Source organism: Coenobita brevimanus, chromosome 82 (genome assembly GCF_032717465.1).
Source record: "Coenobita brevimanus isolate Jiangsu-jjx chromosome 82, ASM3271746v2, whole genome shotgun sequence".
NCBI classification, from domain to species: Eukaryota; Metazoa; Arthropoda; class Malacostraca; order Decapoda; family Coenobitidae; genus Coenobita; species Coenobita brevimanus.
The window spans coordinates 5,606,888-5,736,574 of NC_137035.1; the positions used below are offsets into that span (position 1 = coordinate 5,606,888).

Below are 129,687 nucleotides of genomic sequence, written 5' to 3' on the forward strand. Positions count from 1 at the left end.
AACTTACTGTTTTAATGGTAATATTATTTTAGCTGCGTTGATTTATTTCTGAACTATTACTGTTAATTATGTATGCATGAAGGAGACATTTTATTAGGTAGTTACGCAGTGTGATTAAAACAGAAAACCTATCTACGTTAACAACACAGTTCGCAAACACGCTGATTTACTTCAGCCAAAACCTGTGCTGTATGTATAAAGTGTTCTAAACACAAACTGTGTATGAAACTGCCTATATATACGATTATCTCACTCAGGCAGCTAATAAACAATTTATAATTTAATAAGTCAATATCAGTGTAATAAAATATGAAAAACAAACCACCGATCATACTAGATAACCTATGGCGTTTGGTTTGTCGTGTCCATTGTGTAGGATCCTTTATGAATACCTCCCTAAAGCTCTCACAACACGCACGGGCCATAGCTATAAATTTTTCTATGCCTAAGTTTCGTATAAGATTCATTGACTACAATTTATCTCCATTCATAACGCTACCAAACACTTCACTATCGAACTAAGAGAGAATACTACAGTGGAAAATTCAAAAGACAAATGTATTTCTGATACTTCACTGTTGTAGGAACGTGTTTATTGCAAGAAATGCCTTGGATGCTTTGTGAATACAGCTGGCATAGTTCCCAGATCACAGTGTATTATGGGATGACGAGTTTACGAAGATTTACAACACAAGTAGATATGTATTAAAGACAGTATCGAAAGAATTAAATATTTTACGTATTACTAAGAAAATATCATGCCTTAATTTATTAAAAACGAGAAACCTGAGTTATTTTCATTTGTTTTTAAGACGGACGTGGGATGATGGTATTGGTCTGTAACTTGGCACCACCGTAAGAGTATTAAATTTGCCTTACATAAATTTGTTCAGGTATAAACGCGATACATAACTGATATCAGAGTTGTAACATACTTGTACCCACCCGCCTATACCAAAGAAACAAGCATGGATGTTACATTCGTGGAAATATCGTCATTTTTATGTGGGCCACCGAGGAGAAAGGATGAGGGGGACGTTGAGTGCTCGCTCTCGCTCTACGTTAGGGGTTCCCACACATGGGGACGTGTGAGGGATTTGGATATTTCAGGGGGATTTATACAGACATGATTAAAAATGGCCAAAGTATCATTCTGATGGTGTTCCTTGTACTTATTTTATGATCAAATGCTTTTTGGATTTTAAACGGGCGTGTGCCTGCGCTCCTTTCTTCCTATTTCTCCCATCTTTCCTGTCACTTTATTACTTTTCTTTCCTTTACAAGTATCTTTACATTGACTGACAAGCCTAATGGTTTCCTGTAATACAAGAAACCATTTACAACGCTGGGTGGTAACCATATAACCAAACCATACGTGCTCCCTACATGTCAACAAGTGGGTTGGTGGAGGGTTAGTGCCCCTCCCTATAAAACAAATAACTCAGTATCAATTGGCCACCCCTTACGGGAGTATGGCGTCTGGCAATAGATAGATAGATAGATAGATAGATAGATAGTACTAGGAGTAAGGTTAGTGTTTTGGATCTCAGATATTGTATAATAATGATACATAGAAATACCTCATTAAAATATTGCCAAACCTTTATAAGTATCTCTATAATACCGCTAGACTTCCTGCCGTTACACTGTACACAGTACTGCTAAATGGAAGTATATAACTCTTGACTCTATAATTTAATTATTTAAAATATACCTCTCCCCCCCAAGAGTTTATGACATGGACGTCTCTCCTGTTGGCGGGAAAGCCTATGATCTCCATGGCAACGCAGACTCACGGTGGTATGATCTCCATGGCAACGCAGACTCACGGTGGTATGATCTCCATAGCAACGCAGACTCACGGTGGTATGATCTCCATGGCAACGCAGACTCACGGTGATATGATCTCCATGGCAACGCAGACTCACGGTGGTATGATCTCCATAGCAACGCAGACTCACGGTGGTATGATCTCCATGGAAACGTAGACTCACGGTGGTATTATCTCCATGACAACGCAGACTCACGGTGGTATGATCTCCATGGCAACGCAGACTCACGGTGGTATGATATCCATGGCAACGCAGACTCACGGTGGTATGATATCCATGGCAACGCAGACTCACGGAGATCCTCCAACTAGCTTTTATTTCCTAACACCTCTACAGTACCTTGACCACTTAATCTGCACTCCACACTTCAATATCTTCATGTATGTTACTGATGTAACCTATATTTATATTAAATCAGGATAATAAATAAACAAGACAATGTCATTGTGTCACTGGCAGAATAAATCGCTAAAGGAGAGGTGCGACGAAGCCTACTATAGGCTATGCCACCTTAGCTAATAAATCAGCATAATTCATCTGGTTAATTACTTTGTGTGTGTGTGTGTGTGTGTGTGTGTGTGTGTGTGTGTGTGTGTGTAAGAAATGAAATAAGGGAGTAAATGTGGGAAAGAGTAAAAATTAAGGTATTTGAGAGGAATTAAGTGATGGAGTGTTTGTGATGCTGCAGGATTAGGAAATGGATTACGTGTGTGCCTTTAATACACTGCCAACTAACCTGCAGGAATCTTGTGTTGTTGTGATGACCTAGTCTGCTGGTGTGGGCGTGGTCTTGGTAGTGTGCATGAACTGAGCATGTACAGTATACCTATTAACTGACCACAGATTTACACACGCACACACACACACACACACACACACACACACACACACACACACACACACACACACACACACACACACACTACTTACAAACCACACATACTAAACATGCACGATACATATAAACGAATATCAACACACACATGCACAATATACGCATACAGGACATACTCAAAACAGAGCCTATAAAAGCACATGGACACGCATACACAATACACAGACACAGTTCACACACAACACATGATTACAGTATACACACTGCAAATATACTACACACACACACACACACACACACACACACACACACACACACACACGTTAACATTATACTGCATACTGTTTACATCTACCAATGTATTTTATTACCTGACTTCCTACCAGCAAACGATTTTCTTCAATCTAAGGAGCCCTCATTCCTCAACAAGGGATGTTCATGTGGGCTGCATTCTACTCCTTCAGTTATAAAAGCGTATCGTTAACGAAATAAGGTCATGGAAAAAGCAACAACAAAATACCTGGCCAGCATGTGGAGTTGACCTATGTGGAAAGACAGACAGACGAGGAAGTGAAGGAGCACTGTGGTTTTGATGTGGATGTGGTGAAAGCATAAGTTGAAATACTCTATGGTTTGGCAAAGTGGAAATGGAGAAACTGACTAGGAGAGTGTATGTAAATGAGGTGATGGGGAGAAAGAGGGAAGAAGAGGCCAATGATGAGAAGGAGGGATGGGGTAGTGAGGAGGATGTGAGCTGCACGGACGATAATGATGGCAGAGGACATGGTGATGTGATTCTTGCACATCCTTTACTGGATTCAGGCGTGTAGCGATACAGATAAATGAATATAGACAAACATATATAGACAGGCAGACAGACATATAGATATAGGCAAATACTGATGGACAGATACTGCCACGGAGATAAAAACATGATTCTCCAAGCTATATATAAAGATAGTGTTCCATTCACACTTACAACCTAGCAATCATTTTATTCTTCATATATTTCAACGATATTGTTTAACTTGGCGTGTTACTGAGGCTGATCTCTTCAGATTACGTAATAGCATGTCCTTAATAACTTATTCCAATATTACACATTAACCTTCTCTCGTATGTTATTTATCTCGTCTGACATCAACTGTTGCACTAACATTAGAAGAAGATAATGATGCATAATGAGCCGAGTAAATCGCTATGGAGGAAGTGTTTCTAAATCAATATATTTCACATAAAGATAGTACATGTTATTTATGTGATTTCAGTGTTCGTGTCAAGAACTTAAAAGATGCTAGTGAGGTGTTATGTTCAGAACAAATCGCTAAGGAAGACGTGTTGCGAATCACTAGGCCCACTCGAAATACTAGGGTGAGTCTGCGTTGCCATGGATACCACTGGTCTTCCCCCTCACACGAGCGACGTCTCTATCACCCACACTCCACGGTGACCAGCATAAAAATGGCGATATTTCTATAACCTCACCTCCTAGCTCTGTGTTATTGGTCCGGGCGGGTGTATATATGGTTATTACAACACTGGATCATTTATGTATCGCCTGTGTACCCGAACAACATTATTAAGCCAAAAATAATAGTCAAGAAGTGTTGCCAATATAAGGAGGAAACATACCATCCCACTTACACTCAATGCAAATAAAATCAGCTTTACATTCTACTTTGTAATAAAGTGATGGTTTGTGCCCTGTGAATGTTAGAAGTAACTATATTTTCTACGCCATATCTCATTTATTTTCTTATTATCCTTGTGTTAAAACCCACACCTGGTCAACAGGTAATGCAGTCATGATGTGGGAACTGTTGTGTGTCAGTCTGTGCTGGAAAAGGTTCGAGATTTTGGTTCAACTGCTTCCTTTACGCCAGGTAATGTGTGTTTAAGCTGCAGTTATCATTGATGCGGCTGTCTGGCTGAACCCAAGGGAACACATGCCATGTAACAATAGTAACTGGACCATCAGCTGAGTAAATTAAACCCGAGTACTTAGAAAAATGCTGGAGCACTGGCAGGTTCGAAGCATGGTTAGTCTGAAGTGGTTGGTGTGGTGGTTGAAAGGAGGGTGTAGTGCAGAAAGGGAAACTAGGAGAGGATAGGCCAAGACTGATGCTGTGTGAGAACAGAACATTTGTTAGGGTAGAATAAGACTGGCCAGATGTCAGGCAAAGTTTTACTGTATAAAATATACCAGGTAAAGTGATTTGAAATGCTCAGGTAAACTTATACCTGCTGTTTCTGTTCTTGGTATCCAGACCTGACAGTCTTAACACAACACCACCAATCATTGGAACTTAATGTTTTAATGGTAATATTATTTTAGCTGCGTTGATTTATTTCTGAACTATTACTGTTAATTATGTATGCATGAAGGAGACATTTTATTGGGTAGTTACGCAGTGTGATTAAAACAGAAAACCTATCTACGTTAACAACACAGTTCGCAAACACGCTGATTTACTTCAGCCAAAACCTGTGCTGTATGTATAAACTGTTCTAAACATAAACTGTGTATAAAACTGCCTATATATACGTTTATCTTCACTCAGGCAACTGATAAACATTTTACAATTTAATAAGTCAGTATTAATGTGATAAAATATGAAAAACAAACCACCGATCATACTAGATAACCTATGGCGTTTGGTTTATCGTGTCCATTGTGTAGGATCCTTTATGAATACCACACTGAATCTTTCACAACACCCACGGGCCATAGTTATATATTATCCTATGCCTAAGTTTCGTATAAGACTCTGTGACTACATTTTATCTCCATTCATAACGGTACCAAACACTTCACAATCAAACTAAGGGAGCATTACAGTGAAAAATACAAAAGACAAATGTATTTCTGATACTTCACTGTCGTAGGAATGTGTTTGTCTTAAGAAAAGCCTAGGATGCTTTGTGAAAACGGCTGGCATAGTTCCCAGATCACAGTGTATTACGGGTTCACAAGTTTACGAAGTTTACAACACAAGTAGCTGTGTATTAAAAACAGTAACGTAAGAATTAAATATTTTACGTATTACTAAGAAAATATCATGCCTAAATTTATTACAAACAAGAAACCTGAGTTATTTTCATTTGGTTTTTAGACCGACGTGGGATGATGGTATTGGTCTGTAACTTGGCACTACTGTAAGAGTATTAAATTTGCCTTATATAAACTTGTTCAGGTATAAACACAATACATACTTGATATCAGGGTTGTAATATACTTGTACCCACCCGCCTGTACCAGAGAAACAGGCATGGATGTTACGTTTGTGGAAATATCGTAATTTTTATGTGGGCCACCGAGGAGAGAGGATGAGGGGGACGTTGTGTGCTCGCTCTCGCTCTACGCCAGGGGTTCCCACACAGGGGACCGTGTGAGGGATTTGGATATTTCAGGGGGATTTATACAGACATGGTTAAAAAATGGCCAAAGTACCATTCTGATGGTGTTCCTTATACTTTTTATTTTATGACTAAATGCTTTTTGGATTTTAAACGGGCGTATTAGGAGTAACGATAGTGTTTTAGATATCAGACAGTACATAACAATGATACATAAAAATATAGCATTAAAATATTGCCAAATCTTTATATGTATCTTTAAAACACCGCTAGATTTCCTGCCGTTACACTGTATACAGTACTGCTAGATGGAAGTATATAACTTTAGACTCTATAATTTAATTATTTAAAATATACCTCCACCACTCCCCCCGAAGAGTTTATGACATGGATGTCTCCTGTTGGCGGGAAAGCCTATGATCTCCATGGCAACGCAGACTCACGGTGGTACGATCTCCATGGCAACGCAGACTCACGGTGGTATGATCTCCATGGCAACGCAGACTCACGGTGGTATGATCTCCGTGGAAACGCAGACTCACGGTGGTATGATCTCCATGGCAACTCAGACTCACGGTGGTATGATCTCCATGGCAACTCAGACTCACGGTGGTATGATCTCCATGGCAACTCAGACTCACGGTGGTATGATCTCCATGGCAACTCAGACTCACGGTGGTATGATCTCCATGGCAACTCAGGCTCACGGTGGTATGATCTCCATGGCAACTCAGACTCACGGTGGTATGATCTCCATGGCAACTCAGACTCACGGTGGTATGATCTCCATGGCAACGCAGACTCACGGTGGTATGATCTCCATGGCAACGCAGACTCACAGTGGTATTCCAGCTGGCTTTTATTTCGTAACACCTCTACCTTGGAAACTTATTCTGCACTCCACACCTCAGCATCTTTGTGCATGTTACTGACGTAAACTACATTTATATTACAACCATATATATGATTCCCTATTGCAAAATCCCGGAGTTTGCCAAATTTCTCTTCGTTGTCCAGTATTTTGGAATCAAAGCACACAGAAGACGAGTTTATTTGCTGGCAGAGATTATTCCTGAAAGAAAAGACTATCTCTCCCCTAACCTGGCCAACACTACGTAAAATCGCCTGGAAAAACAAGAGTAAAGTATCACGTCTTCGGACTGAAGGAGTTAAATTTAATTTTGTGGACGAGAAGGAGACTGGCACTGAGGAGGGGGAAGGAGGGGTAGGAGGATGAGGAGGAAGGGAACACGAAGAGGAGAAGGGGGGTATCAGGAGGGGGGACGAGGAGGAAAGGGAGGTGAGGACGATAAGGTGGAGGGAGGAGGAAGATAAGGAGGGGGAAGAGGAGAATGAGGAGAATAGAAGAAGGAGGAGGGAGGAGAGGAAAATGCGGACGAGGAGAAGGTGCAGGAGTGATGATGATGAGAAAGAGGAGGGGGGAAGGGGGGGACGAGAAGGAGGGAGGGGAAGAGAGGGCGGAAGGGGGGAGGGCAAGAATGAGGAGGTGGAGGGGAGACAAGGAGGAGGGGAAGAGGATGAGGAGGAGGGAACAAGAATCAGGAGGGGGAAACGAGGAGACGGAGGAGGGGATCAGAAGGGGGGGATGGGGAGGAGGGGGGATGAGAAGGAAGGGGGATGAGGAGGAGAGGGGGATGAGGAAAAGAAGAAAGGAGTAAAAAGGAAAGCAAACGGCAACAGAACTTATGATCCTTTCGTGGCTGTTTGTTACAGGGTAGACTATGACTACGAGATCTAATAATTCTACATACTGAAGGAAAAGGATAGTAAAGCAAGAAGGAGAGAGGAGAAGGAGGGGGAGACGGAGAGAGCAGAGGATGTGGAACGAGGAGGATGGAGAATGAGGATCAGGAAGGGGGATGAGGAGGAGGAGGAGGGGAGATGAGGAGGAGGGGGATGAGGAGGAGGAGGGGGGATGAGGAAGATGATGGGGAAAAGGAGGATGAAGGGGGATGAGGAGGAGGATGGGGATGAGGGGGAGGAGGGGGGATGAGGAGGAGGAGAGGACGAGGAGGGGGGGATGAGGGGGGGATGAGGGGGCAGAGGATGGGAACGAGGAGGAAGAGGGGTGATGATGATGATGATGAGGAGGAGGAGGAGGAGAACTTGGCACCGAAGGAGGAGAACCAGGAGCTTGGCACTGAGGGAGGAAGTGCAGGAGGAGGATGGCACTGAAGGAGGAGGTGGTGGAGGAGGGGTTTGGCACTGAGAGGGGGAGGTGAAGGAGGAGGTTGGCACTGAGGGGGGAGACATGAAGGACGAGGAGGTTGGCACTAAGGGAGAGGAGGAGGTGGTGCTTGGTGCTGAGGGGGGGGGAAGGAGGAGGAGGAGGAGGAGGAGGATGGCACTGGGGGAGGGAGGTAGAGGAGGAGGAGGTTGGCACTGAGGAGGAGAGGTGGAGGAGGAGGTTGGCACTGAGGGGGAGAAGTGGAGGAAGAGGTGGATGGCACTGAGGGGGAGAGGTAGAGGAGGAGGAGGTTGGCAATGAGTGGGGAACGTGAAGGAGGAGGTTGGCACTGAGGGGGGAAGGTGAAGGAGGAGGTTGGCGCTGAGGAGGGAGGTGAAGGAGGTGGAGAAAGTTGGCAGAGAGGGGGGGAGGTGGAGGAGAAGGAGGAGATTGGCACTGAGGGGGGGAGGTGGAAGAGGAGGAGGTTGGCACTGTGGGGGGAGGTGGAGGAGGAGGAGGTTGGCACTGAGGGGGGGGGGGGGCAGGAGGCAACTCACCTGGAGGTGCCTTGTGTCGAGGTGGGGCTCAGTCTGCTGGTTTGGCCGTGGGTGTGGCAGTGGGGGTGCTGAAATGAGGCAATAGTAAATTAAATACCTATTAACTTGACCCGGGTTCAAATCCCGCTGGGGCAGGGAACAGTTTAAGGATTTGAATTTCATAAATATCAGACTTTACTGATCTACCAGTAGACCCGCCGACATGTCGTAAAAATACCCCCGCTAATACCAATACACCAGTCCTGTATGAGACAGCCCTAGCATGTATTCAATATGGACGGTGGGTGTTAGCGCCGAAGTGGTGACATGTAAAGGTGTACGGTACATAGGAGGACTACTGGGCCTTGAAACCAGGATGTGAAGCCTATGCCCAGAGTCGCTCACATAAAAAAAAAAAAAAAAAAAAAAAAATGTACATCTATATTGCATACTGTTTGTATCCCATAATGTATTTTGTTACCTGACTCTTCCTTCCAGCACCCAATTGTCTTCCATTTCAGGAGTGCTCCATTAGTGAAGGGGTTCATGTTGGCTGTATCCAACTCCTTCAGTGCCAAAAGTCTATCCTAAACTAAATAAAGTCATATGGAAATAGCAACAACAAAATATCCGAGAGCACTATTACGTGAGAGACGAATGAGAAGTGATGGAGCGAGGTGGTGTTGATGTGGAAGTGGGAGGCACAATAAAAGACATACTATGAGATGATTTGGCTAAGTGGACAGGAGGGAGAGACAGGCACTGACCAGGAGTGTGTGTAAGCGTGGTGAAACGGGAGGGAGAGGGAAGGGAAGACCGAGGATTAGACGGAGGGATGGCATACAGACGCATCCGAGGGAGGGGATGTGTGAGTTGGAGAGAGTTCAGTCAGATGGCAGAGGACAACGCGTTTGTGGCCAACCCTGACGGGATGCAAGCGTGTAGCAATACAGATAGATAATTAGACAGAGATATACAGGTAGACGTAGACATACTGAGACATGCAAAGAGATATAGGCAAACTGATAGTGTCAACGGGGAAAAACACAGGCTGCTCTAAGATTATGTTAATAAAAATGAGTAATTCAAGCACTACTGTAAATCATCATTCATTTTACCATTGCTACCTTCAAACGATTTTACTTGTAACTGGGGCTGGTCTTCTCTAGGGTTTCGTAACCCATTTTACAGAGTAACTTATTCAGTATTACATCTTAGCCTTCTTTCGTATGTTATTTATCTCGTTTCATAGCAATTTTTCTATTCATTACGAGAAAATAATGAGCCGTAATGAGCAGAGTACATCACGACGGATGAGGTAATACAAAATAATTATATTACACTTAAACATTACAGTACATGCTATTTGTCATTAAAGTATATATGTAGTTGGCGTCAGTAACTTAAAAGATGCTACTGAGGTGTAGTGTGCAGAATAAATAGCTAAGGAAAATGTGTTACGAATCTCCAGGGCCAGTAGGAATTCGAATGTGAGTCTGCGTTGCCATGGATACCACTGGTCTTACCCCTCACATGAGAGACTTCGCTATCATCCACACTCCGCGGTGACCAGCACAAAAATGACGATATTTCAATAATTCCTCCTTCCAGCCGTGTCTTTTTGGTACAGGCGGGTGTGTGTATGGTTATTACAATACTGGATCATTTATGTATCGCCAGTGTGCCTGAACAACATTATTAAAGCCAAAAATAATATTCTTTCAGTATTGCCAATATAAGGAGGAAACGTACAATCCCAGGTACACTCTTAAGACAAATTATAACAGCTTTACTTCCTAGTTTGTAATAAAGTGATGGTTTGCATGGTGTTAATTTTATTAGTAACTATATTCCCTATGGTATATCTCTTTTTTTTTTCTTATTATTATCCTCGTGGTAAAATCAAGACTTGGTCAATATGTAATCCAGTCATGATGTGGTAACTGTTGTGTGTCAGTCTGTGCTGGAAAAAATTCAAGGTTTTGGTTGAACTGCTTCCTTTACGTCAGGTAGTGTGTTTAAGCTGCAGTTATCATTGTTGCGGCTGTCTGGCTGAACCCAAGGGAACACATGCCATGTAACAACATTAACTGGTCCACTAGTTGGGTAAATTAAACCCGAGTATTTATGAAAATGCTGGAGCACTGGCATATTCGAAGCATGGTTGGTCTGAAGTGTTTTTTTTTTTTTTGGGGGGGGGGGATATTCGTCCCAGTTGACTAGTGGTTGGTGTGGTGGATGAAAGGAGGGTGTAGTGCAGAAAGGGAAAATAGGAGAGCATAGGCAAAGACTGATGCTGTGTGAGAACAAAACCTTTGTTAAGGTAGGACAAGACAGGCCAGATGTCAGACTAAGTTTTACTGACAAGAATATACCAGGTAAAGTGATTTGAAAGGCTCAGGTAAACTTATACCTCATGTTTCTCATCTTGGTATGAAAACCTGCCAGTCTTTACTACAGCACCACCAAGCAATGGAACTTACTATTTTAATGATAATATTATATTAACGACGATGATTTATTTCTGTAATATTAATGTTAACTTTGTATGCAGGAAGGAGGCAATTTATTTGGTAATTATGTAGTGTGATTAAAACAGAAAACATATCTACACTCACAGCACATCAGGTAAACCCGCTGATTTAGTTCAGCCAAAATCTGTTCGTATTTACAAACATTTCTAAACATAAAATGTGTATATAACTGTCTTTATAGACGTTTGTCTTCACTCGGGCAACTAACAAACACTTTACAAATTAATAAGTCAATATTACAATGACAAAATATGAAAACTAAACCACTGTCATACGTGATAACTTATGGAATTGGGTTTATCCAGAAGACTAGTTAGGATCCTTTATAAATCCCAGCCTGAAGCTCTCACAACACCCATGGGCCATAGTTATAAATTATCGTAAGCCTAATTTCCTTATGATATTGCTTACTACATATACGAACATCTTGATTCATAATGTTTTCAAACACTTCACAACAGAACTACGAGTGAATATCAGTGAAACATGCAAATACCACTTTTGTTTAAGATAGTTCATGGCTACTGGAAATGTTTTAACGTAAGAAATGTGGAGGATACTTTGTGTATACGTCTGGCATAGTTCCCAAACCACAGTGTATTTAAGGGTTGACGGGTTTACGAGATTTACGACATAAGTAGCTTAGTGGTAATGACAGTAACATGATAACTCAATGTCTTACGCATTACTTTGACAATATCACTTGACACCAGAAATCTGAGTTCCTTTCATTTGCTTTTAAGACCGATGTGCGATGACAGTAATCCTGTTTAACTTGGCACCACCGTGAAACCAATATTTTTGCCTTTAATACACTTATTTAGGCATAAAAAGCGATACATAAATGATGCCATTGTTGTAATGACCCTGTACCCACTCCCCTGTACCAAAGAAACACATATGGAAATTACATTTGAGGAAATATCGACATTTTTATGTGGGCCATCGAGGAGACAGGACGAGAGGCAAGATGCTTTCTCTCTCTCTCTCTCTCTCTCTCTCTCTCTCTCTCTCTCTCTCTCTCTCTCCCTCCCCCCCTCTCTCTCTCTCTCTCTCTCTCTCTCTCTCTCTCTCAGGGGATCCTAAATGGGAGGGGTGGGGGGAATCTGGATATTCCATGGGGTGATTGAACAGATAAGGCTAAAATGGCAGAGGTGTCCTTTCTGATGTGCTGTTCATTATACCGTTTATATGATATAATTACTGACCAAATGCTTTGGATTTTAATCTGGGCTTATTAAGAAAAATGATTTTTTTGGGGGGGAGCTAAGATAATACATAATCATGCTACATAAAAATACAACATGTACAATAATCTTGTACCTTTATAAAAATGTCTATAACACCGCTAGATTCCTTGTCGTTACCATTTACAAAGAACCGCTAAATGGAGCCAGGGAACTTTAGAATTGAATTATTGAAAATAGTTCCCAGGGAAATGTTGCCTCCCCCCCCCCCAGAAGAAGAGTTGATGACATGAACGGTCTTGTTGGTGGGAAAGCCAATGATCTCCATGGCAACGCAGACTCACGGTGGTATGATCTCCATGGCAACGCAGACTCACGATGGTATTATCTCCATGGCAATGCAGACTCACGGTGGTGTTATCTCCATGGCAACGCAGACTCCCTGTGGTATAATCTCCATGGCAATGCAGATTCAAGGTGGTATTATCTCCGTGACAACGTAGATTCACGGTGGTATTATCTCCATGGCAATGCAGACTCACGGTGGTATTATCTCCATGGCAACGCAGACCCACGTTCGTAATATCTCCATGGGAACGCACTCACGGTGGTACTCCAACTGGCTTTATATCGTAACACTTCTACCTTGGCAACTTATTCTGCACTCCACCCCTCAGCTACTTTATGCATGTTACTGGTGTAAACTATATTTATATTAAAACCATACAATTAATAAACAAGACAATGTTAAGGTATTATAGGCAGAATAAATCGCTAAAGGATGGGTACTACGACACCTACTATGCCACCTTAGCTAATTACTCATCATATTACACCTGGTTAATGTGTGTGTGTGTGTGTGTGTAAGATATGAAATCTGAAAGTAAATGTGGGAAAGAGTAATACTGGGCGTGTTTGAGAGGAATGAAGTGATGAAGTGTTTCTGATGCTACAGGCTTTGGAAATGCATTGTGTGTGTGTGCCCTTAATAGACTGCTAACTCACCTGGAGGTCCTTGTGTGTTGCTGAGAGGGCTCAGGCTGCTGGTGAGGGCGTGGGGATGGCAGTGAGCATGGTGAAATGATAGACAGAGGAAATAAGCATGTATACCTATTAGTTAAACGTGGAGTTAATTATCACACGCGTGTATACTGGCACGCATTGATACAATACCCTCACAGTACACACACACACACACACACACACACACACACACACACACACACACACACACACACACACACACACACACACTAACATGCATACTCTTAACATCTAGATTATTAACGTTAATGTTTCATAGGAACGTATATGCTTTTCCAATTTATCTGATTATGTGTAGGGTTTTTATGAGTTATAATTAGATGTATTGTATATGGTATGTACGGTATATAATTTTGTTACATACAGCACGAAAATAACTTTGATGGACTGTCTAAGATAACCGATCTTCCAACATCTCCGCCAATCCCACCACCTCCTAAACCAATAATTAAACACTAATACTTCACATTTATTGCTGTTCCTGTTGCTTTATCTCGGAGTGTTTGGGGGTTAAGAGCAAACCCACCAAGCACAAGCAAGCAGGCGCCTTGCTGTGGCGGACAGCATCTGGCCAGGGTGGGAACAGGGTCCTTCCACATGGCGAGGTGCAAGTAAAATGGAGGCGGCATTGCCCCCAGGAAGATGAGTTGTGTATAGGAGATATGTGTGAGTAGCAGTATAAGCTGGGACTTTGACTACTTAGTAAATGTGGTTGGATTCCCTGCCTGGGAGTGTCGCGCAAGGACAGCTACCACGTCACTGCCATGGTAGTACCTCCAGAAACGATGGTAACCATCCACCTACTACTATTTTGGTGGGCTAACGGGTGCTACACCTTGCCTAAGGGTAACCCGGGACTATGCAAGGTAGGGGCGTCCATCTTCCCTAAGCCGGACACATCATGCGGCCACATAGCCAGATATTTGCCAGTGAAATAGTAAAAGCACTGGAGTATATGTGCAACTGGTCTAATGTAAACCCTTTCACGCCATGTATTACTACCAGTAGACGATTTTTTTCCACACAGGTCAACCCTCTGGTGGTGCAGGGGTTAATAAAGGCTGTATATAACCCCTCCAGTGCCAAGTGTGGTTAATGAAGGCTGTGTATAACCCCTCCAGTGCCAAGTGTGGTTAATAAAGGCTGTATATAACCCCTCCAGTGCCAAGTGTGGTTAATGAAGGCTGTGTATAATCCCTCCAGTGCCAAGTGTGGTTAATGAAGGCTGTGTATAATCCCTCCAGTGCCAAGTCTTCCCTAAGATGAACAAAATCGTGTGGAAACAGCAAGAAGGAAACAGGATATCGGGCTGTCACGTTGTAGGGGTTGAAAATTAAGGCTTCTACAAGACCTACAGAGAATGCTGAGTAATTCCTGCACTAACTTGTTTTGTACAGTGCTCTAACATGGCCCACACTCACTGTCCTATTGTCGCCATGGCAACGCACATTGACGGTGGTATTCCAACTGGCTTTATTTCGTAACAACATTACCTTGGCAACTTATTCTGCAATATACATCTCAGTATCTTTATGCATGTTACTGTTACAACCTACAGTATATATATATATATTAAACCATACAATTAATAAACAAAACAAGGTTGGGGTGATATAGGCAGAATAAATCTCTAAAGGACGGGTGTTACGAAGCCTACTTGACTGATTGATTGATGACCTAGGTTGTCTGTCTTTCAAGGCTTATTGCACAAAGGTCGGTGACAGAAAAAGACAATACTGTGTCTCTGCATCCTTGCCACAGCACGTCATCTTGACTAGCATCATATTTTAATGCTGGCCTACTGTTATAACTCAGCTCTCAAGGCGGACAGATGGTAATTTTAGGCCAAGTTTGAGTAGAAAGAGTATATACAATTTTTTTAAAATTATTCCTGTCACCTCCAGACGATTTTACTCTGCTTGATGTGACAAGACCGAGTTCTATAGAGAACACAGGAGACTCCGCAACACCTGCTCCTTAGCGATTTATTATCCTTATTACACATGGGTTAGAGCGCTCCGCTCTGACCGAAGGGTCGGAGGATTGAATCCACCCAAGGGTCATTGGTTGGCATCAGGAAGGGCATCCGGTCATAAAATGGTACACGCTCCAATCCAAAAGTCCTCTACCCAGAGGCAACACCTTAGCCCTTCGGGGATACCTGGGGTGAAAAAAAAAAAAAAAAAAAAAATCGCACCTTAAAATTTATCTTTCACATCACTAACTTGGACAGTTTTAATCAATAACATAAACAGGGATACCAAGGTGTAATGAGCAGAATAAATCGCCAAGGTAGAGGTGTTACGAAATAAAAGTTGGAATAAGCGAGTCTGCTTTACCATGGAGATCACCTCTCCTTGCTGGTATGAGAGAGAGAGAGTCAGAGAGAGAGAGAGAGAGAGCGACGTCCCCTTCATCCTGTCTCCTCCGCTGCTGACATAAAAATGACAATAAAATATTTCCACAAATGTAACATCCATGCCTGTTTCTTTGGTACAGGTGGGTGGGCACAAGCATATTACAACCCTGGCATTGTTTATATATCGCGTGTATACCTGAACAAGGTTATTTATGGCAAAAATAATACTCTTACAGTGGCGTCAAGTTAAAGGACAATACCATCAATCCACGTCGGTCTTAAAAGCAAACTAAACTCAGGTTTCAAGTTTGTAGTAAAATAAGACATCATATTGTCTTAGTAATATGTAAACTATTTAATTCTTAAGTTATTGTCTTTACCACATGGCTACTGGTGTCGTAAATCTGGTAAACTGATCCACCCATAATACACTGTGATCTGGGAACTGTGCCATAGAACATCCTAGGCATTTCTTATTATATACACGTTCCTGTAGCAGTGAATTATAATACGTACAATTGTGTGTTGTATTTTTCACGGTAATATTCACTCTTAGTTCCGCTGTGAAGTGTTTGGTAGCATTGTGCATGGAAATAAAAATAATAAGAGTCAAAGAATCATATACGGAACTAAGGCTTGGAATAATTTATAACTATGGGCCGTGGGTGTTTTGAGAGCTTCAGGGTGATATATATATATATATATATATATATATATATATATATATATATATATATATATATATATATATATAAAGGATCCCAACTAATCTTCTGGATAAACCCAACTAAATAAGTTATCTATAAAAAAAAATAGTATGACAAGTGGTTTGTTTTTCATATTTTGTCACTCTAATATTGACTAATTAATTTATAAAGTGTTTGTTGTTACATGAGTGAAGCTAATCGTATACACGGGCGTTATATACACAGTTTATGTTTAGGACAGTTTATAAATGCATCAAAGGTTTTGGCTGAACTAAATCAGCTGGTTTACCTAATGTGCTGTTAGTGTAGATATGTTTTTTGTTTTAATTACCCTACATAACTACCCAATAAAATGTCTCCTTCCTGCATACACACTTAATGGTAATAGTACAGAGATAAACCAACGTCGGTAAAATAATATTATCATTAAAATAGTAAGTTCCATTGCTTGGTGGTGCTGTAGTAAAGACTGGCAGGTTTTCATACCAAGACGAGAAACATGAGGTATAAGGTTACCTGAGCCTTTCAAATCACTTTACCTGGTATATTCTTGACAGTGAAACTTAGCCTGACATCTGGCCTGTCTTGTCCTACCTTACAAATGTTTTGTTACCACAAAGCAAAAGTCTTTGCCTATCCTCTCCCATTTTCCCTTTCTGCACTACACCCTCCTTTCATACACCACACCAACCACTTCAGACCAACCATGCTTCGAACCTGCTAGTGCTCCACCATTTTCATAAATACTCGAGTTACATTTACCCAACTGATGATCCAGTTAATGTTGTTACATGGCATGTGTTCACTTGGGTTCAGCCAGACAGCCGCATCAATAATAACTGCAGCTTAAACATACATTACCTGACGTAAAGGAAGCAGTCCAACCAAAACCTTGATCCTTTTCCAGCACAGACTGACACACAACAGTTACCACATCATGACTGGATTACGTATTGACCAAGTCTGGATTTTACCACGAGGATAATAAGATAATAAAGGAGATATACCACAGGAAATATAAGAAGTTCAAGTTATATTACCACCGAAAAAATCACTTTATTACAAACCAGGAAGTAAAGCTGTTTTTATTTGCCTTGGAGTGTACCTGGGATGGTACGTTTCCTCCTTGTATTGACGGAACCCGTACTGACGATCAGAAAGAAGGTTGTGGTAGGAAAGATGTCTTAAAATTTTTCTATTGAGAATTGACTCGAAAACTTTTGAAATACTGGACGTTCAAGCTATTGGACGATAGTTGGAGGGCTGGGAGTGGTCACCCTTCTTTGGGACAGGCTGAATGAGGTCAAACTTCCAGCAAGAAGGAAAGGTACAAGTTGACAGACAAAGGCGAAAGAATTTGCCTAGGCAGGGTGTAAGCACAGAAGCACAATTCTTGAGAACAACAGGAGGGACCCCATCAGGCCCATATGCCTTGTTAGTACTGAGGCCAGTGATGGCAGAAAATACATCAGGTGAAGAAAATTTAATGTCAGCCATGAGGAAGTCAGAGGGGGGAAGTGATGGAGGAACAGCACCGGAATCGTCTCTCTCTCTCTCTCTCTCTCTCTCTCTCTCTATATATATATATATATATATATATATATATATATATATATACAGGACCAAAGTAGGACAGGAGTTATAATCAGTGAACTGGAAAGAAATGGATCTGGACAGCCTGTGGAATGCATGTAGTAACTGCTTGGCTAAAAATTCTAAATCGGTCTGTGATGCGGCAAGAGTAACAACAAAGAAGAAAGGTACAGCATGGAGGGATGATGAGGGTAAGAGATCTGTGGAGGAAAAGAGGAAGAAGTGGCTAGAGTGGTTACAGGAGAGGGGTTAAACTGAAATAAGAACTGAATATATTGAGAGCAAGAAGCACGTAATGAGACTAGTGAGAGGAAAAAGGAGGTAAATGATGATCTATCTATCTATCTATTGCCAGACGCCATAATCCCGTAAGGGGTGGCCATTTGATTTTGAGTTATTTGTTTTACGGGGAGGGGCACTAACCCATTACCAACCCATTTGTCGGCATGTAGGGAGCACGTACCGGGTATGGTTTGGTTATATGGTTACCACCCAGCGTTGTAAATGGTTTCTTGGCTTACAGAAAACCATTTGGCTTGTCACTCAATGTAAAGCCACCTGTAAAGGAAAGAAAAGCAATAAGAAGTGGCAGGAAAGATGGGAGAAAGAGGAAGAGAGGAGGGCAGACACAGAAAAAGAATGATAAAGGCTAAGGAATCAGTAGGCAGCACTACATCAGGTGAGTGGATGATGGTCGCCACCACCTACCACTGTATCTAGGAAGAAAAATGAATGGAAATTACTCTAAATATAGGAAGTTATTCTGGAAAGACGTGCGAAAATGTAGAAGTGACAGCAAAGAGAAATGTGAATTTGTGAATGATGTATCTGTACAGTAAGTGGTAGATTATTAACCCGCGAGGATGAAGTAAGAACCAGATGGAAAGTATACTTTGAAAGCCTGATGAATAGGAACAGAGAGTAGAGCCACTGTAAACGTAATTGGTTTTAGGGGTGTGCAGAGAAGTAATACAGTGCCAGGAGACATGACACTTGCACAGGTGAAGAACACTGTGAAGCTGCTGAAAATGGGAAAGCAGCTGGGGTTGATAAGGGGAGTGCAGAGATGATTTAGTTGAAAGAGTGGAATAAAGTGCCTGTTCGAGATATATAAGAAGGGATGGATGAGTGAAACTGTGCCAGCAGGGTGGAAAAAAGGCTGTGCCTGTACCCCTGTACAAAAATAAAGGTGAACGAAGTGAGTGCAAGAATTATCGTGGCACAAGTTTATTGAGTATTGAAAGGTAAGGTATATGGAAGAATTATTACAGAGAAATTAAAAGAAAGATGTCTGAAGTCCTACTAAGTGATGAACAGGGTGGCTTTAGGAGTGGCAAAGGATGTGTGGATCAAATATTTGCGGGAAGACAGATAGTGGAGAAAGCTTGTGAGCATGACTCTGAGGTGTTTATGGCATTCATGTATCAGGAAAAAGCATACGGCAAAGTAGACAGAGAAAAATTTTGGAAGGTTTTGCACATGTACGGTGTGGATGGTAAGCTGCTAGGTGCCGTCAAGAGTTTTTATGATGGTAATGAAGCATGTAAGGGTAAATGGGCATATAAGTGAATGGTTCACAATTGGTGAGGGTGTGCGACAAGCTTGTGTGATGTCCTCATGGTTGCTCAATATAGGTATGGACGGTGTGATGAGAGAAGTAAAAGCACAAGTAATGGAGAGAGGGATGGCGTTGGTAATGAATGGTGATGGATGGAATATCTCAAATATGTTGTATGCTGATGATGCAGTGCTACTTGCAAGTGCCGGACAAGAACTTGGTAGACTAGTGCAGAATTAACTGATGTATGTGAGCATCGCACCTTGAGAGTATGTGTAGAAAAAAAGTAAAGTGATGGTTATTCAGAGAGAAGGTAACTCCTAGTGTGATGTTATAGTGAATGGAGAGAGACTGAAATTGGTGAGGGGACTCAGGTACCTTGGTACAGTGATAGAAAAGAGAGGAAAATGTGCAAAAGAGGTGGAAAGTAGCGTGACACAAGGAAGGAAAGTATAACTGGTGCTAAGAAGGCCTTGATAGGAAACAGAGGCGGGGGGGTTGCAGCTGCATGAGGCTTTCATGAAGGAGTGGTAGTGACAACATTAACACTTGGATTTGAGACTCTGGTGTGGCATGAAAATGAAGAGTCAAGAGTGAGAGCAGTGGAGATGGGACTACTGAAGAATGTATGTGGAGTACAGAGAGTGGATTGAATACGAAATACTTTAATGTGATTCGTGAAAGATGCGGAGTGAGGAAGTCTGTGAACACCAGAATCGAAGAGAGTGCACTGAGACGGTATGGTCATGTGGAGAGAATGGATAACAATAGAGTGGTGAAAAAGGTATATCTGAGCGAATTTGAAGGAGGGAGGAGTCGAGGTAGGCCAAGGAGAAAGTGGAGGGACATGGTGGATATGGTGGATGAGTGTGTGAGGAAGAGGTATGGAAGTTGGTGAGGCAAGGGGACTGACAAAATATCGACCTGGCTGGATGAATGTTGTGAGAAGTGCATGATCAGGGATTTGGCACCCTTTTTTAACGTGACAGCGTCCGGACTGACCCTGTCGGATACGTCTATGTAATGCTAGAGAAAATGGTGAATGTTTTTTTGCGTATCAGATAGAGCCAGGATTCCGGGGGCTTGAATGATGGTGAATGGAAACGTGGCCCATTGAACTGGGCAAACTTTGGCTGTCTGGATGTTACTACTCCTCATCCTCCTCTGGGGTGGGAAAGGAGATTCTGATTCTGATGATGATGATATCAAGGCCGTTAACCAGGACTTGAAAACAGACGAGGCGAACACAGCCTTACTAGGGGGGTCCGGGGGCATGCTCCTCCGGAAAATTTTTTTTAGCCCTAGCACCAAATAATGCAACTGCAGGTGAATCTGAACAGATTTGAATTAAGTAACTTGGAAAATTTCAAAAATGTTGCTACAGTTGTATGTTTTTATTAATGCCACCTTTAGGGGTTGGGTGTACTGCATTCAGTTATATAAATGTGTTCTGCAATACGGGATTTTCATACATGCTAGAATGGATTATTAGCATCATGTTAAACAGTAATGAAGCAAGTGTTGGATGCTGCATTGTACTGACTACAGAAGCTCAATTAAATTTTACTCTGATGATACTGAAGACTAGTTGGTCCGTCTCACCTTTAACATAACTGATTTGTTTCTACAGACAATCATTATGTAATTAGTGGTAATCATGAAGCACTGCGGGTTGAGGATGACAGGGATCAGTTTAAAGTTATGAACGCGATCAGAACAAGTCCCTGGACTTTGGGGTGGGGGTGGCTTGAGCAGGCTGTTAAACGAGGGGAGGGGGAGAGGAGATGCCAGACGAGGCGGCTGCCTGGTCTGCCTCAAAGTGGTTACGGGCATGTAATACACACACACACACACACACACACACACACACACATATATATATATATATATATATATATATATATATATATATATATATATATATATATATATATATATATATATTTATTTATTTATTTATTTATACATCATAAAGTTTATTCTTGCAATTTTCAGGGAATTCCCTTAGGCTTCAGAAAGCTCTCTGGTCTTGAAGGGTTTACTGAAGGCTCATTGTTCAACAGCTTCAGGAAAAATATATATAGGAATGAAATGGGAACTACTTTGTTTTTGTTGATTTGGAGAAGGCCTTTGACAGAGTCCCTAGAGAGGTGGTGAAGTGGGCAATAAGAAAGATTGAGATCGAGGAGAGTCTGGTTAGGGTGATTATGGCCACGTATGTTGGTGATCGCACCCGGGCAAAAGTGAATGGAGATTTGAGTGATGAGTTTTCCGTGGATGCTGGTGTGCATCAGGGGTCAGTTCTGAGTCCCTTGTTGTTTATCATGGTACTTGAAGCCCTCTCATGTGACTTCAGAAGTGGACTCCCGTGGGAGATGTTGTATGCTCATGATTTGGTTTTGACTGCAGAGAATGAATGGGAGGCGGAGGAAAGGTTTCGAAAGTGGAGAGGTGGTATGGGGTAGAAGGGCTTAAGAGTAAATGCAGATAAAACAAGTGATGATATCTAGGGTTGGTGGAGGCACTGTCAAAGAAGAGGGAGAGTGGCCATATGCAGTTTGCCACAAGGCCATGGGAAGTAATTTCATCTTGTGCAGTGTTTGTGGTAAGTGGGTGCATAAGGTAGACTGCGAGATAATGCTGATTTTAAATGTACGGTGTGTTGGGGAGAGCAGGTGGAGATTGTCAGGCGTAAAAGGACTGAATCTGTTTAAAATGCCAGCCGCCGGACCTCCCACCTCGCCACCCCCCACCCCACCACCAGGCCGCTACCACACCACCACCCCAGGAGGACACAACAGTGGGGCTAGTGACCCAGGTCAAGAGGGTCACCGGGACACTACTGTCCTGAGCCCCTGTTCCCCGCAACTGCCCCAACACCATTTTTTTTTTTTTTTTTAATGCGAGGAAGAAGGAACCAAAGGCCATGAGCCCGCAGTAACAGTTCCCTCCAAGAGAAAAACAAAATACAATAGAGAGCCAAATTCAAGATCCGATCATTTTGAGATGCCTGGACACACTGCGTCTGAAAGACTGGAGATCATAGGCAGCAGGAAATACAGACAGAGGGAGACAGTTCCAGAGTTGACCTGTTGCATAAATGAAAGACTGGGAGTAACGGTTAACTCTTGCATTAGAGAGTTGGACAGAAAAGGAATGAGAGTTTGCTGCCAGACGGGTGCTACGCGCCCGTCGTAGAGGTGGAGGAATGCAAGCAGACAGTTCAGAGGAGCAGCGACCATTAAAGTAGCGATAGAAAAGAGATAAAGATGCAACAGTGTGGCGAAGAGACAGAGGCTGAAGGGAGTCAGTAAGAGGAGGAGAGTTAATGAGACGAAAAGCCTTTGACTCCACCCTATTGAGAAGAGCTGTATGTGGGGAGCCTCCCCACACATGAGAGTTGTACTCCACACAGGGGCGGATAAAACCCCTGTATAGAGTCAACAATTGTGCAGGGGTAAAGAAAGAGCAGAGTCGGCTTAGCACACCCAATCTCTTGGAAGCAGATTTTACAAGAGATGTAATATGATCTTTCCAAGATAAGTCCCGAGTAAATGAAACCCCAAGCATGTTCAAGGATGATGCAGGATTAAGCTGAATGTTATTAACCCGCCCCATCCCGACGTTTTCTGGGCAGTGGTACGCCCCAGTCCCGACATTTTTGGACCTTTTTTTTTTTTGGCTCAAACATCCGCTTTTGGTGAGAAACAAGGAAAATTCATAGAGAAATCGCTCACTTGAGGTTTAAAATACTCGATCCAGGTACGAGTTCCTCCTTACCTGACTGGGTTTTCTAACAGGCTGGCACCAAAGAAAACGAATTCTATGGGAGGTTAACTATTTTATCCACTCATAAACAGTATTTATTTATTTACTTAGTATGAATTTATATGTAGTACAAGAGTATATTGGTTTTCAAACAGTAATATAGGCATTATAAGCATTTTTTCACTCACTAACTCATCACCATTCATGATCTTTTTTTCCCACCTTACCTGGTCATCATTTCTGACTGTTTCTTCCTCTAATGCTATGTAAACTTTGTCCTCCACATTGTCATCGATTGAGGAATCACTCTAGGCCTGAATGTCTTTATTGGCCAGGTCACTGGTAACAGGTGAATTGCCGAGACAATGGCGTGCAGGGGGGGGGAGAGGTTATGTGGTGTAAGGCATTGTCCCTGCTTGGCATCTTGTAGAGGAATAGAGGAAGGTGTCCCGTGTATAAATGCCAAAAATCACTCGCGAAATCACTCGCGAAAATTGAAAATTGTGCAAATTATGCAACTTGAAATGTTGCCGCGTTAATTCACGTCGCTGGGACATTAGTGCACATCATGTGTGGACGTTAATTCACGTCGCCGGGACGGCGTGGGTTAAACATTAGTGGGTATACCTGTGGAAGATTTTGTCGGGTTGATAGGTGTAAGAACTGAGTCTTAGATGCATTAAAAACAACAAGATTATTTTTACCCCGGTCAGAGATATGAGCCAAGTCAGACATTAGGTGTGCCATAGCCTCATCCCTTGATTGTTGAAGTAACTGTTGAGATGGGCATTGCGGGAACCGAATGGAAAGGTGAAGGGTGGAGTCATCAGCGTATGAGTGGATAGGGTTAGATGTACAGCTTAGAAGATCATTGATGAATAAAAGGAAGAGAGTTGGTGATAGGACAGAGCCCTGAGGAACACCACTGTTGATAGATCTAGGAGAAGAACGATGGCCGTCTACAACAGTGGCTATAGAACGACCAGAAAGGAAGCTAGCGATGAAGGCACAAATAGAAGGATAGAAAGCATAGGAGGGCAGTTTGGAAATTAAAGATTTAATCCAGACTCGATCGAAAGCCTTTGAGATGTCAAGTGCAATGGCAAAGCTTTTGCCAAAGTCCCGAAAGGAGGATGACCAGGAGTCTGAAATGTAGGTGAGAAGATCGCCAGTGGAGCGTCCCTGACAGAACCCGTATTGACGATCGGAAAGAAAGTTGTGATAGGAAAGATGCTTTAAAATTTTTCTATTGAGAATTGACTCGAAAACTTTTGAAATACAGGACGTTAAAGCAATTGGACGATAGTTGGAGGGTTGGGAGTGGTCACCCTTCTTTGGGACTGGCTGAATTAGAGCAAACTTCCAGCAAGAAGGAAAGGTACAAGTTGACAGACAAAGGCGAAAGAGTTTGCCTAGGCAGGGTGTAAGCACAGAAGCACAGTTCTTGAGAACAACAGGAGGGACCCCATCAGGCCCATATGCCTTGATAGCATTGAGAACAGTGATGGCAGAAAATACATCAACTGAAGAAATTTTAATGTCAGCCATGAAGAAGTTAGAGGGGGGAAGTGATGGAGGAACAGCACCAGAATTGTCTAAGGTGGAGTTGGAGGAGAAAGTCTGTGCGAAGGTGACCGGAGAAAGTCAACTACCTTGCGGGCGGGACAATCATCGTCAGAATTGGGGTGGGACTGAACCAGATTCAGTCCCAGGTAACACCGTGTTGACGGCTATTGTTACACCCTCAAGGGCAGGAGGCCCAAGTGTAGGAGGCCCAAGGCTACGGCCTAAAGAGTGTACCAGGGTAGAGAGACCCTCGGCTACAGCCTTAGTACACCCCAGAGAGAGAGTTGCCCCAGTGCTTCCCTCTCCTGCTGTTCTATCCTACGGGAGCAACACTGCACCGACGGCCCCTATACGTGGCGGTGAAGGAGCGGCCCCTGTATGCCCTTCAGTTGCTTCTTGTCGGGAAGATCAGCTCCCGGCTATGGCCAAAGTACGTACCAGGGTAGAGAGGCCATTGGCTATCGTACGTGCAGCTTTTCCCTACTATGGGAGCAACACCGCACCGATGGTCCCTATACGTGGCAGGAAGGAGCGGCCCCTGTACGCCCTTCAGTTGCTCCTTGTAAGGCGGGTAGGTTTACAGCCCCGGCCAAAGCACGTACCAGGGTAGAGAGGCCCTTGAAGATAGCATCAGTACGTACCGGAGAGAGTGTGGCCCCTGTGCCCCCTACTCCTGCTTTTCCCTACTACGGGAGCAACACCACGCCGATGGCCCCTATTCGTGGCGGGGAAGGAGCGGCCCCTGTACGCTCTTCACTTGCTCCTTGTACGATGGGTAGGCTCACAGCCACAGCCAAAGTACGTACCAGGGTAAGGCGACCCAAGGCTCCGGCCTCAGGACGTACCGGAGAGGACACGGGCTACGTGAGTCCTTCTCCTGCCTCTTCCCCCTGTGGGAGCCCTTCATCACCACCCGGGAGTGTTAACCCGGAGGTGTCACTAGAGTGATGGCAAGGCCTGATACCAGACCTACCTCCTACGCCTGGGAGATCCTTGTTCCTGCCCGAGGCCCGACAGAGAAGTTACCGCAGCCCAGCCCTGTTGGCGCCTCTCCCCATAGGCACCCGCAGTCCCAGGACCCCCAGGCCAGACCCACAGGCTCCCGACAAGGGCAACCCAGGCTCCCTCACCCCACGGAGCCTGAGACGATAGGCCCGACTCCTCCAGCTGTTCGGCCCCAGTCCCGAGGGCCACCTCTCAGGTCGAGGCCCCCAGACAGAAGGGCCTCCCTGCACCCCACCGACGAGGCTCCGACTCAAGGGCCACCTCTTAGGTCGAGGCCCCCAGACAGGAGGGCCTCCCTGCATCTCACGGACGAGTGTGACCCGGGCAGTGACTCCCCTGTGGGTAGCATATTGCCCTCTGCAGGCCAGGTCCCCCTAGGGTTCTCCCCTCACGCCCCTGTTACGAAGTGAACATTACCCAGGAGATACAGGTAAATAGCGATGCCCCTTGTGCTGAGAACAAACCAGGGGAAATAACAGTGAACAGGGACCGAGTGAAGACCAGTGTAAAACCAGTGACAGTTACTATTAGTCCAAAAGAACTCGGTGCCCGGCAGGATAGAGATTGAACATTAACGTAATTGTATGAGTCCCCCAGTAAAAGAGCTTTCTGTGACTGAATAGAGACTAGGGTGCGCGGGTAAATCAAAAGCATGTGTAATTCACCGGGTCAGTCATGATCACTTGATGGTCGTGATCGTCAGCTTTTACCCTCCCGGAAGGGAGCTGAGAGCTCATATAGTCCGATCTAAGGGCAAGGCTGTGACCTTCACACACTCACACACCCGTCCCCTTGCTCAAGGGGGACAGTAACCACCCACTTCGTCAGTGAAACTTTTCGCAACCTGAGCGAGGCGCGAACTCCCGTCTACCAGATGGCAAGCGAGAACGTTACCACTGCACCAGCGAGCGGTGTAGTGTCGCCGCGATTAAGTGACTGTGTCAAGTGTCGCGATCCGCACCCTGCCTTATTTATAGTAGTATTTCCCCCACGGACTTTTAATCTTGTTTATTCCCTTTGTTGTCGACATAGTGTATATCCTGCCTAAGAGTGACATACGAATATTAACATATCTAATTCAGGACATCAATGTATGTGCATTGTATTGTGTACTAAGCGTGACTGTATCTTGTGGTGTTGAAAGTTAACTGTGTGTCCCTGTCCTCTGTATCTCAAATATCACTCTGTGTTTTATTGTAACGGTTAGAATTAAGGCAATAGATGTGTTAAGGTATACTGCCTGGTTTTTATGTCCTGTTCCTTTGTGGGTGCTTTACTTCTGGTCCGGAAAGAGGACCCCGCTTCAGTCGCTAGTGTTTTTGGGACGAGAAGTCGACCTAAAACCACCAGCATAACACTGGTGGCAAGCGGTGGTTCTGGATCCGAGTAAAAGCACGGAGGAACGATAAAAGGAAACTTGCACAATGGCAGCCAAACCTCTCATTCAGTTGCCGAAATTCAACCGGGACCAATGTGACACTGAAGTGTATTTAGATATGGTCAAACCCCTCTTAGACATAGGGTTCGACTCGGACAAAGAAAAGATTGCAGTCACATTGCCTAACCTGGGTAAAATAATCGCCACTGTCGCACCAAAAATCGTCTCAGAACTGACATGGGACCAATTCTCACAAATTGTGAGACAGGCTTTCATGCCTTCCATAGGCAGAGTTGTCGATCTCTCTCAACTCAACGCCCTCACCTATGACGGTAACCTAGACGACACATTCGTCCAGGCTCGGTGCCTCATCAGCGCCGCTTATCCTGAGGCAACCACAAATACTCGGGATATACGCACATTCAATGCCCTGCTGAGGATTCTCCCTAGCACTGTCAGGGAGCATTTCTCCATCTATGATCCCTCAGGGAACATGGACCAGGACCTGGAACTCGTCAGACATCTCCTCGCCACCCGTCCCATACCACAACCACTGCACGCGGTGACAAGATTCCCCACAAACCAGAACCCCCCACCAAAACCAAAACCGCCGCCTCACCAGTCACCCACGGAGCCGCCTTCTACTACACCCAGGGCTTACCCGCAGAAGAAACGCCCCAACCCCAGGGATCAAGGCAACCTCATCACGATATATCCTCGGGAGTTTACGGCTTGCAGTCGCATCTCCCCCCTGCACAACATAAGAGAGCAGCTCAAGGCAAGCAGGAGCAGGAATTTTAACCAAGGGCGTAAGAAAGTCTCCTCCTTGGATGACAACGCCCCAGAAGACAACGCGCCGCCACTAGCCTACCCAGGACTGGATGACGAGGAACTCGACGACCACGCCCAACCTCAGCAGACGGATTTTTAGGCCCACTCCTGCACCTCCCCACGGTGGCGGGGGCCACCTCACACAGCTACAGACCCCCAGTCAACAACAAAATTTGGCTGAACGGGGTCAAGGAACGACTACTGGTAGATACAGGAGCAGCCACACCTACTCCCGCCACACCTCTGCCTTCGGCCCTCTTCTCCCCACCCCAGCCAACCTCGTAGACGCGGGGGATGGCCCCCTACCCATCCGTGGGGAAACACGGGCCCTTCAAATCAACACTCACCGACGAGTATCCATCAACCACCCATTCATCATATTTGATTCCACCTGTAATCAATATGATGGATATCTTGGGCTGGACCTCCTCCAAAAACTCCACGCGACCATTGACTGTCATCAGCGACGCCACTTCAGTCCAGCCCGCCCCAACCAAGCATCAATCAACCTGGAAAAAAAAAATCTGGAAGAAAAAAGAGCAACACCACCTCCCCCACACCACCCAGACACACACACTCACCGGACACTCACCTGCCCCAACCCACCTGTACATATGACCCCAACCCAACCTCACTCAACGCCTCACTTCATCCCCCTCCATCCCCACCCCCCACTCCACGTCTTCTGGACCCCTTCCCATCTTTTCCTGCCACTATCGCTTCCACAATCACCATTCCACCCCACCACAAAGCTTGGGTAAAACTTAACAGACCCTCAGGTACCTCCGTCCTTTTTTTACCATCCATACCCACCGGACCACTCTCCTCCTGTTTAGTGTCACCCACCTTCCTTCCCCCACATGCCCATGAGATCCGTATCGCAAACCTCGCCACAACACCACTAACTCTACCACGAGGACTCATCATTGGCGACACGAAAGAAACCGAACCATGCCAAGCACCACCCCCTGATCATCCCACTCTCCCCGACTTACCATCATATCTATCCCCTTCCCAAACCAACAGCCTCCGACAACTCCTCCTGGACTTTCAGGACCTATTCTCCTCCAGCCCAACAGACCTTGGCCACACTACTTATCTCAGCCACGAGATACACACGACCGGACCTCCCATTCGCCAACCATCACGACGAAAAAATCCGAAACAACAGGCAGAAGAAGACCGGCAGGTCCAGGATATGCTTGATACCGGTGTTATCTCCAACTCCACTAGCCCGTGGTCCTCACCTGTTGTACTCGTGCGAAAGAAAAACGGGACCATGCGCTTTTGCATCGATTACCGCAGAGTCAACGACGTTACTATCAAAGATGCTATGCCCCTACCCAGGATTGACGACTCGCTTGACTCCCTGCACGGATCGACTTGGTTCTCTACCCTAGATCTGTAATCAGGCTATTGGCAAGTCCCTGTCCACCCAGATGACAAGCACAAGACCGCCTTCTCAACATTGAACGGGAAGCATTACGAATTCAATGTTCTTCCCTTTGGACTCTGCAATGCCCCCGCCACATTTTCCCGCCTAATGGAGTCTGTTCTGAGCGGGCTAACCTGGGAGACTTGTTTGGCGTACCTAGACGACGTCATCATTTTCAGTCACACCTGGGCCGACCACCTCCACCGCCCCAAACAGGTTTTCCAACGTATATGCCAGGCCGGGCTCAAACTGAAACCAACAAAGTGCATTTTGGCCGAAAGATCAGTCTCCTTCCTTGGACACCTAATTAACGCTGAAGGCATCTCCCCAGACCCAGACAACTACGTGCGATCGCCGACATCCCCCTACCTCGCGACGTACAGGAAACTAGAGCCTTCCTAGGCCTAACTTCATACTACAGGCGGTTCATAAAAGGATTTGCAGACATCGCCAAACCCCTACACGACCTAACAAAAAAAGGTGAACCATTCATATGGACAGAACCAAGGAAAACTGCATTCACCACCCTCAAGTCCAAGCTGACCTCTGCCCCCATCGTCGCTTTCCCAGATTACAACCTCCCATTCCGTCTATATACCGACGTCTCGCCCATTGCCATAGGGGCCGTCCTTGCCCAAGTGCAAAACGGCCGCAAGCATATCATCGCCTGTGCCAGCTGCACCTTAAACCCTGCAGAAAGAAATTACGCAGCCACCAAACGCGAGTGCCTCGGAATCATCTGGTCCCTCTATTACTTCCGTTCCTACATCTCAGGCACCCATGTGATAGTCATTACGGACCACCAATCCCTACAGTGGTTACGCCAGTCAGACACCACCAACGCGCAACTCATACAATGGCGAGAAGCACTCGAGGAGTACGATTTCGAGATCTCATACCGACCAGGCAAGCTCCACACAAATGCCGACGCCCTGTCCCGTCTACCCATCAATGTAATTTCAGCAGAGCCAGACCTGATCCAAATGTGGCACAACAAACAACGCCTTACCTGGATCCCGCCGAACACATTCACCAAACTCCACCCTCACGGCGAGCACCTGTTCGATCCCAACGGACACATCGTTCTAAGCCCTACCACTGCCCACGACACTATGCTGCACCTCCACGCCAACAGCGGCATCCACCTGGGGACTGAGAAACTCCTACAAGTCTTTAGTGACATGTACTGGACACCTAACCCATCTACCATTGCCAAGAACATCATACAATCCTGCCGTGCCTGTGCTTTGGGGAAGGACATCACTCACACACCCGGCCCTTCAGGAAAATTAACAGCGCAGAAACCTTGGCAATTGCTTTCCCTAGACGTCGTCGGCCCCCTCACACCCAAAGCAGGGTACAAATACATTATCACATTCGTGGATGTGTATTCAAAGTTTATCATCGTATGCCCCGCCAAAGATCACAGTGCAGTATCAGTCGCCGACGCCCTCACACGCCATGTCTTTCCTTATTTTGGCATTCCCCAAGCACTGCACTCGGATAATGCCCCAGAATTCACTGGCAAAGTCTGGGAAGAACTGGCGAATATATTTGGATACCATATCTCCCACTCATCCCCCTTCTGGCCCCAAGGTAACAGCATCTGCGAGAGGAGCCATCGCTCCCTCATGAATCAGGTCCCCACACGCATTATGCAAACAGGGAACGACGATTGGCCTGCCCACGTCAAGATTATCCAATGGGGCCTAAATACATGCCCACAAGAAGACGGGATAACACCACATGAGCGAGTTTTCGGGGAAACCCAGCTCCTCCTACCCCTCCGCCACCACCTCCACCCACCCACCTCGCCCTCCACCACCTCAAACGCCGCCTCCACCACCTACACACCCAACAGGACCTGGCTCCCGACACCAACCACTCCAACCCATACAAACTCGGTCAGTCCGTCGTCGTAGCGCACCTTCCCGCCCCCACCAAGACCTGCCCCCGGTTCAATGGCCCCTTCAAAATTATTCGAGTCCCCAACCCCTACCAAGTAATCATTGACCAACAAAGACAACACCGCACATACCGAAATCGCCACGTGCGACCCTTCCACCCACCCAACAACGACAACCCCCGCACCCGCGCGCCCCACACCTCTTCCCGCACACCTGTCCACACCGAGCCTTCCGAGAATTACCCCCCAGACTCCTACTCCTACTCCTTCTCACCCCCACCCTCCACCTCACCAACGGCCAGCCCACCCCCGAACACACCTGATCCCGACACACCACCACCACCACCTACACCACCACCACCTACACCACCACCACCGCCCAACACTGCCACCTCCTCACAGCCCACAACTCACCTCCCTACCACCTGTCCACCCACCACCTCCCGCACCACACCGCCTCCACCGTCTACATCACCACCACCGCCCAAAGCCACCACCTCCTCACAGCTCACCACTCACCACCCTACCACCTGTACACCCACCACCCCCCTCCTGCATGACCATTCTCATTATATGCGCCACACCGCATCCCCACTCGCCTCCCCCCCTAACGGCCGCACACCCTCACCACCGCCACGTGCACAACCACCCTCACACTCACTACCACCACCACCAGATCAGGACGCCTTTCACGCCCACCCTCCAGGTACACTCCAACACCACCTCCCATTGCACGCCCATCCCACCACCCACCACCAGATCAGGATGCCTTTCACGCCCACCCTCCAGGTACACTCCAACACCACCTCCCATTGCACGCCCATCCCACCACCCACCACCAGATCAGGACGCCTTTCACGCCCACCCTCCAGGTACACTCCAACACCACCTCCCATTGCACGCCCATCCCACCACCCACCACCAGATCAGGACGCCTTTCACGCCCACCCTCCAGGTACACTCCAACACCACCTCCCATTGCACGCCCATCCCACCACCCACCACCACGAACCCCCCCTACCCCAAACACCTCCCCCATAACCCTCCCCCTCCACCAAGCACGATGGAATCCTCCCAAGTCCCAATTCCCCAAGGTACAACGCTCCTCCCACCGACCCATCCCCCATAAAACCACCAATCTCCCGTCACTCTCCAGCATTCAACTTCTATCTCCTCACCATGCACCATTCCCCGAGATGAAAGTCACAAGGGTGCACTGGCTACCCCACAACCACCCACATGCCAGAATCTGAGGGACCCCCCACCTTCTCCGCCTCCTACGCAGGACCCATCCTCCCTCCGGCTCGCTCTCAGCCCCCACGAGGAGCCTAACACCTTCACCTACCACTGGGTCAGCCTCCTACAACACCTCATCCCGGCCCACCAGACATCCACCTCCACGACATACCACCTCCAGTCACGGGGTCGTGACTTTTCCACCACGGAGGGTGGTAAAATGCCCGCTGCCGGACCTCCCACCTCGCCACCCCCCACCCCACCACCGGGCCACTACCACACCACCACCCCAGGAGGACACAACGGTGGGGCTAGTGACCCAGGTCAAGAGGGTCACCGGGACACTACTGTCCTGAGCCCCTGTTCCCTGCAACTGCCCCAACACCAGGTGACCGGAGAAAGTCAACTACCTTGCGGGCGGGACAACCATCGTCAGAATTGGGGTGGGACTGAACCAGATTCAGTCCCAGGTAACACCGTGTTGACGGCTATTGTTACACCCTCAAGGGCAGGAGGCCCAAGGGCAGGAGGCCCAAGGCTACGGCCTAAAGAGTGTACCAGGGTAGAGAGACCCTCGGCTACGGCCTTAGTACACCCCGGAGAGATGGTTGCCCCAGTGCATCCCTCTCCTGCTGTTCTATCCTACGGGAGCAACACTGCGCCGACGGCCCCTATACATGGCGGGGAAGGAGCGGCCCCTGTACGCCCTTCAGTTGCTTCTTGTTGGGAAGATCAGCTCCCAGCTATGGCCAAAGTACGTACCAGGGTAGAGAGGCCATTGGCTAACGTACATGCAGCTTTTCCCTACTACGGGAGCAACACCGCACCGATGGTCCCTATATGTGGCGGGGAAGGAGCGGCCCCTGTACGCCCTTCAGTTGCTCCTTGTAAGGCGGGTAGGTTTACAGCCCCAGCCAATGCACATACCAGGGTAGAGAGGCCCTTGAAGATAGCATCAGTATGTACCGGAGAGAGTGTGGCCCCTGTGCCCCCTACTCCTGCTTTTCCCTACTACGGGAGCAACACCGCGTCGATGGCCCCTACACGTGGCGGGAAAGGAGCGGCCCCTGTACGCCCTTCACTTGCTCCTTGTACGACGGGTAGGCTCACGGCCACAGCCAAAGTATGTACCAGGGTAAGGCGACCCAAGGCTCCGGCCTCAGGACGTACTGGAGAGGACACGGGCTACGTGAGTCCTTCTCCTGCCTCTTCCCCCCGTGGGAGCCCTTCATCACCACCCGGGAGTGTTGACCCGGAGGTGTCACTAGAATGGTGGCAAGGCCCGATACTGGACCTACCTCCTATGCCTGGGAGATCCTAGTTCCTGCCCGAGACCCGACGGAGAAGTTGCCGCAGCCCAGCCCTGTTGGCGCCTCTCCTCATAGGCGCCCGCAGTCCCAGGACCCCCAGGCCAGACCCACAGGCTCCCGACAAGGGCAACCCAGGCTCCCTCACCCCACAGAGCCTGAGACGACAGGCCCGACTCCTCCAGCTGTTCGGCCCCAGTCCCGAGGGCCACCTCTCAGGTCGAGGCCCCCAGACAGGAGGGCCTCCCTGCATCTCACCGACGAGTGTGACCCGGGCGGTGACTCCCCTGCGGGTAGTATATTGCCCTCTGCAGGCTGGGTCCCCCTAGGGTTCTCCCCTCACGCCCCTGTTACAGAGTGAACATTACCCAGGAGATACAGGTAAATAGCAACGCCACTTGTGCTGAGAACAAACCAGGGGAAATAACAGTGAACAGGGACCGAGTGAAGACCAGTGTAAAACCAGTGACAGTTACTATTAGTCCAAAAGAACTCAGTGCCCGGCAGGACAGAGAATGAACATTAACGTAATTGTATGAGTCCCCCAGTAAAAGAACTTTCTGTGACTGAATAGAGACTAGGGTACGCGGGTAAATCAAAATCGTATGTGTAAGTGTCGCCGCGACTAAGTGACTGTGTCAAGTGTCGCGATCCGCACCCTGCCTTATTTATAGTAGTATTTCCCCCACGGACTTTTAATCTTGTTTATTCCCTTTGTTGCCGACGTAGTGTATATCCTGCCTAAGAGTGACATACGGATATTAACATATATAATTCAGGACATCAATGTATGTGCATTGTATTGTGTACTAAGCGTGACTGTATCTTGTGGTGTTGAAGGTTAACTCTGTGTCCCTCTCCCCTGTCTCTCAAATATCACTCTGTGTTTTATTGTAACGGTTAGAATTAAGGCAATAGATGTGTTAAGGTATACTGCCTGGTTTTTATGTCCTGTTCCTTTGTGGGTGCTTTACTTCCGGTCCGGAAAGAGGACCCCGCTTCAGTCGCTAGTGTTTTTGGGACGAGAAGTCGACCTAAAAACACCAGCATAACACTGCTGGTGAGTCTGTTGAGTGTGTGATGAGTTTTGTTATTTAGAGACATGTTATGTGCTGGAGTGGGGCTGGACCTAGCTCTGTGGCTAGGGTGAGGAGTGGTTGGAAGAAGTTCAGGGAGCTGTTACCTCTCCTGACACTGAAAGGGCTCTCCCTACTTCTAAGGGATCTTCGTATGCAGCATGTGTTAGGAGTGTAATGCTGTAGGGTAGTGAGACCTGGGTAGTAAAGGACGAGGATATATGCAGGTTCAAACGTACAGAAATGACAATGATTAGTGGATGTGCAGTGCGTCCCTGAGTGTAAGGGCGGGGGGGGGGGGCTGGGTTTACGATGGAAGAGTTGAGATGTAGGATGGGAGTGGAGTGTGTTGGTGTTTTGATGAGAAGAGGTAGTTTGAATTGGTTTGGGCATGTGAGAAGCGTTAATGTTATGGGTGGGGTTGCGAAGGGTAGATTAAAAAATACCTGGGACGAGTCAGAGTTAAGGGACTTGTTATGCCGAGTGTTTTTAGGCCGACTCCTCGTACTAAAAACACTAGCTACTGAGCGGGGTCCTCTTTCCGGACCGGAAGTAATGCACTAACAAAGGAACAGGACATAAAAACTAGGCAGTCCACCTTTAACACATCTATTACCTTAATTCTAACACCTTGACAATATTATATAGAATGATATTATGGGCAGAGGATACAGATATACAAAGTTACGTTAGTACAGCACGGGATGTTCACACACACACTATAATTATACTTTACAATAGGTTAAGAGTCCATAAGTGAATGAGACTAACTTGCATTAAAGTCCAAAAGGTCTTAGTGTGCTGGGGCAATCAAGATGTCTGGGCTTGATGAGCCGGGGAGGGATTATTACTATAAAAGAACAAAGGGAGTAGAGCACTATAATTCACTGTTTGGGCTCGGCGCGGCAACTCTCGCCCGCGCGTACACTGACAAGGGGGGGGGGACTACTCTAGACTGGACTTGGGAATAGCACTAGTTGTACGAGCCCAGAACTTATAGTCTTTTCCAGGGGAAGGTATTTACGGACACTTTTTGGTGTAATCCCGCTGGTTCACTCTGTCACTGGATCACTATCTCTGTCTCACTACAGGAAAGGAAAAGTCACTATTCTTGCCCGAGTTTCTGGGGCGATATCACTTTGTCACTATAAGGTGTAGGTCCTCACTCTGGTCACGGTGCAGGGAGATCCTCTTGCCTGGGGTCTCGACCTGTTGTAGGCCCTCCTCTGGTCACGGTGCAGGGAGACCCTCTTGCCTGGGGTCTCGACCTGTTGTAGGCCCTCCTCTGGTCACGGTGCAGGGAGACCCTCTTGCCTGGGGTCTCGACCTGTTTTAGGCCCTCCTCTGGTCACGGTGAAGGGAGGCCTGCCTATGTTGGCCCTAGGGACTGGGGCCAAACAGTTGTAGCAGACGGGCCTGACGTCGTAGGGTCTGCGGCAGGGGGAGGTCGGCGTCGACGGGTTGCTGGGCTCGCCTGAGGGTCCGAGAGCTGCGGAGGTCTGCTGGGGGACGCGCCGTCAGGTGTGGGCTGCGGCCCCGTCTCCTGCTGGTACCTGGGGAAAACAAGAATTTCCCAGGGGTGGGAGGTAGGTCCCGACTGGGACCGGGCCTCTGTTCAGGTGACACTTTCGGGGCAACTCTCCCGGGTGGTGTCCAGCTACTCCTGCAGGAGTTAGCTGACTTTAGAGGACACACGGAGGCCGTGGTCTCTCTTGCACTTATGGAGGGTAGCACAGAGGCGACTCTCTCTCTTGTTTTCACAACTGCCGTGGCACCAGGTTGATCGGTCCTGGGACCCACTTGTGGCTTGGTGTGAGGGTCTCTTACCCTTGGAGTGGCTAGGGGTGTGAGCCCCGTACAATCCACTATTGGGCCTCCTGCTCTATTTGTTATAGAGGGTTCTCCTCCCTCGTCAAAGGACCTCCTGTCCTGGTTGTGGCAGAGGGTATTACGCCCTCATGGCTCACGGTGGCAGAGGATACAAGCCCCTCGTGGCTCACCAGGGTTGTTGCGGCAGAGGATGGTACTTCCCCGTGGCTCGCGGTGGCAGTAGGTGTAAACACCTCGTGGCTCACCTAGGGACCTCCTGTCCCGTTGGGGTGAAGCTGTGGTCGTCACCACAAAACTACGAGGGACTGATGTTCTATCAGTCCCACCCCACTGCTGTCGAGGGTTAACCCACCATGTAACTTGTTGCGGGTCTAGGCTCACCTGGTGTTGAGGTAGTTGCGGGAAGAAGGGGCCCAGGTCATTGGTGGTTTGATGACCCTCTTGTCCCGGGTCACTAACCTGACCGTTATCTCCTCCTCGGGTGGTGAGGTGGTGATGGCCCGGTGGTGGTGTGGGGGGTGGCGGGGCGGAAGGTCCGGTCGCGGGCATTTTACCACCGTCGTTCGTGAAAAAGTCACGACCCCGTGACTGCAGGTGGTAGGTGATGGTGGTTGGTGTCATGTTGACTGGGGTGAGGTGCTGCAGGAGGTTGATCCAGTGGCTGGTCATTCTGGTCGGTTCGTGGGCTGGGTTGATTAACAGCCGGATGGAGGATGGGTGGTTTGTGCGGCGTAGGCGGCGAAGAAGCTGGGGCGTCTGTCGGATTCTGATGGGCGGCTGGCCGTGAGATAGCCACTGGACGCAGGTGATTTTCATGCTGGTGGTTGGAGCTTGGTGGGGCGGCTGTAGCTGAATGCTGGCTAGGGTTGGCGGGTCGGTGCTTTTATGGGGGATGGGTCGGTGGGTAGGGGATTTGACTTTGGGGAATTGGGACTTGGGGTTTTTCCATCGTACTTGGTGGAGAGGGAGAGTGATGGGGGAGGTGTTTGGGGTAGGGGGTCTTTGTGGTGGTGTATGGTGGGTTGGCTGGTTACCGTGGGGTGGTGTAGGTGTATATCTGGGTGGTGGGCATGAAAGGCGGCCTGATCTAGTAGTGGTGGTGGTAAGGGTGGGTGTGGGTGGTGAGGGTGGCTGAGCACGTGGTGGTGGTGAGGGTGTACGGGTGTTGGGAGGTGAGGTGGGTGGCCTGGTTGTGTGGCGGGTATAGTGAGCATGGTCGCTGGGTAGGGCGGGCGCGTTTGCTTGGGTGGTTCTGGGCGTGGTGCGGGAGCAGGTGGGCGAAGGTGGAGGAGTATGATTTGAGGAGGTAGTGGTTTTGGTTGATGGAGAGGCAGGGGATGGAGGAGGTGTGGTGTGAGGGGTGGTGCGAGAATGGGTGGAGGAGTGTGGTGTGGGCGTTGTTGAGTATGTGGTGGTGCCGGGTGGTGGTGGTGGTGTAGGCGGCGGCTGGGGTGAGTCAGGATCCGGGGTGGTGTGGTTGTAGGTGAGGTGCTGGGTGGGGGTGGTGGTGAGGGCGGTGGTTGAGGTGGGTCAAGGTCTGGGGTGGTGGGGGGTGGTGAGGTGGTAGGTGAGGTACTGGGTGGGGGTGAGAAGTAGTAGGCGTGTGAATGTCGGGGGTAATTCCCGGAAGCGTTGTCATGGCCAGGTGGTCGGGCAGAGGTGCTGGGCGTGTTGTTATTGTTGAGTGGGTGAAAGGGTCGCACGTGGCGGTTGCGATACGTGCGCTGCTGGCCGTGTTGATTGATGATGACTTGATACGGGTTGGGGACTTGAGTTATGGTGAAGGGTCCGATGAATCGTGGTGCAATTTTGTTAGGGGTAGGGAGTTGGGCGACGACGACGGATTGGCCTGTTTTGTAGGGGTTGGTGTGGTTGGTATCGGGTGTAAGGTCTTGTTGTGCTTGTAGGTGGTGGAGGCGGCGTTTGAGATGGTGGAGAGGGTCGGTGGGGGAGGGTGGGGAGGGTGGCTGGAGGTGGTGGCGGAGCGGGAGGAGGAGCGGGGTTTCCCCGAATATTCGCTCATGTGGTGTTATGCCGTCTTCTCGCGGGCATGTGTTCAAGCCCCATTGAACTATTTTGACGTGGGCAGGCCAGTCTTCATTTCCTGTTTGTGTGATGCGAGTGCGGACTTGATTGAGGAGGGACCGATGGCTTCTTTCACAGATGCTGTTGCCTTGTGGCCAGTAGGGGGATGAGTGGGAGATGTGGAATCCGAATATTTTAGCTAATTCCTGCCAAACCTTTCCGGTGAATTCTGGTGCATTGTCGGAGTGCAATGCCTGGGGAATGCCAAAGTATGGAAACACGTGGCGAGTCAGAGCATCAGCGACAGATACTGCACTGTGGTCTTTAGCAGGACAAGCTATGATGAATTTTGAGTAGACGTCCACGAAGGTGATTATATATTTATATCCTGCCTTAGGGGTGAGTGGTCCGACGACGTCAAGGGATAGCAGTTGCCAGGGTTTTGCGGCCGTTAGTTTTCCGGATGGGCCTGGTGTGCGGGTGATATCCTTTCCTAACGCACAGGCTCGGCAGGATTTCACGATGGTTTTGGCGATGGTGGTGGGGTTCGGTGTCCAGTATATGTCGTTGAACACTTGGGTGAGTTTCTTGGTGCCCAAGTGGATTCCGTTGTCGGCATGGAGGTGGAGCATGGTGTCATGGGCGGCTGTGGGGCTCAGGATTATGTGGCCGTTAGGGTCAAACAAGTGTTCGCCATGCAGATGGAGCTTTCTGAAAATATTTGGCGGAATCCAGGTAGGGCGTTGGTTGTCTTGCCACATCTTAATCAGGTCGGGTTCTGGTGAGATGGCATTGATGGGTAGTCTTGATAGGGCGTCGGCGTTCGTGTGGAGTTTGCCTGGACGATACGATATTTCAAAATCGTATTCTTCTAAGGTTTCGCGCCATCTAGTGAGCTGGGCGTTCGTGGTGTTGGACTGGTGCAACCATTGTAGGGATTGGTGATCCGTGATGATGATCACATGGGTGCCTGATATGTATGAGCGGAAGTACTCAAGTGACCATATTATCCCTAGGCATTCACGTTTGGTGGCCGCGTAATTCTTTTCCGCCGAGTTGAGGGTGCGGCTGGCACAGGCGATGATGTGTTCGCGGCCGTCCTGTACTTGTGCAAGGACTGCCCCTATTGCGTGGAGTGAGACGTCTGTGTACAGGCGGAATGGTAGGTTGTAGTCCGGGAAGGCGACGACTGGGGCGGAGGTGAGTCTGGCTTTGAGGGTGGTGAATGCGATGTGTCGGGGTTCAGTCCAGGCGAACGGTTCTCCCTTTTTTGTAAGATCGTGAAAGGGTTTTGCAATGTTCGTGAAGCCTTTCACGAAGCGCCGATAATAGGAGGTTAGTCCTAGAAAGGCCCTGGTTTCGTGCACGTCGCGGGGTGGTGGAATGTTGGCGATTGCACGTAGCTTATCGGGGTCGGGGGAGATGCCTTCTGCGTTGATCAGGTGTCCGAGAAAGGAGACTGATCTTTCAGCTAGCACACATTTGGTTGGTTTTAGCTTCAATCCGGCCTGTCGTATGCAGTGGAATACCTGTTTGAGGCGGTGGAGATGGTCGGCCCAGGTATGGCTGAAAACAATTACGTCATCCAGGTAGGCTAAGCAGGTTTCCCAGGTGAGTCCGCTTAGCACAGATTCCATCAGGCGGAAGAATGTCGCAGGGGCGTTGCAGAGTCCGAAGGGAAGGACGTTGAATTCGTAGTGCTTCCCGTTTGATGTAGAAAAGGCGGTTTTGTGTTTGTCGTCAGGGTGAACAGGAACCTGCCAATAGCCTGATTGCAGGTCTAAGGTAGAGAACCAGGTGGATCCATGTAGTGAATCTAGGGAGTCGTCGATCCTGGATAGTGGCATAGCGTCTTTGATGGTAACGTCATTTACTTTGCGGTAATCGACGCAAAACCGCATGGTTCCGTCCTTTTTTCGCACAAGTACTACAGGTGATGACCATGGGCTGGTGGAGTTTGATATGACACTGGCATCTAGCATTTCTTGAACCTGCCGGTCTTCTTCTGCCCGTTGTTTAGGATTTTTTCTGCGAGATGGTTGGCGAATGGGAGGTCCTGTAGTGTGAATTTCGTGGCTTAGGTAGGTGGTATGGCCGAAATCAGTGGGGCCGACGGAGAATAAGTCTTGGAAGTCCAGGAGTAGTTGGTGGAGGCTGTTTGACTGGGCAGGGGAGAGATGTGGTGGTATGTTGGGGAGGGTGGGGTGATTGGGGGGTGGTGTTGAACATGGTTCTGCCTCTTCTGTGTCGCCGATGATGAGGCCTCTGGGCAGGGTTAAAGGTGTTGTGGCGAGATTGGCAATACGTATCTGGTGGGCGTTGGGAAGGAGGAAAGTGGGGGAGACTAGGCAGGATGCTAGGGGTCCGGTGGGGATGGATGGTGAAAAAAGGACTGATGTACTTGAGGGTCTGGTGAGTGTAACCCATGCTTAATGGTGGGGTGGAATGGTAACGGTAGAGGCAATAGTGGCAGGGAATGAGGGATTTTGTGATGGCAAGGGTGGAGTGGGGGGTGGTGGTGGGAGGGAATTTACTGAGGCATTTGGGGAGTGTAGGCTTGGGTTACATGTACAGGTGGGCTGGAGAGGGAGCGTGTGGTGGTGTGTTGTGTGTGGGTGGTGGGGGGGTGGTGTCGGTGTTTTTTTTTTTCTTTTTTTTTTTTCTTGTCGGTGAATGCTTGGTTGGGTTGGGCTGGACCGAAGTGGAGGCGACGTTGATAGCAGTCAATGGTCGCGTGGAGTTTCTGAAGCAGGTCCAGGCCAAGGTAACCATCATATTGGCTACAGGAGGAGTCAAAAATAATGAATGGATGGTCGGTGGAGACTCGTTGGTGGGTGGTAGTTTGTAAGGCCCTGGTTTCCCCACGGATGGGTAGGGGGCCATCCCCGGCGTCTACGAGGTTGGCTGAAATGGGGAGAAGTGGGCCGAATGCTGAGATGTGGCGGGAGTAAAAGTGGGAGTAGAGACAAGACCTGGCTGCTCCCGTATCCACCAATAATCTTGTCTTGACCCCGTTCAGCCATATCTTGTTGTAGACTGGGGGTTTGTAGGTATTTGAGGTGGCCCCCGCCACCGTGGGGAGGTGCGGGGGCGGGCCTAAAAATCCATCTGCTGAGGATGGGGGTAGTCGTCGTGCTCGTCTTCTTCCGGTCCTTGGTAGAGCAGTGGTGGTACGTCGTCCTCTTGGGCGTCGTCTTCAAGGGAGGAAACTTTTCTACGGCTTTGTTGGGGGTTCTTTCGCCGATTCGCCTTGAGTTGTTCCCTTATGTCATGAAGGGGGCAGGTGCGGCTGCAAGCCGTGAACTCCCAAGGGTTTATACTGATTAAGTTCCCTTGTTCCCTGGGGTTGTGGCGCTTCCTGTTCGGGTAAGCCCTGGGTACTGTGGGAGGCGGGTCTGCAGGCGTTTGGTGGGGCGTCGGCTTGGGTTTTGGTGGGAGGTTGTGGTTTGTGGGGAACTTTGTCACTGCGTGAAGCGGTTGTGGTGTGGGACGGGCGGCGAGAAGGCGCCTGACGAGCTGCAGGTCTTGATCCATATTTCCTGAGGGATCTTATATGGAGAAATGTTCCCTGACTATGCTCGGGAGGATCCTCAGCAGGGCGTTGAAGGTGTGAGTGTCCCGAGTATTTACTTCAGCTTCGGGATAAGCGGCGGTGACGAGGCGCCGAGTCTGGGTGAAAGTATCATCCAGGTTACCGTCATAGGTGAGGGCGTCGAGTTGTGAGAGTGCGACAACTCTGCCCATGGAAGGCATAAAAGCCTGTTTCACTATCTGAGTGAACTGGTCCCATGACAGTTCTGGGACTATTTTGGGTGCGACATTTGTGATAATTTTTCCCAGATTCGGTAGTGTGACTGCAATTTTCTCCTTATCTGAGTCAAACCCTATGTCTAGAAGGGGTTTGATCATGTCCAAATAAACATCCATGTCACATTGGTCCGGGTTGAATTTTGGTAATTGAATGTGCGGTTTAGCTGCCTTTGTGCAAGGTTTCCTTTTACGTTCCTCCGTGCGTTACTCGGATCCAGAACCACCGCTTGCCACCAGTGTCATGCTGAGTGTTTTTAGGCCGACTCCTCGTACTAAAAACACTAGCTACTGAGCGGGGTCCTCTTTCCGGACCGGAAGTAATGCACTAACAAAGGAACAGGACATAAAAACTAGGCAGTCCACCTTTAACACATCTATTACCTTAATTCTAACACCTTGACAATATTATATAGAATGATATTATGGGCAGAGGATACAGATATACAAAGTTACGTTAGTACAGCACGGGATGTTCACACACACACTATAATTATACTTTACAATAGGTTAAGAGTCCATAAGTGAATGAGACTAACTTGCATTAAAGTCCAAAAGGTCTTAGTGTGCTGGGGCAATCGAGATGTCTGGGCTTGATGAGCCGGGGAGGGATTATTACTATAAAAGAACAAGGGGAGTAGAGCACAATAATTCACTATTTGGGCTCGGCGCGGCAACTCTCGCCCGCGCGTACACTGACAAGGGGGGGGGGGACTACTCTAGACTGGACTTGGGAATAGCACTATAGTAGGACTCGCGCACGTTTGCGGCTGTGGTGTGGTCCGCACCTGTGTACAGTGTTGCCACGTTTTCTATACCGTTATCTCTCTCTCTCTCTCTCTCTCTCTCTCTCCTGGCGGGAAATGTGTGAGCCACTCTGAGTACTTTTGATTCTTTTATAAGTTATTTATAATTGTGCTTTCATCTGTTAATTTGGTTTTGTTATATTTAGTAGTAGATGGAGTGTCAAAGTTACTGTCTGCTGAGAGGTTTGTTACGTTACTGATTCATACACCCCGACGTAGTGGGGTGTGGGTGTAGGTGTGGGTGGGAGTGTGGATGTGGGTTTGTTGGGGTGGTGGTCCAGGGGGGAGGGGAAGTGTGAAGGGGGATTTGACCTGAGACACCCAGGAGGGATTAAGAAGGGAGGGAAGGGGAAGGGGGGGCTGGATTCACCTACCACATGGCGGGAAATGTGAGCCACCCTGAGTACGTTTGATTCTTTTATAAGTTATTTATAATTGTGCTTTCATTTGTTAATTTGGTTTTGTTATATTTAGTGATGCCGACAATGCATTCAATGCATGCCCCTCTCCTGCCTCTCTCTCTCTCTCTCTCTCTCTCTCTCTCTGTAGGGAAGCTATCTGTCAGTGCTGCCACTCACAAGAATTATATGAATTATTTCTTTTACTTTGGATATTGGCATATTTCTTCTTTTTTCAGGCTCATTCTATTATATCCATAACTGTAATATTATTAACCACCCTAAAACTACGCTAAAAAACATTAAAAGTGACTGCTATTTCTTTTAGCAACACTGTACAATATGTATGCCATGTTTCTGTGTTACTGTATAAATATTTTATGCATAATTAGATTACTGTTGATTCATCGATCAAAATACACAAGTGTAAGTTTTATTCATCTGAATTTATCGAATTTGTGATGCCTTGTACATAAATAGCTTCCGTTTCACATCGCAAGTTGAGGAAACGTGGCACCATTGTAAACAGGTGCGAGCCACACCACGGGCGCTTACGGGCGCAAGGCCGACTATAGTTGTACGAGCCCAGAACTTATAGTCTTTTCCAGGGGAAGGTATTTACGGACACTTTTTGGTGTAATCCCGCTGGTTCACTCTGTCACTGGATCACTATCTCTGTCTCACTACAGGAAAGGAAAAGTCACTATTCTTGCCCGAGTTTCTGGGGCGATATCACTTTGTCACTATAAGGTGTAGGTCCTCACTCTGGTCACGGTGCAGGGAGATCCTCTTGCCTGGGGTCTCGACCTGTTGTAGGCCCTCCTCTGGTCACGGTGCAGGGAGACCCTCTTGCCTGGGGTCTCGACCTGTTGTAGACCCTCCTCTGGTCACGGTGCAGGGAGACCCTCTTGCCTGGGGTCTCGACCTGTTGTAGGCCCTCCTCTGGTCACAGTGCAGGGAGACCCTCTTGCCTGGGGTCTCGACCTGTTATAGGCCCTCCTCTGGTCACGGTGAAGGGAGGCCTGCCTATGTTGGCCCTAGGGACTGGGGCCAAACAGTTGTAGCAGACGGGCCTGACATCGTAGGGTCTGCGGCAGGGGGAGGTCGGCGTCGACGGGTTGCTGGGCTCGCCTGGGGGTCCGAGGGCTGCGGAGGTCTGCTGGGGGACGCGCCGTCAGGTGTGGGCTGCGGCCTCGTCTCCTGCTGGTCTCTCCCGGGTGGTGTCCAGCTACTCCTGCAGGAGTTAGCTGACTTTAGAGGACACACGGAGGCCGTGGTCTCTCTTGCACTTATGGTGGGTAGCACAGAGGCAACTCTCTCTCTTGTCTTCACAACTGCCGTGGCACCAGGTTGATCGGTCCTGGGACCCACTTGTGGCTTGGTGTGAGGGTCTCTTACCCTTGGAGTGGCTAGGGGTGTGAGCCCCGTACAATCCACTATTGGGCCTCCTGCCCTATTTGTTATAGAGGGTTCTCCTCCCTCGTCAAAGGACCTCCTGTCCTGGTTGTGGCAGAGGGTATTACGCCCTCGTGGCTCACGGTGGCAGAGGATTCAAGCCCCTCGTGGCTCACCAGGGTTATTGCGGCAGAGGGTGGTACTTCCCCGTGGCTCGTGGTGGCAGTAGGTGTAAACACCTCGTGGCTCACCTAGGGACCTCCTGTCCCTATTTGTTATAGAGGGTTCTCCTCCCTCGTCAAAGGACCTCCTGTCCTGGTTGTGGCAGAGGGTATAACGCCCTCGTGGCTCACGGTGGCAGAGGATACAAGCCCCTCGTGGCTCACCAGGGTTGTTGCGGCAGAGGATGGTACTTCCCCGTGGCTCGCGGTGGCAGTAGGTGTAAACACCTCGTGGCTCACCTAGGGACCTCCTGTCCCGTTGGGGTGAAGCTGTGGTTGTCACCACAAAACTACGAGGGACTGATGTTCTATCAGTCCCACCCCACTGCTGTCGAGGGTTAACCCGCCATGTAACTTGTTGCGGGTCTAGGCTCACCTGGTGTTGAGGTAGTTGCGGGAAGAAGGGGCCCAGGTCAGTGGTGGTTGGATGACCCTCTTGTCCCGGGTCACTAACCTGACCGTTATCTCCTCCTCGGGTGGTGGGGTGGTGGTGGCCAGGTGGTGGTGTGGGGGGTGGCGGGGCGGAAGGTCCGGTCGCGGGCATTTTAGGACTCAATAGGGAAGCTGCCAGACATCGACGAGCACGGAGAACCGCCATTAGGTGACCAAGGCCGACGCATGCAGGCATGTCGGAGCCTTCAAAAACGAAAACAAAAATTACAGATCCGCCTCATTCATACCATTGCTCAGTATGTGATCATTGGCTTATTGATCACTACAACCGTAGGACCTTTTCTTGTTTAATTTATTTTATTTTTATTTTTGCTTGTGATGCTTATTTTCTTATTATATGATCTTTTTCTCAGTCACTACAGTGCTTATTGTTCTTTTTTATTTTTTTCGTACGCATCTCAATAGCAAAATGAGGAAGTGCTGTATCTCTCCCTCACCATCCACTCACTTGATATAATGTTTCCATCAGGTGACTCTGCATGAGTTACAAGTCAAAGATTTACTATATTGATAGGTAACCATATAACCAAATGACAGTGGTGGTCTAGTGGGTCAAGGTAATCCACCTGGGTGGGGCCCATAAGGGATCTAAAGGGTGAATGAGCTGGTCACCTCTGCGTTTAAGCAGGACTGAGTAGCCTAGCCCCAGGACCCAATGCTCCTAATGAGGCAGAAAAATAGATAATGGATGGATGGATATCTGTTCCCACGAGTTCAAAAAGCTAATGCTAAAATGAATGAAAATTGTCTGGAAATAGGAAAAATGAAATAAAAAAAAATACTCCAGTGTGGTAATTAATGTTTTATACTGATAGTTATATCAATGAATCATAACAGTCGACATGTTTTACTTTCCTATACACTAATCTCTCTCTCTCTCTCTCTCTCTCTCTCTCTCACACACACACACACACACACACACACACACACATGGCCTACCAAGTATCTACCTGTCCAAAGGCTTCCATACGGTAATTAACAGAATAATGTCAAGCATAGGCTATTTTCATTAATGATTAATGTAATCCAAAGCATACCACTGCTATATTTTTTGTCAAGACAATAAAATTTTCCCATAAAATCCCAAACCCCAGAGCAGCAGGTTTATTCTGGATATCACCGACCAAATCTCTCTCTCTTCAGGTTATGAAACGAAGGACTTCCAGGCTAGCCGGTGGAAATTAGAAATACCGACTGATCAGTAGGCTGCTAGGTAGGTTACCTTTTTACTGCACTGTATGCTTCTTTACAGTCCCTTTTTAGGTATTAACTACTTTTATTCGGAAAATCATCAGTGACCTTTGTAACTATGAGCCTTTTAAAATTGTTCTAGGTAGCCATTAGGCTCTAACCGAGATAGTTTTGGTTCTAAATGGTGATGGTGTATCAGTGTAGGTTTATGATAATGTTTTATGCTCCTCTGAAACTGAAATAATAATGAAGTAACTCAAGAATCAGTTGCAGATATATAAAGGGTGTTGGAATATCTAAATTGAAGGATCGAATTCTAGACTGAAAATTGTCAAACAGGACCCGCCGGTTTCAGCGTCTATATAAACACACCAACACCGTTTTAGCAGTGTTTTTTCTTCACGTTCAATTAATTATGCCTAAGTGGGAGAATTGCGGCTGTAGAGAAATATCTTTCTTTACTGTATCATAACGTGGGATGCGCTTTTTCTTGTGTTCATTGGAGTTCGAGAGAAATTTGGAGGAAAAAGAGCGAGGGTGTAAATTTCGTGGGTGATAAACAGGTGCAAAGATGGCGGGTGCGGGGGATGACTGGGAACGGGAGAGCAGCTCCCCTTCACCTGTCCAGACCCCAGATAATCAACACGAACTCGAGGCCCGGGCAGCCCTAGAGGAAGAGGTGAGTCTGGTGTATATTTGAGGCCAGGGAAGTAAATCTACATAGCCTGGTAGTCCGTAAGTAGCCCTTGTTATGATGGGCAGTCCTGGGCTTTGTTGACATGATGTGTCCTACTGTATTTACCTCAACTCTTACTTGCTCCACTCTCCGTGTCTTATTTTCAACCCACAGAACAGTTAAATTTCCCCCATACTTAATGGTTTTGTTAAGTAATAGTTGTTAATATTAAAAAATTGGCGTGGGAAACACATGCAAGGCTTTTCATTGCTAGATGAGTTTGATGCTTGGTGGTTACGAGTCAATAAAAATAATATTTAAGTTTTCCATACGGTTTTATTGTATATTTAAGGTTGTTATTAAATTATATATGTTAATTGAGAAAGGAAGCCAAGGGAAATAGTATTTTGTCAAAAGAGTGTGAAAGTGTTTATCTGATGTTTGTTGGTTACGAGTCAGGAAGAGGAATACCGGTATTTAAGGTTTTCAATTGATATTCCACTAGGTTTATGAATATTATTAAATTATAAATGTTAATTGAAAGAGGTAGCCACAAGAGATAGTATTTTGCCAATTGAGTGTGAAAGGAATGCTTGTCGGATGATATATACTTGGCGCTTGAGTCAGAAATTTATTTGCTTTATACGTAATTTAATCACTATTATTAAATTATAGATGTTATTATAGAAATATAGCCATAGGCTATATTGCTTACCAAGTTCACAGTGAGAATAGTGTTTGATTATGCTTGGTAGTAATAAGGTACGGTACATACAGCATTTCATCAGACTTTTTATATGGTAGATGGTAATGTAGGATGAAGAATGAGAGGCTGACTAGAAGAGCATGTGAGTGAGGAGGAGGGAGAAACCAAAGATAAGATATACGGTATATAAGGGAGAGTGTGTGTGAGTTGGAGGTGATTGTCTATCTATCTATCTATTGCCAGACACCATAATCCCGTAAAGGGTGGCCATTTGACACTGAGTTAGTTGTTTTACAGGGAGGGGCACCAACCCACTTGTTGACACGTAGGGAGCACGTATGGTTTGGTTATATGGTTACCACCCAGCATTGTAAATGGTTTCTTGGCTTACAAGAAACCATTTGGCTTGTCACTCAATGTAAAGCCACTAGGAAAGAAAAGGAATAAGAAGTGACAGGAAAGATAGAAGAAATAGGAAGAGAGGAGGGCAGGCACAGAAAGAGAATGATACCATGCTGTTACAGTACATAGCAGAGCATTTTATTAAGACAAGATTTACTATTTCATGGCAACCTTATTTATTTATTATTACTGTTATTAGATTTTATTGGTGGTAGGTGGGGGCACTCACCATCCACTCACTCGATGTAGTGCTGCTTTGGGTGTCTACTCTTTCCTCTCATCCTTCCTCCTCTGTCTTTTTTCCTTCACTCTTTCCTCATCCTTCTGCCTGTAGGTGACTTTACACTCCCTCTTCCGTCTTTTTTTCCTTCACTCTTTCCTCTTCCTTCTGCCTACGGGTGGCTTTACACTGAGTGACAAGCCAAATGGTTTCCTGTACACCAAGAAACCATTTACTGCACTGGGTGGTAACCATATAACCAGATTATGGTGCCTGGTGGTTATAGTGGGTAATTAAGGTGCTCCAATTGGATTGAACCTGTGTAGGTTTATATCCAAGGGGTGGTTGGGGTTTATTGCTCACGTAATGCCACTCAGGGATGAGTGAGGCTGGTCACTCTCATCTTAAATATCAGGACCACACTGCCTAGCCCTGGGCTCCTATGCTCCTAATGGGGCAACATAAGATTGGATGATGGATGGATTACCATAGATTTTATGGCCTCACCCCTATTTTTCATTAATTTTTGGTTTAAAAGAAAGATTTCTGTGTGTTCAGATTTTTTTTTCAATGGTCATCTATATCAATACCATATTTTGCCATTTTAAACCCCTCCCTCCCTTGGCGGAAAAAAAATCATTTCTGGCAAAATGATAATTTTAAAAAATGATCGAAACATGAAAACTCATTGGAAAAAGAAAAAAATGCTTACCTGATATTAAAAAATGGCCATACCAAATCCAGGCACCTAACTGGGGGAGGGGGGCTTTACCCCCTAGACCCCTCCTTAACATGAACCATCCAGCCACAAAAGGACCAACAGATTTGTTGCTGATTGATTTCCTTTCTACGTTGCAGTGCCACTAAACCTAACCTTCAAAGCCACTCAAAACTAGGCCAGTCACGTACCTTAGAAAGCCACAGCTGCATTGGTGTGTTCATCTGCATCAAATTTGGCAGGTATAGGGATGTCTGCAGCCTGGCGCACCAAGTTTAACTGCTACAGGAGTAGATATCAATATTTGCATTTCCAGGCTGTTATGATGCACCTTCAGCCGAGTAATATACTGTAGGCTAATCAAAACTAGTGTAAGTTTTTTTTTTTTTTTTTTTAATGCATTGCCTGTCAGATATTTTTGCAGTTTTCAATGTGGACGAGCAGTTAGCTATAATTTATAAGAGTCATATGCGTTGTCAGCTTGAATGTTGCTCGCCCTTGTGGAGTGGATGTGGAGAGGTTGCTTTAAAACAACTAGACAAAATTCAGAACAAAGCTGCTGGAATTATTAATAACCCTTCTATTATAAATAAACTACCTCCCCTACAGGTAAGATGGAATGTTGCCTACAGATATTTTTATGGCAAATGCTCAGACGAAGTTGTGTCCATTGTGCCACCTCTCCATGCCTTCCCTCGTGTTACACAGGCATCAGGTAGCACTCATGACTGGAATGTCACTCAGCCATATTGCAGAACTTCTGCCTATCAGAATTCATTCATTCCCTGAACTTCATCTCCCTGGAACTCGCTTCTCCAGAGTTGTTTTCCTCCAAACTTCAACCTTCAGCTGTTCAAGTACAACTATTACAGATATTATATGAATGGAGGACACTAGTAAACTGGTGTATGGATTTTTTTTTTTTAATTCATTTGTTTTTCATTCCTCTGTTTTGTTATTAAAAAAAAAAAAGTACAGTTAGTTGTCATATTTCAGCTGGAATATTATAATTTCATAACTAACAGGTAGCTCATATGAAGTGCATCTGGAAAGAAGTATATGATCAATACAGTAATATCTGTTGACAGTCTTGTTTGTGAGATGGTGTCAGGATTCTGGGAGCTTGAATAGTGAATGATTGTATGGCCCACGTTACCTTGTCACTTTGCATACAACTGATTAGTTTGCTCTCTGTCGTGTTTTCTCTTTCTTTACCTTCTCGACCATTTCTCGCTCCATCCTTGAGTAGGAAAAGGAGATTAGGATGCTGGTGATGGTTATTAGAGGTAATATTTATTATTATTATTATTATTATTATTATTATTATTGTTAATATTATTATTATTATTGTTAATATTATTACTATTATTATTATATTATTGTGGTAGGTGGGGGTGTTCACCATCCACTCACTCGATGTAGTGCTGCTCTCAGGTGTCTGCCCTTTCCTCTCCTCCGTCCTTCCTTCTTTCCTTCCATCCTCTTCTGTCTTTCTTTCCTTCAGTCTTTCCTTGTCCTTCTGCCTACTGGTAACTTTACATTCTCTTTTCTGTCTTTCCTTCATTCTTTCCTCTTCCTTCTGCCTGTGGGTGACTCTACACTGAGTGACAAGCCAAATGGTTTCCTGTACACCAGAAAACCATTTACTACGCTGGGTGGTAACCATGTAACCAGCTTTTGACGCCTGGTGGTTTAATGGGTAGCAAATTATTGCGTTCCAATCGGATTGAGCCGGTGAAGGTTTATATCCAAGGGGTGATTGGGGTTTATTGCTTGCATAATGCCACTTAGGGATGAGTGAGGCTGGTCACTGTCATCTTTAAATGTCAGGACCAACTGTCTAGACCTAGGTTTCTATGCTCCTCATGGGGCAATGTAGGCTTGGATGATGGATGGATGGATTATTATTATTATTATTGTTATTATTATTAGTATTAGTATTATTATATTCTTTTTCAGCTGAACAACATCCAGAACATCATTCACTTAACGAAGAAACTTATTGACGACCTCAATTCTCGCTTTGCTGGCTTCCAACATCCTCCTTCGCTTTACCTCACAGTAAGTAAAGTTTATGGGACGGTTTAACCCCTGGCATGTGGGTGACATCCTTTTTAATTTATTTATGCCCATCATCATCATCATCATCATCTCCGACACCTTGCTTCTTCCTAGGAATTCCTGGACAGAGGTGGCTGTGACAGTAGTGCTTCCAGGCTACCTTTTCCTTGTACACCTAGCTCTCAAGCATTCATCTTCCTCTTCTTTCTTCTATGTACTGTTCCACTCCCTTCTTCCACACCACATAAAGTCTGCCCCTACCAATACTGCCCTGTCTCATTTTCACACCCTTTCTCTGGCACCTAATCTGTGTGCTGCTAACAGGACACTGCTGGATGGACTCAAGTAGTGGAAATGAGTTATATGAGAGGAACTTTTGGGGAGACAAACAGACAAATGAGGAAGTGAAGAAACATTGTGGTGTTTATACAGATCTGTTAAAAAGTATTAGTACCAGTACTTTTAGATGCTTGGGCCATGTGGAGAGGATGGAGAAATACAGACTGACCAGAAGAGTGTAGGTAAGAGATGGAAAGGGAGGGGAAGACCGAGGATGAGATTGAGGGATGGGGTGGAAGGTTGGATATAGCTTTCATTAAAATGTTCAGCATGTGTGATTTGAAAAGCATTTTAAAGCCATCACGGGCTAAAACGTACAGAAATGGCATTGATTAGGCGGATGTGCAGTGCGTCTTTGAGTGCAAGGTCTGGAGGGGCTAGGTTTATAATAGAAGAGTTGACAGGTAGGATGCGACTGGAGTGTATGGATTTTGTGATGATAAGAGGTAGATTGAGATGGTTTGGGCATGTGGAGAGGATGGGGGATGATAATGGGGTGCTTCTGAAAAGCTCCAGCCTGATAGAGGGCACCACGGACTCTAGTTTAACACATTCCCGTGCTGTTTAAAAAGCCTATTTCTCTTTGTTAAATATCAACACTGTTGTGTGAAACTGTGAATCACAGTAATGTCATATTCCATAATATAAATAATACAGACAGAAACCGTTATTATAACATAGTGTGAATTGTTTTATCATATACAGAAAGGAAATAGCTAATCATCCACTCACTAAATGTAAGGATGCCTTATGGTTTCTACACCAAGTGACAAGCCAAATGGTGTCCTGTACCCAGGAAACCATTTACTATGCAGGGTGGTAACCATATAACTGGGGTTTTTGGCCAGGCTGTGTCCCTCAAGATTCCCCTATCTAAAATCACTTAGTCGTGGCAAATGTTTTGGAGAGCCTCGGAGGGCCCAGTACATGCCCAGAGCCCCAACTAAATGGGCAGATTCGCATGGCCGTGTGGAATGTGAAAGGTGTGAACAAGGAGAGCAAGAGGGTGGAAGTGGTACATGTGTTCAAGAGTGCAAGATATGCCACGATGGCAGTGTATGAAACAAAGATGAAAGGGTGTGAGTGGAGGAATGAGAGAGTGTAAAGTGTGTGAGGTCGGGCATGAATGGGTGAGGAAGATGCAAGGAAGGAGTTACTTTGTTGATGAATGAAGTGTTTGCAGAGTGGATTGAGAAATTACAAATGTAGGAAGGAGTTACTTTGTTGATGAATGAAGTGTTGCAGAGTGGATTGAGGAATTGCAAATGTATTAGGTCGAGATGTATGTATGTCAAGTTCAAGTTTGGGAAGGTAAAAGTGGCTGTGATTGTAGCATATGGACTGTGTGATGACAGGAGTGAGAGAGAGAGAGAGAAAGACAGGTTTTGGGATGAGCTAGACAAAGCAGTGAGAGAAATGCCCAGGAGCTATAAAATGATCATAATGGGCAATATGAATGGAAGAGTAGGTACTGGTCCTGAGGATGACATAATGAGTTGTAATGGAGTGCCAAGAGAAAATGATAATGGGAAGCAACTGAAGAATATGTGTCAGGAAAGGAGGTTTTGCATATGTAACTCATATTTCAAACACAAAGATGCACAAATATACATGGTGTAGAGGGAAGGGGGATCGTGTTGAAAGGGGCCTGATTGATTATGTGCTCGTAGAGAGGTCGATGCTGGGAATGGTTGCTGATATGTGGGCTGTGAGAGGACGATGTGGAGGTCTGTCAGATCATATGATTGTGGTATGCAAAATCAAGCTGAGAGAAGTGAGGTGGACCAGGAGGGAGAGGAGCAGTCAGTGAGAAAGACTGAAAGTCAAGAAGCTGAGGATCAAAGAAATGGCAGATGAATATATGACCAAAGTAGGGGAGGAGTTAGAATCGGTGAATTGGAATGAAATGGATCTGGACAGCCTGTGGAATGCATATGGGAATTGCCTAGTTAGGAATGCTAAAGTGGTGTGTGGTGTGGCAGGAGTAACAACAAAGAAGAAAGGCACAGCATGATGGGATGAAGAGGTTAAGAGAGCATTGGAGGTAAAGAATAAGTGGCTGGAGTGGTTACAGGACATGGGTTAAATTGAAATAAGAACTGAATATATTGAGAGCAAGAAGCACATAAAGAGACTAGTGAAGAGGAAAAAGAAGGAGGTAAATGTTTATCTAGGAAGAAAAATTACCGGTAATGCAAATTACTCTGAAAATGGGAAGTTATTCTGGAAAGAGGTGCAGAAATGTAGAAGGGACAGCGGAAAGAAATGTGAAAGATGTACGGTAAGTGGTAGATCATTAACCCATGGGGATGAAGTAAGGACCAGATGAAAAGATATTTTGAAAGCCTGATGAATGGGAACAGAGAGAGCAGAGCCACTATAAACATGATTGGTTTTGGGGGTGTGCAGAGAAGGAACGCTGTAATAAGAAACAGGACACTCACATAGGGGAAGAACGCTGTCAAACGGCTGAAAAATGGGAAAGCAACTGGGGTTGATGGGGTGTATGCAGAGATGATTAAGTGTAATGGAGAGAGCGGAATGAAGTGCATGTTGAAGTTATGTAACAAGGCAAGGATGAGTGAAACTGTGCAAGCAGTGGAAAACGTCTGTGATTGTACCCCTGTACAAAAATAAAGAGTGAAGTGAGTGCAAGAATTATCGTGGCTTAAGTTTATTGAGTGTGGTAGGGAAGGTATGTGGAAGAATTATTATAGGGAAAGTAAGAGAGATATCAGAAGTCCTAGTGAGTGATGAACAGGGTGGCTTTAGAAGTGGCAGAGGATGTCTGGATCAAATATTTGCAGTAAGACATGGTGGAGAAGGCTTGTGAGAATGACTCTAAGGTGTTTATGACATTCATGGTTTCGGAAAAAGCATACGACAAAGTGGAGAAGAATTGTGGAAGGTTTTGGTCAAGTACGGTGTAGATGGCAAGCTGCTAGGTGCTGTCAGGAGTTTTTATGTTGGCAGTGAAACGTGTAAGGGTAAATGGGCATATACGTGAATGGTTAGCAATTGGTGTGGGTGTGCGACGTAGTTGTGTGATATCTCCTTGGTTGTTCAATATATATATATGGATGAGGTGATGAGAGAAGTAATAACACGAGTAATAGGTGCTGTCAGGAGTTTTTATGTTGGCAGTGAAACGTGTAAGGGTAAATGGGCATATACGTGAATGGTTAGCAATTGGTGTGGGTGTGCGACGTGGTTGTGTGATATCTCCATGGTTGGTAAATATATATATATGGATGAGGTGATGAGAGAAGTAAAAACACGAGTAATGGAGAGGGGTATGGCATTGGTAATGATTGATGATGGATCAAATTTGTTGTATACTGATGATGCAGTAGAACTTGCAAATACTGGACAAGAACTTGGTAGACTGGTGCACACTTTTGCTGATGTCTGTGAGCGTCGTGCCTTAAGAGTGAATGTAGAATAGAGTAAAGTGATGGTTATTGAGAGAGAAGGTGACTCCCAGTGTGATGTTACAGTGAATGGAGAGAGACAGGAATTGGTGAGAGCATTCAAATACCTTGGTACAGTGGTAGAAATGAGAGGAAAATGGAAAGTAGAGTGACACAAGGAAGGAAAGTAGGTGGTGCAATGAAGGCCTTAATAAGAAACAGAGGCTTGATTGTTGCAGCTGCATGAGGCTTACATGAGGGAGTGTTAGTGCCAACTTTAACATATGGATTTGAGACTATGGTGTGGCATGCAAATGAAAAGTCAAGATGAGAGCAGTGAGATGGGACTGCTGAGGAATGTATGTAGAGTACAGAGTGGATAGGATACAAAATTATGTGATTCGTAAAAAATGTGGAGTGAGGAAGTCTTTGGACACCAGAATCGAAGAGAGTATGCTGAGATTGTATGGTCCCATGGAGAGAATGGATAACAGTAGAGTGGTGAAAAGGTATATCTGAGCGAATTTGAAGGAGGGAGGAGATGAGGTAGGCCAAGGAGAAGGAGTGATATGGTGGATGAGTGTGAGGAAGAGAGGTTTGGAACTTGGTGAGACTAGGGGACTGACAAGAGATTGAGCTGGCTGGATGAATATTGTGAGAAGCTCATGATCAGAGATTTGGCACCCATTTTTAATGTACTGTAACAGGATCTGGATTGACTTTATCGGATATATTTATGTGAAGCTACAGAATGTGATGAATGTTTTTGGTGTATCAGATAGAGCCAGGATTTCGTGGACTTGAATGGTAAGTGAATGGAAGCATGACCCATTGGATTGGGCAAGTTTGGGCTGTCTGGACATTGCTACTCCTTACCATGCTCTAGGGTGTGAGAGGAGGTCTGGATGATGATGATGATGATGATATGTTCATTGAGGGCAGTCACACCATTTCATTGGTCATGTAATATTACATTTCTGCTACTTAGAGGAAGTGAGGTTCATAATGTATAGTTGGCTCAGACTGTAAATTAAGCCTAGTGGGTATCTTGACTCATTCAGTCTCTGTGTTGGCTTAAATTTAATGTTGAGTAAACACTGGCAGTCATCATCGCATTTCATCTGGTAAAGGAGACCATCCCAAAACCAGGATCATTTATGCGACATTGTTTGGCGGACTCGCCGAGGACCGATGTTGAATGTAAAGCAAGCCAAGGCATCTGCCATCACTGCACATACAGGGAATCAAGTTCTGTAATCACAGTCTGCATAGCTGGATGTAGAGGAGTTCAAGGTAAGTGATTGTGGAATGAGTGAGAAGTGAAAAACCTAAACAGGGGACAGTCCTGTCCTGCACATTCATGACAGGTTGACTCGATGAGTCAAGATACTCTCTTAGCCAATTACCGTATATATTAAGAACTTCACTTCCACAGCATGTAGTAGAAATGTAATGTTGCAGGACCAATGAAATGGTGGGGTTGCCCTCAAGTGGGAGGGGGGGGGTTTGGGGTGTGGGGGATGTGGGGGTAGGAGAGGGTAGGGGGTGGGAGGTAGGGGATGTGTGGGTGGGAGAGGGTAGGGAGTGGAGGATAGGGGGGTTGGAGGGTAAGGGATGGTGGGGGAGTGGGTGGTGGTTCAGGGGATGGTGGGAGGCAGTGGCAGGGCTGGTTAGGAGGTGGGGGTGGGGGGAAGGGCGATGATTGGATGGTAGGGGATGGTGTATGGGGGAATGATAGGGGGTGGGGTAGGGGAGGGAGGGTGGAGGGGCATGACCGCATATGCAGACACCAGTCTTTTTGGCCCTAGTACCCTCTGACAGCATATGCGGACACCCGTCTCTTAGGGGTTAAACAGTACGGGGATGTGTTAAATTAGAGTCTGCAGTGCCTTTTATCGGATACTAGTTTTGAAAGCACCCTATTGGGGTGCAGAAAGTGAGAAGTGTTTGTGTTGGGGGTAGGGTAGTGAGAGGTAGACTGAAAAAGACCAGGGACAAAGTCATTGAGTGTGACCTCAGTGTTAAGGGACTAAATAAGGAAGCTGCCAGAGATCGAGCAGCATGGAGAGCTGCCATTAGGTGACCAAGGCCAACACATACAAGCATGTTGGAGCCTTCAAAAACGATTTGTTCATTAGCCATAATAAAATTATATCATTGATTACAGGGGTTAAGGAAGGTTTTATCAGTTTGGGGGAGTTAGATATAGCACTCGCTACCCACATGTTCGGCTTTTCTCGTCATAGTATTGTAGTAATGGTAGTGGTTTCAAACAGGCCCATCTATATATGAACCCAGCAAATTGCTGACTTTAGTTGCCCTTAGTCTACAGTCCACCATCCTCCTTTTGGGGGATTGAGGGATTTGTATAATGGGGCAATTCCACCACCTGGTCATGTCAGCCCCACCATGTAAAGACATCCCACATCAGCACTGCTAGCTATACAAAAGGATTTAACTGTCCTCAGCAAACTTCCATCCAGCACATGTCATAAACCCTCCAAGTTCACCTTATCGTAAGCCTTTAACAGTCCATACTTGCAAAATACATCTGTGGATTTAGAGAAGGCTTCTCATACATTGGACTGGAAGGATTTACAGTGTGTGTTGAAGTGTAGCTGTAGTGCCACCTTTAGGTTACAATACACCGAGAGACAAGCCGAATGATTGGTAGCCAAGGAAGCCACATGCTGTACAGGATGGTAACCACATAACCAGATGTATGCATGGTGGTCAACATGATCATGGTGCTCCAATTGGATGTAGCCCATGAGGGCTTGCATCTGAGGGCTGGTTGGGTTAATCTCTTACTGTATATAATAGTGTTATGGAAATTAATCAGTCACCCTCACCTTCTGTATGGAGACTAACCTATCCTTGGTCCCCCTTTGCTCCTGATGGAGTATGGTGGCAGGGTGGCTCAGTGGTAGAGCATTGGACTTGGGACAAGGGGTTGTGAGTTCGAGCCGTGCCCTGTAGCTGCCATGCCGGGAGGGGTAGCGCCCTCCTGTCACCTAGCAGGGCTATATGATCTAGTAATGCCTAGCTCGTGGGAACATTTCTCATTTCTGAGGGAGTAGTAAAGGATTAGCTACTGTAGGTAGATATGGTAGTGAATGTGTGTGTTTTGGTGTGTCTGTGTGTGTGCTAACAGCAGTAGTCGTAGTAGTGGTAGTATAGTAGTAGTAATAGTGGCAACCCAAGGCTCATCAGGATATGAAGTTAGTGGAGAGCAGGAAGCTGGCCACTTCAACCAGACGCTTCTAAAGATCTGTTCTTTATATTATGCCGAAAGATTATCTGTGTTGCGATACTGCTACTTATATTTCAACCCCATTACAGGAATACACAGAGCAAACAGGGAAGCTGCATAGGTTTGAGGCACGGGAACAAGAAATCCTCGAACAGCTGAGCATGGTTTGTAGTAGTGATGGGCAAGACTCGAGGGTGCAAACCAACGGCTGCCATGAGGAGCCACATGAGGCCCAGCACCAGATGCACGATGAGATGGAGTCACCTTTCCACCCACCCTCTCATGCTTCTAGTAAGTCCTGTACTGTATTGTTTTCTGTTGCATGTGGTACACATTATTGCAAATCCCGTCCATACAGTACCTGCTTGGTGTTCTAGTGCTACACCAATCTGTCTAGCCATTACCCAAAAGCAAGCAGCTGCCTTCCTGTGGCAGACAGCACCTCTCCAGGGTTGGAGCATGATCTTCCCACATGGCAAGGCGCAGGGAGAATGGAGGAGGCATAGCCCGGAAATGACATATGTGTATGAGTAGTAGTCTCTGGTCTGCCTTTACTACTTGGCAGATGTTCTTGAGTTCCCCATCTGGGAGTGTTGTGCAAGGACAGCTACTGGGCCATTTGCAGCAATGGCCTTGTGCATCATGCTAAGAATCTTGAATGAAATTTATAAGAAGAAATGACCAATCCCAGTTTGCTTGAGGCAAGTGTTGCTATTGTGCAGATATACAAGGTGGAGAGAGAGAGAGTGATGATAGCCACAGCTAAATGGACATAACCGTATTAACACTTTGGAGAGACAAGCTGACGAATGAGGATATAAAGGAGCGTTGTGGTGTTGATGTGGATGTGATAGGAAGCGTTATGAGGAACACACTGAGGTGGTTTGGCCATGTGGAGAGGATGGAGGGTGAAAGACTGACGAAGAGAGTGTATGTGAGTGAGGTGGAGGGGGGAAGAGGGAGGGGGAGGCCGAGGATGAGATGGAGGGATGGGGTGGAGAGGTATATGAGAGAGGGGGGTGTGAGTTGGGAGCAGGGCAGTGGAATGGCGGGGGACAGGGCGACTTGGAGGCAATTTGTTTGTGGCCACCCCAAACGGGATTGAGGCATCTGGCAATAGATAGATAGATATTCATTTTTTTTTTTTTTTTTTATCAAATTGCTTTTGGTTGATTTTGCTATAAGGATATATGCATTTAAGGTTGAATAGAATACCAGCATTACTAATACTATAACAGAATATACATGTGAAAAAACATAGTCAGGTTGCATAAATGTTTATACTCTTTCTTTATTTTTGATGTTATTTTATGTGCTGTTTTATTCATTTTACTCTCTTCGTTCACCAGTGTTCATTCTACAATAATATATGTAGCTACTGTTTAAAATAATGAGCAAACAGCCAACATCACTATTACCAACACTGTAAAAACGTCAAAAAACGTAGGCAGTTTGCATAAACGTTTGTACTCTTTCTTTATTCTCAATATTTTTTGTGCTGTTTTATTCATTTTAGTCTCTCTTTGTTCTCAAGTGTTTGCTCTACAATAATATATGTATCAAATAATAAGCAAACAACCAACATCACTATTATGAACAACATAAAAAAAGTCCAGGTGCACTCCATCAGTGCGCCATCTCATAAATATTCATCCATCCATCATCCAATCCTACGTTGCCCCATGAGGAGCATTGGAGCCCGGGTCTAGGCAGGTTGGTTCTAACATGTAAGATGAGAGTTACCACCCTTACTCATCCCTGAGTGGCATTATGTGAGCAATAAACCACAACCATCCCTACACAGGCTCAATCTGCTCGGAGCACCTTATTTATGCTCATGTTTTCTGAAGTGCACGTTGGAGATATGTAAGAAGGCATGGATGAGTGAAACTGTGCCAGCAGAGTGGAAAAAGTCTGTGATTGTACCCCTTTACAAAAATAAAGGTAAGCAAAGTGAGTGCAAAAATTATCATGGCATAAATTTATTGAGTGTAGTAGGGAAGGTATATGGAAGAATTATGACAGAAAGTATGAGAGATATCAGAAGTCCTAGTGAGTGATGAACAGGGTGGCTTTAGGAGTGGCAGAGGATGTGTGGATCAAATATTTACAGTAAGACAGGTAGTGGTGAAGGCTAGTGAGAATGACTATAAGGTGTTTATGGCATTCATGGATCTGGAAAAAGCATACGATAGAATAGACAGAGAAGGATTGTGGAAGGTTTTGCGCATGTACACTGTAGATGGTAAGCTGCTGGGTGCCATCATGAGTTTTTACGATGGATGTGAAGCATGTGTAAGGGTAAATGGGGATCTAAGTGAATGGTTCACGATCTGTGTGGGCATGCGACAAGGCTGTGTAATGTCCCTATGGTTGTTCAATATGTATATGGATGGGGTGATAAGTAAAAACAAGAGTAATGGAGAGAGGGATGGCATCGGTAATGAATGGTGGTGGATGGAATATCCCAAATTTGTTTTATGCAAATGATGCAGCGCTACTTGCAAATACCGGGCAAGAATTTAGTAGACTAGTGCAGAGTTTTGCTGTTGCCTGTGAGCGTCATGCCTTGAGAGTAAACGTAGAAAAGATTAAAGTGATGGTTTCTGTGAGAGAAGGTGACTCCTAGTGTGATGTTACAGTGAATGGAGAGAGAGAGACCGGAATTGGTGAGAGAGTTCAAATACCTGGGTACAGTAGTAGAAAAGAGAGGAAAACGTGCAAAAGAAGTGGAAAGTAGAGTGACACAAGGAAGGAAAGTAGATCGTTTCGTTTTCGTTTCGTTTTTAAAGGCTCCAACATGCTTGCATGTGTCGGCCTTGGTCACCTAATGGCGGCTCTCCACGCTGCACGATCCATTGCAGCCTCCCTGTTCAGTCCCTTAACCCTAAGGTCACACTTAATGACCTCGTCCCATGTCTTTCTCGGTCTACCCCTCATAACCCCACCCCCAATATTAACACTTCTCACCTTCTTCACCCAATTATCATCCCCCATCCTCTCCACATGTCCAAACCACCTCAATCTACCTCTCCTCATCACAACACCAATACACTCCAGTCCCATCCTACCTCTCAACTCTTCCATTGTAAACCCAGCCCCTCCAGGCCTTGGACGCAGGGACGCACTGCACATCCACCTAATCATTGTCATTTCTGTACGTCTGAGCCGGTGAATGTCTTCCTCCTTCACTGCCCAGGTCTCACTGCCATACAGCATTACACTCCTAACACATGCTGCATACAAAGACCCCTTAGCACGTAGGGAGAGCCCTCTCAATGTCAGGAGAGGCAAGAGCTCCCTGAACTTCTCCAACTACTTCTCACCCTAGCCACAGAGCTAGCTCCAGCCCCACCTCCAGCACACAACATGTCTCCCAAATAACAAAACTCTTCCACACACTCAAGAGATTCACCAGCAGGTTCAATCCTTTCACGTCTGACGATCTCCACCTGCTCACCCCGGCATGTCGTACACATAAAATCAGCATTATCTCGCAGTCTACCTCTGATACCACTACATCTCTTATGAACCCATTTATCACAAACACCGCACAAGATGGAATTACTTCCCACGCCCTTGTGGCAAACTGCACATGGCCACTCTCCCTCGTCTTTGACAGTACCGCCACCAACCCTAGATATCATCACTTTTGTTTTATCTGCATTTACCCTTAAACCCTTTTGCCCCATACCATCTCTCCACTTCCTAAACCTTTCCTCTGCCTCCCTTTCATTCTCTGCAGTCAACACCAAATCATCAGCATACAACAACTCCCACAGGAGTCCGTTTCTAAAGTCACGTGAAAGGGCTTCAAGTACCATGATAAACAACATGGGACTCAAGACTGACCCCTGATGCACACCAACATTCACGGAAAACTCATCATTCAAATCTCCATTCACTCTTACCTGGGTGTGAGCACCCACATACATGGCCATAACCACCCTAACCAGCCACTCCTCCAAGCCAAGCTTTCTCATTGCCCACTTCACCACCTCTCTAGGGACTCTGTCAAAGGCCTTTTCCAAATCAACAAAAACAAAATAAAGATCCCTTCTCCTACCAATATATTTTTCCTGAAGCTGTCGAACAATGAATATGGCATCAGTGGTCCCCCTACCTGGCATAAACCCAAACTGCATCTCATCAATATTCACTCTTTCTCTAATCATACCTTCTAAAACTCTCTCCATTACCTTCATTATCTGATCTAAAAGCTTTATACCTCTATAATTTCCTCTTTCCAGGGCATCACCCTTCCCTTTATACACATTTACAATTACACTCTTCAGCCAATCATCTGGGACAACACACTCATAAATAATCCTATTTATCAGGTCAGTGACTAAACTCACCCCTATATCGCCTGAGGCCTTCAACATTTCGGCAGTCAACCCAGACACACCTGCTGCCTTCCCCACCCTCATCCTGCCTATTGCCTCACTCACAGTAGCAGTATCAATCAAAGGCCAAGGGCCAGACACTGGATCTGCTGGCTCCAAACCTTCCCTGTCCCAGTCAAACTCCTCATTCAACAACCGGTTATAATGCTCTCTCCATGCATCTTTAATATCCTCACTGTTCACCACTACCCTTCCTTCATCATTCTTCACACACTGCTCACCTATGATATCCCGATTATCCCTCTTCACCTGACCTGCCACTAGCCACTAGCTATCTAACCATCCCCTAGTGAAACAGGAGCTCCAGCTCTCCCTATCACCAGCATTCCCATTCCCCTCAGGAGTACTACCCTGTTCGGCCCATGCTACGGCCTCCTCGCTTGGTAAAATGATATATGAAACATGAATAATTAAATCTTCCCAACAGAATTTTCACTACCAATATCCTATCGCTTACTCTCAAAACATTCATAACATATTCCACCGATTTCTCCGCAACCATCACACCAACACCTCCATATCCGTCTGTCCCCCCCTGCCAAAACAACTTATAGCAACAGTCCTTCCCAACAATCTTTCTGGCTGATTCACCCCTATACCGGACTTCCTGCAAACACGCCACATCCACCCACCTCCTACTGAATGCCTCAACGACTTCCCCTGCTCTTCCCCTCAAACTTCCCACATTCCATGAACCCACCCTCATCCCCATGGGTGATTTACTGTCCTCAGGCTTGCTTTGAAACCTTTTTTGTTTTGTCATCTTCAGTATTAATAAATGGGGACAGACACAGCACAGGTCCCACTCACTGCACAATCCCAGGTCCAGGCAATGGATCTGGGACCCCTAGCCCACCAGCTTACCAGTGGCTGTGGTAGTGGCCTCGGGGCACCCTGCCAGGACAGCTGCAGGGACACCCTCCAAGCGCGTCTTGGCACTGCAACTATCCCGCCATTATACACCCACTGATAGGGCAGCCTCCTGGGGCGCTACTCCCAGGTTCGGGCCCCTCTCTATTGGGCAGAAGCGGCAGCCTGGGAACCGCAATGCCCTGTACCCTCTAGCACAGGCCCGAGCCCCATCTCGCCCTGGACCCATGATCTATGCCAGCAGAACCCCCGCCACGCCTCCCCCCAGAAGTCCGCCACTAGGTAGCGGGGGCAAAGTTTTCTGGCCGCATGCCCTTGCTGGCGCCAACCCCTGTAACGTAGTGGGATACGTTGTGTGAAATGTTAAGTGCATGTGGTGTAGTGCATAGATAGTTAGAGGAAATGTTTGGGAGAGTATGCTGGTCTACTCTCCATGTTACTGTCACACTGAAAAGGTCTTGATAGGAAAACAAGTCTTCTGTGTTGCAGCTGCACGAGGCGCTTACATGGAGGAGTGTTAGTGCCAGCTTTAGCACATGGATTTGAGACTATGGTGTGGCATGAAGATGAAAAGTCAGGAGTGAGAGCAGTGGAGATGGGACCGCTGAGGAACGTATGTGGAGTACAGAGAGTGGATAGGATACGAAATAATGATTCATGAAAGATGTGGAGGGAGGAAGTCTGTGGACACCAGGATCAAAGAGAGTGTACTGAGATGATATGGTCATGTGAAGAGAATGGATAAGAACAGAGTGGTGAAAAAGGTATATCTGAGCAAATTTGACGGAGGAAGGAGGCAAGGTAGGCCAAAGAGAAGGTGGAAGGATATGGTGGATGAGTGTGAGGAAGAGAGATTTGGAAGTCAGTGAGTCTAGGAGACTGACAAGATATCGAGCTAGCTGGATGACTACTGTGAGGAGAAGCGCATGATCAGGCATTTGGCACCCGTTTTTAACATAACAGTGTCCGAATTGAAATTATCGGATACATTTATGTGAAGCTGCAGAATGTGGCAAAAGTTTTGACATATCAGATAGAGCCAGGATACCAGGGGCTTGAATATGAGTGAATGGAAGCTTTGCCCATTGTATTGGACAAACTTGGGCTGTCAGGACGTTACTACTCCTTGCCCTGCCCTAGGGTGGGAAAGGAGGTCCAGATGATGATGATGATTGTTATTTGTTTCTGACGATATTTTGTGTGCTACTTCATTCACTCATTTCTAATTGTTAGTATGTGTTTGTTCTACAGTAACATATGCATTGAGGAATGAACAGAACACAAACTCACTGTTGCTGACACAGTACATACAGCTAAAGGATGGATATACTGTATATGCATACATTAGAAAAATTAAAAACTTACGTACAGTAAATGTATCTATACTTACTGCCCAGTGATATTTGTAGAGCACAGAAGAATAGGATGACATTGGCATGCATTTTAAGCCTTGTCCCATGAACATCGAGCAATAAATGGATTATTGGCAAATATTTTACTGCGTTGACGTAAAAAGCGTCACTGGCCAGCTCAGGAGAGTTTTTCATTTGACGTAAATAATGTCATTGGCTGGCCAAAGTGTTAATTCTTGCAACTTCCATATAGTAATGGAAGCCAGCCACATGCTTTATTTCTCAGTCCATCATAACTCTTTAGCTATTGCCTCAATGGGAGGATAGGGGTCTGGGGGCTATAGTAGCCGCAGCGAGAAATGAACGCTGTGGTGGGGCAGCCGGTCATCCGGGGATTCCCCCACTGTAGCCATATCCTCATGTCACCGACCATAGAGGTAGGATGTCACCGACCATCGGCCACCGCTGCAGCCCCGCTCCATGATCCTTACCCTGTGTCTCTGGCTTTCTCTTTCTCTCTCGGTTTCTATATAAACTGCTGTATTTCCGAAACTAATTATGAAATTATTATGACTTTTGTTCCACACCACCTTTGAGGTAAAAATCAAGGAGAGTTTTCTGTATAAAGGTTTCCCCCCCCTTGTCTGAGGGCAGGTCAGTTTTGGCGAGTGTATAATTATAGTTCAGGCGGAGGTATCGGCAAGGCCGCACTCCCCCGCTCATATGCCACATTTAGGAGGGGGGGGAAACCTTTATACAGAAAACTCTCCTTGATTTTTACCTCAAAGGTGGTGTGGAACAAAAGTCATAAAAATTTCATAATTAGTTTCGGAAATACACCAGTTTATAAAGAAACCGAGAGAGAAAGAGAAAGCCAGAGACACAGGGTAAGGATCATGGAGCGGGGCTGCAGCGGTGGCCGATGGTCGGTGACATGTAAATATGGCTACGGTGGGGGAATCCCAGGTCATCCAGGCTGCCCCACCACAGCGTTCATTTCTCGCTGCGGCTACTATAGGTTACTTAATCCCGACTTTTAAAGGCAGGTGACCTGTTGCTAGCCTTTAAATGGCTTTATGTGAGCATTGAGCCCCAGCCATCCCTTGATTGTAAACCTTTGCAGTAAAGATTGCAGATCAGCCTCATTATACAGTTGAGTTATGTTCCTAGAAAACCAATGAGATAATGATAGAACATAGGGATTGTGCCAATCATATAAGCAAAATTGCTGATCATACATCAAAAAATGGTGCTTTTGAGGGGGCCGTAGTGATTGTAGAAGTGAAAATGGTGATTGTATGTAAAAAATATATATATATATATATATATATATATATATATATATATGATCATATGAGTTAATGAACACAAAATGACCAGTTGTTAAGTGAGGTTGACCTGTATTGTTTTTCTGTCTCCACAGGCACAGAGCCATTGGGTAGCGATGAAGCAACACGATCTACGCCCCAGTCTCCACTACGATCCATGGTGCGGGCCCATCTCCCAAACAAGCAGCGCACCACCGTCCAGATCACGCCTGGCAGGACTTTAAAGGATGTGTTGGCAAAGGCACTCAGCTTCCGAAAACTCTCGCCAGATGTCTGTGTCGTGTACAAGAATTCCAATCCCAAGGTAAGAGAGAGAATGATATAGCAACTGTACTGATATATTTTGGTGCTGTATATGGTTTTCCATATATTCTGTCATGAGTAAAAGTTTGCTGAAAACCTGCTAGCATACTTTCTTTATTTCTTATTTCTGCTGAACATCAGAGTATCCCACCTTTTCATATTCCTTTGTAGTGATTCATAGTATTCCTCATATGAGCAGACTGAGCCATCTCAGCAGCACATGAGAAAGTAGGTATAGAGTAACACCTCTAGTAAGTCAACCCTGCAGAAGATGGAATTTCCAGTAAGTCGAACTCATACTGAGCCTTGCCATTTTGTGGGAATTCCCCACAGACTTGTGGGAGAATTAGCCTTTCATGGGAACTTTCGTGGGAGGACATTTCAGCCATTAAATCTGTGGGAATTTTTTGTGGGAATTTTATCTCCACTTAGAAACTTTTATGGATATTCTGTCTTCTTTGGGAATTTTGTGGGAAAATGCATCCCGGCAACATTGCTCCTGGCACTCGGGGCTGGTAGCCGGCTGAAGGTAAACACACAGTCAGTCTGCCTCTGACTGTCGTCAGGTGAAGTTTATGGTGGCCTTGCACTGTCACTTATTTGAAGTGTTTCACTTTTGCATTTTAGTTTATTATATTCCAAGTCGTACATTTTAGTGTATTATATTCCAAGTGGTACGTTTTAGTTTACTTGATTGTAAAATGAAGTAACTAAGTGCAGAACTTTACATAATTAAATGATTCTTGAGCCCCTCTACCTCTGTCTCCAATACCAGCTGCCTTACCTACAAAAGCTCTTTGCACAGACATCCACCAATTTAAGAAATTAAATGCACCGAATTGTTTTCTGCTGTTATTTGCTGATGCCTGTGAGCATCTTGCCCTGAGAGTAAATATAGAAAAGAGTAAAGTGATGGTAATCGAGAGAGAACGTGACTCCCAGTGTGATGTTACAGTGAATGGAGAGCAACTGGAATTGGTGAGAGAGTTCAAATACCTGGATACAGTGATAGAAATGAGAGAAATTTGTGCAAAAGAAGTGGAAAGTAGAGTGACACAAGGAAGGAAAGTAGCAGATGCTACGAAGGCCTTGATAAGAAACAGAGGCTTGTGTGTTGCAACTGTGTGAGGCTTACGTGAAGGAGTGTTAGTGCCAACTTAACATATGGATTTGAGACTATGGTGTGGCATGGGAAATGAAAAGTTGGGAGTTAGAGCAGTGGAGATGGGACTGCTGAGGAATGTAAGTGGAGTACAGAGAGTGGATAGGATACGAAGATGTGGATTGAGGAAGTCTGTGGACACCAGAATGGAAGAGAGTGTACTGAGGTAGTATGGTCCTGTGGAGAGAATGGATAACAATAGAGTGGTGAAAAAGGTATATCTGAATGGATTTGAGGGAAGGAGGCAGCAAGATAGACCAAGGAGAAGGCAGAGAGTTATGGTGGATGAATGTGTGAAGTAGAGAGATATGGAAGTCGGGGAGGCTAGGGAACTGACGAGATTAAGCTGGCTGGATGAATGTTGTGAGATGTACATGATGAGGAATTTGGCACTTCTTTTTAAAGTGACACCATCCAAATTGACTATCAGATATGTTTATGTGAAGCTACACTATGTTGCGAAGTTTTTAGCATATCAGATAGAGCCAAGATTCTGGGGGCTTGAATGGTGAGTGAGTAGAAGCATAGCCCATTGGATTGGGCAGACTTAGGCTGTCTGGATGTTACTACTCTCCACCCTGCCCTAGGGTAGGAAAGGAGGTCCAGATGATGATGATGATGATGATATTTCTACTGTTGTTGGTTTGTGGTCAGAGATTCACATACGGTACGGTACTTTCCCAGCTCTATCGGTCTTGCCTGACCTAACCTAGGTTAGCCTAGGCTATGCAACCTACTTTCCTAGCCTAGCGTATGACATGCACCGAATTGTTTTTATGGTTTATTTTTATTGCTTTACAAATGCTTCTTTAGTTTGGTGTTGATGAACAAGTAATCACATATAATTTGAGACTATTGGGGGAGGTAATATAGTCCCCCCCCCACCCCCCGGTTAGTCAGAAAATCCAGTACCGTAAGTCAAACTACCCTAGAACCCCATATAGCTCAACTCCTGTACACCAGGAAACCATTTACTGCACTGGGTGGTAACCATATAACCAGATTATGGCGCCTGGTGGTTTAGTGGGTAAAGAAGACACTCGAATCGGATTGAGCCTCTACAGGTTTATATCCAAGGGGTGGTTGGGGTTTATTGCTCATGTAATGCCACTCAGGGATGAGTGAGGCTGGTCACTCATCGTAAATGTCAGGACCAGCTTGCCTAGCCCCAGGCTCCTACACTCCTCATCGGGCAACACAGGATTGGATGATGGATGGATGGATAATAGGTTTACTGTACTATAATGACTGCCCTCTCTATAGAGATATCATAAATCTTGGACACTTACAAATTTCTCATGAACAGGTGAGGATGTCCTGGGATGCTGACATTGCCCTGTTGGAAGGAGAGGAGATCATCGTGGAGGTGCGCGAGAAGTTCCCCGTCACCACCTCAATATCACACAACTTTGTATGTATTGCAGTAATGTGTTTTGTTTTGTTTGTAAATGCTCCAACATGCATGCATCAGTCTTGGTCACCCAATGGCAGCTCTCCAAACTGCTCATTCTTTCTACTTCAGGCAACTACGCAGCAACAGGCCTAACAATATAGGTATTACTGTAGCTAATGACCTTCTTTGCTTTACGCAAGCAGATCCGGAGAACATTCTTCACTCTGGCCTTCTGTGATAACTGTCGTCGATTGCTGCTTCATGGGTTTGTGTGCCGGACTTGTGGGTATCGTTTTCACCAGCGCTGTTCCGTTGGGGTGCCAACGTTGTGCCAGCAGGACCAGCGCATCACAAACAACATATATCAGCAGTAAGTGACTCAGACCTTTAATTTTTGTGCTTTGTATCATTTATATCATTTATAAGGTCTCCAACTGCTTGCATGTGTCAGCCTTGGTCACCAAATGGCAGCTTTCCACATTGCTTGGTCTCTTGCATCTTCTTTCATTTCTTTTTTTCCATATGCAGTATACTTCTGCCAGACATGGGTGGCCAGTTCTAGTATGTGCCCCTAAGTGTGTCAGTCACTCACAGAATCGCTGTACCATGTTGAAGGATGGGGTCCAGGCTTTAAGGGGAGGATGCTGAAGGGTGGATGATAGGAAATAAGGAATTAACTAGGAGAGTTGTCTGTGAATGTTGTGCCATGAGAGTAAATGCAGAAAAGGGTAAAGTGATGGTTATTGAGAGAGAAGGTGACTACCAGTGTGATGTTACAGTGAATAGAGAGAGACTGGATTTGGTGAAAGAGTTCAAATACCTGGATACAGTAATAGAAAAGAAAGGAAAATGTGCAAAAGAACTGAAGTAGATTGACACAAGGAAGGAAGGTAGCTGGTGCTATGAAGGCCTTGATAAAAAACAGTGGCTAGTGTTGCAGCTGCGCGAGGCTTACATGCAGGAGTGTTAGTGTCAGCCTTTAACATATGGATATAAGACTATGGTGTGGTATGAAAATGAAAAGTCAAGAGTAAGAAAGTGGAGATGGGACCGCTGAGGAATGTATGTGGAGTACAGAAAATGGATAGGTTAAGGAATAATGTGATTCGTGAAAGATGCGGAGTGTGGAAGTCTGTGGACACCAGAATCGAAGAGAATGTACTGAGATGTTGGTCATGTGGAGAGAATGGATGACAACAGAGTGGTGAAAAAGGTATAGCCTATTTGAGTGAATGTGAAGGAGGGAGAAAGCGAGCTAGGCCAAAGAAGAAGGTGGAGGGGTATGCTGGGTGAGTGTGTGAGGAAGAGAGGTATGGAAGTTGGTGAGGCTAAGGTACTGATAAGAGACTGAGCTGACTGAATGAATTTTGTGCAGAGAAGCACATAACGATGGCTTTGGCACCGCTTTTTAACATGACAGCATTCGGATTGATGCTATCAGATAGGTACCGGTATACAGTATGTGAAGCTACAAGTATGTGGTGAAATTTTTTGGCCCATCTGATGGAGCCAGAATTCCATGGGCTTGGAATGATGAGTGAATGGAAGCATGGCCCACTGAATTGGGCAAACTTAGGCTGTCTGGACATTGCTACTCCTCATCCTGCCCTAGGATGGGAAAGTAGGTCTGGATGATGATGATGACTAGGAGAGTGTATCAGCAACACCCCCAGGCGTTGTTCTCTCTACAAGCATGTAATCAATCTGGCTTCTTTCAGCACTGTCCCCACTCCCTCTGTACCATGTATATTCGTATGCATCTTTATGCTCAAAATATGAATTGCAGTAGCATAAACTCCTTTCCTGACATGTGCCCTCCAGTTGCCATGCATTATTGCCTGGTGCTCTGTTATGACCCATTCTATCATTTACAGTATTAATGTCGGTTCTGTCACTCATGTCACCCATCACAAACACTTTGTAACTTATAGGCATCTGTCCTATTACTTCATCCAGCTGATTCCTGAACGTATCTTTTTCTGCCTCACCGTTATTGTTGCAAGGCATATAGCTAGTTACACGACAGTCACTACCACTGTCATCTTCATGAACTGGAACTTTGCATACAGTGAGTCCTTAAGTTTCTCATCCAATTGGTACCTTGATGTTGGTGCAGCCTTAATTTTGTGAATCCAAAAGTATTAATTCATTGGTAAAAAATCTAACTGGGTGTGGAGCCCCTCCCAAAGTCGCTCTTTTTCTGATTTTTGAGATATAATTCTCATAAAACAGGATACCAGAATAACTGACAACCATATGAATATGATAAAAATGTTAAGGAACATGAAATAAATGGATCACCAACCTGAAAAAATATACTGCAGTGCATAGTGTACACTATAGCAGGGTTCCGAGGCTGGGGTACTGAGGACCCGCAGTGTCTCCCTCCCCCACTTCCATGATCTCTGCTGATGCCTTCAGTTCCTCCTCCACTGCTTTTCCAATATCTTGCACTGTTTCGAAGACTTCAAACTCTTGAACATCATCTTCATTGTCGTCGAAGTTTAATTCTTGAATCACATTAAGAACTTGCCTGTTTTTATGTTGACTGTTGGAGTAACAGGTGATGAGTGCCTGTTCACGAGATTTTATCTTCTCATTTTATTTCTCCTGCTATTCGTGTTTAATCTGCCCCAATAAACCTAACATTTTCCCCCTTTTATCAACACATTCTTCAGTGTCCATTAATTTTCATGAAGGTCTTCACATGATCCCCAAAACCAAGCAGACACAAGAAAAGCAACAGCTTGACGAATATTGAAACGTTTCCGGAAGATTTTAATACTGACAACCTTGGCATACATGGTGACGGGGGAGGTTGGTGGTGACGGTGAAGCATGTGGTGTGGTGACTGGTGTGTGGTGTGTGGGCTGGGTGGGCAGGAAAGGTAGGGGGTGGACCATCTGGTTCACTCTCACTTTTCACTTACTTGATCTTGATTTTCTTTAAGTACTTCCTGGCCATCTGTTTCCTCCCTTAGTTTGGCATAAACTTGTTTGTAGAATATCAGCTTAATATTGGCAATTAATTCCTGGTCAAGGGGCTGGATTTAGGAGGTTGTGTTCAGTGAAGAAGCATGCTTGAACATTAGGATGACAAGCAATCAAATATTTAGCATGTCCTGGAGTATTATCGTTGAAAAGTAAAACTTTGAAAGCAAGACATGCTTGAACATTAGGATGACAAGCAATCAAATATTTAGCATGTCCTGGAGTATTATCGTTGAAAAGTAAAACTTTGAAAGCAAGGTTCTTGCTTTCACAGAAAGCCTTGGTGTCCTCAACAAAATGTTTATCAAACCAGTTAACTGACAGAGTAGCATTCATATATCCTTTCTTGTTACTTCTCCAGCAGACATTAAGTTTATTCATGTCACAGTTCCTGTAGACCCTTGGCTTGGCAGCACAGTAGATTATAAGAGGTTTAATTTTGTGGATGCCTGGTGCATTGGTTGTCAGCAAAACACTGAATCTGTCCTTTGACATCTCTACTACTCTTGCCTGCTTCTCATCTTTGGAAATAAATGTTCCCCTAGGTGATCTCATCCAATAAAGTCCAGTTTTGTCACAATTATAGACTTGATCTAATGTGTATCCCCCCCTCTTCTGTTATTTGCTGTGTCACCTCTGGAAAAGATGAAGCAGCTATTTCATCAGCAGAAGTAATCTCCCTCTGATACACAGCAAACTTTATTTACATCAAGCCTTAAATAGCAAGTCATCCCTTTCAAGCTAAGAATGTGGGTGGATTTCTTATTTTTTTCTTCTTGCAAATAGCTTCATAGAAGAGTCATACCTGATGTCTCACTGTAGGTCCACTAGCATTTCTGTCCTCTTTGGTTTGACATGAAATCCACTTAACCCTTTAACCGCAGGCATTGTTTTGCCCCGACTGGCCTCTCCCGCGGGGGTTCCAGCCAAAATGTAAACAAACTTTAAACCTTTATAACTCTGCACAGAATAAATCTAGAGCGAGAAATAAGGTACCATTAGAAAGTACTAACCTTTGGCTTTGCAGTGATGTAGGTTTCATGATTTCGTTGACTATCACTGGATGGGCAGTGCCATTAGAAGTGAGCGATTTAAAATCACTATTTTTCGCTCACACACCATTACCAAATGCCAACCTCATTCTGATAATATTACTATAAACATATATGAACACTGCACATACGATAAACACCCACTCTGTGTTCACTGAGGCAGGTAAAAGGCACTGTAATTGCCCGCACTTCACTGCCACATCAGCGGTGTTGTAATCACTATTTTTCGCTCACACACCATTACCAAATGCCAACCTCATTCTGATAATAATACTATAAACATATATGAACACTGCACATACGGTAAACACCCACTCTGTGTTCACTGAGGCAGGTAAAAGGCACTGTAATTGCCCGCACTTCACTGCCACATCAGCGGTGTTATAATCACTATTTTTCGCTCACACACCATTACCAAATGCCAACCTCATTCTGATAATAATACTATAAACATATATGAACACTGCACATACGGTAAGCACCCACTCTGTGTTCACTGAGGCAGGTAAAAGGCACTATAATTGCCCACACTTCACTGCCACATCAGCGGTGTTGTCACTCACACAGCTGGACAGATACTGATGCGTGTTTGGTCAGGGGGTGGGAGGTGGGGGCCCGGGGGGTGGGAGGTGGGGGCCCGGGGGGTGGGAGGAGGGAGGTGGGGGTCGGCTGGAGTGAAAGAACTTAATAGCTACTCTCCTTTGAAACAATTGGCTCACGGAAAAAACGCGTGGTATTCAAAATGTTCACAAACATTCGAGAATGACACCCGCGGTTTGGTCCAGTTTTTGCAATGTCATTCTGGGATGACACTGGTGGTTAAAGGGTTAAGTAAGTAATGTTCAGTCATCACAATCAACCTGTTTATTTCTCCGACATCCTGCACAACTCGCGATGCCCCTCCTCCATCGACCCTGGAATATTTCTTTGTCAAACACAGTGATTTCTTTATTTCACCTTTCTTTGTATGAATGGTACATCATGGTAGATTCTGGACATTTCATTTTCTTAACAATATCAGCATTTTTCACACCACTTTCAGTCATTTCAATGATCTTTGTCTTATCCTCTGCCGAATACTTTTCCTTCTTCACACCGAGTCAATACTCACGATGTTTTTTTCTCTTCTTGCCTCTATCCATTGAACTACCAGGTATTTCACCATCACCACTTTTACCTGCTCCCTCCAGTGAATGAAGAGGAAGCCATAATACAGTACAGGTAGACCACACGAGAACGATAGTTGAACAAAGGAAAAGACAAATAAGTGACTGTGGCTGCAGTCATTACCAGAGCACTACACACACAGTCTGACAGCTGATGAGAACTGTGAAAACATGGCGGACAACAGCTGACAATTGCCTTGCCCATCGGCACCCCACATATTAACGCGAAAGGTGAATTCGTGATCATGAGACATAAGTTCTTAGAAATTCTGGGCTTTTCTGAAAAAAGTAAATTTGCGAACCCAAATCGTGCGAAACATAAAGGCTCACTGTACATTAATCGCACTTTGACACGTTTATAATCTTTCCTCTCTGCTACTCATCATTCATCAGCAACACAAGTCCTTCTTTGCTTCTTCAACACACATTCATATTCAGCCTTACACATTCCACACCCTTCCATCATCTTTTCACACAGTGCCATCATGATGTACCTAGCACTTAAACACATCCACCTCGTCCACCTTCTTACCCTCTTCATTCATGCCAAGGACATTCCACACAGCTGTTATAATCTGCCCATTTGGTTAAGGCCCCTGTTTAGTTACAAGACCCTCCAAGGCTGTCTGAATTTTCTGCCAATGTGAGATTATTTAAAATTTGGGGAAACTGGGGAACATTATTTTATTGGAGTATGTTAGCTTCATATTGTCATTTCTTACAGTTTGTTAGCTTCATTCTGTGTTTTCTTTCAGTTTGTTAGCATCACACCAGGACAACCCAGCTGGTATCCTGACAACAACTGGGTACAGCGTGGCACCAGGGTCGCACCCGCACCTGATTGGCTCCTATGGGGGTCAGTACCCCAGCTCTTACACAGGGCACTACATGGAGGGTTTCCGAGGTCAGTACGGGCATGGGGGTCCTGGGGCTGGGACAGGTGGGGGCAGGGAGGGCCACACGCAGCCCCAGACCCTCCAGCGTCCCACCCCAGCCCCACTGGCGCCCCGGGACCGATCCTCCTCCGCGCCGAACGTCTGCATTAACCTGGTCAACCCCAGCAACCCATCTGATGCAGCTTCGCTGGCTGAGTTTGCACATAGGATGGGAAACAGATACAACCCCACCAGTCCAGGTTTGTGCTTTGGCCAGGCTTCTTGTGCATCCAACACCACCACCACAAGTGACCTGGAGAATTATGTATACTGTGTACACCCAACAAAAATTCAAGCAGTTGTCTTTGTATACTGGGGGGATGGGATTTAAAATACTGCAATGATAGTTATGTTCTCAGTATATTTTTGGTTGGATTTTTAAAAAAATCACAACTAATTGGTAATGTAAATTGGGGATGACATTATCATTCATCATCCTCAACATCATCATTATCATCCATACCCCCTTTTTTCCTCCTAAAGATGAGTTGATATGGGGTCAGGAGAGCAAGAATAAAACCTGATGGGAAGAGAAACTAACCGAAAGTCTTCAGTTAAATGGGCCACACGTTGACTCACCATTCAAAGCCCCAGAACTTTAACTCCAGTAACTGGGGTGGAAAATGTGCTTTAAATTTAGCAGTGGAACTTCAGTTGGCACACTGTAAGTACTGTGGGCTTATCATAATAAGCAAGAAGAAAATATCCATCCATCCACCATCCAATCCTATGCCACCCCATCCGAAGTGTAGGAGGCCGGGGCAAGGCAATTTGGTCCTGACATTCAAGATGAGAGTGACAATCCTCACTCATCCCTGAGTGGCATTACTTGAGCCATAAACCCCAACCTTCCCATGAATATAAACCTGCACCAGCTCAATCCGATTGGAGCACCTTAAATACCCACTAAACTACCAGGTGCCATAGTTTGGTTGTATGGTTACCAACCAGTGTAGTAAATGGTTTCCTGGTGTACAGGAAACCATTTGGCTTATCACTCAGTGTAGAATCACCCATAGGCAGAAGGAAGTGGAAAGAGTGAAGGAAAGAAAGACAGGGAGTGTGAGGAAAGAGTGAAGGAAAGACAGACGGAAGAGGGAGTGTAAAGTCACCCGTAGGCAGAAGGAAGAGGAAAGAATGAAGGAAAAACAGACAGAAGAGAGGAAAGGGGAAACACCCAAAGCAGCATTACATCAAGTGAGTAGATGGGGAGCACCCCAATAATTAGCAAAAAAAGAATGTTATAAAAAGTTACCTGTAATGACTGACGTATTCATTAGATATGGAAATTAGCAAAAAATGACAGGTGGATCTCTCAGGTTGATACCTCATACTGTATTATGTAGCATCCCATAGTACCGGTATCCTTTTTTTTTTTTTTTTTTTTCCAACAACACTTCATTGTCATCATCGTCATTCTAATCCTTATTCACTTATAAAAATGAAATAATCATTGCAGTGATTTAATAGGGTGACCTATGAAAATGTTTTGTCCATGTTTCAGAATGTCAGATCCAGTAGGGATATGATACATTTTTTGTTGGGTGTTAATCAGGATCAGTAATAATAAGTTGAAAGCTTTTTGACAGTAGTATGCTGTATTTAATGTATGCTGTGTGATTTTCATCACTATGTATATTGCTGAAATTAATCGCTCATGATAACTATGAAGATGACATGGAAAAATTATCATATCCATATTCTCCAGGTAGCATAATTAACTGTTTGATCTAATTGCATATAAAACATACCATCACAAAAGCTAATCCAATCATGTATTTTGCAGGTAGTAAAATTGTTGAATCAGATTACATATAAAAAGTATCACCAAGAAACCCTGTTCAAACACATTTTTCAGGTAGCAGAATTTTCATATCTGCCTGTAATTACACATGGTAACATCACAAAGTCTATTCAAAAGCCAGTTCATATTTTCCAGGTAGCATAAGTATGAGGTCTAATTACTTACTGGTAATTACAGTAAAAGTCCTGTAATCCAAGTGGCAGGGAACTGAAAGTCTTTCAGACTATTTGGAGAGGCCTTTGAAAACATTAAAAATATGTGCATAATCATTCAGTAACACTTAAAATGATATGGGTTTTTGTTTTAGACACAGAAAATACGTAGAAATGTAGCTGAGTAGTTGCAGTTAAGTACATCCAAGTCCAAGAGCAAGTCCAAGCCAGGGAAATCCTTAGATAAAGCCCCCAGAAATTCTGAAAGAGCCCAGAAAAATTCAACAAATTTCACTTTGAAAAATTTGGAGTCTGGGGATGTTCGGATTATTGGTGATCGGATTAGAGGACTTTTACTGTAGTATGACCCCAAAGCATATTCATTTTAGGAGAGAATATGCATGTTGCAATAAATATATATAATATATATATATTTGATAACCACTTAATAGTCTGTCTGTCGATTCATAATTGGTACTGGTATTTCTGAGTGGACTACATGAAAACTTTTTTTTTTTTAAATATACCCTTCATCATTATCATCCTATATTCTGTTTATTTTGCCTACACTGATGCAAGTTCCATGATTTTGGAGGAAGTGCACTATAGACAAACTTCATTTTTTAATAAAATAATAAGTATTTTATCTACAAGGCAGGAGAATATTATAAATGAGGCAGGAATCACTATAAGGTGGGGGAGGGTGCCTTGTGCATTTCAGTTCTCAGTGTTGTGTCTTTACTCGTGGAATATATATGGCTTCCCACATTAATAAGCCAAAGGACATTGTTCCATATTCCTTCAGTCTGGATGACATTCTCTTTTAGTCTGTTGTTCCTGCTACTAGAGGATTAGGCCTCTTGTGTTGATGGGGTTTATTAAGGCTGTATTAACCCCTCCAGTTCAAAAAGCCCTTCCTAAGCTGAATAAAGTCATTTATAGGTAGGTATAATAAAACAGAAAGCATGTCAAGAGAGTGAAGGTGTTAAAGTCAGCCTTTGCATGATACAGTTTTCTGAATCGTGACTATCAAGTTACACCTTCCGGCTTCCAGTTAATCCCATGAATCTTATTATATATTTTCTTTATTTATTTTTGCTGCTTCTCAATGAGTGTCTTGCAGGATGCCTTCACATGGTGGTGCTGATACAGCTGGGGGATGTAGCTACCCAGTTTTGCATATATAAACATCCCTAAGCTCTCTCTCCCAAAGAAGGGATGATGAACTGCAGGAGAAGTGCAACTTTAGCCTGTAGTCCACCAGGTTCATGCTGCAGATGAATGTGGGGCTATAACTACTACTACACAACTAGCTACTTCTTCTAGCCAATTTATTTATATAGGCCATATAGTACTATATATATATATTTATATATACAGTATATATATATATATATATATATATATATATATATATATATATATATTACCCATGTGGTAGGTGGGGGTGCTCACCATCCACTCACTTGATGTAGTGCTGTTCTCATGTGTCTGCCCTTTCCTCTCCTTCATCCTCCTTTCCTTTCATTCTCTTCTGCTTTTCTTTCCTTCAATCTTTTCCCGTCCTTCTGTCTCTGGGCGACCTGATGCTTCCTCTTCTGTCTTTCTTTCCTTCATTCTTTCCTCTTCCTTCTGCCTGTGGGTGACTCTACACTGAGTGACAAGCCAAATGGTTTCCTGTACACCAGGAAACCATTTACTACACTGGTTGGTAAACGTATAACCAAATTTTGGCGCCTGGTGGTTTAGTGGGTAATTATGGCGCACCAATCGGATTGAGCCTGTGAAAGTTTATATCCAAGGGGTGGTTGGGATTTATTGTTCACGTAATGCCTCTCAGGGATGAGTGAGGCTGGTCATTCTCTTCTTAATTGTCAGGACAAACTTGCCTTGCCCCGGGCTCCTACGCTCCTCATGGGGCAATGTAGGATTGGATGATGGATGGAAGGATGGATATATGTATAGATATAGATATACCCTACTGTATACATCCATCCATCCATCTACCATCCAATCCTATGTTGCCCCATGAGGAGCGTAGGAACCTGGGACTAGGAAAGTTGGTCCTGACATTTAAGATGAGAGTGACCAGTCTCACTCATCCCTGAGTGGTATTACGTGAGCAATAAATCCCAACCACCCCTTGGAAATAAACCTACACAGGCTCAATCCGATTGGAGCACCTTAATTACCCACTAAACCAGAAGGCGCCATAATTTTGTTTCATGGTTACCACCCCGCATAGTAAATGATTTCCTGGAGAACCGGAAACAATTTGGCTTGTCATTCAGCGTAGAGTTACCTATAGGCAGAAGGAAGAGGAATGAAAGACAGAAGAGGGAGTGTGAAGTCACTCATAGGTAGAAGAAAGAGGAAAGAGTGAAGGAAAGAAAGAAAGAAGAGGACGGATGGAAGAGAGGAAAGGGCAAACACCCAAAGCAGCACTATCGGTACATTGAGTAATATATATAATATATAGAGAGAGAGAGAGTGAGAGAATGCTTGGGAGAGAGTTTTCAAGCTGGTGGGGTCAGATATTCACTTCATAAATCCTGCACTACCAAAAATCTCCTCAATGCTGAAAAAATTCTCTTGGTAGCAAGAATGAACATTCTTTATAAAGTCATCAGATTGAAGGGAGCTAAACATACATTTTTGCTTGCCATGTCAGAGCCAGTTGCTTATACTCGTGCATCCATGTCATTGCTTCTGTTCACTGTTGTTTTGGATTCCAGCTGTTAAAATTTCAAGTGGTTGCATGTTTGTGTATGCATAATGCAGTACTGTTATTAATGTACTTCATTGCCTAACAGTCTTCAACAGCATATGAGTTACTGTGTATAATTTATATCTGACAATTGTGTTGGTTGCAAGCCTAGGTATTTAAGCTCGATATACTGTGTACCATGAGACTTTTGAGAAATTACATGAGGTTATTTTAGGGCTAATTATGGTTGTAAAATTGCTGTATCAACATGGGTCCAATTTTCTGCTATTTTAGAGCTACAATTACTGATGTCCTTATGGGCAAAAATGGTCTCCCAAATAGTTCACCCATATGGTCATCAGTAATCGCAATTTCGAAATGGTTGAGAATTGGACCCATGTTGATATGACATTTATTGCTCAAAATTAGCCAAATAATAACCAGAGATATCTCGAAAATTTCTCAGGATAATTGTACGTGATCTTTTATGCCGCAGGTTCTTTGCCAGAATTTCACTGATTCAGCTTCATTGAGAGGGCTGAAGCACATTTTATGCGAGTCTGTAAAAATGCAGTTTAACAGATTATTTCTTCCTACAGATAAATGAGGTAGCTGGTCTTATAAGGCCTTTGAAGTTAACACTCTTATATTCATTAGAAAATAGATAGGGTGTTGTGATGTAGGAGCATTGAAAACAAGTCATATGCTGTGCAATATTCCATGGAAAATTATTCATATTTGATGAACTCAGTTGGAATACTAGATATTGGTATTTTATGCACAATGATTTATTAACTGGTGTCTGTTTTGAGAAGTGTGTCTTGATGTCATTTCAGTACTGTAATTAATTGAATCAGTACTTTACATTGTAGGTTCTGGGAATTATAAGAGCAGCTTATGTCACAGCTTTGTACTCATTGTTTTCACTAGACAGGTCTGGTCCAGACCCATAGTTTGAATGCAAAAATATGGTACCTAGAAATTTGATGAGCCATAGATAGTAGGTAGGAATGAATCACCTTAGTTTTAAGTCAAATCAAACCTCAAATCAGACTACATTTGGCCATCAGCTGAGCTGAAAGAGGTTGGGGATCTTTGCCCATCCATCCATCCCTTAAACATCCAGTTCAGTATTACCCCATCAGGATTGTGGGGAGCCATGGCTAGGCTACTAGGTCCATGCACTGAAGGCAAGAATGGACTGTTCCTCATCCCTAAGCTGCATTATGTCAGCAGTAAATGCCAACCATTCCATAGATGCAGACCCCTATGGGGCACATCTGGTTGGAGCACTTTAACTTACTAGATCACAAGGCATTAAGAAATTGACCACTTGCCAGTTCTGGACCGCAGGAAAGTTTAAATTACCAACATCAGTAATTATTGAATATGAGCATAAATCACATTTAAAATAGATAATTCCTTGTAAAAATAGCTGAGTTCAGTTGTATGCAGAAAATGGTGCTAATGCATTACAACAGTACACAGCATTTCCCATGCGTGATCCCTCAGTACTTTCAGAGAACTGTTAATATAGGCTCATTGAAAGTACTGTATTCATAACTCTGGAGGAGGATGTAGGAATGGTAGTAAAAGGTTATTTTATCTGATTACAGTGATTATCTGTGATGTATCTAAATTCTTTTAGCTGATTTAAGATATTCTTGTTACATAAAGCAAAAATTCATTGAAAGTCATTGTAACTTTGGAGGATGAGGTACAAATTGCAGGAGAAGGTTATTTGGTCAGATTAAAGTGATTACTTACGATGAATATAAATTGTTTCAAGTGATTTAGCGTATTCCTCTGTTGTATGTCTTTGTTCATTGTCTTTTGATTTTGCCATTTGCATTCTATAGTCATTGGAATACAGTGTAAAATGCTGCTCTTTTCTTCCACTTTCTGATTTGTCACACTGGCCTCGTTGGTCAAGCAGGTTCTCTAGCACCTTTTCCTCAGTAATTTATTCTGCACAGTGCACCTCAATATCTTGTTTGTGACTTCAGGAATAAAGAGCTAAATATAGAGGCTGCTAGAGAACGAGCATTTTGGAGGGTTGCCATTAGGTGACCAAGGCCGTCGCATGCAAGCATGTTTGAGCCTTTATAACAAAGGTACAAATGAGGGGGGGAAAAAAATCTATCATTAAAATGATATAAACAACATACAAGAGAATGTCAGGATGTAATATGCAGTATAAATTGCTAAGGAAGAAGTGCTGTGAATCCTCCTGTGCCACGTAGAACACAGACTAAAGGTTTTGTGATGAGGTAAATGTGACTTGAGAAAGCTTTTTATAATCCTTAGGTTTTTTCACTATGTGAACAGAATTGATAACATGTCAGTATGGTTGGACATAGTGATTGGGCTTGACTTGCAAATGTTTGTTTTAATTTATGTTAGTGTTGTTTAACCCCTACACGCTGGGGGTTTTCTGATGTTGCACGCTCCTCCCTACAGGGGATATCCCTGACGGAAAAAAATACCCTTATTTTAAACCATAATATCTGCCAAACTATAACAACTAGAGAAAAAATTAAAGATACATAAGAAACATCAACTCTTCCTCTTTCAAATGAAAGTATCCCCACATCTCTAGGTGGTCCCGTCGATGAGTAAGGATAAATTAAAGTTCAAAGGGTAGTGGGAAGACGCCTGCGGCTATACACGTCAACCGGCGTTGCTCCGCGCCTAAAATCGTGACTTGTATACACGTCAGCCGGTGGTTAGGGGTTAAAGCTTATTATTTATGGTTGTATTGTAATCATTATGATGGTGGTGATGATGATGATGATGATTGTTACTATTATTGTTATTATTATTATCATCATCATCATCATCATCATCATCATTATTTTTATTATTGGGCTTGGCATGTTAATGTTGTTAGTTTTCATTGTGTTACCATTTTTCAAAATTGTATTTATATTATTGTCAGTATAATTATATTGTTATTATTATCATTATCACCCAGGGGGATCAGAGTGGCATCATGGAATGTGGGTAGTTTGAGGGATAGAGTGGGAGAAGTGGTAGAGGCATTGAGAAGGAGCTGGGTGGATGTTGGATGTGTCAGCCAGAATGATTGCCGGGGGGGATTGTTGATACAAAATATTTTGGCGGGGTAGGGCAGATGGATATGGTGGTGTGGGTGTGTTGGTTACAGAGAAATGGGTGGATTATGTCATGAATGTATTGAGAGTGAATGAAAGGATAATAGCTGTGAAAATTTTGTTCAGTGGGGTTACATTTTCATTTATATTGGTGTATGCCCTACATGCTGGATCGGATGGTTTAGAAAAAGATAGATTCTGGAATGACTTAATACATGTGGTAAGGTATAGGGGATGATGATATTGTAGTTTTGGGAGGGGACTTAAATTGTCATGTAGGTAAAGCAGCTCAAGGACATGAAGGGGCACATTGTGGATGTGCATATGGTACAAGGAATGAGAAGGGTTTGAGGAGGAAATGAACATGATTGTGCTCAACACACATTTTAGGAAATGAGAATAGGTTGATTACATACGAGTCTGTAGGAAGTATTAGTCAGATAGACTATTTCCCGGTCAGGAGGGATGATAAGAGGTTGGTGACAAATGTTAAAGCTATAGGAAGCGAGGAGTGTGTGCAGCAACACAAGTTATTGCTTTGTGACATGACGCTTAAGGAGCAGGTGATGAAATTGAGGGCCTATGCACCTAGGAGGAAACTGCGGAAGTTGGAAAATTATGCAGTAAGGGATGCCTTCTATAGTGAGATGAGTAGAGAGGTAGCTGAACAGGGATGTGTTGACAGAAGTGTTAATGAACAGTACAGAACCCTCAAGACCAACCTCTTGAGAGTTACTGCTTCAGTGTGTGGTTGGACAAGAGGCTTACCAAGACATAAAGTGACTTGGTGGTGGGATGAGGGTATAGAGTATGCAGCTAAGGAGAAAGGAAGGCTTTTTCAGGAATGGAAAAAGGGTGGTAACAAAGAGGAATACTTGGCTGCCAAGCCTAGGGCTAGAAAAGAGGCTTACAGGGCAAAAACTTGAGTCTCAGAGACTTTTACTTGATAACCTGAATAATGTGGAAAGGAAGCATGTGATATTTAAGGTGACAAATCAAATGAAGATGGAAAACAGGGATATTGTAGGGGGTACATTGTGTGAAGAATGATGAAGGAAAGTTAGTGGTGAACAGTGGGGATATTAAAGATGCCTGGAGAGAGCATTACAATGAGGATATTAAAGATGCCTGGAGAGAGCATTACAATCAGTTGCTGAATGAGGAATCTGGCTGGAACAGGGAAAGTTTGGAGCCAGCAAGTCCAGTGTTTGGCCCTTGGCCTCAGATTGGTACTGCTATTGTGAGCAGGGCAGGATGCAGGTGCGGAATGCAGCAGGTGTGTCGGGGTTGAATGCTGAAATGCTGAAAGCCTCCAGTGATATAGGAGTGAGTTTAGTTACTGACTTGATAAATACAATTATATATGAGTGTTATGTCCCTGATGATTGGCTGAAGAATGTAAATTAAATGTGTACAAGGGCAAGGGCAGTGCCCTGGAAAGAGGAAGTTTTAGAGGCATAAAGCGTTTGGACCAGATAATGGAGAGAGTTCCAGAAGATATGATCAGAGAAAGAGTGAATATATATGAGATGCAGTTTGGGTTTATGTCATGCAAAGGGACCACTGATGCCATGTTCTTTGTTCAGCAGCTTCAGAAAAAATGTATAGGAAAGAAAAGGGATCTGTACTTTGTTTTGGTTGATTTGGAGAAGGCCTTTGACAGTACCCAGAGAGGTGGTGAAGTGGGCAATGAGAAAGGTTGGGATTGAGCAGTGGCTGGTTAGAGTGGTTATGGCTATGTATGTGGGTGCTCACTCCCAAATAAGGGTGATTGGAGGTTTAAGTGATGAGTTTTCTTTGAATGTTGGTATGCATCAGGGGTCAGTCTAGAGCCCCTTGTTGTTTATCATGGTACTTGAAGCCCTCTCTTGTGACTTCAGAAATGGACTCCCATGGGAGATGTTGTATGCCAGTGATTTGGTGTCAGTTGCAGAGAATGAAAGGAAGGTGGAGGAAAGATTTAGGAAGTGGAGAGATGGTATGGAGCATAGGGGCCTAAAAGTAAATACAGATAAAATAAAAGTGATGGCATCTAGGGCTGGTTGCAGTACGCTCAGAGAAGAGGGAGAACGGCCATGTACGATTTGTCACAAGGGCGTGGGAAATAATTACATCTTGTGCAGTGTTTGTGATAAGTGGGTGCATAAGAGACTTCATAGTATTAGAGGTAGACTGCAAGATCATGCTGATTTCATGTGTGCAGTATGCCAGGGAGTATGGAGATTATCAGGCATGAAAGAATTGAACTTCCTGGTGAGTCTTGAGTGTTTGGAAGAGTTTTGTTATTTGGGAGACATGTTGTGCATTGGGGGTGGGGGGGTTACCTCTGTGGCTAGAGTTTGGAGTGGTTGGAAGAAGTTCAGGGAGCTATTGCCCTCCTGACATTGAGAGGGCTCTCCCTCTGTGCTAAGGGATTTTTGTATGCGGCATGTGTTACGAATGTAATGCTGTATGGTAGTGAGACCTGGGCAGTGAAGGAAGAGGATGTTTGTAGGCTCAAATGTACAGAAATGACAACAATTAGATGGCTGTGCACTATGTCCTTGAGTGTGAGGTCTGGGGGGGCTAGGTTTACGATGGAAGAGTTGAGAGATAGGATGGGACTGGAGTGCATTGGCGTTGTGATGAGGAGAGATATATGGAGATGGTTTGGGCATGTAGAGAGGGTGGGGGATGATAATTGGTCGCAGAAAGTGAGAAGTGTTAACGTTGGGGGTAGGGTTGCAAGAGGTACACCAAAAAAAACCTAGGATGAGGTCATTGAGTTTGGCCTCATGGATAAGGGACTGAATAGGGAAGCTGCCTGAGATCAAGCAGCATGGAGAGCTGCCATTAGGCGACCAAGGCCATTGCATGCAAACACATTGGAGCCTTTAAAAACAAAACGAACGAAACAGTTACAGTATTATTATATTATTACCATTATCATCATTATAGAGATAGTAAGAGAGTTATCAGAAGTCCTAGTGAGTGATGAACAGGGTGGCTTTAGGAGTGGCAAAGGATGTATGGATCAAATATTTGTAGTGAGACAGATAGTGGAGAAGGCTTGTGAGAAGGACAGTAAGGTGTATATGGCAACTATGGATCTGGAAAAGCATATGACAAAGTAGTCAGAGAAGGATTGTGGAAGGTTTTGTGCATATACAGTGTAGATGGTAAGCTGCTAGGTGCTGTCAAGAGTTTTTATGATGATAGTGAGGCATGTATAAGGATAAATGGGCATCTAAGTGAATGATTCACGATCAGTGTGGGCATGCGACAAGGTTGTGTGATGTCCCCATGGTTGTTCAATTTATACATGGATGGGGTGATGAGAGAAGTAAAAACATAAGTAGCAGAGAGAGGGATGGCATTGGCAATGTATGGTGGTGGATGGAATATCTTAAATTTGTTGTATGTTGATGATGCAGTGCTACTTGCAAATACCAGACAAGAACTTGGTAGACAAGTGCAGAGTTTTGCTGATGTCTGTGAACATCGTGCCTTGAGAGTAAATGTAGAAAAGAGTAAAGTGATGGTAATCAAGAGAGAAGGTATCTCCCAGTGTGATGTTACAGTGAATGGAGAGAGACTGGAATTGGTGAGAGAGTTCAAATCGCTGGGTACAGTGATAGAAAAGAGAGGAAAAATGTGCAAAAGAAGTGGAAAGTAGTTTGACACAAGGAAGAAAAGTGGCTGGTGCTATGAAGGTCTTGATAAGAAACAGAGGCTTGAGTGTTGTAGCTGTGCGAGGCATACATGAAGGAGTGTTAGTGTCAGCTTCAGCATATGGATTTGAGAGTATGGTGTAACATGAAAATGAAAAGTCAAGAGTGAGAGCAGTGGAGATGGGACGGCTGAGGAACGTACGAGGAGTACAGAGAATGGTTAGGATACGAAATACTGTGATTCATGAGAGATGCAAAGTGAGGAAGTCTTTGGATACCAGAATCGAAGAGAGTGTATGAAGATGTGTATGTAGTCATGTGGAGAGAATGGATAACAAAAGAGTAGTGAAAAAGGTTTATCTGAGCAAATTTGAAGAGGTAGGAGGTGACGTAGGCCAAGGAGAAGGTGGAGGGATATGGTTGATGAGTGTGGAGGAAGAGAGGTATGGAAGTCGGTGAGGCATGAGAACTTAAAGGAGATCAATCTGGCTGGATAAATGTTGTGAGAAGTGCATGGTCATGGACTTGGCACCCCTTTTTAACGTAACAGTGTGCTGATTGACTATCGGATACTTTTATGTGAAGCTACAGAATGTGGTGAAAGAGTTGTGGTATATCAGATACAACCAGGATTCCGTGGGCTTGAATGATGAGCGAATTGAAGTGTGGCTGATTGAATTGGGCAGACATAGGCTGTATGGACGTTGTTACTCCTCATCCTGCCCTAGGGTGGGAAAGGAGGACCGGATGATGATGATGATGATGATTATTATTATTATTATGATTATGATTACTATTATTATTACTATTACTATTACTACTGTTATTATTATTTTTATTATTGCAGTTTATGTTGACTAATGTGGTTCTTATTCCTTGTGAGTTTGCATCCATATCAGATAGTGTCAAACATGGCTAGATGGAAAGTGCCTTGTGTTGCTAATGTGCATGTTGCATGTTTTTCCCCGCCATGTTGTGTTGCGTGGCTGCTGTGTTATGGCCCTGGTGCTGTGATGTGTTATGGCTGCCCTGCTGTGATGTTGCAACCCTTCTACACCCTGGCATACTATTGTGATGGGGTATGTACTGCTATACTGCTGTGTTGCAACCCCTCCACTCAACTGCCACTGTTGCAACTCATCCACTCGACGGCCACTCTGTTGCAACCCATCTTTTCAACTGATATTTTGTTGCTACCTCCTACCCGGCAATGTATTGTACTGGAATGCTCAACTGCCACTTGTGTTGCTTCTGTGCTGCAACCCTCCCACCTGGTCAATATACTGCAATGTGGTACTCAACTACTGCTGCACTGCAACCACTCTACTCAACTGCTACTGTGCTGCAACCCATCCACTTGGCTACCATCGTACAATGTCATTATTTTACAATGTGTGGCAGGCATCCACTTTTTTGGCTCATCTACATTCTACTTGCACGATGGCGGTGGTGGTGGTGGTGGGCGTGGCGGTTGGAGCCCCACCACACCACCCCATCCCCCACACCACACCACCAACCTTGGCATGCCCCCACCAGGGTATGGCGGGGGGGTTCTGGTCCCACCTCAGCCCACAAGCCCCACAGGAAGTCCCACACGCCCAGTGCAGGGATCCCACTCTGCCCAGGCCTCCCCCACCAACACCATCAAGAATGTGAGGCCACGGGCGCGATCAGCCGATGAGTCTGTCTCAGGCAAAAAGGTGAGTCAGTGCCCTGTTTCTTTGTAGCCCTCTTTTATCATGTATTCTACAGTATATGGTATAACTTTTTTTTATGTTGCCAAGACTTCAGTAGATTACATATACCCTTCGTGGTGGAGTGGCACACCTTCTCATTGTGGCCCTGATAAAACCAGGCAGCTTCATTTCCTTGTTATTCCAGTGTTCCTCAGTTCCCTCCCTATCCCCCAAACGGAGGACAGTGGACTGTAGGATAAAGCAGGGCTCTTGTTTGGCGAGCCACAGCTCGCAAATGCGAGTGTTTTATCCCTTCGGCGAACAAACTTTACATGCAGGTTGCTTTTTGACGAGAAGAAAATACATCCACTTCCAAACCCAGTAAGCTACAAAAGAAGTAAATCATACTTAAATAAGCAAAAAGCACGTTGTGATCGATTATTAAGTCTTTCCTTGTCGCCACTGTGAATGTTTAAAAATAGACAATGTGTACATAAATACAGTAAATAAATATATTTATTGCTCATAAAATATTTCTGCTCGTAGTCAGTTTGGCTACTAAAAATTTATTTGGCTTGTAAATCATAAACTTAGAAGCCAAATGGCTTGCAACCATGGGCAGTTAACAAGAGCCCTGTAAAGGCAGCTTTAGCCTGCATTCTCCCAGTTTCATGTCTAAATGAGCCTGTGGCTGCAACAGCAATGACATTTGTCATTGTGAGAGTCAGAGTAATGGAGGTGGAGTTATTGAGAAATGTGTGAGTATGGAAATTGGATATTCTTATGATTCATACAAGATGGAAAATAAAGCTTTCCATGGAGAACAGATATGAAGAGAGCGTGCTTCGATGATATGGTTATGTGGAGAGAATTGGTATAAGAAGGACAAAGTATTGACAGTTTTTTGTATACCTCACTCCATCCTTAAGTGAGGGAAAAAGAGGTGATGGTGATGATGAATTTTTTCATTTATGATGGTGGGACACTTCTCCAAGACATAGTACTGACTTTTTTTTTTTTTTTTTTTTTTTTTTTTTTTTGTCATGATGATGATGATGATGATGATGAATGTTTTCTTGTATGAAGATGAGACAGTCTTCTTAAGATAGTCCTCCAGTGGTGGGGAAAAAAGAGGTCTGGATGATGATGATGATGATGATGATATAATCCATCCATCCATTATCCAATCCTATGTTGCTCCATGAGGAGCATAGGAGCCCAGGACTAGCCAAGTAGGTCGTGACATTTAATATGAGAGTGACCAGCCCCACTCATCCCTGAGTGGCATTACATGAGCAGTAAACCCCAACCACCCCTACGATAGAAACCTTCACTGGCTCAGTCTGATTGGAATGCCTTACTTACTGTACTTAGTAAAACCTCTGATGCCATAATTTAGTTATATGGTGAAACCCAGTGTAGTAAATGGTTTCCTGGTGTACAGGAAACCATTTGGCTTGTCACTCAGTGTAGAGTCACCAATAGGCAGAGGGAAGAGGAAAGATTGAAGGAAAGAAAGAAGAGGAAGGAAGAAAGAGAGGAAAGCGCAGTCACTCAAAGCAGCACTACATTGAGTGAGTGGATGGTGAGCACCCCCACCTACCACAAATGATATAACAGTACTGTAATAATAACCATATAACAAAATTATGGCACCTGGTGGTTTAGTGGGTAATTAATGCGCTCCAGTTGGATTGATCCAGTGAAGGTTTATATCCAAGGGATGGTTTGGGGTTTATTGCACACATAATGCCACTCAGGGATGAGTGAGGCTGGTCACTCATCTTAAATGTCATTACCAACTTGCCTAGCCCCAGGCTTCTACACTCCTCATGAGGCGGCATAGGATTAGTTGATCGATGGATGGATGGAATGAATGATGATGATGATGATAATAATAATAATAATAATAATAATAATTGGATGGCGCCTGGTGGTTTAGTGGGTAATGAAGGTGCTCCAGTTGAATTGAGCCTGTCTAGGTTTATAACCAAGGGATGCTTGGGGTTTATTGCTTATATGATGCCACTCAGGGATGAGTGAGACTGGTCACTTTCATCTTAAATGTCAGGACCAACTTGCCTAGTCCCGGGCTTCTGCACTCCTTATGGGGCAATGTAGGATTGGATGATGGATGGATGGGTGGATAATAATAATAATAATAATAATATTTTCTCATATGCAGGTGAGACAATCCTCCAAAGACACGGTAGAGGACTGGGAGATCCCAGTTGACGAGATCCTGATTGGGCTTCGCATTGGGTCGGGCTCATTTGGGACGGTGTATCGAGGTCACTGGCATGGCCCAGTGGCAGTGAAAACACTAAATGTACGAGACCCAACGCCAGCACAGTACTCAGCCTTCAAGAATGAGGTGTCTGTACTAAAAAAGACAAGGTAAGGAATGTTTTTATTCATCAGAAGATGGAGAAAGAGAGACTAACTAGAAGAGTGTGTGAGTGAGATGGGGGGGGAGAGGAGGAGGGGGAGATCAAGGGTGAGACAGAGGTATTGAGTAGAGATATATGAGGGAGGGAGTGGTGAGTTGGAGGAAGGACAGCCAGATGATGGAAGACAGAGAAGCATGGAGGTGATGTGTTTGTGACCACCCCTTATGGTATTAAGGGGTTTGAAAATAGATAGATAGGTACTAACATTTTGTTTGCCTTTTCCTTTTACAGCTAGAAACAGTTGACCATCCGATCCTTTTTTCACATTAACAACCTTAAATTACCATCTTTTCATCAGGAGTGTGCACATGTAATAATAAATTAGCACTAGCATATAATGCTAGTCACAAAAAAGTGCTGAAGTGTATTGAGGGCACTAGCAATGTCCTTCCCTTCAAAGTAATGATATAAACTTTTGTCTCTCATTGCCTATCTCATCCCATCCAGTGTTGCCAAGCAGAAATCTTCAAAAGCTCTAAGCTCAACTTTAAAACATGCTAAACTATAGATAAACAGTTCAAATTTTTGCATTAAATTGGACTTCAAAAAGCGCTAGATATAGAAGAAAATATAATATTTTTTGGCACTAAATTATTATGAAAAGCACTAGATCTAGCGCCAAAAGCGCTAAGTTGGCAACTCTGATCCCATCCTTGGGTATGAAAAGATGTCAGGATGATGATGATGATGATAAAGATGATGACGATGATGATCCTCATCAGCTGGATCTCCTATCCCACCCAAGGGCAGGGTGAGGTGGTAAATGTGATGATGATGATGATTATGATTTTTTTTTTTTTTTTTTTTTTTTTTTTTTTTTTTAAATATAACCAGAGATGTTAATGCTGACTATGATGATAATCTTTTCCCCTCGACAGACACGTGAATATCCTCCTGTTCATGGGTTGTGTGAAGACCCCACAATTGGCTATAGTAACTCAATGGTGCGAAGGCTCCAGTCTCTACAAACACCTTCATGTGCAAGAGACAAAGTTCGACCTCATGAGAATTATCGACATTGCTCGACAGACTTCACAAGGCATGGAGTGAGTAACTGAGGGATTTTAATATATATATATATATCGGGACCAACTGCCTAGCCCCGGGCTGCTACGCTCCTCATGGGGCAATGTAGGATTGGATGATGGATGGATATATATATATATATATATATATATATATATATATATATATACATATATATATATATATATATATATATATATATATATATATATACATATACATATATATATATATATATATATATATATATATATATATACATATACAGTATATATATATATATATATATATATATATATATATATATATATATATATATATATATATATATATATACAGTAATCACTCCAATATCCGACGTAATAGAGCCATAGGTAGGTCCGGATATTGGTTCTGTCCGGATATTGGGCCCCAGCTTATGGACTTGTACTTATGGACCCTAACTCAGAGAAACACCTATACAACTCCCTCTGGACATGCATAACACCTATTTAAGACCCAAATCACACCAATAAGGCACATAAATGACTGAAATAAATGCAAAAGAAACATAAAATGAGGGTTTAGAAGTAGGTTCATACAATAATAAACATTCTGGTGACTGGCTCCTGGACTGGTACTTATGGACCCTAACGTAGCCTAACTCAGAAAAACACCTTCCTACTGCACATGCATAGCTCCTAACACCCTATTCACACCAATAAAGGACATTAAAGAGTGAAATGAGGTAAGTATAGTATGGAAAAAAGTACAGTATGAAACATTCTTATGTCCGGATAGTGGGGATGTTCAGATATTGGGTGTCCAGATATTAGAGTGATTACTGTATATATATGTAAAGGTAGGTGGGGGCACTCACCGTCCACTCACTTGATGTAGTGCTGCTATCGGGTGTCTGCCCTTTCCTCTCCTCCATCCTTCTTTCCTTCCATCCTCTTCTGTCTTTCTTGCTTTCATTCTTCCCTTGTCCTTCTGCCTGTGGGTGACTTTACACTCCCTCTTCCTTCTTTCCTTCATTCTTTCCTTTTCCTTCTGTCTGTGAGTGACTCTACACTGAGTGACAAGCCAAATGGTTTCCTGTACACCAAGAAACCATTTACTGTGCTGCGTGGTAACTGTATAACCAAATTTTGGCGCCTGGTGGTTTAGTGGGTAATTATTGCATTCCAATCGGATTGAGCCAGTGAACGTTTATATCCAAGGGGTGATTGGGGTTGATTGCTCATGTAATGCCACTCAGAGATGAGTGAGGCTGGTCACTCTCATTTTGAATGTCGGGACCAACTGCTTAGCCCCGTGATCCTATGCTCTTCATGGGGCATTGTAGGATTGGATGATGGGAGGATGGATGTGTATATATATATATATATATATATATATATATATATATATACAGTATATATATATATATATATATATATATATAGATATATATACATATACAGTATATATATATATATATATATATATATATATGATATACAGTAATCCCTTTAAGACCCGGTTACCCAAGTCCCGGACACCCCAAGTCCCAGACATTTTTGGCTTGGGTCCTTGGACACCAAAAATGGCCAAAAAACGTAAAAATGCAAAAAAAGAGACGATATGTGTTCATGTCTACTTTAAATTTGCCTCACGGTGATGAACAGGTGTGTTTTGGTGCGTAGTTCCTCCAATGTCCGCTATAGTACCCCTGTATCCTCCCCAGTTCCTGCCTACCTACCATTGTGACTGCACGCTCATCGCAATGGCTGCCCACATGCTCGCCCTTGTGAATAAACTGCCATATCTCGCGTCCGACGTCCGCTAAAGCACCCCTGTGTCCTCCCCAGTTCCTGCCTACCTACCATTGTGACTGCACACTCATCTCCATGGCTGCCCACGTGCTTGCTCTTGTGAATAAACAGTGAATAAACTGCCATACCTCACTACTAGAGCACGTGGGAATTTACAGTGTTGTGCAGTGTTAAGAAATTAGAATTCAGTGTGCAAAGGAATAAGTGCAGAGTGCGACACTGGTGTGTTGCAACTGGCGTGGCGCAAGGAAGAACAGAATGTGCAGTGTTAAACAATTATAATTTACGGTGCAAACAATTAAGTACAGCTTGACACTGGATTTCTGTACGTGCTTCAAGTGCGCCTTCACCACTGTCAGAGCCATAAAGGAGGCGGGTTAATCTTCGCAACGGCCAGGGACATGTTATAACAACCGTGTACACTGCTAAATATTTTCCATACTCACTTCTAGATTGGCCTGGGAGGAAGGTAGAGTCCCGGAGGATTGGAAGTCAGGTATAATTATTCCCTTGTACAAAAGAAAAGGAGAAAAAGAAGTGTGTGGTAATCATAGGGGCATTTGTCTTCTTAGTATAATAGGAAAAGTGTATGGTAGGATACTTATTGACAGAGTTAGAGAAAGAACAGAGAAATTAGTTGGAGAAGAACAGGGAGCCTTTAGGAAGGGAAGAGGTTGTGTAGATCAGATATTCATTCTTAGATCTTTAGTGGAAAAGTTTCTAGAGAAGGGAAAGAAGTTGTACGTATGCGGCTTTCATGGATTTGGAGAAAGCATATGACAGGGTGGATAGACAAGGATTGTGGAAAGTGTTAAAAATATATGGAGTAGATGGGAAGTTGTTGAATGCTGTGAAGAGTATGTACGATGGTGCGAAGGCTGCAGTGCGTGTGGATGGTGAACTAAGTGAATTTTTCTCTGTGAAAGTTGGGTTGAAACAGGGATGTGTCATGTCTCCATGGTTCAATCTGTATTTGGATGGGGTAATAAAAGAGGTACAAGGTAGGGTAGTGGATGTTGGAGTGGCCCTGGTGAGAGAGGATAGTGTTTGGAAACTCCCTGTACTGTTTTTTGCAGATGATACTGTGTTGTTGAGTGAAGATGAAGGGGAGCTGCAAGGCTTGGTGGATGAGTTTGGGAGAGTGTGTAAGAAACGGAATCTAAAGGTGAATGTAGGGAAGAGTAAAGTGATGGTCTTTGAGAGGGGTGAAGTCAGTGAATGTACAGCGAGGTTGGATGGTGAGGAATTGGAAAATGTGAGTATGTTTAAGTACTTGGGTAGTGTGATGAGTAAGGATGGAGGTTTGGAGGGTGGAGTGCTTGAAAGGGTACAGCAGGGAAGAAAGGTTGCTGGTTCTTTGAAAGCAGTGATAAGAAACCGGGAAGTGAGCATGGAAGTGAAAAAGTTACTACATCACAGTATTGTGATACCAACTCTAACGTATGGAAGTGAAGCTTGGACGTTGTTGGAAGGACACAAGTCAAGAGTGAGAGCAGTGGAAATGAGTTATTTAAGAGGAGCCTGTGGAGTCACATGGAGAGACAGGCTGACGAATGAGGATATAAAGGAGTGTCGTGATGTGGATGTGGATGTGATAGGAAGTGTTATGAGGAACACACTGAGGTGGTTTGGCCATGTGGAGAGAATGGAGGGTGAAAGACTGACGAAGAGAGTGTATGTGAGTGAGGTGGAGGGGGGAAGAGGGAGGGGGAGGCCGAGGATGAGATGGAGGGATGGGGTGGAGAGGTATATGAGAGAGGGGGGTGTGAGTTGGGAGCAGGGCAGTGAAATGGCGGGGGACAGGGCGACTTGGAGGCGATTTGTTTGTGGCCACCCCAAACGGGATTGAGGCGTCTGGCAATAGATAGATAGATAGACTTCTAATTTCTCATTCTTTGTTTCCATTTCATTTATTTCATGGTTTCTGTCCCTTATTTGTGTCCATAGGGTCTTAAATAGGTGCTGAGCATGTCTGGCAGGGAGTTATTTAGGTGGCTTTCAAAGTTAGGTTGGGTTGGGGTCTACAAGTACCTGTCCAGGGGCATTTTTCCCAAGTCCCAGACAAAACCAAGTCCTGGGCATGCCTTTGGTTCTATTATATATATATATATACACACACACACACACACACACACACATCCATCCATCCATCCATCATCCAATCCTATGTTGCCTCATGAGGAGCATTGGAGCCCGGGGCTAGGCAAGTTGGTCCTGACATTTAAGATCAGAGTGACCAGCCTCACTCATCCCTGAGTGGCATTACATGAGCAATAAACCCCAACCACCCATTGGATGTAAACCTTCACGGGCTCAGTCTGATTGGAGTACCTCAATTACCCACTAAACCACCAGGGGCAAAAATTTGGTTATATGGTTACCACCCAGGGTAGTAAATGGTTTCCTGGTGTACAGGAAACCATTTGGCTTGTCACTCAGTGTAGAATCACCCACAGGCAGGAGGAGGAGGAAATAATGAAGGAAAGACAAAAGAGGGAGTGTAAAGTCACCTGTAGGCAGAAGGAAAAGGGAAGAATGACAGAAGAGGATATAGTAAATATATATATATATATATATATATATATATATATAGTTTCCTGTACACCAGAAGACCATTTACTACACTGGGTGGTAGCTATATAACCAAACTATGGCTCCTGGTGTCCAGCCAGATTGAGCCTGTGTAGGTTTGTATCCATGGGGTGGTTGGGGTTTATTGCTCATGTAATGCCACTCAGGGATGAGTGATGCTGGTAACTCTCATCTTAAATGTCAGGACCAACTTGCCTAGCCTCGGGCTTCTATGCTCACCATGGGGCAACACATGATTAGGTGATGTATGTACATGTTTTTGTATGGATTATAAAGCAGTTTCTTTCTCCAATCCACTGTAAACACCTCCATATTCAGAAGATGAGATTTGATGTTGTGATAGATGGTATGAAGTGGGTAAGTGTGGTTTGTACCAGTCAGGAATCCAGGAATGCTATGGTTTGAGTGGTGAGTGATTGAGAGTTTGGTCCATTTAATTGGGCAGACCTTTGCTAGGTCTCTCTCTCTCTCTCTCTCTCTCTCTAAGGAAAAATCTGGATGGTGATGATGGTGGTTCTGATGTATGTTTAGATATCTGTATACCTTTTCATTTATTTATTTATATATCCTTTATATTTATATGTATGTTTATATTTCAGCTACCTTCATGCCAAGAATATAATCCATAGAGACTTGAAATCGAATAATATATTCCTTCACGATGACTACACTGTCAAGATTGGGGATTTTGGCCTGGCCACAGTCAAGGTGTGAATTGGTTATTGTACAGTGATTTACAATTCTTTTTTCTCTTATTGCTCATGATTCCCAGTAAAGTTGTTTGAAGACATGAGAGTTTTTTTGTAATACTTCATTAATTTCTTGGTGTCAAGTCATAGAGTAAACTTGCCTACTAAAGCTCCATGGTTAGCTTTGAACCTGATATGGTAGAGTAATTCAAGTTATTAATATCAATTCTGTCTTTCTAACTTGATGTCATTATCCAGGGTGGCCGGTGGGCACAAGAGAGCCAAGGGGGTCGGCTTATCCAGCAGCCATCTGGTTCAATCCTGTGGATGGCCCCTGAGGTTATCCGAATGCAGGATGAAAACCCTTACACTTCACAGAGTGATGTTTATGCTTTTGGTATTGTTCTGTATGAACTTTTCTCCGGCTGCCTACCTTACTCCCACATCAACAATAAGGACCAAGTATGTAACTAATGCATTTATTGTAACTTTGATAAAGATCCCTAGCCCCTCTCAGCTTGGTTGATGGTCAAAAGTAGTCAGATGGGAGGGGTATTTTAACAAGTAGCCAAAGAGACTAATTCATGTCTTAACCAAAGCTCATCAAATTTTTTAAGGCAGCACGCAATGCTCGTTTCCTTTACCAGATTCTGTTCATGGTGGGGCGAGGATACCTTCGACCAGATATCACCTATCTACGTTCAGACATGCCCAAGCCCATCCGACGGCTATACGAGGACTGCATCAAATATAATCGTGATGACAGACCTCTGTTCCCTCAGGTAAGAAAAAGGAGTCCCTGGTTTATTTTACTGGGCAGCCTGTGATAGTTTTGATTTTGTACTTTGACTTTCCTTGCCTGAATCCTACCTTATGTGATCTTAAGGTGGGATAAATGATCAGGGTGAAATGATGATGATGGTGATAAGCAGAATGTATTGGTGAGATAAATAAAAATGAAGACTGTAAGAGAATGCTGTAACATTTCCATTTATGGTATTAATTATATAGGGGAGGGAGCACGAGTTTACGTGTTAAATGTTGTAGCTGCTGTGGATGAGCATTGACTCTTTAAGTCTATGTGCGGACTGTTTTATTCAGGTAAGTTATACTTGGTGGTTCCAAACGTTACTACTATGACATCTCTGTCCATCTTTCTATGTACAGTAAGACATCCCTTAGTTGGAATCATATATAAGTCGGCATGGTTCCAAAATATTCATGCAAAAAATCATTTTCAAAAATTGAGCACATGGCAAAAAAATAATTGACAAAGTTGATTCTAAGTTGGCAAGTGCCAACTAATAACAACCCAAGCTCAGCATCGTATGAGGCATGACATATCAGGCTATCCTGTTCAGATTTGTAGAGGTCAAAATTAAGTCAGTATATTGGTTGTTGGCTGGCGATAGTACACCCTACTACCATATGAAGACTTGGTAAGTGATCATAGACACTTTTTTTTTTTGGGGGGGGGGGGGGAAGAGGTGGTTCTCATAGGTTGGCAGTTCGCTTAAGTCGGCAATGCTGACGTAGGGAGGTTGTACTGTGTTTATTTATAGCCAGTTCCCCTAATTCTAGAAGGGATGGTGGCAAAGTAAGTGCCGCCTTATCATCATGTCCTCCACCATCAGGCTGCCTTCTCCAAAGCACACCACCCTTTCCTTTGTGCCTCCCCATTACCCTTCATTATCAGGAACCATCATTGGACATCCACCTTTGAGAAACCATCCATCCCAGAAAAACTAAAGTACACCTAGCCAAACTATGGTGCAGCAACCTCCCTTCCATGCTACAATATCAACACAAAATATAACTCCCAGATAGTGCACTTTGCCCACACTTTGCCCACACTGCAGTGCAGCCCCCACACCACAACACAGCTCATGCACTGCTCTATCACAGCACCAGCAGTCCTTCAATGTAGCCTCTACAAACGACCTATGAGAGTGACCAGTTAAAGTTGCCAGTTTCGTATGGTTCACTGGGTTCACATCCAGATGAGCCTGGGTCTGCAAATATTACTACTTCTACTACTACTGTTGCAGATCCTGGCTAACTTAGAGTCCTTGGTGCGTTCACTACCCAAGATCCACCGGTCAGCCAGTGAGCCCACCCTCACGCGGACGCACCTCAACACGGACGACATGATGTACCTGTGTGCGTCACCCAAAACTCCCATCAACTCCGGAGCATTCCTTTTTTCAACCGCTGGCAACATTTAAAGAGGACTGGTGTGTGGGAGAGAGAGAGAGAGAGAGAGAGAGAGAGAGAGGAGGTGGAGGGAGAAACCATTTGAGAGGAGAAAAAATCTGATAGAAGAGGTGAAAGGCGAGAGAGGAGGAGGGTAATGGTGAAAAGGAAGGAAAGTTTGTGTGAGGGCTGATGGAAGAGACCAAGAAAAGGAGAGAAGAGGTGGAGAGAGAAGCTGTGAGAGGAGGGAATAGGTGAAAGAAAGAGGTAATGATAAAAAGAGGTGGAAAGGTAAGATGAAGGCAGAGGAATTTAAACAAATTGTGTGAAGACATGATATAAAACAACTAGAGGAAAGAAGAATCAGTTTAGAGGAGGGAAGAGATTATGGGAAAGAAACCATTTGGAGGGAAGAGGTGAAGGGGGAAGAAAATACAAGTAGGAAGAGGAGGAGGAGGAGGGTGAAGATTAAGGGAGAGAGGTAGGGCAGGAAGATGTGCACAGAAGCCTGTTTCAAAGGAACTGTTGGATAGAACGTCAACAGTCATCAACACTCAACTCTGCAGCATTCCTTTTTTCAACTTCAGGATACATTTAAATAGGTCTGGTGTGTGCAGGAGAGACAGGAGAGGAGGGATGAGGTGGAGGAGAATTGCTTGGGAGGAGAGAAGTTGTAGTGAGGAGGAGTGGAGGGAGATACTACTGGAGAGAAAAGAAGAGGTAGAGAGAAAGGAGGGAGGAGGTAGTGAGTTAAAGAAAATTTGTGTAAAGAGAAGATTTAAAACAGGTGTTGAAGAGAAAAGCCATTTGAAAATAAGGGGGAGGTGGAAGGAGAGAGAGAGTGGAAGATATGGACGGAGGTGTCAGTAGAGGGAGGTGGAGGTGGAAGTTATTTGTAGGAAATGGGGAGTTCAGAGAAATGCAATGAGGTAGGTGAAGGAAAAGGTGTGTAAGAGAAAGTTAATACAAGTGGTGGAAAGAAATCTTGTGTGGTAGAAAGGAAGAGGTGGAGGAGAGGGGTATTGGTAGGAGGAGGTGGAGAGTCAGGATGAAGGCAGAGGGATAGGAAAGGAAAGGGTGTGTAAAGGCAAGATTTAAAACAACTATTGGAGGGAAAACTGATTAGAGAGACAGGAAAGTATGTGTGAAAGGAGAGTTAAGATCAAAGCAGAGAAGTGGGGAAAATATATTTAAAGACAAGAGGAGCAGTAGGGCAAGTTTACTGGACAAGAGAATTTGAGTGTGAGTGAGAGAATCCAAAAAAAAAAAAAAGTGTAAGGACAAGATAATCTGCCCCTATTATCAGTAATTTCCCTTATTTGTCCCCATTATTTATTAGTAATTCCTCTGATTTTTCCATGTTGATCAGCAATTCCATTGACTTTTTTTGTACTTTGTATCAGGAGTACTCTTTTTTTTTTTTTTTTTTTACCAACTCTCTCTCCCCCCCCCTCTTTTTTTTTTTTTTTTTTTTTTTTTTATAGTGATTCCCCTTGTTTGTCTGGCTTCCTTACCAATAATTCCTCAGATATTTCCCATTTTTTATCAGCAGCTCTCCAGTATCTCCCCATTGCTTATCAGTAATTCCACTGGTTTTTCCTTATTTTTATCAGTAATTTCTCTTTCCCTGTTTCCTAACATTAATTCTTCTGATTTTCTATATTTCTTTTCAATAATTTCCCAGATTTTTCCTAGTCTCGTATCAGCTATTGCTGTACCCTCCAAGCCACAGGTAGTCCCCCCCCCCTCCCATCACGGTAAAGGCTGTTCCCAGTGTGTTAAGTCTGGGTCTTCTCATGGCATCCTGTTAATCGTGTGTCTGAGAAGAGCCTCAAAGTTTTCATAAGTTTCTTGATGCAACTTACCTGGACTGCAGCAAAATGATATATGTTTCTTGATTCCCTAAACTGTTAAATGAAGGTATAAGTGTTTCTTCTTTTTATATTTGTTTGGTTATATTAATTCCCCATGCTGCAGAATGGTATGGGTGTTTCTTTTTTAATAATAACATTTCATATGTCTTGATTCCCCAAGCTGCAGAATTTTACAGTATTTTTCTTCTTGTAATAACTGATGTGTCTGTATTTTGAGTCCTAGTGGTGGAAAAGGAAACCAATTTTTCTTTTATGATAGTTTTTTTTTTTATTACACAGTACATTAATTTACCGAACTGCATAGTGATGCCCTAGTGTTTCTATTCTGTATGCAGTAAAAGTCCTCCAATCCGACCACCAATAATCCTAATACAGTATCCCAATACTCCGAGTTTTTCAAGACGAAATTTTTTCAAATTTTTCTGGTTTTTTTTTTTTTTTTTTTTTTTTTTTTTTTTTTTTTTTAAGGGATTTATCAGACTTGGACTTGCTCTTTGACTTGGATGTAGGTACCTGCCTCATCTACAGTTCTGTGCATTTCCAGTGAGTAAAGCAATAACCCATATCATTTTAAGTGTTTATTTAATGATCATGTACTTATTTCTAATAGTTTTAGAGGTCCCTCCCAATAGTAAAAAACTAGTCTGAAAGACCCTCGGACCCCTGCCATTCGGATTACTGGACTTTTACTGTAATAGCTATTCATATGAGTCCCTAAACTGCAGAATATGTTTTGCTCTTTTTATAAGAATTTTATGTCTCAATTCACCAAGCTACAAAATTGTGTGTTAAGTGTTTCTTCTTTATATATATATATATATATATATATATATATATAATATCAATTTCCCAAACTGCAAAATGATGCTATACCATCTCATTCTATAATATACATATATTTTTTTTTCTCCTGTATATTGAATCCTGAAGTGCAGAATTCTCTGATAATTGGTTCTTCTTTTACAATAAATTTTGTTATATCTTCAGTTCCCCAAGCTGCAAAATTATGTGATTGTGTTTCTTCCATTTATAGTAGTTTTTGTTATTTACTTTGATTCCCCAGACATCATTTAGAGATCTATGGGTTTTCACTCGTTTACCGAGATCGCAAGGCTTTGGAAGCAGAGTGCACTATTCTCAACTGAGAGAGTGTTACAAAAAACAGACTGCATTGAGGTTATGGAAGGTTGCCATTCTAAGTCAGCACATGAAGGTATCTCTCGCCAGCACCTAACTGAAAGGGTTAATCTTAGTTTCTTCGTGCATACTCGAAACACTGTTATTGAATTCTAGGGAAACATCTTGTAATGAAGGGGTAAATGAAGGCTTGATCTAACCCCCCAGCTCAAAAAGTCTCTGAATCTTAATAAAATCTTGTGAAAATAGGAAGAATTAACTTTTAAATGTGCCACTGGAGGGAAGGGGACAATAGCTATATGCCTTTGAGCTGAGTATGGTGCCCTGTGCTTCAGAATGGCATGTATGGCTAACTTGTGGTTTTTTTTTTTTTTTTTTTTTTTTTTTTTCCATCTATAGAATTAATCTCAAAGTGTGGGAAGTCTTTGTTATGAGTTCCCATAATTTTCAACATTTAAATTGCCATGTTTTTTTCACTTGTTACTTTTTTTTATGTAAACTCCTATATTTTATAAGTTCAAGGTTTTGAGCACTAGTTAAATTATCTTGAAGTGGTGTTTTGAGGAAGCAAACGATTAACCATTATTGTTATTATATTGCTCATCTTAAATGTCAGGACCAACTTGCCTAGTCCTGGGCTTCTACACTCCTCATAGGGCAACACGGGAGTTGATGATGGATGGATGGGTAGATTATTACTGTTATTATTATTATTATTATTATTATTATTATTATTGTTGTTGTTGGTTCTCCAGAAAAAACTGCATTATGTTAAAGACCTCATATACAGTAGAGTCTCCTAAATCACGCGTTTCTAAACAGCAAATTCATTATACTTGGCAACATCGTGCAACAGTTTGCAATATCAGTAATTTGTGGAAATTGCATGTAATTTGCAATTGCAGCATTGATAGTAAAGGTTTCCCGATGCATTTTTGTACATCTTTTATGCTATGTTTCCACAAATGGTGTTCTCTTTAATAAGTAAAGCTGTATGAAAATTAGATTTTCCTCTGTATCAGGTAGACAAATTTTGAAGCATATGAAGATCTGGGATGAGTTGCCAGATGAGACTGGAATGATTAACACCAGCACTGTTTACTTGTTTTTCTCATGGTTTTTAAGTTTGATGGAGTTTTGGTTGAATTTAAACATTGTCATTCTTCTCGATATCCTTAATTGTAGAACAGTAGTTTTCATTGGGATGTTATTAAGACTTACCTCCCTGTATGGATGTGGGCCAAATACTGTACATGAAACTTGCCTAGCAAAGCCAGCGACACTCACTCGCACACCTGCATGCTGTCTTCACTTAAATGTCCCATAATTTCCTTCTTGGTGGATCACAGGGAAGTCAAAGAAGTCACATAGTGGGTCCATCTGTGCTGTTGCACCAAAATGCAGCACAGTCAGACCATTAGTAAGGACAAAAAAGCACCAGTAAATGCACCCCCCAACCCTCCCATTTTGTTGCTGGATTTGGCAACATTACATTTCGGCGATTATCTTGGTGTTTACATACGTAGAGATGGGGATTGAAACGGATATTTCAGTAGCTCAAATTAACAAAATCTGCTACATTAAAGCATTATTTTATTCATCAACCAGTCATTTATCACAGCAGGTGATGAGATGTATTTTTAGATGATACAGTCAGCCAGCACCCAGGCTGTGAGGCGTTTGCACAAAAATGGTGCCATGTCGGCCGACCAATTAGCAAGCAGCTTTAAATATTGGCTGTCCAGTCTCTCTTTCCATAGGGTCTCTGTTAATTACTAAACCAATCATATTCAAGCATAGCACTTACTCTAAGCCAGTCACAGCACATCCCTCCTACACCAAGCCTGACAGGCATGTGCACGAGAGCCCTGCCGCGCGGCTCGTGCTCGTGCATTGTCGCCTCTCTGTTGACAGCATGTGGTTCTGGTGTGGTGTATGAGAGAGGATCTCCCCCCCCCCCTTGGTTCCTCTGGCTTCCCAATGTAACCATTGCTGATCGTAACTCCTCAGCCTGCAACTTCTTCGAGGAAGGGTTATCAGTGTTCACTGGTGACCAGTTTGATATAGGTTCTTGGGTATGGGGGACAACTTTCCAAAATGATAGACTCATAAGCAATTTTTCCCATAAGATTAGTTATTTCTAAATCGCGAAATGCTCAAATCGGGGCATGTGCCCAGTCCCATAAAACCGCGATTTAGGAGATTCCACTGTATTTAATCCTTTTGAGTGAATACGTATCTTTCTCCTGGCATTGTGGTGCCTCGATTTTGCATCCTTTTTGCAGTCTAGTTACCAGTATGATGTTACACAAAGCTCTCAAAAGTATTCCGATAAAGCATTACAGTATTTAGAGGAAAAAAATGCATAATTTATATGTACATACTTGACCAAGCTTCGTGTATTACAGAAGTCATTACATACTACGTATGAATTGTGTATATATATATATATATATATATATATATATACACCATATTTGCCAGTTTAAAGCGCACTCCGGCGCATAACACACGCCCTAGTTTTCAAGAGAAAATTTGGAAAAGAACTAGGTCTAGGCCTAGTCTAACAAGAACATGAGGTTGCAGGGCTTCTACCTTACCACGATGCTTCATTGGATATTTGCTATGCTGATCTTAATACGTTAATTTCTTTACAAACAATAGCACTCTAATTTCAAATGTACTGGTACCTATATTATTTTTTGCTATATCTCTGAAATCCCAGAGAAGAAATGTCAAACCACTCAAAATAACAGCCATGTGGCATTTGTTTTGGCTCGACACGCCAGCTACCAAACAGCAGTTACCAAAACTGGCGAAAATTCCATTGTAACTCTGACATATTCTGCCATTCTCTTTACTTAAAAGAAAAGGAGATTACCACATCCTTATGGATACTCGTGTAACTTCATTATTTACAATATTAAGTTCAGCAGACCAATCCATTTAGGAGAAGAATTTCCTTACTGATATGGGTGTAGCAGTGTAGCACTATAGTTTAGCATGTTTTAAAGTTGAGCTTAGCACTTTTGAAGTTTTCTGTTTGGCAACATGTTCCATAGAGTTGATGGTAAACAAGCCATTCAGAGCATCGTTGGTCTTGTGAAAAGCAAAAGTATTGATGCCATTACAGTACTTTGATAATGATTGAAGAATTGTTCACTGTATGATAACATCATAGTACAGGCCTAGTGTAAATACAGCCATGAGACTGTGAAGGATAAAAAATAGTACAGAGGTAAGCTTTCATCAGTTTCAGAAGGCATAGCCACTTCTGTGTTCGACTGTGGTCCATTCCTTCTCTATTAAAATAGTTAGCTTCAATGTAAAATGCACAGGATATACTTTGAGAGCATTTTTTTGGTTTAAACAGAAATGCGAGATATACGTCGGGAAAAACGGCATATATATATATATATATATATATATATATATACTGGTATGTGTATATATATATATATATATATATATATATATATATACTGTATATTTACATATACATATACATACATATACGTATATATATTTGTATATATGTCTCATGAGCTCCTGGATTGTAGGCAATATTATTTTTACTACGCTACATTGTAAAAAAAAAAAAAATGTGAGTGAGTTTAAGTGATAGTTTTTTGGACATTAACAAAAAAAAAGAAAAGAAAGAAAGAAAGAAATAGGTAGTTAATAATTTGGGTGTTTGTGTTGTATGTCAGCTGACCTTATGTTCAGACAGAGGATGTGTCCATCAGGAGCAGATTATATTCTAGTCTAAAACATAAACAAACATTTTTACCTGATGATTGAACATGGACTTTTTATGTTTATTTAAAACCTTTTCAGCCATATTGTCAGCTGGCATCCTAAAGGTCAGATCATTGTCAGATTAGCGGATTTTTCTGGCACGTCTTTCTTCATTATTTATGTTGACTGTTGTACATTGGTATTCTTTCTTATGCTAATTACTTTATCTCTCTTCAATCCTGATGAAGTTTTATGGCATTTACTGTATATCTCTTTGACCGCAATCAAGTTCCACCCTTTTTCACTGTTCTTGCTATCTCCTGACAATTGTGTGGAGCTTAGGAGATAATTTTCCTACCAGAAGGGGCATGTATAACTTTTATGAACTTCATGACTAGTAGAACTTCCTTTTCCTTTGGAAAAAAAAAATCTGGAAATAGAATATAAAGCATATTGTACTGTTGATTACTTCCCCCCCCCCCCTTGCTTTCTGGATCATATTTCACACCATCCTAGGAGGGAAAACAAGAGTTCCAGATGATGGTTATGATGATGATGATGATGATGGGATCTTACTTTAGTGACATAGGTTGCATAAATAGCATACAAGAGAATGTCAGCATGCAAGATATATAGAGATGAACTAGTAAGGAAGACGTGCTAGACAAACTCTCTTCTCAGACGTGTATATGAACCTAAAAGTCATTTTCTGTGGAGGAGGCCAGACTTAATTTACTTTTAGCAACCAAAATGCACAAAATAGGTTGTAAGACTTGCACAACTCCTTTCATTAAATTTACGATCACTTTTTCCCCAACATTCCACGTTGAAAACATTTGGGGATATTATGTGTGTGTGTGTGTGATGAGTTAGAATTTTATTTTTTTTAAATTATTATTTCAGTTGTATCCAGGTTATATTTTATGGTAACTGAATATGGTCAGTAACAGTTGCTGGAGAGGTGCCTTCATGTGGTGGTATTGAAGTAACTGAGCAACTCAACTGTTATATCTTGTAGTGGCATCGATATAACCAGACAGCTCATTTGCCTGGTTATACAAACATCCCTTAACTCCCTCTTTGTCACTCAAAAGGAGGATGGTGGACTGCAGAAGAGCAGACTTGCAAACTTAAGCATGCAGCTCATTGGATTCAAGTCCCGATGAGCCTGGGGCCACAACAACAAAGCAACCCTGAATTCGAAGTTACTAATTTTCCATACATATTGGAGACCCTAATTATGCAAGACAAGATAGGTCTGTTTTGTTCAGTATTCATTATCTTGCTAAGGTTTGCACTGCACATTTAATTGACTAATAACCGAGATGCACATTTGGGAAACAATTTAACTGTTTTTTATTGATAATTTTGTTAAGTTTTGCAGTGCTAACCTAAGTAAGTTGGATGGATTCAGGGTCAGAAGGATGAGTCAGCTTCTAAGTGGCATTGAAGGTTTTTGTAACTCCTCTTCCCCAATAAGTTAGTTCTGCACAATACACCTTAGTATACTCTTGTATGGTATTGATGCAAACTGCATCAATATTTAAGTATTATAATGTACACTGCACTTCAGCATCATCTTGTGTGTAATTAGTGCAGACTGAATCGATATTACAACAGTATAAAATAACACAAGAAAAAGTCAAGGTGAAACATACAAAATGCTAAAGAAGAGATGCTGCAGAACCTGCTGTGCCAACTAGAATACAGCTGGATGTTCATTCTTTTATTCTTTAGGGCCTCTTGTTCTGAATGTATGACACCTGTGCGTATGTGTGTGAGGCTTCTTGGGGTCTGGTGTATTCAGTATTAACAGGACATGATATTAGCAAAGTTCTCAGGTTAAGGATGCTCCTAAGCACCTCTTCTTGATTGATTTATTCTCGTATTACACCTTACTGTTCTCTTACATGATATATATGCCTTTGTAATATTGACATAGAGGGCATAGATAACATATAAAGTAATACTGTACCAATGTGCCATATGCAGAAATTGTAAGTAAGGAAGAAGTGCTAATGAGCCTCGTTAATGACAAGAATCCTGGCCAATGAAACAAGCCTGAATTAACCAACTGAGTACAGGGATGTCTTTTTAATCTTATTATCCCCAGATGATTTTACTTAGGATTGAGTTCAAACAGGAAATGTTAGACATGGCATTAATAAACCCTTGAGTACGAGAGGCCGTTCCTAAGTTGCATAAAATAAAACTGTTATTAGCACGGGTGCAACCTTGGAGGGCAGTCCAAAGGGTCCAGGCACCCCCTTTGTGTATGGATGAGCTGAACGAGAAGGCAGTTGTTTTGTCATATTTTTATACACTCATTTACTATTGATGATTGTTTACTGGTTTGTTTCCATTACCATTCAGCACCAGATGCATTTTTAATTAATCTGTCTATTGTGGCAACAATTTCCAAGCAGCTGTAACTCAAGAATAATGGTAACCAAACTCCATTCCTCCCCCCCCCCCTATAACAAAATCCTGGCTGTGCCCCTAGTCAGCAGCAAGAATAAACCAAAAAGGACATTAACTGAACTCAAAGGGATTAAACCTCACTCAGTAAGCCAGTAAAGAATGGTTCAGAGTATTATCAAATGTGGCACACTGATCCTTCTTCTTAGGAAGAAGCAGATGCATTGGTCACAGATTTTTCCTTATATTGTGTGTATGGCAGAGTGGTAAGTGCATCGGTAGAAACTTATTGCCTGGATTATCAATGAAAGAAAGGTGGAATTATTTGGAAAGTATAAATATGGAAGAAATATGATGCTGATTCTTGCATTATGATATGGAAAGCAAGATGCTGGTACTTGTGTTATGATAAAAGTGGCATAGAATTGTATGTATTAGATTGGAGGCGTTTGGGTTGGTTTAATTTAAATAAAAGTGGATCATTTAGTGTTTTTATTATGGAGGAGAAAGTTTTTAGTTATTCATAATGATTTTATTTATTGTTGATGTTATTTAATTTTTTTTTTTTTTTCCATAGGTGACCAGCAAGTGAAGGTCTCTCTCTTGGTATTGAATTTTGGCACCACTTAAACCCTCCTCTTCCACGCCACCCCCCTCACCTCCTGGACCTTTCAAATCTCTTGCCCCTTGTCCACATCATCAACTTTTAAACCCTGCCATGACTTACCCCATCTTTCCCCAACCTGTAAATTTCTTGCCCTGCTTTCACCCAACCATTACTTCTCTTGGCTTTGCATCCCCCTCAAATTCTCTGTCCTATTTTCTTTCACTTCCTACCAATTCCTTTACCTCTCTGTCTCTTCCTCATGCCATTGTTAATTTCTCTGACTTTATGCCTGAAATCTCTTGCCTCTGTCTCTCCTTCACCTCTCATTGCCGGTCCTGTATTTTATGCATTTTCTCTCTAAGTTTCTCTTTGCTTATCCTTCATGTTCAAAGAGTGCTCTATCCTTCTCTTTATGCATATTCTCCAAAGTTTCACATTCACCTCTCGTTTCTACTCCTCCCTCCAGTGTCTCACTTTTCCCTGTTGCTCTCCAAGACCCCCCATTCTACCTTACTAATAACCCTTACCCTCCAACCTCCCACTTCTACCTCACCTCCAAGGTCCCCCATATTTTTACACTTTACCTTACCACCTCCCATTCCAGCCTCCCTCTTATTTCTTATACTTATATCTCCCCATTCACTTAATCCTTCAATCTTCATACTCGTTTACCTCCCCCTCCAGTCATATTACTCCTATATGAGTACCTCCCCCTTCATATTCCCCCTCCAACTTTCCCCTCCATCTCACCCTCTAATTTTCTTACTCTTATACCTCCACCTCCACCCTAACCTCCAATCTACCCAGCTCTGGACACACTGGTCCTTGTACAGACTTCACGTTCAGTGATACTGTAGTGCAGTCATCCCATGTTCCATTACCACATTGTTTTATCATCATCAAAATGTTACTCTGTATCAGCTTTAATCATTTTAAAAATAAAAGACGAGCTTCCTCGTTCAATTTTATTTTTCCTTAGAAAAATTTGGCCTTGTGGGGCAAAGGTACAGTGAGAGATTGCCTTAGAGAATGTTTGTGAATGAGGTGGAAGGCAAGAGAGGAGAGGGTAGCTGAGGATGAGGTAGAGGGATAGAGTGGAGAGATGTATAAGTGAGAGTGGCACGGGATGGAGATAGGGGAGGCTGGTGGTGGAGGACAGGGCAATGTGGAGGCTATTTATTCATAGCCAGGCCTTCCAGGAGTAACATATCTGACAACAGAAAGATGGAAGACTAAGCAGCATGTATTGTGTAAACCTAAATTTTAGGACAAAAATTCACCAAATATTTCACCTCACTTCCCTCTGCTGGCAAGTATTCCTAAGCTGAGAGAGGGATGGTATATAATTATGATATAATACTGTGGCAGTTTGTGGTTGAGTGCCAGAAGAGCCAATGTCCAAAAATGCCAATTTTGAGTTTGACCCATGGAATACCATCTCAAGTGATCTACTTTTCAGTGGTAAAAGGACGAGTTTGTATCCTCATGGATGGATATTTTTAGTGATAAAATGACAAGTCTCTATCCTCATTGGTGGAATAGCAATACAAGTACACATCTTGACCCAGAAAATTGAGATTTTGGGGCTATTGACTATTCTTGCAATCAGGTGGAGCTTTATTCTCTTCATAAGCATAATTTTTAGGATAATTATGTTAGGTGAAAATAAGAAATATGAGAGTTTATTGAGCAATAGGGCAAAAATGACAGCGATGGGGTGAGCCAGCTGTGTGTTGATATCACAGTCAGTAGTCCACCCTCCCTTCCCTAGCCAAGGCTGCCCCTCCCTGTGCTCTGTCAGGCATGGGCTGGGGCAACAAGGTGCCGCTGGGTGAAGCCCTTGGTACCATCGGGGCCACGGGGGAAGCGAGTGACATTATCTGGCACCATTGGTACGTTCTCATGACGACGACGCAGTGCAGGTGATGCAGAGGGTGAGGAACGGGCTGATCCAGATGTCACATTTGCAGCCGACATCATGCGACGCCGTAGCCACGGACTGTGAGTTGCCACATTTCCACCCTCTGCACCCCTATAGGCTGGGCATCGAGGCACAGGAGAGTCTCGGGGGCGGGGTAGATTGCGACGAGGCAAGGGAGAGGACCCGGGGGGATGCAGGCAGCACCGAGCTTCAAGATGGGCCTCAGGGGAGGAGCTGGGTGTGGGTGGCCCACGTCGAGGAGTGTATGGTGATGGAGGTGATGACTCTGGTGATGACTGCTGGTTCTGTGTCATTACGCGGCGACGGGGACCCAGTGGAGAGGGAGACGGTGAGGAGGCCAAGGAGGAGTAAGGGGAATGTGGGGACCACGTGCGGGGATGCGGTCGGGTGCGGCACACCGGTGATGTCGGCTCAGAGAAGTCTGAGGTGCTGTAGTACGCACTCTCCCCTTCAGTGGTGATGTTGAGGGTGTCAGGGCGAGGTGAGTCACGTGAGGGAGCGCGAGGGAGTTCCACCGGTCGCAGACCACACTCCTGGGTGTTGAGCAGGTGCTTGATGGCATGGCGAGCATGGTGCACCTTGTCATATTCCACCAACACGCACACCTCCCCCATCAGGCCTGGATTGTATTGCTCCGCCTGCCGCACCTCAGGCAAGCAGCGTCCACCAGGCCGGTGAAGCTGGAGGGCAGTCACCTCCCCAAACTTTGCAAAAAGTTCGGCCATGGCACTCATGGAGGCGTTGTCTGGGCTAAGGCCAGCTACCAGGACTGTTCTGAAGGGTTTTGTGTCCTGGTGCAGGTGGGCTGGCAGGGGCGTCTTACGTCGCACTTTGGTGCCATCTGGGCTCAACTGCAGTGTTTCAGAGGCCTTCAATGCTGCAGCCACCCCGCGCCACCCTCGTGCCACTCTTTTCACCTTCTTGTAAGCTGCCAGGAGCTTGATGGAGATGTAGCCCTCACGGTGGCGTGTGACATGCTTTAGGAGAAACATGTCCTTCACCAGATGATCATCACTCAGGTAGTGCTCAACCAGTTCCACCACCCGTCGGGCCTCGTTTTCCTCCAACATTCCCTCCTCCTCTTCTCTCTTTCTCTCCCCCTCTCCCTGGCTGCCCCCGCATTCCCCCTGCACAGCCAGAGCATCCTCACCCACCTCTGTTTGGTCAATGTTGATGGTTGGGGGGCTCAGAGACACGATGAGCTCCTCATCAGTGTCAGTATTTGAGGAAGATGATGATGGTAGGGAAATATCGTAAGATACATTGTCATCTGCAGCTCCACGGTGTTCCTCACTGTCCCCACCAGACACAATACGTGACAGAAGACTCAACATTGCAGTTTCTTCACTCTGGGTTCTCTCCCTACCTTTCTGTGCGTTTTCTTTTTTTTTTTCTTTTTTGGCTGTTACTTGTATTTTAATCAATTGTTTTTTGCTTGTGTCTGCAGTTTCTGCAAGCTCGGAATAACCACGACTATGGATTCTTTGTTCTTACCTGACGGAACTGGGTCACTTCAGCTTAATCGTGATTGAATGAAATTCAGTGAGCCTTGGTTGAGACAGGAATGAGTCTTCTTGATAGCCAGTCAAATTGACCCTTCAGTCTGACAGCACCAGGCCATCAACTGAGACAAAAGAAGATAGAGATCTTCGTCAGGAAGTAGTGGTGATAGTGGTCGTTGTAACCAAGGGCTTGTCTGGATGGGAACCCAGTAGACTGCAAGTTAGAAAAGACGAGCTATTAGCAAGACAACTACGGCCAGCCAGCTCAGTCAAGCCTGGCTTTGATGGCAGCAGCGGACTGAGGAGTGAAGACCACCCTCACTGTTGTCTTATATATGTGTATATTTATCCTCCACCCTCCTCCCCCTCCACCCCAATGCCTATATGGCTTCACAAAGGAGCTGAATAGACTGCAGTGCAGGGGGTCACAAAACAGTATTACATTTTTGTCCTTCCCTTAACAATCAACTATTCTGTTGACGTTGAGTGTGTATGTAACTATAGTACTGTATGTAAATATGTATGTATGTAGAGTATGTATGTAATTATGCTGCTGAAGAGGGACGCCTTCATGTGCTGGCACTGTCTCACTGGCTTTGTTACCTGGCTATACAAACATCCCTCAGCTCCCTCCCTATCTCCCGAAAGGAGGATGGTAGACTACATGAGAAGGGTAACAAACCTGCAGTCCACCAGGTTCTCGTTTTTTTTTTTTTTTTTTGCTAGAAACAAGGAACCAAGGGCCATGAGCCCGCAATACTATTCCTTCCAGGAGAAAGACAAAATACAAGAGAGAGCCAAATTCAAGATCCGATCATTTCGAGATGCCCGGACACACTGCGTTTGAAAGACTGGAGATCATTGTTAGCAGGAAATCCAGACAGAGGGAGACAGTTCCAGAGCTGACCTGTTGCATAAAGGAGGACTGGGAGTAACGGTTAACTCTTGCATTAGAGAGTTGGACCGAAAAGGGATGAGAGTTTGCTGCTAGACGGTACGTGCTACGCTCCCGTCGTAGAGGTGGAGGGATGCAAGCAGACAGTTGAGAGGAGCAGTGACCATTGAAGTAGCGACAGAATAGAGATAAAGATGCAACAGTGCGGCAAAGAGGCAGAGGTTGAAGGGAGCCAGTCAGAGGAGAACTGATGAGACGAAAAGCCTTTGACTCCACCCTATTGAGAGGAGCTGTATGTGGGGAGCCTCCCCACACATGAGAGTTGTACTCTACACAGGGGTGGATAAAACCCGTGTATAAAGTCAACAACTGTGCAGGGGTAAAGAAGGAACGGAGTCAGCCTAGCACACCTAATCTCTTGGAAGCAGATTTTACGAGAGATGTAATATGATCTTTCCAAGCAAGTCCCGAGTGAATGAAACCCCAGGCATGTTCAAGGACGATGCAGGATTAAGCTTAATATTATTAAACAATAATGGGTACTCCTGTGGAAGATTTTGGTGGGTTGATAGGTGTAAGAACTGAGTCTATGATGCATTAAAAGCAACAAGAGCATTATTACCCCAGTCAGAGATACGAGCCAAGTCAGACATTAGGTGTGCCATAGCCTCATCCCTTGTTTGTTGATGTAACTGCTGAGATGGACTTTGCGGGAACCGAATGGAAAGGTGAAGGGTGAAGTCATCATCGTACGAATGGATAGGGTTAGATGTACAGCTTAGAAGGTCATTGATGAATAAGAGGAAGAGAGTTGATGATAGGACAGAGCCCTGAGGAACACCACTGTTGATAGATCTAGGAGAAGAACGATGGCAGTCTACAACAGCGGCTATAGAACAAGAAAAGAAGCTAGCGATGAAGGCACAGACAGAAGGATAGAAACAGTAATAGGGCAGTTTGGAAATTAAAGATTTATGCCAGACTCGATCGAAAGCGATTGAGATGTTAAGTGCAATGGCAAAGCTTTCGCCAAAGTCCCGAAAGGAGGATGACCAGGAGTCTGAAACGTAGGTGAGAAGATCGCCAGTGGAGTGTCCCTGACGGAACCCATACTGACGATCTGAAAGAAGGTTGTGGTAGGAAAGATGCTTTAAAATTTTTCTATTAAGGATTGACTCGAAAACTTTTGAGATACACGATGTTAAAGCAATTGGAAGATAGTTAGAAGGCTGGGAATGGTCACCCTTCTTTGGGACTGGCTAAATGAGGGCAAACTTCCGGCAAGAAGGATAGGTACAAGTTGACAGACAATGGCGAAAGAGTTTACCTAGCCTGGGGCTAAAACTGTTATTGCTGTGTATCAAGAACTTCGAAGCCTGATAAACGTTTATGACGGAACTCTGCAGATGCAACCCCTGAGGGTCGAACAGCTGACATTCCGAGACTGCCCTCTGAAGGCGTGTCTTGCCACATTCCTTCTCCTGGGACGGCGTTGTTAAGTAAAGTATACTTCGAATTCTTTTATATCAACCGCAATATGACTCACTCAGGCGATGATAACCTACAATTGGTTTTATTCACCTGACACAGACCCGTAGCCCCTTCAGCTCAGTTCATGGCCAGGTATAGTCACACTGGATATTAGAATTGAATAATAACTATGGAGACTCATTCCTGCCTCATAATTAGAACTGATCGAATTTCATGCAACCTCGACTTAGTGTTCAAGTTGTGCTGAAAGTAGACTAGTCCCGTCAGGTGAAAGCAACCAGACTATAGGTGAACAGAATCATAGCATTGGTCCTCCTCACGGCCTCAGTCTATAAGGCTTCTGTTCTCTCTGTCTGTCTGTCTGTCTCTGTCTCTCTCTCTCTCTCTCTCTCTCTCTCTCTCTCTCTCTCTCACACACACACACACACACACTGAAAGGCTTCACCACACATACGGAACCACTGTTGACCTAGAAGCGACCTTAACTGAGCGCACTCACGTGACTGACCCCCTCTTGTCGCGGAAATAGACGCTTAAGGAATATTTCAGCGGGTTAGAAAAGACGGAAGAGCCGCTAACAGCATTACACACCGGTATACCAAGTTTAGAACATTGCACTGAAGTTATGTATGCAATTTAAACCTTAGCACCCCTTCCTAGCAATTTACTTTGCATGTAAAACTCATTCCAGTATTTTGATGTTTTCTCTCTGAATGATGTGAGAAACTTTGCAGTACTTCTTCCTTATTGATTTACTTTACATGTTACGACTACTGTAATCTAAAATATTGTGGATTTACGTAGGCCTATGCACTGATTCATATTCTCGTTGATAAAGGAGATTTCGGTGCACCCCTGTCTTTGCGATTTTTTCCTGCATAGCCGTAGTGTGCTCACATTAAATAATCTGAAAATACAAATGGTGGGCCCACTCGGGGGAGGGGAGCAAAAGTATGACTGGGGGGCCAATGAGGGGTGTTTGCCTGGGGCCCAATGGGGGGGATCTGGCTCGGGGACCACTGGGGGTGTCTGACTGGGGGACCAGTGGGAGGGCTGACAAGGGGGCCAATTAATGCAGGGCCTAAGGTCTGACTGGAGGTCATTGGGATCCAGTGGTCTGACTGCCTGACCAATGGGAGACTAAAATCTGACTGGGGGCTAACGTGGAGGAGGCAAAATTTAGACTGGAGGGGGGGGGGGGCTTGGCCTTTTGGATCGTTGGGGTATCTTCAGTCCGGTGACGTATTTTCAAATTAGATGTTATTCAGACGATTTCATTCAGCTGGGGGAAGTCAGTTTGTGCAGATGTTAATGCCAGCTATACTCGTATCTGACCCCTCCAGTTAGAAACTGATATTCCGAGGTGAACAAAATCGTCTGCAGATGGAAGAAGTAAAAAGTCATGAGACTCAAGAGGTTAAAATATCGACATTTAGATATAAGAGGATATTTAGGAGTAAAGTGACGCCACTGAACTGTACGTTAATGTTGGCACAGACTTCGCAGCACTTCTATGAAGGCTTTTTTTCTTTTTTTTTCTTTTGCTTATCTCTTCTTGCCTATCTTTTTATTTTTCTTCCCTTCTATGATATTTACAACTTACTGATATCGATATAATCAGTTTCGATAACGTCCGAAGAGGATATTAGGTATAATACACAAATTAAATCCCTGAAGGAGCCTTACGAAGTCTGCTAAGGCACCCAAAATACTATTCACTATGTGCCCTTCTCATTGAGAACTTTCTGGTGACGCCCATTACTGTCTTTGAGCAGTTACTTTTGTCAGCATGCAAGACTCTATCAGTGAGTCTGCTTTTCTCCACCTATAGAAAAGTGATCCGGGTAGCTTTTCTACACCAGGTCTCTTTTCTGTATTTATAGAAAAGTAATCCTCTGTTCACTTTTGCTGTATAGGAGAGTGACCCTGGGCTAGATCTCCATGAGTAGCAACAAAAAAGGGGGAAGTGAACATGGAATTAAAAAAGTCGCTGCATTACAGTACTGTAGTTTCGACTCTCTCTCTCTCTCTCTCACACACACACACACACACACACACACTCGTATTTCTCCTCTGTCCTTTACCTCTAAGGCTTCCCAACAAATACGTCTTGGCCTTCACAATGGCTTCAAAACTCCCATAGCTAGACAGAAACAAGAAAAAGGTGTATTTGTCAGGTTTTACCATTTGTCTCATACTGCGTAATTATTAGATGTGGGAGCATATCTAGGGGCGGTCCATTTGTTTCCCACTAACGATTTTCGGACGCTGGATGATTCATTTCGGTTGGCTCTTGTGACTTTTGTGAAACCACACCACACTTTCCCACGCCACAAACACCACTACACCACACTACATCAAACTACACCATACACCACACAAAATCATCCTTACCACACCACACAAAATCACCATCTCACACCACACCACAATACAACACGATATACCACCTTCTCACACACACCACACTACACAAAATCGCCCTCCCACACCACACCACACTACTCCATGGGCATAAACAGAAAGGCCCTGAAGCTTTCACTGTGTATTGTCTGTGTGTGTTTGTGTGTGTGTGTGTGTGTGTGTATTCTTACCTAATTGTACTTACCTAATTGTATCTTTACAGGAATGAGTCAAGCTCGTATTGTCCCGTGTCTTAAACCGTATTTATCGTACATATCCTTAAATTTGTGAATTGTTTTGGCACACACTATTTCATTCGGTAGTGCATTCCATTGATCAATTGCTCTGTTTGGGAAACTGAATTTCCTTACGTCTTTATCACCTCTCTTCTTATGCAGTTTTTTGCAGTGCCCTCTTGCTGATGCTTCTCTATATGTTAAGTAATCATTTATGTCTATTTTCTCCTTCCCTGATATGCACTTATATAGCATTATCATGTCACCTCTTTTCCATCTCTCCTGTAGTGTTGGTAGATTCAGTTTATTTAGTCTTTCTTCGTTGCTTAGGTCCCTTAAGCTTGGTATCCATCTTGTAGCGGCCCTTTGAACTTTTTCAATCTTGTCTATGTGCTTTTTGAGATGAGGACTCCAGACTACTGATGCATATTCCTGGGTTGGTCTAATGAATGATGTTATTATCCTTCTTGGCATGTCTTCATTTATGTATATGAATGCTATTCTCATATTTGCAAGCAGTGTATACATGTTCCGTACCTTCTCGTTGATGAGGTCAGCCAGTGAAAATTTGTTATTGATAATCACACCTAGGTCCTTCTCTCTTTCTGATGTGTGTAGGGTTTTATTTCCTAACTTATAATCCCAATCAGGTCTTTTTCCACTTTTACCGAACTTGATTACATGACACTTGTCCACATTGAACTCCATTTGCCATGTATTACTCCATTCATGAAGTTTATTTAATTCTTCTTATAGCTCTTTACAAGAGTCTGTGTTAGTAATTCTCCTTTGTATTTTTGCATCATCTGCAAACATATTCAGATAGCTCTCATTTCCAGTGTTACTGTTTATATCATTTATATACACTAAAAACATGATTGGTGCCAGCACTGAACCCTGTGGTACTCCACTAGTCACTTCTTTCCATGATGAGTAGTTTCCTCTTAGTACTGTTCTCATTTCTCTTTTTATGAGAAAATCTTGCATCCAACAAAACAGTTTGCCTCGAATTCCTCCTTGATGGTACAGTTTCCATAAAATGGTAGTGTCAAAAGTTTACTTGAAATCTAAATAGATACTGTCCACCCATCCTTCTCTTTCCTGTATTGTGTTTGTTACTCTGTCATAGTAGCTCAACAGATTAGTAACACATGATTTTCCTTTTCTGAAACCAAACTGTCTTTCTGTTATCATACTGTGTTCTTCTAGATGATTTACCCAAGCTTTTCTTATAAGCTTTTCTAATACCTTGCTTACAACACTGGTCAGTGACACTGGTCGGTAGTTAAGTGGATTTTGTCTATTTCCTTTCTTGATTAAGGGGACAATATTTGCTTTCTTCCAAATATCAGGTAGTTTACCTTGACTCAATGATTTCTTGAAAATTAAAAATAATGGTTTACTTAACTCCTTTGCACATTCTCGTAGTACCCAACCTGAAATATCATCAGGACCACTTGCTTTTCCTTTGTCTAATCTATTTAACCCCTGTATTACTTTTTCCGCTATTAGTATATCTGGTAGTATGTGTGGACAAGCATGTTCCACACAGTCCCTTTCAAAATTTTTTTCTTTTGTAAAAACTAATTGGAAATTCTTATTTAGTGCTTCACAAATATCTTTCTCTTGCGTATAAGTGATTCCCTCGTCCGTAATGGATTGTATTATATCTTTTACTTTGGTTTTGCTTCTGATGTAGCTATAAAATAGCTTAGGCTGATAACTACTTTTATTTACTATATCCTCCTCAAACTGTTTTTGGGCTTCCCTCCTTATTCTTGTATAATCGTTTCTTGCCTGTTTGTAATTATTATACGCCCTTTCACTATTGTGTCTTCTGTATCTATTCCACAACAAATCTCTTCTTTCTTTTGATTTTTTTACATTCTGTATTGAATCATTTCTGTATTTTCTTATCGGCTTCTTTGTGCTGTGGGATGCACTTCTGGACTCCTATTTCATAAAATTCACAGAATTTTTTAATATACAGCATTTAAATCTTGTCTTCTAAGCTCATTTTCCCAATCAACGTCTAAGAAATACTTCTTTAGGTCTTGATAATTTCCCTTTTTATAGTTTAGGCTCTTTTTGTAACTTTCATTGCTGTTAACTATGTCATATGCTATCCTGAAGTTGTAATTTAGTACGGTACTGCATGATCGCTTTTGCCGAGTGGAGGGTGATATATTGAACTGTCAATATCATTTTCTTGCCTAGTAAATATTAGATCTAGCACTGAAGGTACATCGAGTCCTCTTTTTTTCTGGTGGTTTCCCTCACATGTTGCGTTAGGAAAAACTCTTGCACGAGATCCAGGCGCTTTTGGTCCCAACAGCTTTCTTGGCTAATTATATCTAGAGTATTCCAATTTATATTTGTATAAAAATCTCCAGTTAGAATAATTCTTTCCGATTTCTCTTCCATTTTATGTAGTAATGATCTTAAACTCTGAATTGTACTCTCTGCCAGGTCCTCATATTCGTCTCTTTCCCATGTGTTTGATCTGGGTGGCATGTACAAATTGGCTACAATTACATTCCCTTCAGATGTGTTGATCTCTACTGCAATCAGTTCTACTTGTGATGGTATATCTAGTTTTATTTCACTGACTTTTAGATTTTTCTTAGTTAAAATGATAATTCCTCCTCCTTTTTTTAAATTTCTGTCTCTTCTCCATATATTGTATTCCTTTAAGTTTAGTATGTCATTGGATATCCTTGGTGTTAATTTTGTTTCAGTTAGGCATATTATTTGTGGTTCATTTTCTCTGACATAATCATTCATCTCTAGAAATTTAGATACCATTCCATCCACATTTGAGTACATCAACTTTATCATCTTGTTTATATACTTGTCATAACATGGTACTACCTTCCTCCTTTTTATTCCATCCTGTTTATGTACCACTTTCGTACCTGCAATCCTATTACTTTGTAAAAAAATTTGTTCTTCTCCTCTTCTGATCTTCCCTCATTTTTTGGTTTTGCTTCCTTCCTCTTCTCTTTCAGTAATTCCAGTTCCTCTTGTGTTAGGCATCTTTTTATCCATACATTTTTGAACTCCTCTTTTTCCATAAGATTCTTTGCATTTTTTAGTATCTCCTCCACAGTGTTTACACTCTGGAAAGTCACCTTTAGAGGTCTAGTCTTGCTTTTCTCATATTTCCCTAACCTTTTGTGTTCCTCTATGTCTTTACCACAGATTTCCTCTGATACTTCTTTCAGTAAGCTCATTACATTTGCCGTCTCCTTTTTGTCTCTTGTGATCTTGTTTTTTACTTCTTCCTCTTCTATACCAGTGATTACTATAATTTGTTTATATCTACTGAATCTCAGACTAACTTTGGATTGTTTTGGATTATTCTTTTCACTTCCTGTTTAATGCTTTTTTCCTCCACCCTAGTTTCTGTCTTTCTTTACTTTCACCATTTCAGCATACGTGGTTTCCACATCATTTTTGTAGCTTTGCACAGCTTCATTCACCTGTGTTATATTCTCCTCAATATCACTGCTTTGGTCTATCAGACTGCTTACTTGCCTAATTGTCTCTGTATCATTTTTGAACTCTTCCATAACACTCTCGAGATTGACTACTGTACTTGCCATTTCAGTTATTTTCTTCCTAAGTGTACTCAATTCCACTGTTAGTTCACTGATGGTTGTGTCTTTCTTGTTGGCCTTCCTTCCTAGTTTTTCTATTTCTTCCTTTTGCAAGTGCATCTGCTTCTTTATTTCATCAATTTCATTTTTGAAAGCCATTTCTAGTTTGTGTACACGTCCAACCAGTCTATTGTGCGTCTCCACTTCAACCAGTTCTTGGTAGAAATCATCATCTTGCTTTCTACCTTTATCCCTTTTCTTATCCAAATTTGTTTTACTAAAGTATGTGTCCATTTTGCAATACTAAAAGCACAGAGTACATGTACTTACATACCCCGTGCAACTGTAGTCTAAACTTTTAAACCTCAGCTGACTGAGCGCATTCTTTCGCCTCTTGGTTCTCTTTTCTGTTTGAACAAGTCTTGTTTAAACTTTTTATTATTATTTTTTTCTTTTAATAATGAAAAATCATTTAGTCTAACCTGGTACAGAGCTTGACTCATATAAAGATACTAATTTAGGTAATGCCACTGGCCGTGCTGGTTCGGAGCGCCGATGCCGCTCTTCTGCCGTCTGTGACTCCCACTAGTTTGTGTGTATTTACCTATTTGTATTTACCTATTTGTAGTATACAGGAATTGAGCAATGCTCGTGTTGTCCTGTCTCCATATCCACATTTATCAAGTCTACCTTTACACACATGAATGTTTTTCTCATGCACCACTTCTTTGTCTAAGTCGTTCCAAATATTTAAGTATTTACCTAATATACCTAATTGTGATATACACGGAATGTACTATGCTCGTGGGTTTCCGTCGCTGTTTCTCAATAAGTCGAATTTAACTTTAAACTCGTTTAAGTTTCTAGACTGGACGATCTCTTTGTCCAGGCTATTCCATAAGTCTATACTTCTATAAGGAAAGCTATATTTCTTGATATCCTTCAAGCAGCTTGACTTTTTCAATTTCATTCCATGTCCTCTTGTTGCTCTCTTATCCCATACAAACAGATCTTCTTTGTCAATTTTATCTACTCCCACCATGGTCCTGAACACCGCAATCATGTCTCCCCTCTTTCTCCTTTCCTCTAACGAAGGCAAATCCAGTTTTTCCAGCCTCTCTGTATGACAGGTCTGTCAGACTGGGGACCATCTTGGTTGCTGTTCTTTGTATTCTCTCAATCTTGTTTATATCTTTCTTTTTGTGTGGAGACCACACTACCGCTGCATACTCTAACCTGGGGCGGATCATGGCCACTATCAATTTTTTCATCATTTCCTCATCCATATAATGAAATGCTACTCTTATGTTAGTCAAGAGTTTATAAGTCTCTCCAACTATCTTGTTAATGTGCTTTTCTGGTGACAAACTATCTTGGACCAGCACTCCCAAATCTTTCTCTTCTCTCCTTTTTGTGATTAATTCATTACCCAAAAAATAATTCAGTGATGGTCTCCTGGTACTTTTACCCATTTCCAATATTTTACATTTCTTTACATTAAATTTCATTTCCCACGTCCGGCTCCAATTGTGTATCCTATCCAAATCCTCCTGCAGTATTTTACAATCCTCCTCAACCTCTATCTTCCTCAAGATCTTTACATCATCAGCAAACAGACTTGCATAACTGTTCACTCCATCTACCATATCATTTACGTAAATCAGGAACATTGCTGGCGCCAACACTGAGCCTTGAGGGACTCCACTTGTTACTGCCCTCCATCCAGACATCTTTTCCTTTATTACTGTCCTCATTTGTCTGTCTCTCAAAAAGTCTCTCATCCATTCCAGAAGTTTCCCCTTTAGTCCTCCTATATATTCTAGTTTCCACATTAGTCTCTTATGAGGTACCTTGTCAAAGGCCTTCTCTAAGTCTAAGTACACACAATCCACCCAACCATCTCTCTCCTGTACCACATCAATCGCTCTTAAGTAAAAGCTAAACAAGTTAGAAACACATGACCTTCCACTTCTGAATCCAAACTGACATTCAGCCAAAATATTCATCTCTTCCAGATATTTTATCCATCTGTCTTTCAGGATTCTCTCACACAATTTTGCGACCATGCTGGTTAGAGACACTGGTCTATAATTCAGGGGTTCTTCCCTGTTTCCTCCCTTGTAAATTGGTACCACATTTGCCCTCTTCCATTCTTTTGGCACTTTCCCCTCTTCCAGTGAGCATACAATTAAGCTGTGAATTTTATCCGCCAGTTGTTCTCTGCATTCCTTCAGTACCCAATTAGAAATTCCATCAGGTCCTGGGGCTTTCCTTACATCTTGAGTTTCCAGTAATTTATACACTTCCTGTACCTCCACTTTTATATCTTTCATCACCGGAACATTTCTAATCACTCCCTACCCTTCCACAAGCTCCTTTTCTTTAGTGAAAACTGACTGGAAACGTTTGTTCATTATTTCTGCTTGCATTGCCGCATCCTTAAAGACCTCTCCTTCTACTTTCAGCTTGGTGATTCCTTCCTTTTGTTTCAGTTTGCCATTAACAAATCTATAAAACAGTTTGGGTTCATCCTTGCATTTGTCAATTATACCTTTTTCAAAATTCCTTTCTTCTTCTCTACGTATTCTTGTGTATTCATTTCTTGTTCTTTTATATTCTTCCTTTGTTCTGTCGTTACCTCTCTTTCTCCAATTGTTCCACGCCTTATCTCTCTCTTTGTGTGTGTGTGTGTGTGTGTGTGTGTGTGTGTGTGTGTGTGTGTTTCAAACTTGTGCCTTTTATCTGTCCTATCCTCCTCGTAACCCCCCTTACGTCTGGTAGGGGTGCTGAAGAGGGACGCCTTCACGTGGAACTGATATAACCAGGCGGTGGAGCTACCCAGTTATACAAACGTCCCTCAGCTCATTCCCTATCCCTCGAAACAAACATGGAAGACTGCGAGAAAAGGTAATCTTCAGCCTGCAGTCCAACGAGTTCATGTCCACATTAACCTGACTCTGCAACTACTACTACGTCTGAGAAGGTGAGGAACAAGAAAACTGGAGGTGCCATGAGTCAGTTAATTCCTCGTATACTCTCTTCACCCTAACCAGACGCAAAAGTAATGTATCCGTCTCGAACTCTGAGTTGTAGCAAGAGAGTAACACCAGAATATGATGCCAGTCACAAAGAAGTGCCATAAAAAGGATGCTGAGCTATTGTATTGTATTTTTCTGCCACTGAGCTTGTGAAATGCTACAAGATGGCGAAAATCTTAGCCTAGTTAAAATAAATTAACTATAGATGCTGAGGGAGAGTCCTCCATGGAGTGATACGGAGTAGGTGTCTATGGACGTTGGCCGCCATCACCAGGGACTATTCTTGACGGAGGAATGCTGGAGCCAGAACAAGGGAGTCAGGACAGGGATGGCTGGAGGTTGGATGAGGTTAAACTAGATAGCCCAATTTATAATGGATAATACAACAGATATTGGTAGTCTCATGATTGCAGTGGCAGAATGAAGAGCATGAGGGTGGCTGGGTCCACGGGTCAAAGGCAGTAGTGTAGTCAGAGGCCTCCACAAATGGGGAGGGGGGGGAGCAAGGTGGGGCTAATCCCAATTCTGGGGGAAGGGGGACGTTGCACGGTTGCACACAGTAAATTAACGAAATGTTAAAATAGAAGGCTGTTATGCTGAGTGTTTTTAGGTCGACTTCTCGTCCTAAAAGCACTAGCGACTGAGCGGGGTCCTCTTTCCGGACCGGAAGTAAAGCACCCACAAAGGAACAGGACATAAAAACCAGGCAGTATACCTTAACACATCTATTGCCTTAATTCTACACCGTTACAATATAACACAGAATGATATTTGAGATACAGGAGACAGGGACACAGAGTTAGACTTTGACACCACACGGTACAGTTACATTTAATACATGATATAATACATGTACAGTAAGGTCCTGAATTATATATGTGGGGACCCGTATTTCACTTTAAGGCAGAATATATACTTAGTTGGAAACAAGAGGAATAAACAAGATTAAGAGTCCGTGGGGGAAATACTACTATAAATAAGACAGGGTGCGGATCGCGACACTGGACGCGGCGGCACTTACACACAGGCTTTTGATTCACCCGCGCACCCTAGTCTCCATTCACAGTCACTGAAAGTTCTTTTACTTGGGGACTCACGCAGTTACTCTAAGTTCTCTTACTGGAGGTTCAAGTCATTTTCTGTTCTGCCGGGTATTAAGTTCTTTTAGACTAATAGTAACTGTCACTTGTTTTACACTGGTCTTTACTCGGTCACTGTTCACTGTTCTTTCCCCTGGTTTGTTCTCGGTACAAGGGGCGTCACTTATTTACCCGTGTTTCCTGGGTGGAGTGCATTCTGTCGTATGGGCGTGAGGAGAGGGCCCTAGGGGGACTCTGCCTGCAAGGGGCAACACACTACCCGCAGGGGAGTCGCTGCCCGGGTCCTGGTCGTCGGTGAGGTGCAGGGAGGCCCTCCTGTCTGGGGGCCTCGACCTGAGAGGAGGCCCTCGTATTGGAGCCTCGTTGGTGGGGTGCAGGGAGGCCCTCCTGTCTGGGGGCCTCGACCTGAGAGGTGGCCCTCGGGAGTGGGGCCAAACAGCTGGAGGAGGCGGGCCTGTCGTCTACGGCTCCGCGGGGTGAGGGAGCCCGGGTTACCCTCGTCTGGAGTCTGCTGGTCACGCCTGGGGGTCCTGGGGTTGCGGTCGTCTGTTGGGAGAGGCGCCGACAGGATTGGGCTGCGGCCTCGTCTCCGTCTGGTGTCTGGAAGGAACAGAGACTTCCCAGGCGTGGGAGGTAGGCCCGGTTTCGGGCCTTGCCACCACTCTGGCGACACCTCCGGGGCAACACTCCCGGATGGTGACGAAGAGTTCCCACAGGGGGACGAGGTAGGAGAAGGATTCACGGAGTCCGTGTCCTCTCCGGTACGTGGAGAGGGAAGCACAGAGGCGACTCTCTCTCCTGGGTATACTACAGCCGTGGCCAAGGGTCCTCTCACCCTGGTGCACACCTCTGGCTGTTGTCTTGGGCCTCTTGCCCTTGGAATGGCTAAGGGCCCAGCCTCCCTGGTGCACACTTCTGGCCGTAGCCTTGGTAAAATGCCCGCCGAGACCGCCACAGGACCTCCCACCTCACCACCCCCCACACCACCGCCGAGCCGCCACCCCACCACCACCCCAGGAGGACACACAGGTGAGGCTAGTGACCTCGGGCAAGAGGGTCATCGGGACATCCCGGCCCTGAGCCCCTATTCCTCGCAAGTGCCCCAACCCCAGGGGTTCAGACAACCTGAACTACTGTGCGGGCGGGGTAGTGACCGTCAGACCAGGGGTGGGACTGAAAAGAGGTCAGTCCCAAGTAGCACCGTCTTGACGGTCTTGCTACACCCTCTAGGGCAGGAAGAGGCCCAAGGGCAGGAAGAGGCCCAAGGCCTCGTCTCCGTCTGGTGTCTGGAAGGAACAGAGACTTCCCAGGCGTGGGAGGTAGGCCCGGTTTCGGGCCTTGCCACCACTCTGGCGACACCTCCGGGGCAACACTCCCGGATGGTGACGAAGACTTCCCACAGGGGGACGAGGTAGGAGAAGGCTACGGCCTGACAAAGTGTGTAAAGGGGAAGGTGACCCAAGGCTCCGGCCTTAACACGCTGAGGAGAGAGAGAGTTGCCTGTGTGCATCCCTCTCCAGTTGCACTTTGGCTACGGCCAGAATACGGTCCAGGGTAGAGAGACCCTGCTACCGTACGTGTAGCGCTACCCAATTACGGAAGCGGCGACTCGGGGCCGGCCTCTTGCCGGAGCAGACGGGTGATCCCGTTTCTTCGTTAGTCGATTCCTGTACGGGCAGACACTCAGTTACGACTGGGGCACGTACCAGGGTGGAGAATTCCCTGACGGTAGGATCTGTCCGTATTGGAGAGAGTGCGGCCCTCGTGCCCCTCACTCCGGCTTGTTCCCTACTGCGGGAGGAACACCACGCTGACGGCCGCTTGCCTCGGCGAAAGGGCGACCCCGATCACCCTACTGGTGTCCCTCGCACGCCGGACAAGTTCACGGCACCAGCCAAAGTCCATACTAGGGGAAGTGGAGCCCCACCTCAGCCCAATGAACACACTCAGGGAACCACGAAGAGCGTGGGTCTCCCTCAAGCCTCTTTCCCTCCGGGGAGCCCTTCGTCGCCATCCAGGCTTCTTGGCCAAGCGGAGGTGTTAGAGTGGTGGCAAGGCCCGATTGCGGAGTTACCGCCCACACCCGGACGCTCCTTAGCACTGTTGGAGCCCTACAGGAGTCGCTGCCCCAGCCCAGCCCTGACGGCGCCTCTCCCCCTGAGCACCTGCAGACCCCGGATGCCCAGGCCTTCCACCACGTTCCCCGACGACGGCGACCTAGGCTCTCTCACGCCCCGGCAGAAGAAGAAGCAGGCCCGAATCCTCCGCCTGTTCGGTCCTAGTCCCGAGGGCCCCCGATCAGGTCGAGGCCCCCAGACTACGAGGCCTCCCTGCACCCCACCAGTGCGGCCCTAGGAAGGAGCCGCCCCTCAGGTCGAGGCCCTAAACAAGGGAACCTCCCTGGACAGTAAGTACTAGTGACCCAACTACCCAGGAAACACGGGTAGAACAGTGATAGTGACAGTGACCCCTAATACAGTGACAGTGATCCAATGCACAGTGGCAGTGACAAATAAAAGTTATGTTAAACAGTGATATCGGAGTAAGTCGTGCTTGAACATTAAACAGCTCAGTTCCCCCTCTCAGAAAGGAAGCGGGGAGTTTTCTGTGGAGTCGAAGGTAGGTGTGTGAACGAGCCGAAAAGCTGATGAAGTGCTTCCCTGCGACTAGGTGACGGTGTCGGATGTCGCCACACGCACCCTACCTTTATTATAGTATCATATCCCCCACAGACTCCCGATCACAGTGAATATAAGTGAGACTCCCCCGTTTATTATTATCCACCAGTGACACGACAAATGTTCTCGATTGACCATCGCAGTGAAGTGATATCTCTCCTCAATAACAGTAACCCATATCCCTGACTGCCCTGTGCCCTGTGCAAAAGTAGATTGGATCCAATTATAAGTGTATTGTTGTATCTCTGTGTAATTGGGTACCAAATGTTGTGTATGTAGCGCTGTAAGGGATAGAATTTAAGCAATAGATGTGATTCGGTGTACTGTCTCTTTTTATGCCCTGTTCCTTTCTTAGTGCATTACATCCGGTCTAGCCAAAGGACCCCGTCCAGTGCTCGTGTTTTTACGACGAGAAGTCGTCTTAAAAACACAGCATTACACTTGGGCCTCTTGCCCTTGGAGTGGCTAAGGGCCCAGCCGCCCTGGTGCACACTTCTGGCCGTAGCCTTGGGCCTTCTGCCCTTGAGGTTGTTACAATGGCCGTCGCCAAGGCGTTACTTGGGACTGAAACTTGTTCAGTCCCACCCCAATTCTGGCGATGGTTGTCCCGCCCGCAAGGTCGTTGGCTTTTTCCGGTCAACTGGTGTCGGGGTAGTTGCGGGGAAAAGGGAATCAGGACAGTAGTGTCCCGGTGACCCTCTTGACCTGGGTCACTAGCCCCACCGTTGTGTCCTCCTGGGGTGGTGGTGTGGTAGCGGCCCGGTGGTGGGGTGGGGGGTGGCGGGGTGGGTGGTCCGGCGGCGGGCATTTTAGAGGCCTGTATGGAGGGGGGCAAAGGTCTCACTAGCGGGGCCCCTAATCCCACCAGAACCCCCATAACTACACCATTGATGCAAGGGGGAAGTGAGAGAGGCAGAATGGGCCAGTGAGGTCGACCTGGGCAGCAATGGGGCATGAGCTAATTCTGCATCTGACATTGGCTTTGCATCTTTCCAGGAGGCTATGGTTATGAATGTGAAGAACCAAGGCACCGAGAGACAGGGAGACCAAAAGGATATGAACTGTGAACAAAAGT

At 44.4% G+C, this 129,687-nt stretch overlaps 2 protein-coding genes across 2 annotated transcripts; one reads left to right on the forward strand and one right to left on the reverse strand.

Moving 5' to 3' along the window:
- The first annotated feature begins 47,935 nt into the window (after window positions 1-47,935).
- Window positions 47,936-100,008, forward strand: Raf (serine/threonine kinase raf oncogene). Its single transcript, XM_080279993.1, has 14 exons — window positions 47,936-48,043; window positions 52,046-52,147; window positions 59,239-59,440; window positions 67,201-67,409; window positions 69,877-69,981; window positions 70,167-70,333; window positions 75,927-76,306; window positions 88,934-89,232; window positions 91,394-91,605; window positions 92,537-92,704; window positions 97,672-97,780; window positions 98,020-98,223; window positions 98,409-98,543; window positions 99,810-100,008. The coding sequence occupies exons 1-14, from the start codon at window positions 47,936-47,938 to the stop codon at window positions 99,984-99,986; spliced, it is 2,577 nt and encodes an 858-aa protein (XP_080136119.1). The 3' UTR covers window positions 99,987-100,008.
- Window positions 100,009-108,305: 8,297 nt separating this feature from the next.
- LOC145409641 (la-related protein 6-like) lies at window positions 108,306-113,420 on the reverse strand. The gene has a single exon (XM_080279992.1). The coding sequence runs from the start codon at window positions 113,002-113,004 to the stop codon at window positions 111,526-111,528; it is 1,479 nt and encodes a 492-aa protein (XP_080136118.1). The 5' UTR covers window positions 113,005-113,420; the 3' UTR covers window positions 108,306-111,525.
- Window positions 113,421-129,687: the final 16,267 nt, after the last annotated feature.

Coding starts and splice junctions, on each gene's coding strand:
- Raf (XM_080279993.1), top strand. CDS start 47,936: ATGGCGGGTGCGGGGGATGACTGGGAACGGGAGAGCAGCTCCCCTTCA. Junction 89,233..91,393: donor AGTCTGTCTCAGGCAAAAAG/GTGAGTCAGTGC, acceptor TCTCATATGCAG/GTGAGACAATCCTCCAAAGA. Junction 97,781..98,019: donor TTGGCCTGGCCACAGTCAAG/GTGTGAATTGGT, acceptor GTCATTATCCAG/GGTGGCCGGTGGGCACAAGA.
- LOC145409641 (XM_080279992.1), bottom strand. CDS start 113,004: ATGTTGAGTCTTCTGTCACGTATTGTGTCTGGTGGGGACAGTGAGGAA.